The sequence below is a fragment of the Falco cherrug genome, chromosome 1 (assembly GCF_023634085.1).
Source record: "Falco cherrug isolate bFalChe1 chromosome 1, bFalChe1.pri, whole genome shotgun sequence".
NCBI lineage: Eukaryota > Metazoa > Chordata > Aves > Falconiformes > Falconidae > Falco > Falco cherrug.
The window spans coordinates 101,350,905-101,490,439 of NC_073697.1; the positions used below are offsets into that span (position 1 = coordinate 101,350,905).

The 139,535-nt window shown below is 48.9% G+C and overlaps 4 protein-coding genes and 2 long non-coding RNA genes across 12 annotated transcripts; 4 read left to right on the forward strand and 2 right to left on the reverse strand.

Annotated features, from left to right (window-relative positions):
• The first annotated feature begins 1,334 nt into the window (after positions 1-1,334).
• On the forward strand, positions 1,335-6,714 carry LOC106631209 (uncharacterized). The gene is made up of 3 exons (XR_001334730.2): positions 1,335-1,486; positions 1,989-2,229; positions 3,149-6,714. It is a non-coding gene; the product is annotated as an uncharacterized LOC106631209 (long non-coding RNA).
• A 5,256-nt stretch (positions 6,715-11,970) lies between these two features.
• TSPOAP1 (TSPO associated protein 1) lies at positions 11,971-81,811 on the forward strand. Of its 7 annotated transcripts, none has more exons than XM_055712965.1 (32): positions 11,974-12,616; positions 24,962-25,069; positions 26,792-26,920; positions 29,091-29,267; positions 32,512-32,781; positions 38,088-38,195; positions 39,076-39,159; positions 40,579-40,668; positions 41,994-42,116; positions 42,516-42,620; positions 43,176-43,226; positions 45,842-45,862; positions 49,475-49,658; positions 49,977-50,197; positions 51,862-51,971; positions 53,055-53,164; positions 54,606-55,421; positions 55,956-56,107; positions 57,110-57,703; positions 59,679-59,981; positions 60,266-60,445; positions 63,711-64,835; positions 65,443-65,569; positions 65,726-65,877; positions 66,043-66,211; positions 68,345-68,416; positions 68,787-68,825; positions 69,866-69,969; positions 71,929-72,000; positions 73,163-73,291; positions 76,378-76,443; positions 80,465-80,603. In XM_055712965.1, the coding sequence occupies exons 1-31, from the start codon at positions 12,335-12,337 to the stop codon at positions 76,402-76,404; spliced, it is 6,234 nt and encodes a 2,077-aa protein (XP_055568940.1). In that variant the 5' UTR covers positions 11,974-12,334; the 3' UTR covers positions 76,405-76,443; positions 80,465-80,603. The 7 variants fall into 7 exon arrangements, 6 of the variants coding, with proteins under 6 accessions (XP_055568940.1, XP_055568934.1, XP_055568933.1 ...); XM_055712959.1 differs by lacking the exon at positions 80,465-80,603 and adding an exon at positions 77,249-80,280; XM_055712958.1 differs by lacking the exon at positions 80,465-80,603 and having other exon boundaries at positions 76,378-80,280.
• LOC129736307 (uncharacterized) lies at positions 21,864-26,201 on the reverse strand. Its single transcript, XR_008732676.1, has 2 exons — positions 25,363-26,201; positions 21,864-23,366 (listed from the first exon to the last, which is right to left on the reverse strand). It is a non-coding gene; the product is annotated as an uncharacterized LOC129736307 (long non-coding RNA).
• Positions 81,812-87,435: 5,624 nt separating the features above from the next.
• Positions 87,436-108,073, forward strand: LOC102052043 (eosinophil peroxidase). The gene is given in 15 exon segments (XM_055712991.1): positions 87,436-87,495; positions 88,355-88,429; positions 88,812-88,905; positions 89,822-89,997; positions 92,013-92,101; positions 92,928-92,942; positions 93,301-93,438; positions 94,543-94,749; positions 95,722-96,037; positions 98,526-98,686; positions 100,737-100,983; positions 101,364-101,524; positions 103,722-104,008; positions 105,671-105,894; positions 107,149-108,073. Coding segments are annotated over 14 exon segments (2,217 nt in total). The 5' UTR covers positions 87,436-87,495; positions 88,355-88,356; the 3' UTR covers positions 107,178-108,073.
• A 151-nt stretch (positions 108,074-108,224) lies between these two features.
• Positions 108,225-119,424, forward strand: LOC102045862 (1-acyl-sn-glycerol-3-phosphate acyltransferase alpha-like). Its single transcript, XM_005439568.3, has 6 exons — positions 108,225-113,250; positions 114,571-114,704; positions 115,174-115,349; positions 115,623-115,718; positions 116,232-116,304; positions 118,709-119,424. Exons 1-6 carry the CDS (start codon positions 113,066-113,068, stop codon positions 118,852-118,854), a joined length of 810 nt encoding a protein of 269 aa, XP_005439625.1. The 5' UTR covers positions 108,225-113,065; the 3' UTR covers positions 118,855-119,424.
• Positions 119,425-120,410: 986 nt separating this feature from the next.
• LOC102052208 (myeloperoxidase) lies at positions 120,411-133,483 on the reverse strand. Its single transcript, XM_027805982.2, has 12 exons — positions 133,387-133,483; positions 132,696-132,789; positions 131,654-131,829; positions 130,912-131,035; positions 128,883-129,012; positions 128,093-128,293; positions 127,678-127,993; positions 126,347-126,507; positions 125,725-125,977; positions 124,163-124,333; positions 123,104-123,341; positions 120,411-122,587 (listed from the first exon to the last, which is right to left on the reverse strand). The coding sequence occupies exons 1-12, from the start codon at positions 133,481-133,483 to the stop codon at positions 122,335-122,337; spliced, it is 2,214 nt and encodes a 737-aa protein (XP_027661783.2). The 3' UTR covers positions 120,411-122,334.
• Positions 133,484-139,535: the final 6,052 nt, after the last annotated feature.

Below are 139,535 nucleotides of genomic sequence, written 5' to 3' on the forward strand. Positions count from 1 at the left end.
CTGAGCCCATCCTACCACAGCCCAGCAGGGCGGCTTTCATCCCTCCTTCCCTGTATCACTGCTGGCCTTTGTCCCAGAGCATCCTCCATCCCAGACAGGCGCACCCTGGTGCAGAGCACCCCAGGAGCTCGCACAACCTTTGGATTAAGGTGGAAAAGAGGAAAACAGGAGTCATCCATCTATGCTGCCTCTGTGCAGCACCTGGTGCCGTGGGGACCCTCTCCGGGGGCACTGGGGCCCCCGACCCGTGGCCTCCCCTTCCCCCACCTGCGAGGCCAGTTGCAGCAGGTGACATGGAAAATGACGGCGCACTTTGTGCCCCGCTGGCGCCAGTCAACGGTCCCGTGCCACTATTGGTGCAGACGGGCCACGATTTGCCTATATATGGGCAAAGTGCGGCGCCACGCTCGCCCGCGCGTCCCCTGCGCCCGCCCCGCTGCGTCACTTCGGCTTTTTGAGGTTTCCCTTCGCGCCCTCATTTGCCTCCCGCTTGCCGCCTGTTTCACCCAGCAGTTTCTAGTTGACTCACTCATAACGGCCTCGCTCCAACCCCAGCCGCCGGCAGCGGTGCTTCCCGGAGGGACAGGCAGGGTGCAGGCGGCGGGGTCAGGCTGGGAGCACGTCCCACCCGGTGCCGGCACCCTGGTACCCGCTGGTGAAACGGGGGTCAGCCCAAGACCAGCCCCGCAGGCACGGCAGCCCCTCTCTTTGGGTGCAGAGATGGGCACTCGGCCATGCCACAGGTGCTGCAGTTCTTCCTTGTGCCCGGCAGGACAGTGGCAGACAATGCTCTGCCCACCCAAAAAGCTCTCAGGAGCTGGTTTTAGTAACCTGATTTTTTTTTTTGGTGCGGCAGCAGCCCTCCCCCACTCTCCAGGAACATTGCCAGGTTGGAGCCCTCTCTCCTGGGAGTGTTTTTTGAGGCCACCCCTCGCACTGCAAAGCAGAGCCAGCTGTACCCATCCCTGTGCCTCCATCCCCTGTTCTCAGAGGTGCCTTGTGTCCGGAATGCAGTCATTAGGCTTCAGCGTTAACAGTGACCCACCCAGGGCACTGTGGCCCTATTGGGGTCTGGCAGAACCATGGCTGGGACATGCTGCTGGCTGGCTGTGGCTCCAGTGGCTAGCAGACCCCCTTTCCCACTGGCCTCGGGGGGCTTCGGGGAGGCTTTGGGTGAGACCTTCCTGCGGCCGAAGGCCAGCAGAGAGCCCGTGGGCGTGCCGAGGCAGTGGCCAGCACAGGCGGCCTGACCGCAGCGAGGAGGGGAAGCGCTGTGTGGTGCGATAAGCGCTATCGGCGCTGTCGCAGCGCCTGGGCTGCGTGGCCCGACAAGGGCCCTTCCCCCTGCTTGTGTCCCTGCGCTGCTGTCCCCCAAGCCCCTGGCTCCCACTGCCCTGTGCTTGCCGATACCGGGAGAGTTACTGGAAAAGCAACAGCCCATGTCCCGCGAGGCAATGTGGAGCAAAAAGAGGGCTGGCAGCCCCAGGTGCGCGGGGATGCTGCAGGTTTCGGAGCCTGGGTGCCCTGAGGGGAGGGCAGAGCCAGTGGAGCAGTGCCAGGGTGGGAGATGGTTTGGGTTAGGGAGCCGTGGCAGGTCAGGGTGCTGCACCCCAGGGAGCAATGGCACCCTGGGGGTCCATCGGCAAGTCCCTGGGTGGTGGCAAACAGGTGGGCAGGGTGCAGAGGGGGGCCTCGGGAGCATTGGGGACCAGATGTTTTCACAAGGTCCCCAGGGGAGGAAATGCCACTGTTTCAGTCTCCCCCAGCCCCAGAAAGCTGCTGTGCTCTCAGCCCTTCAGGAGCTGTTTTAGCTGGGTGTGCAGAGCAGAGCAGCACCAGCAATGTGGGGCCAAGGGTTGGGGTAGAAGTTCCCGCAGCCTTGTTCACTGGTCAGTAAAATTAACCAATGGCCAGGGGATGTGGTAAGTTCATCATCAGTTGGAGCCTGAGGAACCAGATCTGCTGATTTCCTCCTTTCTGCAAGGCAGCACAGGCAGCGGGTGGCTACTACTGGCGAAAGGAAACCAGCTCAGGACACGCAAAATGTTATATCCCCCTGTCTGTGCTCAGCCGGGGAAAGAGGAAGCATCACCTCCCCCCACTTCCCTGCCAGGAAGGCACCCATGGCCCTCCCGCACGGCTCTGCGGCACACCGGCACCCGGCTGGGTGCAGACAGCAGCGCAGGCAGGTGGCAGGCAGCGCTCTGCCAGCGAGCCCCGGGTTCAAGGGTACGTCTCCTTCCCTGCCGCACTCCCCAAAGTGTCCCCTGACACCAGCCACGTGCTTCGCCCTCCCCCAACATCTTGCCCTCCAGCACAGTCTCTCCCAGCTGCCTCCTTTAGGCAACATCTTCATCTCACTTCGCAACACAGTTGGCCTTTAACGGAGCTTTTCTCACGAGGGTCTGGCTTCCCACCTTCACCCCCTGCCTCCCCGCCCTCTGCGTTTGGCCAGGACCCACTTGTCCTCAGAGCAAGGCACACTGCAGGGAACATGGCCTTGACCTCGGAGCGGAGGGGAAAGTCCCTCAGGGGCACTTCTGGCACCAAAGCTCCCTCTGGCTGCCCCCAAAAAGGCTCCTTGGCCCTGCACAACTTTGTCCCCTGCATGATGGCACCCATCACCACTGGGGACCATCCCATGGCACCAAGGTGGCTGACAGCACTGAGTGCTGTCTCGGGAGGGGGGTGGTTCTTTGGATTGGGAACAACCTGCTCACAGCCCCAAAATGATGTTCACACATTTCAGGTGTCCCAGGAGGGCTAACTAGGGGAGCTCAGGAGGCACTTAGCCCAGCTGCATGTGGGACCAGCCATGCACGTGGTGGCCCCTGCCACCAGCGAGGAGCTGCTCGCCACATACCTCTGTGGCGAGGCAGAGGGATGCTCCCCGGGGTTGGAGCTGTGTCAGCTGCCAAATGGACCCTGTGGAGACATCACCAATGGCTGTTTGGACTTCCTTGTTGAAATTCTCCTCAGCATGGGGAGCACGCTGTCCCCAGCTCCATGACCATGAGGGATGGAGATGGGCACAGGGCCAGTGAAGAGTGGGAGACAGGGCAGCCCTCTGGGGGTCGCGGGCATGGGAACAGGACTGGATGGGGAAGTGGACAGGTTCGCTCCAACCATTTCTTTTTTTCTTTCCCAGTGAAACTCTGCGAGCAGTTCAACCTCAGTTCGGAAAGAGTTTCCCAATCAATTCCCTCTCCACCAAGGCCCCTTCTAACCTGCTGCCATCAGCGCATGTGCTGCTCAAGTCAAATCACTTCTGAGTATGCTGCTGCTTGGTTATTTTTGTCTTCACTCTTCCCCTGCTTTCTGCAAACCTCACCAGTAGGGTTTTTTTAACATTTCCGTCCAGATTATCAATGTAGAGAGTCAATCGTGTTGGCCTAAAAAAGAGCCTTTTGCAGAGCTGCATGAAAACCATTGTATGGACAGATGAGGTCCAATTTACAGTCAATTTTGGGAATTTAACTTTTAGTTTTTAATGTAGTTTAATGGACACCTTCACCCAACACTGGGGCAGGGTGTGCTGCTGGCATGCAGCGTGGTGCTGGCCGTGTGAACTCACCCTGCTCCACGTCCCACAGCTACTCCAGCCTCGGTGCCATCGGGCAGTGACAGCCATTGCGACCCTGGCATGCAAACTCTGCAAACCCGGCTTCTGGTTTTCTCCCCGGGGGCCTCATGTCCCCATCAGCCGTTAGAGCTGCCTGGGACCGGGGGAAGTCTGGTGTTGCAGAGCACTGAGTGGGTGAGAGGCTCCAGGAGGTCTCTTGGGCAACACGTTTCCTAAAGAGCAGGTTAGGGCTCGCAGCCCGCTGGCACCCATGTCCCCACCTGTTTCACCCCTACCACCACTGGGCAGCACGCTAAATCCTGCAGACCCCTACCACGGGCTGCCGGCTCCTCCATAAGCTCTCTCCATGGTCAGCATCACCTCGGTCCTGTGTGGGTCCCACCCCCAGGATGGCGCAAGGGGACGTGGTGGAGCCATGCAGCCTCCCCGGCCCCCACACAGCCATGGGGAGTTGGATTCGGTGACTGTCACCCTGTGCAAACAGCCTATGGGGTTTTTTCTTCTTTTTTTTGCACAAACATGTTTGTCACTCGCAGCAGCAAAACTCAGGGGAGCGTAACTGGCTGCTCTGCAACGGCCCCCGGTGCTTCCGGCGCTCCGCGGCGGCCGCCCCTCGCCCCACGGCTGGGCCGGCTGCGGTTGGGCTGCGGGGTGGCGCTGGGTGGGACCGTGCACCGTTATCTCCTCGGCAGCTACGGCTCTTCCTGTGGTCGGGGCCACGTGGGCAGGATGGGGTTAAAAGCAGCCCTGCTTTCCACGGGGGCCCATTGCTCCCCGGCCACCACCATCAGCCCAGACCCCAGACGGCACCCTGCCACACCGGCACCTGGCGTGCACCACCGGCACTCGGCGAGGGCCATCAGCACCTGGCATGCACCACTGGCACCCGATGTGGGTCACCAGCACCCGCCGTGGGCCATCAGCACGTGGCATGGGCCATCCATGCCCCGACCCGGTAATGGGGGGACCCATCTGAGGCGCCCACGTGGCACTCGAGGAGCAGCGTGGGGTCTTTTGGGGTGCTGGCAGCCGTGGCCCCGATCCCGCTGCGAGGGGGGCAGTGGGTGCTGAGGGCCGATGGCAGGTAAGGGGGTGCTCCCCATGCCAGGGATCGGGGTGCAGTGGGGCAGCGCGGAGGGAGGAGGCACCGTGCTGGCGGACGGGTGGGGGCGGGCGGTGCCCGAAGCAGAAGTGCCACCCAGGGGGTTTTTGGTGGCAGTGGGGACGGGATCGGGTAGACGCAGAGGCTGGTGGAGCAGGCGAGGTGAGGCTGTAGGGATTGGGATCTGCGGGGCCTTGGACACAGGGACCTCTGGGTGACCCCCACCACATGGCCTGAAAGGCAATGGGGACATCGGAGGGATCTCCATGGGGCTAGCAGATGGGGTGAGGTGAGGTCCTATGGGGAGCCCCAGGCCATGGATCTCCCGTGGCCTCAGGGGCAGGGGGATGGGACCAAGAGGGTCTTTGGTAGAGGGGCATGAGGTGGGGTCCCCTATTGGGACTTTTCAAGGGTGACGGGGGTGGGGTTTGCCATAAACGCCCACCATGAGGACAAGGCAAAAGAGTCCTCTGTGACCAGAGTGGCATTTAGGTGAGGTCTCCACCATGGGGACAAGGCAATGCAAAGATGGAGGTCGCTGTGGGCTCCCCATCGTGGGGATGGGGGGATAAGGCATAGTCCTCTGTGATCAGGGTGCCGTTTAGGTGGCAAGGGGGCCTCTGTGATGCAGATGGGATTTGAGGGACAATGATGGAATTTGAGGTGGGAACCCACCCTTGGGATACAGACAAGGGGGGTCCTCTGAGACTGGGTTGGCGTTTGAAGGGCAATGAGGGAGTTCAAAGTGGGACCTTGGCAGTGGGGACAGGGTGAGGGGTCCTCTGTGAATGGGATGGGGTATGAGGTGGAGGTCTCCTCATGGTGGCAAAGCAAACACGCCCTCTGTGCCCTGGATGAGGTCTGAGAGGGCATGGTGGGGTTTGAGGTGGGGTCCCCACCAGCAGGGACAAGGCAATTGCGTTCTTTGTGACCAGGATGGGGTCTGAGGTGGGGTCCTCCCTTTGGGAACAAGTCAAAGCTGTCCTCTTTGACCAGGATGGGGTATTAGGTGGCTTCCCCACTTTGGGGGCGAAGTGAGGATGTCCCTTGTGCCCAGGACAGAGCTCACGGTGTGATGCTGGGGCATGAGGTAGGGTCTTGCCCATGGGGAGGACAAGGTGAGGATGTCCCGTGCCCAGGATGGGGGTTTGAGGGAAACAAGGGAGCGCAAGGCAGGATCTCCCCTGTGGGTATGAGGGTGTTCCCCATGCCCAGCATGGCTCCTCGAGGTGGGAGGTGATGCTGGCAGAGGCTGTCTGTCCCCGGGGCAAGACCAGCCCTGCAGTTTGCGTCCCTGGCCATACTGACACTGAAGGTGGCCCCATAGCCGGGCCACAAAGGGTGCGGGAGGTGGCCCTGCGCGGGTGGACGTGAACACATCGCTGGAGGAGAGCAACGCCGGACAGGACACCAACTGAGAGACAGTGCAGTCACCCATAAAGTAGAAAGCACTACTAAACAGCACTGCAGGGTGTAGTGTTTCCTACTTTATGGATGAGTGTACTGTGGGCTACGGAGAAGAGAGCACCGCCACGACCCACGTGCCCATCACGAGTTGCACCCAGTCCGAGAGCAGCGCCTGGGCTGTGCCTGGCCGACTGGATGGTGCCTGTGCTGGGCTGCCCGTGCCATGGGCACTGCCATCCCCCCGGGCTGCAGATGCTCTGCTAATCCCGTTGTCCCTCTGTCATCTGGGGACTGGCCACGTGGGGAAGAGGCCACACGGCCCAGTGCCCCACATGCCCCACATGCCCGGTGGAGGGGCCTGTCGGGTTGGAGTGAGCACCACGCTGGGAGGCCAGGTAGGCAGCAAAGCCTCCGATTCCCGTTTCCCCTCCCCCCCCCCCCCTCCTCCGCCATCTTCATTTTCCATGTGGCAAAGCCCTTGGAAGAGCTGGGTGGTTGTGGCCACGTGTGATGGGGAGAGGCATGGGAGGCAGATGGAGGCTCCCGGATGGCTTTGTGCTGCTGAATGATTGCCAGATGCAGCAGGGTGAGGGGCTGCTAAATAAAACAATTTTGGCATTGACTTGTGGACTTTTTTATTCTATTCCTGGGAAATGCAAAACCAGGGAAGAGACACAGTGGTGCCCAGGGCCACAGCAGCGGGGTTGCCCTGCAGAGGGAGGCACCGTGAGCTTGCACACTGCTGGAGAGCATGTTCAAAGCCCTGGGGGAGCCCTGGTGGGACCATGGGTGGGGGTGCTGGAAATGGCTCAAGAGGAGCTGGCAAATCTGAGCCCATCAAAGTGGGGCTGTCACCTTCACCCCACAAGGCTCATCTGCAAAGCTGCCATGTCCTGTGGCAGCCCTAGCTGTGGCCGCAAGGCCACGTGGAGTGAAAACACCCTCCCTATGGCCCCTGTGTCCTTGGAAGCTGGGTTGGTTTTAGATCCCCCAAGGAAAGGCCGGGGGTGGGGGTGGGGTGGGGTGGCTGGAGGGATACAGGGGCCATAGGAGGGTCCCTGTTCCCCAAACATCAGGTCCTGAACCCCCTCCAGCAGCTTCACCCTTGGCTTTGACTCCCCATCTCCTGCAAGTGGGAGAGGGCATCTAAAAATAGTAGAAAAAATATGTTAAACATACACATTTTTTCCTTTTTTGAGCTCAAGTGTTTCCACATTTTGTAAAACTTCTTGTGCTGATCTCGGGAGTGTTTGTGGGTTTTATTGAGTTTGTGGTATTTTTCTTTCACTGTGACCCCTCCCTGGACTGTCCAGAAAGGATCGGGGTGTTTTGCTTCTCTTCATTGTCCCAGCTTTCCCACGTTCCCTGGCTTTGTGACTGTTCAAAGGGGATGCGGAAGGAAAAAAAAAATCAAATCAAAACTGTTGTCATAGTCACAAGGAGGTAAATTTTTAAACAGTAAAAATGAAAAAGGGCTAAAAAAAACCCTGGAGCAGTCAGTGCAGACTGCCCCGAGCAGTTTTCGTTTTGCTGCATGCTGGAAAGGAAAAGCAAGCCCAAGTTTTTAACATGCAAAAGTTCTGAAAGTTCATCTCCTAATAATGAATATTCAAGTATTAGGAAGGATAAATACTGTATGTTTTTGATAGAAGACTATTGTGGTTAGAAATATTACAGCCACTCAGCATTCACTGCTGGGAGAGATGTTTGGAAACTTGTCTCTTGCTGAGAGCAGCAAACCAGAAACTGCTACTTTTTTTCTTTTTTGAAAAAAACCAACCCCATTTGTTAGTGCCCTCCCTCCATACTGAATGCATTTGGGCAGGTTCCCACAAGGAAACATACCCTCTCCCTGCTGGGGTGAGCTTCTGGTCTCCGAAGGACTTCGGCTCCTTTACCTACCCTGGTTTGGTGCCAGAGGTGGGCAGGCTGCATGGTCCCCATCCCTGCTGCTCTGCAGACCCAGAAATGCCCTGAGCAGGGCAGGGGCTGTGGCTGGGACCCCTCCTGTGGGTGCCTGTCCTAGCGATGTGTGTGGCAGCTCTGGAAACGAGCTTTAGGTGCTAACAGCCACCCACCCAGGTTCTGCTGGTGTTTGGAGTAAGAGCCACTCTCTCCCACACCAGCTTTGGTGCATGTAATGGCATTTAGACACCACGCTGTGCCAGGCCAGCACGTCTGGGGCTGCACTGTGACCCCCCAGCAGGGCCAGCCCATCACATCCCCTTTTCTGCTGGGTTATTTTTAACCAGGGTGCAGCCCCTGCGCTGCTCCATAGCACGGTCTCACCAGCGGCCATGTGCCGCTGGGAGTGGCAGGATCAGGGGGAAGGGTGAATGTGAGCAACATGGCCACTTGCATCCCCCCCCTGGAGCTGTGCAACCCCCTGGCCACGGGGCGGGTCCATGGTGGGAGCTGAAGGACTCCACTGGCAAAGCAGGCGCCCGCTCATGTCACTGCACGTTCCTGCAGCCACCAGTGCTGAGCAGTAGGGACTGTCTCACTGGGGCCATCCCCAGGGATCTGCTGGAAAGAAGGTGGAAATGGACTGGTACCCATCAATCACCTCAATCTGGAGGTGCCTGTGAGTGCTGACACATGTCACTGTCCCTGCACCCATGTGCAGGTCCCCCAGGACTGGCATAACCCCAAGCACTCATGCTTCCTTCCCCAGCTGAAACTGCAGCAGAGCTCCTATAAACCCCCCAGCCCCTGCCAAATGCCATCTCCAGAGCCCAACAGCACCCCACAGGTGCTAATTGGTCTTAATTGCCCTGAACAGCCTCACCTGCACCCCCAATCCCCTCCAACCCACGGCCCCTGGGCCAGCAGCATTATTTAACTCAGCCCTGGGACTTCAGTCCTACTTCAAGTTTTGATGGAGGTAAGCTTCTCTCTGTTCTTGGCACCTAGATGGCCCCTGGCTCTAAATTGTTCAAAGTTTTATCTCCAGCCACATCTCCTGGGCAGACTCCAGGTCCATGTTGCAGGTAGCTTGTCTCTGGCCCTGCACCCTGAATGGACCCCACACCTATGCCATAGCCTTGTCTGTAGCCCTGGCTTTGCCTCTTCTTGCTCCTGGCTGGGCTCCCTGGTCCTGGTTCATCTTATCTTGTCTGGTTGCCAAGGGATCCTGTCATCAGTGTCCTGCTCAAAAACTGTGGGATGGCTCCCTGTATTTTGAGGGGCCTATGAGTGCTGGGGTCACACTTGGCTTCTCAGTTGTTGTCCACTGTGGAACAGCCCAATCTTTGGTGCTCCCCTACAGAAGAAGGCAAGAGGCCATGGGGACCATGTACTGTACCCCTGTTCCTGCCCTGCTGGGTGCAGGCCTGGCTCCTTGGAGGCTTTTGGAGAGCAATGGGTGCTGCTGGAAGGCTCTGCTGGGATCCTTTTTCATCTCCCCAGAATTGAGCTGCTGATCTTGAGCTCTCCAGTATCACTCATTTTTCATTGGTTGCTCTATATCAACATTTTTTTTTTCCCTGATCCTGTGGTTTCCCCTGTTCTGGGAGAGCTTCAAGGGTCTTTCTAGGAAGTGCTTTGGCCCTTTTCCTCTACAGGAGCTGCAGCCCTGCAGCAGATCCCTGGGAGACTTGAGGACCAGGGTGCCTGTTAGCACCCCATCCCCATAGCTCTCATGAAGACTTCATTGACTTGCAGCTCAGGGAGCTCCTGAGCTACTGAATCTTTGCTTAATAGGCCAGATTAATTTCTTTTATCTCCTAAGGGTGGTCTGTAGCCATGACTTATCCAGCTGGCTGAATAGCTGTAGGCTGGCCAAGGCATGAAAGATCATCTCCAGCTTCCCAAGTGCAGGGCCCTGGGGAACATCACCTCCCCAGGGCTGGTGACAAGTGTGTGCAGACACCCCATCCAGGGCCTTCAGTGTGGGAGATCCAGCGCTGAACTTGAGCTGGCCCAGGAGACTGTCCCTGGCCCCTCTTTCTCCATGGTAGCAGGTCCTGGGAGTGCCATGGAGCTGCACAGGTCTGGCACTGGTGAGCAGGAGAAGCAGAAAGCTGTCTGGCGAGGGTGGAGGCAGCACGTCCCAGACAAGATAAGCGGAGACCCTAAGCAGCACGTGGCAGTGGAAGTGCAAAGCAAGATGTGTTGGAGCAGGGTTTCCAAGGAGGCTGTGCTGTGAGCGGCGTGCGTGCTGCTCGCAACCACGCGATCTTATCAGTGGTGCTTTTCCTTTCCCACTGCTGGCTCTTGCCGCCAGCTAATTAAACGAGCTTGTTCTGTCTTGTCAGCGAACTGTGTGGTGCCTGGGCCTTGTTTCATGCTTGTGCAGCACCTGGAGATCCTGCCTGGTGTCTCCCCAGGGGGAAATGGTCATGGGCAGGGAACAGGGGGGATCCCAGCAGCGGGAGATGGTGGGACTCATCCTGAGCTGTTCCTGGAGGAGGTCACTTAAGCTGCTGTTTTGAAGGCACACAAGTACCAGAAAGTGCAGACAGGTGGGATCAATTGTCTGGAATCTTGCCTCTGCTCTGTTGGCTGCGTTTGCTCCTCATCCCCAGCTTGGGGCTTCCCCTTACCGCACACACACAAAGCTCCTTAAAATCAGATGGCTCAGAGATCTGGGACTGGGGTGGAATGGCAGGCTCCTGCATGCTGGGAGATGTGAGACTGTCGGACCTGGTGGTAGCTCCCCACAGCGCAGGACTTCATCTAAGTGGGTCATCTACACCCTTTGCAGTCAGCAGTGAGAAATAACTGTCTTAGTGGCAATTTGCCTGTGCTGTCTCTGCTCAGGCAGAGATGACACATAGCCAACGGCATTCATTTCAAGAGCTGACACATCTGCGCAGTACACATCTGGATGTGCTGATGGGGCTTTCAAAGGAGGTGCTCACAAAGTGGTGTCTGAAAGGGGCACCAAAGACATCCTGCACAGGGCAGAGGCGCGGAGCAGGTGCAGGAGCCAGGACCACAAAGGCAGCGACGCTGTGGAATGCCAGCTGCTGTCCCCACCCCGCAGGGGACCGGGAGTTGTTGCCACACAGAGGAGGTGGGGAGGCAGGACCCGTCCCCAGCTGTTCATCAGTGGTACAGGGTCTGTGCCACCCCTGCTGGTTCTGGGATCATTAACCCTTGCGCTGCACCGGGCGAGCTTTGAACAGGGCTGGGGAGCAAGGACAGGCAGATGTCCCTCAGGGTGATTAGGTGGCTTTCCCCTGAGCATCCCTAAAGCCGCGCAGCCTGATGAATGAGATGATCTTCATCAAAGACACCGCGAGACGGGTAGTAGGCAGAGGGAGCACGAGTCTGCCCGCTTTGTGTGTGCGCTCAGAGATGGCAGTGCCCCGCTCTGCTACAGCCTTAACGCTGCGAACTCTGGTCTCCCTGCATCATATCACGCCCCCCAGCCCTCGCTGCTCCCACCCTCCCCCGCCTCTCGCCCCGCAGCCCCTACCCCGGGCAGGCTGCAGGCAGGGCAGCGGGCTGTTCCCAGCACGCCCTGGCGGTGCGGAGGGACGCTGTGGGAGCATCCCTGGGCAGAGCTCAGCGCCCCTGCTTGTGCCCCACCATCGGGGGTGGGGGGGAGGGCAAACACCCGCTGCCCCGCCCGGGAGCGGGCTTGCCGGTGCTGCCCCCAAACCTCCATCCCGGCGGGGGTGCGGGGCTCTGAGGGACCCCGGCCCCGGAGTGCGGGGCGGTGATGCGGGGCAGGGGGCTGGGGGGCAGCCCGCCAGCCCCCCCGCTGCCGCACACCCCCGCTGCCTCATCAATAAGCAGCAAACCCGGTTCCGCAGCGTTGCCATGGAAACCGGCGCAGCCGCCGCTATTGGCGGCCCGGGGCGCGGCGCGGCCCCCCGGGTGCGCGGCCCGGCTTATTATTGATGACTCGGCAGCGTCTGCGCCGGGGGCTGCCTGGAGCCGCGGTGAGGGGCTGGCGGCTCCCCCGGCCCCTCCGCTACGTCATCCCGGTCCGGGCGGGCGGCGGGCATGGGGCCGGGGGCGGCAGGGGGCTAAGGGCGGCGGGCAGCGGACGGCAGCCTTTGTACGGCGCGTAGGGGGGGCGGCGGCCGCCCGCCGAGCCGGCGGATCCAGGCGGGGATGGAGCCTCCCCCGGCGCAGGGATGCTGCTGCTGCCGCCGCCGCCTCCGTCCCCGCCGGGGGGGAGCGCGGCCCGGGCTGCTCCCGCCGCCGTGGCTCTGATGCCTTCGGGTTTTCCGTGCCGGCCCCCGGGAGCCTTCGCTGTTACCGAGTGAGCCCAGAGCCCCGTCCCAGCCATGCAGGAGCCGGAGCGGGGCTTGCCCAGCGCGGACCCCGCGGCCTCCGCCTGGCCGGACCTGGGCACGCGTAACGTCCCGGGGGGCGACGGTGACAGGGCGAGCTGCCAGCTGGGCCCGGGGCCGGGGGAGGCCGGAGCAGCCCAGCCTCGGGAGGCGGCCCCGGGGCCGCTCCACAGACTCCCGCCGGACCCCCAGCGCGTTCGCTCCGCACCCGAGCTCATTAGGCCGCTGCGAGCGATGGACGGGCGCGGAGGCGAGCGGGCGGACGGGCCCCCCCAGGTAAGGCGCTGCCGAAGGGGCGCTTGCTGCGGGCGGGGGGCGGCCGGGGGCCTTGTGGGGGGAGCGGCGCCGGGGCAGCGCTCCGAGGGGTATGGGGGGCAGCCGCACTCGGCCGGGGCTGAGCCACACGCAGGACCGTCCCCGTGGGGCCGGGGGCTGCCGGAGCCGCCGCTGCTGCCCGGCCGCGGGGGGGGCCCGCCGGGGCCCGCGCTGGGCAGAGCCCACCTGGTGCAGCCGCAGCCCCTGCACTAGCGAGGGCTGAGCCGTTCCTGCGGCGTCTCCTCGCTCCGGCAGCATCAATGGCTCTGCAGGTAGCGGTAGGGACGTGATTCACTGCCACCCCCTTCCAGAGCATCCCCTCTCGGCCCAGCGTAGCCCAGGAGGGCCTGGGGCACCGGCACTGCTGGGGAGCCCGTCCCTGCAGGCAGCACCGGGGCACCTGGAGGCAATGCAATGCTTGGCCCCTTGCAGCATCTCTCTAAAAACAACCCCAAAAGCTCCATCAGAGTCTCGTTTCCTGATCCAGGTCACAGAAGTTCATCAGCTTGTCCTGCTTAGGACAGCTTGCCCTCTTTTCCCATGAGTAAAATCAGCCACCTTCCTGGGATACCCTGGTGTCTGGGGTAGCTCTGCAGTGCTTTTTAAACAGGGGAGAAATCAGCTCTTGGCCTGTTCTTGAGCACAGGGGAGAAGAGCTGAGCGGAGCTGATTGGGGTTTAGCAGGTTTTTAAGCCAAGCCCGTGCTGCGCTGCTGAGCCTGGCTGGAGACCAGGCTGGACTGGCCACAGGAGAAATGGTGCTGCTGGACACCCATCAAGAGAGAAGAGGTTTCACTCAAGCACAGTTTCTTGTGGGTCTCTTTTGAAGGGCTGTTTATCGTGAGGCTTGAAAGGCCACATTGAACCATGCTGTCCTTGGTCTGCCTCTAACCGCAGCCCCTGACTGTTCCAGAAGCACCCCAGCCAAAAATGGGGCAGCAGAATGGGAAGGATTTCTGCTCCTACCTCTTTTCTATCCATCGCAAGAGTCGAATCCATTGTGCCAAACTTACTGTCTTCTCTCTCTTTGGGAGAGCCAGATGGCATGGGAGGAGGTAGGCACAGTGTCCTGGTGGGGGAGCCCAAGTGGGGGGGCTGGGAGTCACTGGGGTGGCTGGTTCAAAGGGGTGTCTGTGGGTGCTCCAGCAGCCAAAGAGCATCCTGTGGCGTTGGGGCCGTGCACCCAGCTCTAGCTGATCCCTGCAGTGGGTCCCCCATGCACCAGCTGTGCACAAGGTGGTGGAGGGGTTGAGGACCCCTCTTGGTTTCTGTGGTGGTGACTGCTGAGCACCTGCCATCCAGTTTGTCTTGGTTCTTGGGCTGCTTTGAGTGTTTCTGCATGATCCTGGAGGCTTCTGGCTTGGTGGGTGACTATTATTTCCCTTCCCACTCCCAAGGGGTTGTGCAGCACCATGGTAGTATCATCATAGTACCAGTGTACCAGGGCAGTGCTATGGTGGTACTTGATGGTACTGATGGTGCCATGATGGTATCAGAGCAATGGTACTGTGGTACCTGGTGGTGCTCTGCTGCATTGTGGTAGTGCCACAGTACTAGCATGATGTTACTGTGGTGGTACTGGTGGTGCCATGGCAGTACCATCCTTAACATTGATGTTGATCTGCAGAAAGGTCAACTTGTCTTTTCCTAGAAAAAAAAAAATCCAGCGTTTCCTCCTGAAGTCAAGTGGCTTTAGTGATGTGCAAGGCTTCCAGTTCAGACCCAGGAGGGAGCTCAGCGCTGCTGTCCCCGGCAGAGCAAATGCCGGTGCTGCTGGGCTGTGGAAGCTACATCCTTACACCGACTTCCTATGGAGCAAGGTGCTGTGCTACAGCTGGGCATAAGAGAATGCTTACATAGCTCCCCTCCAAAAGCATGGCTCTGCCTGGCCATGCTGGACAAGCGCTATGGACGCCATGTGTCCTGCTGCCAGAACGGGGCTTCCTTTAGGAGGCTCGTCCTTGGGATGTCAGAGCTCCGTTATGCAAACAGGACAGATGCCTCCAGGGAGTAATCTCCTAGTGCAGGGAAGAGCCTCCTGAGGGCTCATCACTGACAAAGTTGATTAAAGATGTTGATTTTATGATGAAGCTCTTGCCGTGTGTCCCAGCCTCCACTGCTGTTGCTCTGCTATTCCCTCAGGGACAGTCTATGGGCAGATGTTAAGGCTGTCTGTAGGTCAAGTTAATCTCAGCTCTGCACTCAGGAGGGACCTGAGCAAGAAAGGCTGGAGAGCTGCTGCTCTTCTCCCATTTGGGAGCTGGCAAGGGAACTCTGGAGTTGGAGAGGTGGGTTGGGGGGGCACACCTGGAGCCTCCCATCCAGCCCCTGCCCGGAGCAGGGCTGGCTCCAGAGCTGGAAGAGGTTGCTCAGGGCCTAATTCTGATTGGGATCCCACCACTTCTCTAACCCTGTCCTGAAGCTGCAGCGCTCTCGTGGACAGGAATGTTCTCCATAGGTCTGGCGGGAATTTCCCTCGTTGTGACTTGTGCCCATGTCTTCCCAGCCGTTTGCTGTGTGCTTCTGCATCCTGCTATGCACTGCAGGGTCTCCTAGCTCCACTGCAGAGTAGTGGGTCCCACCATCTTGCCAGTGAATAATGCTGCCTGGGGGCTTGCTATCACAAAGGAATTCTTGGTCCTAAGCCTTTGAAATTGCTCCAGTCTTGCTTTCCAAAATTTCTGTGGGGACACAGCAGGTAAAAAAAATTCTTTCCTGCTGAGAATCTCCAGGCACTGCAGGTGTAGGATCCCGATCAGAATAATGAGTATCAGAGAATGAGGAAAATGTTGTCTGTGTACGAAGAATGGGGTTAAAGTGGCACAGACACAGTCTGGCTGGTAATTGGACAGTTCCCCCAATGCTGTCAGATGGATTTGAGAGCGCTTCCCACAAGAGCTCAGCTGCCTGCATCTCTTATGGGTTGCTGTTCCAGTGGGATCTGCTTTGGCCCTGGAAGCTCAGGATGGTTTGGGGGCAGGTTGCTGAAGCGAAGGCTCTCTTCTTGTGCCCTGAATTGAAAGAAGGGAGAGGAGCAAGGTCATTCGCTCGCTTCCTGCAACCTCCTCAGCTGCACTTAAAGAAGGGATGAGCTCAGTGGCTCACCACATCCCTGTTCTGGCATCCCATGAATGGCACAAGCAAGGAGCACAGCTAGGGTGCTCAGGGTTGGCCATCACGATGACTACTCAATCTCAAGAGGTTGCTTTGGACCTGAACTTCTTAAAAGCCAAGCCTCAGCTTCCCTGGAGGTCATACGGAGCTGAGGATATTCAATAAATCAAAAAACCCAACTGAAAGTGTTTAAACCAAGGAGCCCCCCAGTCAGCAGGAATTTAAATACCCACAAAAGAACCACTGTTTCCAGTGGGGCTTAATAACAAAGCATAGAAACACTGAGAATTAGAAAATGCTGGTAAAGATCCTCCATGTCAAGTGTTCAGACCAAGCTGCATTTAGCAATAAGCTCAGTGCCTTTTGCAGGAATTAATGGCCTTTCAAGAGCTTCAGATTTTTCATTGGCCAAGATGGAAAACTATTCGTTTAATGTCTGAGGGTGCATAGAGCTGCATCCTTGACTAGAAAGGATAGGTCAGCAGAATAAAAGATGGTAGTAGGGCGAGAAGGTCTTCCTGGGCAGCGAAGCCAGTTCTTTCTGTTACAGACACCATTTCCTGCAATCCCAAATAGATAAAAGATCTTGCTCCATTTTTCTCAAAATCTGAGTAAATTAATTTTTCTTGTCTTGGCAATGCTTAGCCTCGTGGAAATGACTTAGTGCTGTTTTCTGCAAGTGCTACGAATGTACGGCCAACCTCAGATAGCTGCCTGCCATGAAGAGCCAGTGCAACTTTATTTGTAGGAACGAATGAAAGAAAAGGCAAAGTGAGGCTGTAGGAAGGGGAAGGTAATTTTCATGTTAACTATATTTCTAAGTAAGCTCATACTCTCTGTACAAAGGCATGTCCAAATGTCTCGGCCAGCTCACTTGTGTGGGACATGGAGGATGAGGGACAACAACCATTGCCGCCTCATTGTATCCTTGGCTCCTGTGGACTGGTGATGACAGACTGGTTTTGGGACAGGGCTGTCACACCATGTTGGTGTTGGCCATTACTGTACTGTCATCTTTTGCCTCATCATCTTCTTAATTTCACCTTCTGTAAATTTTTGGTGAGGGGACTCACCAATGTCTTTGCTTCCTTGGTTTGGGAGTCCTATGGCTGTAGTCTTCCTTCCTGCTGGAATAATGTGAAGAGAAATGGCATGTGCAATGCTGGCAGCCTTGTTGCCCTCCCCCTGCTGTGAGTGTCGGCTTTCTGCATCCCAGCCGTCTGCTTAGCAGTTCTGAGAAAACACCCTTTGGGGCATCAGTTTTTAAGGCTTCTGCTGGTTTTGTCATTCACATTTTCATATTGATCGCTGAACACCAGCTCTGCTCTTGTGAGTGGTGTGAGGGGATGTTTCCCTCCATCTCTTAGCTACTTGTCAAAGCCATTGGAGAAGTGGGGCTTCTCAGCTCAGGACAAAATCCTGTGATTGCCCCAGATGAGATCTTGCTTCAGTGACAGGGGCAAGGAATGCCGTTTCCAACATGCCAGCGCCTGGGAAACTAGAACAGGCTTTAAGCCAATCTGACCCAAGCAGAAAAGGTGCTTTGGGCCACTGGGAAACCGCAAGTAATTTGGAAAACAACAACAGGTAGGGGAGAAATGGGGAGCACATATCAAGGCAAAAGCTGAGCTGTGCATACACCTGCTGCTCTAGCTACCTTATGTATCTTCCAAGGTGGCACGTCTGCCTCTTCAGAGATAAACATAGTAGGTAGTCATAGAATGATTTGGGTTGGAAGGGACCTCAAAGATCATCCAGTCCAACCCCTGCACCATGGGCAGGGCCACCTTCCACCAGAGCAGGTTGCCCAAAGCCCCGTCCCACCTGGCCCTGACCCCTGCCAGGGATAGGGCACCCACAGATGCTCTGGGCAGCCTGTGCCCATGTCACCACCCTTGCAGTACAGAATTCCTTCCTAACATATGATCTAAATCTCCCCTCTTTTAGTTTAAAACCATTTCCCTTGTGTCCTATTGCTACACACCATACCAAAAAGTCTTATGGATACCATTGACGAGGCACTGAGGTGAGAAGGAGACCTGTATTAAATGTTTGAGTTATGGCACTGTTAGAGCACAGTGGGTGTGGGCAGGGTATCTGCTGAACCACAGCTCAGTGGCTTTCCAGGGTGAAGTCCTGACACAGCCCAGGGCCATGCACTGGGGACAGGCGCTTTGTTCCCAAGTGCATTTGTCAAGTACCAAAGTCTCACGCCTTTCTAGGGAGCGTTTCTTTGCATTAGAGTTTCTGTCACAAGAAAAGAGGTATTGGAGAACAATTGTCCCTGCTCCAGCTGTCAAAATACCAAACCTGGAAAGAGCTAAATTTTATCATTCTCCAGGGTTGGGGTGGTGGTTGGTTTTTTTTCATGCTTACAAAATAAAATTAGCTGATATGTGGCATCCAAAAAGAGTCCAGATGCTCCACAAAGACCTTGGGGTTATCTGGGCCTAAGCCTGCAGTGCTGGGAGCTGCAGGCTGACTTTTGCTCAGACCTAGGTCACAAAAAGCCTCCAAAATTTCTATAGGAAACCAAAAACCAAAGCTCAAATGATTTGCAACACAAAAAGCAGAGGTTGCAAAGTCTTTCTGTGTTTGCACTGAAGATGTTAACACATTTACTTCCCACTTCTTCTATGTTTTGCTTTTTTTCTAGTAGAAATGCTTTTTCTTGAGCCTGTTTCTCTGCAGGTTCAGTGACTTGCTCAGCAGCACCCAGAAAAATCTGCAATGGGGAAAAAAGGTAGCTTGGCTGTCTTGGCTCCTGATCAGGCACCTGAGTTTTACAACCAGACTAGGTTTTATGTCTATAGCCTGGCTTTCACACATTTCCAAGCTGTGCAATGAAACGGAGATGCCATTAGTGTCCCCTGACTGTGGTGAGGATGGAGCATGGTCCTGTTTTACCAGAGTGGGGCTAGGCCAAATCTTTCTGAAAGCTGGTAAGAGACAAGGGAGAAGCTTGTACATCAGTGTTAAACAGTACTTGGAAGAGCAGGCTTTGTATGTGATTTTCGTCCTTTGAAAGGCAGGTACCTTTCTCACAAGGTGTGTAGGTGGGAAAGAGCCTACAAGGGATACAAGGGTGCCCAGGGGTCACAGAATGACCCAAGGGCAGGGAGGTGATGGTGATGTTGTCATTGAGGAGCATGCTTTGCACAACCCTGTGCAGCAGGTGATCTGGTAGCCAAGATGGATCATATCCCAGCGATCATCAGCTGCTGTTTCTGGCTGCACACATCCTGGGTTTGCAGAGTGGTTTGTGTTTAACGTGGAGAGAAGTTAGGTCACAGCTGGGGAAAGCCTGTCTGGGGCCACACATACCTTGTCGTGCTCCTGCTGTTGGCAGGTAGCGGCCAGCTGGAATGAGTGTGGGATACAGGTCTCCATACCACACTGGAGAGCTGGGTGAGGAGCAAATCAAGGACTGATGATACCAGTAGCTGTTCAGCCAGAGGAGCACCTGCACCCTGAGGAGGGCCCTTCCCCGGCGAGAGTCCCCACTGGGGCCTCACCTGGCGGGACCGCTTGCTGTGGGTCTCTGTGCTGGGCTCTGCGGTGCAGGGACAGGCTGGCCCTAGGGAGAAGGAAAGGCCTTCTCCAAACCCTCTGTCCCTCCCGACTGACTGCCCTGTTTTATCTCTGATTGTGAAAGGTGAAGAAACATGTGCACGGTACATCAGGAGCAGTTCTGAGCTGCCTTTCCAGCAGCCGTGTTGGTATTTTGGTGTCATTTTCTCTTGTCTGCTTGCAAAACCTCTTGTATTTTGGATTTGCTGTTAAAGGGGAGAAGTTGTGCTGCACTGAACGCTGGACTTGGCTGCAGCCTGGGTTTGGAGAGCTGATGCTCTGCCTCTGCCTTGAGAGTTTATTTTCCACTCACATTCCTCCTTGTCTCAGTTTTGCAGGTACATTAATTTCTCCCTGCCTGGGGAGGCTGGAGAAGCTGAGCTCATCAAAGGACAGCCAAGCCAGGGTGATCAGGGCTACTGAGCTGATTTTTCTTCTCCTGGAATAGCTGGGCTTGTTTTCCTGGGATTGATGATGGTGCTTTCATGAAATGGTTTAAAGATAGAGAGGATCTGGATTTGTGAGACTCCAATTTTAGCTGTGTATCTCATTTTAAACACACTGTGAGGAACACATGAAGAGCTGGCAGTGGTCAGAGGGTGTGCAGGAGAGAATGCCCGGGGAAAGTGTGAGAAAGAGCAAATATACAGTGAATGCTCCCCTGAATATTCTCTTAATATCTTGCAATTTGTGGCTCCAGCACGCTCCATGCTGGAGGCAGTATCTTTGAAGTTAATAGCCTCAGATGGATTTTTTCTTCCGTGAATTTGTTACATGGACTAATAAAAATCAGATAAATGAGGAAATCGTATAAATAAGGGCAAGTAGTAGGCTGGAAGAGGGATGGGCAGTGGGAGAGAATGCTGAATCATGGAAACGGGAGTTGGCAATGCACGGGGTGAGGGGTTGGTGGGGAAGTGCCATGAAGCCAACGGAAGAACAGAGATGTTTGTGTCTGAAACCAGGAACCTGGTGCAAAATGAAGGAAGCAGAACAAGTGCTGCGGGACACAGACTGCCTGTCAAAGGATTGGCAGAATGACCAAGACCACATCCCAGGCATGTCTCTTACTCGTCCCCTATCTTTAAGACCAATATCCCCCGTCCCCCCACTGGGATGATGCTCGCCCAGCGTGAGGCTGCTCGCTGTGCCAGCAGCGGCGGGGGTGGGCTTTGCTCTCGCTCACTGACCGAGCAGGAGGTGAGGCTATTTTTGTCCTGCTTTTGACACGCATGGAGGGCACTGCAGAAGAGCAGCCTATGGGAAATAACTTTGTTCTGTGAGGGAGCCGATTCCCTTGAAACTGAATGGAAGAGGAGAAAGCGGATTTACAGTGACAGGTTTCATTTCTAAGTGGTGAGGACGGAGAATTTAAGGAAACTAATTACCAAAGTCAGCTGGAACGAACAGCTAAAGGGCTTTGACATGATGGAGGCTTGGTGACAATGATTTCCAATGAAGAAGTGGTGGATTTAATATATCCAAGACAGCACAGGAGCTGGTGTCATTTCACCGAGGAAATATGTCTGCAAGGGAGGGTGCTCCAAACCCAGCAACCGGACCCGTATCTGCTGCAGGCGAGGAAGGCAGTGCAGGGACAGCCTGACATTGTATGTTTTATACATCTTGAAATTGTGTATGTTTCAAAATCAGTCATGAGACTGCCTGTTTCCAAAGGCCACCTGAGACCTCCTGCTCACAGGGCCACCTGGTAAATTCCTTCTCCCCGTCTGGTGCTCTGCAGGGATTTTCAAACAAGGCTGGGCTCAGACCCTGGCACATTCCCCAGGGCTGGTGTGGGGGAAGCCCTCTCCGCTGGCCCATGCCAGGCTGTGCCATGAGGCACCGGCAGCCCAAGCCGCATTGCAGAGCAGCTGCTGCCGGCAGCGTCTGTCGTCCTCGCCACGGTTTGATTTACTGTCCCCCAAATGGCTTCCTGCAAGTTTTCTGCAGGACTTTAAAGACTGTGATGAGTGCTCCAGAGGGATTTTGGCTGCATGACCCATTTAGTACCCTGGCTGGACACCTCTCCCTGCAAAAGCTGCTGCAGCTCTCCATTGCTTTTTGAAGTTTTCAGGTGAAAAAGCAGCAGCTATCTTGCAGCTGCCCTGCTGAGGCTTTTCTTTCGTTGTTTGTTCTCAATGCTCGAAGAATCTGTATTTTGGGCTCTACCTGCCAAAGCAGGCGACAGATGATGACGATGTCCCTGTCATGGGAGGCTTCAAAGCTGTGTGCCTGCTGCACACAGGAGCCGCGATCTGCTCTCCTCCCTCAGCATCCCTGCTGCTTTTCTCCTGCCTTGCTCTGGTTTTAGAAAATTTCCCCCCCAGCCAAAGAACATGTCACTTGGCTTAATTTTTTAGTGACTGAGAATGCTCCTGATCTGGGGGATGTGACTGCCCGGAGACCTTCCCTGCTGCCCTGTGGTGTCAGCTCTGCCTTGGCTCCTGCCGACTCCATCTCCCTGACTGAAGGATGCTTTTGGATTTCAACTCCTGACAGCACTTCTGCGTTGTCTTTATTAAGATGAGTTGCTGTGGGGGTGGGGGCTGTGTGCTTTGTGCCTCTTCTCCCTAACAATCTCCTCCAGCTCCCTTTGGAAAGCATTGTCTGTGGGGGCCACAAGCGTGTCCTGCAGTGAGGCTGCACTGAGCGCGGGAACCTTAAGGAACAGTGGAGCGGTTAATAAATTAAAAGCTATTTCATTATAGGAAATGAATGTTTAATGAGCGTGGGATGACGTCTAGACAGTCCTTCAGTTCCAGGCTCTACGAGGTCTTGGAGGAGGGTTCAGCTGATGCAGCCAGCGCTGGCTCAGCACTGGAGGGGAGGTTTGGCAAAGCTTTCCTGGACAGTGAGGTCCCTGCGCGGGACAGACATCCTGGCACAGCAAAAAGATCTCCTGCCTCCATGTCTTGCTGCAGATGCCCCTTGTGCCTCTCTGGGCAAAGCCCCAAGGAGCTGCGGCCGCAGTAGGACGTGTTGGCAGGGGAGAGGCTTGGCTGCATGCCTGGCCCCAGCCTGGGGCACACAGCCACATTCTTCTGCTCCATGGCACCTTGCCCCAGGGTCCTGCAACACCCAGGGAACTGGAAAGGACATCCCAGCCTTTGCCACGTCATGGGCTCTGGAGTGGTGGCTGAACTGGGGACAGCCTGGTAGCATGGGGAAGAGTGCTTGTGAGTATTTGCATCCTGCCCTGATGAAGATGTTGTTTTACAGCTACAGAAAAGGGGTTTCAAATGCAGAAATTTGAATGTAGGTCCCCAAAAGATCCCCGCTGCCCTGCTGGAAGTGCCAAGTGTCCCCTGAAGAAACCCGGTACTGACAATGTCAAAGTCCTGGCTGCCTGGTGGGGAGAGGCAGGAGCCCATCAGCTCCTCCACAAAAGCTGCCCAGCTCCTGTCCCAAGCACAGAGGCTGCTGGCTGAGTTTGCCCATCCTGTCTCTGTGCAAGCGACCACAGAAAAGAAACTTGAGGCCTCTTGGCAGCGGCAAGGAGATGGAAATAATGCATTTTGAGTTTGTCCCAGGGGCTGCCTGCTTGGCTCTGGGGATGGTGGCAGTGAACCAGCCCATAGCATGGGGGATGCTGGTAGCCCCCCCGCTCCCCCCGCTGCCCTGTGCACCCATGCTGCTCTGTCCCCTCATCAGCACCTGCAGTGTCCCCTGCATGGGTGCCCAGCCCAAGGAAGTGCTTTGCTGTTTCTGGAGCTGTCAACAGGGAAAATATTCTCTGGGACATCTCACCGTCTCTGTAAAGCTGCAGGGATGGGACCAGTGCTACAGGATCTGGCGCTGGGTCTCTGGGCCCAGAGCACTGCAGCAGGCAGGGTGCATGGCTCCCAGGGGAACCCCTTGGCTCCCCCAGGCTGCTGGGTCTGGGGAGCTCCTTGGTTCCTGGGCCTGCCCTGACCACCCTTGGGAGCAGCCCTGAGTCACTGGAGAGTGGGAGACAGCACCCAGGTGCCTGGGGTGCTGTGGCACAATGTCCCCAGGGATCTGTGGTAGTAACTGCACCTTTGTGCCTAGGGAGAAATAAAAAAGATAGAAGAAAATACATTTTTGCTTTCCCGCCGGTGGAAAGTGGTACAATCTCTTTCTGTGAGGCATTTCACTCCAGCTCTCTCAAACCCTGGGATCTCTGCAGGGTGGACACCTACAAACCACTCTGCCCAAAGGCCTGTCAACTCGTGGCACCTAATATCCTCTCCTGGTGTCCTAGAGAGCTCGTGGGACTTGGGGGGACCGTGTGAGGCTGGGGGGCAGGGGTGGGTGTTATCTTCTGAGAGGTTTTTTTTAGCTCCTTCAGTTGTGTTTTCCCTTCCTGCTTTGCCAAGGCATCTCCGTACAGGTGTGAGAGGTTGGGAGAGCCATGGCACGGGCATGGCAGCTGCGCCAGGGGGTTCAGTGGGGTGGACTTTGTGGCACTGGTCTCCTGCCGTATTTGTCCAATGGGTGTGATGAGAAGCCAGAATATAGTTTTGTGCAGTGAGTTTTAGCGAGCCTCAGACCTCCTGGAGCTGAGCAGCATGCGAGCGCCCTGAGCTGCCTGTCTGACTTTTTGCTACCAAAAACCCTTTCGCAGCATTTCTTCGGTAGCCAAGGGACGTTTCCCTCATAGCCTTGGCTTGCAGACTGCAGAAGCAGAGCTGTGCACTGGGAAGGCCATGGCTGTTAAACAGCACCAGCAAAGACTTGTCAGGTACTGGGAGCAGGTCCTGCAAGACCTGCCTGGCTGCTGGGAAACATCTGGCTAGGTCTTCCCGAGATGGGTGGCTTGCTGCTGCCATATGGCAGCTGTGAAGCAATAGCTCGGCTACGAGCTTTGCTAATGCACAAAAATACTTTCTGGGAGCCTGCTTCGGCAGCAAGCTTGCGGCGAGCTGCTCTGAGCAGGAAGCAGTAACCACAAAGCTATATATACAGCTCCCGGCAGAGCTGCTGCTGCTTTTGATGTGACAAAATGAAGGTGGTGTTTTGCAAAGAAATCCAGCGTGTCGCCGTCTTCCGGAGCCGAGGCTGACACAGAGAGGGCAGAGCCCAGGGCCTGGCTCCTGGGCAGTCTTGTGGGTCAGACTGGGGGAGCTGGTGTGGGGAAGCGGGCAAGGAGCTCTTGTCACCTCTGAAAGCCATGCTGTACTGGAGGCTGACAGGTCCCTGAGCCATGGGGAGCAGTGCACGTGTCTGGGGTGTCACAGTTCGTGCTCTGCCTGCCTGGCTCTTGCTGGCTCTGCTAGGGTTTAACTAGAGCTAGTTTAAATGGTACCATGGCAAAACGCAAGCGGCTGAGGGTGACATGAGGGTCTGGGCTTTTTCCCCAGGTGCAAGTTGAAAGCATCTTTAAAGATATGGAGATGGTAGCTGTCACCCACAGGTGATATAGCCTGGCCCTGAAGGCCACTTGTCCCCCAGAGGACATGCAGCCCCTCTCCTCCTCCTCCTCAACTCAGCCTCCGCATCCCACCCTGCCCCATGGCTGCCTGCACCCCGACCCTGCCAGCCACCCCATGCAGCCAGGCTGGGCTCGCTGTGGGGCCAGGGCGGGCGTGCAGCTGCGGTCCCTCTCCCCTTGCCCCCAGCAGGTGAAGCCCTGCCTTGCCTCTCCTGTGCTCTTTTGCAGAGCGGGGCTGACTATGGCTTCCTTGTGAGCCAGAACACGAAGCTCCTGAGTGCGCTGGAGGACCTGCGGCAGCGCTGCTCCAGCCTGGCCGAGGAGAACAGCTTGCTGGTGAGCAAAGCACATGGCCCCATCCTGCACCCTGGGCCGGGTGCTGGGCTGCCTGCTGGCACGGGATTCTCCATGGGGAGGGAGTCGCAGTCAGGGCAAGCTGCTGTCTGCTGCCAACTCCAAGAGGTGCCAGTACATGGGATCAGCTGGACAGGGCCAGAGGGGAAAGGGGGCCTGGGCACTTTGGGTCCACTGAGTGCTTTCACACTGCACCCATTGCTGGCTCAAGCAGGACCCCTTCCTCACGATGAGGAGCACAGCCAGCCCTCTCTGCCATCTTTGGTGCTACTCACCTGCTGGAAACCACCAGAGGCTTCAATGCAGCAAGAGCAGGCGGAGAGCAAGGCAGCAGCGAGCTGACAGCAAGGGAGAGGGAAGTCACTCTTGTTTCCTCTTTAAGTGGAAAAGCAGAAACACTGATTCACTCGGCCTCAGCTTTGGGTGACAGTGCAGCACTGCCCCCTGCTCCTGTGGGAGCTCAGCACCTCCTCAGCTGCAACCCTGGCACCCAACGCCAAGCCAGGCTACCACAGCCTGGGCCACCCATTCTGCCCCGCTCCCCCATCCCTGGCGCCCCAGGCCCACGGTGCGCAGCCAGGACCCTTGGGAAATGGGAAGAGGGAATGTTCCCCTCCTGCATCCTCCCTGGAGAGCAGCAGCCCCTTGCACAGCCTCGCAGTGTGGGGATGCAGCCACCCCACGCCACTGAAAATTTGATTGCTCAGCATTTCAGATCTATATCACCAAAATCAAAATGCATATTTAGATAATTTTCTTACACTAAAAGCATCATTCCAGTATGACCTGCACGCTGTGGGGTTAGTCCTTATCAGTCATCTGGATTTTAGCAAAGCACTATCGTGTAAGCTCTCATGAAATCTTACTCTCAAAAATCAGCCCCAGTCTCCTGGCTGAAGAAAAGCAGTGAAAGCAGCAAGCGCCCATGGTAAGATCTCACAGGGGTGGGGAGGAGAATAATTGGAAGGACCAGCCGACCTGACATTTTTGCTGATGTAAAAAGACAGCACAACACATCTGCATACAACCTTGAGAGAATGAGCCGTTGGCAAGCAGCGGCTTATTGAAATGGACAGATAACAAATAAAAGGGGATTAAGAGTGAATAGGATCAATAGGAAGTAAAAGGAAATTTGCTTTGCAAACATCATAAAGTCTTTTGCCACTTTCTTCCATCCCCCCCAACTCATGATTTGGTGTCATGAGAGAAAGGACAGTGGCTAAGCTTGCAGCAGTGGTGCAGCACACATCTGCAGCAATGTGTTGCTCCTGTAACCCCAGGGAAATAAACTGGGAAGGCTTTGGAAGGGAAAGCCCAAAGGGTGGGCAGCCAGTCTAGATTGATGTTGGAGACATGTTGAGTCCCAGCTGGCAAAGGCAGAGCCTGCAGCGAGAGTGGGGTGGATGGAAAGGGACTACACGGTGGCCTGGGGTGGGGTGAAGGGCATCTTACGGGGACCAAGAGGTCACATTAACAAAAATACCAGGAATACAGGATTTGGTGACTGGAGCGGCAATGAGCAGAAGTCAGTGTTGAATGGTTGGTATAGTTACAGGAGAAGAGGCCAAGCTGTGGCTGGGAAAAGCCCTGTGGGCGCAGAGCAGTTCAGGCAGGGCTGGGGGCCCTGGCTTCCCCAAACAGCCCCAGCACCCCGCTTCGAGCTGAGCAGGGGCTTCACCTCAAACCTCTCCTTTTGTTATGTAGCGCAGGAGCTGCTTCCCCCAGACGGAGGAGAAGGTGAAGCACCTGAAGAGGAAGAATGCGGAGCTGGCGGTGATTGCCAAGCGCCTGGAGGAGAGAGCCCGGAAACTCCAGGAGGCAAACCTCAAAGTTGTGAGTGTGGGGGCCAGCCGCTGCTGGGAAGCGGAGTTTGGAGAGCACCTCATCACTGGGACTTCTCGCTTGCTACTTGTATTGAGCTAGAAAGGCCTTTTCTTTCCCCTTTTCTTAAACCTATGGCAAACATGCTTTGCACATCAGCAGCAGGGCAAGATTCATGAAACCTGGCCATCACCAGGTTGTTTTGCTCCTGCTTGGGAGCTGGCTTTAAGCAGTTTCCTCCTGCTTGGTTTCTTGCTGTAAATATGCTGACCTACCATAAGGTGTTAGTTTAAGGTAATTAGCTCAGCTTTCCCTGAGCAAGTAATGAAAATAATTCATCTGACTTCACCAAAAAGAAACAGGAAGTATTTGAATAAGAAAAGGAGTGCGGTAAAGCAAAACAGGAAGGGGTGAGAGACTCTGCTCTGCCCCATCCACACCTCGCTGGAGTTGCTGTGCAAGCTGCATGTTATTTGCGTTCTCCGACCCAACAGCAACTTGTAGCAAACCCTGTAGTATCTGATCCGGTGCAGGGGTGGTGGCAGATGGCTGTAGGATGTGGAGTCTTGCACACAAGCACTTGCATGAGCTTCCTAAAGGTGGATTGCAGCGGAGTAAGGCAAAACCTTTCTTCCATTGGAAGAAAACCAGGGATTGTGATGGGGAATTCAAGCCCTTTAGGATAGAAAGGAGGAAGTGAAAGCTTTGCTGAAGAGAAGGTAGGGGGTTTTCCTGGCACTGCCTGCCCTCTGTGTCCCCAGGCATGCTGCCTATCTGTCGTGGGGTTTTGGTACTTGCAGGGCAACAGTTGCTGCCAGATGGACTTGTCAGATACTGTGTTAAGAGAAATCATTTTATATACATCCAACAGCTATGCAGACCCTCCAGCAACTATACAAATGCTGGTTTATTTTTTTCTCCGAGCGAAACTTTGGGGTGGTGACAGTTTTAGACCTGTGCGAGCCCTGGGAGAACTGACTTGCTGGGCTCCTGTTCTGGCCCAGGTCTCCCCACAGCAGAAAGTGCTTGGGCGGCTGAGGTTCATGGAGGGTGGGCTGGAGACAGGACCAGGCAGCTGCCTGCCCACAGAAGGGGCCTTGAGGACCTGGGGTTAATCTGGCAGCAGTTGCCTTCAGTGCCTGGTATGCAGGTCCCCTGGAGCCAGGGCTCAGCACGGGGCTTCTGCACATGGGTGAGATGCTTGGGAAGACCTGGGGAGAAAGAGTTTGCACAGAGGATGCTATGTTCACGATCAGGTAGAGAGAGCCCACCCCCCCAATTGTCAGGCTTTCTGCAGATGAAAATAGCTAGACAGGGAGAGGCAGGGTTTGATAAACCCAGGGACTGGATGTGGCCTCACTGCCCTGAGGGTTGGGATGAGCCAGGGGCCATGAGCTGCCCTTTCATCCAGCTCTTCTGTGCTGGTGCCCAGGGGGAGAGCCAGCCTCAGGGGCAGGGTGCGTGCTGAGAGCAGGCATCCCGGAGAGACTGCAGCCAGGCAGCCTCAGCTCCTGCCTGGGGCCTCTGCCCAGCCAGCTGCCTGTCCCTGTCTGCCCTGCTCCCCTTGAAGCATACTGCCATCCCCACCCTTGCTCTTCCCTCCCTTGCAGGGAGCACGTGAATCTGAACTGCTTCTCCTGCTGAACATCTCCCAGTCCTCCACTGGCTGCGCTGGCCCTTGCTGGGCTCTCTCTTGCCTCTCAGTTTGCCTGTATCAGTCACCCATCTGTGCTGAAGCCCTCTCTCCCGTGGCATAGAAACTCACGGAAGCTCCATTTCTCTTTCCAGTTTGGCCGCCTCCGTCCTTGCTCCCATGCTTATATTTCCTGCCAGCCTCCCCTCCTCTTCTCTGCTGCCTTCTCCTGTCTTTCCGCCTGCACCCTGTTTTTCTCTCCTCGATCCCCACTGCTGCATGGCTTACAGCTCCCTGTGCTGACTCTGCCCATTGGCCTCATCCTCTGAGCACCTTCTGCTTCCCACCTCGTCTCCAAACCACTTCTCCACCCAGCCCTTCCTCTTTCCTCTCACTTTTCCATAGGTCCGTCCTGCCTCTCTGTCTGCTTGTCTGTCGTTTGGGGCTAGGCTGGCATTTCTTGACAGTGCTCCCTGTTGGGGTGATGGGGTGGTGGTTAACGAGCACTAACGCATGTGGTGTTCTCCCTTACTGCTCTCTCTGGTGTAGGTAACTGCTCCGGTGCCTCTGAAGGGCTCCAGCCTGGAGCTGTGCAAAAAAGCATTTGCTCGCCAGCGTGCCAAGGACCTGACAGAGCAAGCCAGTGCTCTCCTGGCGAAAGACAAGCAGATTGAAGCTCTGCAGCAGGAGTGCAGGGAGCTGCAGGCTAAACTCTTCGCAGGGAAGGTGAGACACTTTCTGGGACATCGCTCAGGGGATGGGGAAAAGTGGTGCAAAACCAGTGATGGGAACCAGACCCCAGGAAGCAGTGTGAGGGCAGTTAGTCCCAAGCACAAACTGAGAGTAGGGGGCATTTGATGTGCTGGTTGGACTGGGAACACTGGGTGAGTGTGTGGTAGAGATGGTGTCTAGACCCCTCCAGAACAGTCTGCTGGGGGACACGCCAGTCATGGGTTAGAGCTGCTATTTTCAGCAGCAACTAAAACTCTCCCCCTGGGAAATCCCAAGAAGCCACAGATACAGGATGACTTTTCACAGTGCCGAGCTTCAAGCAAGATGTAGAAGCAGGACCTCCTTTTAAAGCATTTTTTGAAAAGTAAACCAGCTGAGCACATTCCCAAGTGCTCACAGCCGCCACAAAACTGGTGATAACTAGGTGCATCCTTGTATAACTGCGACTAAGGGTCCAAATCATTAGACAGGGTGGGTGTTCATGAAACCATCTACAATGCTGATGCCTGCATCTGGGCTGGTAACCTGTGTTCCCCTCAGCACCAGCACAAGGCTTGCTGATATAAATGGTGGGGTAAAAGGGATAATTCAGCTCATCCTGAGACAGATGTCTAAAACTGGTCAGACACGTTGGTCCCTCAAAGCACTTCTCTGAAATGACTCTGAAAGTGAGCTTCTACAGACCCCTTAAGCTAGGTGAAATGTTTCCCACTCAAGGTGATTAAAGCAACCTGTTCTGGGTTCTATCAGTTATGTCTTTTGTTCACAAGCTGGACGTTTTCAGTTTAGGTCAGTTAATAAACTGTCATGAGAAGCACAGTAACATTAGGGCTTGCACAGGTTTCCCCGTTTTGCTAATACAGATGTGGTCAAGTGCAACCCTGCGTTCCTGTACCCAACTGAGCTGAATGAATACCTACATTTCTACCTGTCCTACTTACGTGGTATTTCTGTGATAAATACTTCCTTGCTGAAAGCAGCTTTATTTTCATCCCTGAGCTCCCCATATGTTCATTTTAACTGCAGGTTTGAAGGTAGATTCTCAGTCTTTCCCTAAAGTAGATATAGTGAGGACAAGAACGATTGGCTGATGTTTGCTGTTTGCACAGAGGTACCCCACTGATCCCTTCTGGCATTAAACCACAGGAGAAAGTTACCTAGGTCTGACCGTGCTCTATGGTGTCAACAAGAAGAAATTTCTTCCTGTCTCCTTCATATCTCCCCGTAAACCCCCACAGAAGGGGGAACTGACACTTTCCAAAGCATTCTGATTTTCACAGCAGAGTGTGTTGGGCAACCTGGATCTGCCAGGGACAGGAGAGTGACAAATTGTAGAGGAATGTGACAAAAGCGGGTAAGCAAGATTCATTACTGGCCAAGGAAATACACATGCCTGCAGTCCTCAGAGTTGAAGAATTCAGCCGCTGCCTTTCTAGGGCATGGGTGACAACCCTGGCTCAGACGATGAGATAGTCTGTTTTCGTAACTGCCAAGGCACCAGTAACTGGGGGCATCTATACACAAGCAGGGAATCTGCAGAGAAGAGAGCAAGACAGGAGATCATTCTGTCTGATCTTGTTCTTCCCATTCCTCTTCCAAGCAAGCTACTCATTAAATTTTAATTTCCAGCTCGTTAAAATTCAAAATTCACCTAATCTTTCTGCAGCATGCAAAATGCATTATGCCAATGAAGGGGTTTATATGCAGAGATATTATGTGCAGGCTCAGTTTGTAACCAAATCAATTTTAATCTAGGGTATTTAAATCAGCACAATTTTTTTCAGTAGCTACGAAACAGATCTAACTCAGTTCCTTTCCAGTGGCAGAATGGACACCCTGCATGCCAGGCTGCAGAAATATTGGCTTTGTTTTGCAAAGTCAAGGCTCTTAGGATAGGATAAAATTATTTCCTGAAATTATGCTCCAGTGATGGTCTTCCAACCAAACCCCATTTCCAGCTAAAACCAGGCTGCGATTTCTTGCAGCATGGATTCTTGGAAGAGGGGGATTTCTAGGAACAGCAAGGCAGCTGCAGGGGACATGTACAATAGAAACTGTGAGTGGAGGACTGAGCTTTTTTTCTACTCCCTTGTTCCCCCTCAGGCTTTGGACGCTGTCTGTTGGGAATAGCTGGCTTTTTTTGGTGGGGGAAGGGAGATTTTATGAAGAGCCACAGCCAATTTTGTTTAAAGAACTACTGTCCTGATAGCCTGAACATGGGTCTGGCACAGAGGAGGCCCAGCTGCTCACTTCTTGAATCCATAATCAGTTCCCATTAATGCTGCCTCAGTTTCCCCCTTGTAGCATGAGAGTTACCATGGTTTTCTACACAAATTGTATTTATAAAGCACATGCTATTTTTAGGGTGAATAATTAGTGAACGGGGAAGGAGATTAAATTTGTCCTGGATACTAATTATGTGTTGAATTCACTGGCTTAGGAGCTTTCCAGGGGAATGAGCAATGTCTCCTCCAGCAGCATATTTGTAAAGACAGGTTTTCATAACTGGCTTTTGTAAGTATGTACGGACATGCAGGTACGTGTTTCTTCAGCTTCCTGAAATCTGAAAACCTTTGAAGAATTAAACAAGCTGGTGACATACTCCCACCGTTTTTGTGAGAGTAAGATTGCACTCATTTCCTCCAAAAGCTGCTTGTTTGGGGTCCAGAGCGGATGGGAGTGACCCCTTGTGCTAAAGATAGGTACCTATCCACATATACTGTCTCTGAAGAGGTTAGAAATCAAGAGTGTTTGAAAAGCAAACATTATCCTGAGCAAGAACTGAACAAATCCCAGATGTTCTTCATTCTTTCCAGTATTTAAAGCCCTAACCACCATTAGGGCTGCACAGAATGCCAGCACCCACATCAGGGAGGAAACTCAGCTCAGGCTCCCGTTTGGCTGAGGAATGAAATTACATTATCCTGACACGCACTCTGCTGGCAAGCACTGAGAAAGCGCACACTTAGACAAGCCTTTTGCCATGTGCCGGGGGTAGCTGCAGAAGCACTACAGACTAGTTTTTATCTGCGGGAAGAATAACGTAGTTGCATGGGGGATGCAAAGTGGCTGCTTTGGAGGCTTTGGAAACAGAAGCCTTTGTGTGCCACATTACCTGGTTTTTTGCCAGTGTCTCCCCAGTAAGGCTTTTGGAATTTGCATGTTAAATCACTAGCCTGACCTCTTCCACCTTTTAGAGCTTGTCAGTGACACGATGCTGTGTTTGCATTTCCTGCAGGATGACCCTCGCTGCCTGAACGTCATCGAGTTTGATCGCCTGTTGCGGGAATCCCAGAGAGAGGTGTTACGGCTGCAGAGACAGATCGCACTGAAGAATTTCAAGGAGTGTCTACGTTCCCCTAAAATCAGTCTGGGTGGCGCTTTGCCAAGTGCTGCAGCACGCTTGGGAACGCCCGCACCAACGCTAAATACCTGCATCAAAGGTTCACCTCTACCGAATGAGGCCCGCTCGGGAGAGCCAGCACTAGCAGGGGAGACATGCAAGGAGGTGAGACAAGTGGGTCAGCCATCTACAAGTTTTGCTATTCAATTACTCAGTTCATTACTGTTCTTAAGAAACTTCTTGGAGTACATGAGCGCTGCAGTTCACCTGCGCTGCTGTGCTGGTTTCTGAAATGAGTGCCTGGCACACCAGGTCTGGCAGGGCCCGTGGGGCAGGGCTGCTCCTGGGGACACCGAGCCCTGCCTTCCCGCCCAGCAGCCAGGCATCGCCGCTTTTTGCCCCCACTTGCTGCCAACACACGTTTTCAGCGTCTGCAGAGGCACGGGTGCTGGGTGCCAGTGGGTGGGTGCTGGGCGCCAGTGGCGGGAGGCCTGCTGCCCGGGACCCCCAGCTCCAGAGCCCGGCCCCGGGCAGGGCCTCAGGCCCAGGCCGCGCAGAGCAGCACGGCCGTGGCGTGGCCGCCTCCCGGGCCCCGGCCCCGCGCTCTCGGCCCGGCCCGGCCCCGGCCGCCCCTCCGCGGCCGCAGTGGTACGGCCCGGCAGATCCGGGCCGCCCCCGGGCGCCGCCTCCCCGCTGGCGGGCCGCGCAGCGCCAGGTAAGGCCGGGCCCTCCCGCTGCACCCCTCGCCGGGCCGGGGACGGCTGCGGCGCCGCCTCCGCCGGGGGCCGGGGCACCGCCGGGGCACCGCCGGGGAGCGCCTCCCCCGCAGAGGGGCTCAGCCGCTGCCGGGCCGCCGGGCCAGGCCCGCCGGGGCCTCCGCTGCCTGCGGGGCAGTGCAGCAGGGCTTCTCCTCTGCGCTCGGGCGACACACCTCCGCTCGGGAGGCCGAAGCCGCGGTGGGAGGCCCGGGGCCCGCCGCGGGGGCCGAGGGCCGACCGGGGGGTGAGGGGCCGGGGGAGGCCGCGGGGTCGCCCGCGGGAGGCGGCAGGCGGGTGGGGGCGTGAGGCCGGGGCTCGGGTGCCCGGCGTGCCCCAGGGCCCCACTGTGGCGGCCCGTGGGTGCCGTGAGGCAGGGCCGGGTCCGCTGGCGCCGGGCGGGCTTGTCCTGGGGGGCTCCCCCGCATCTTCCTGAAGTTTTAGCGGCAGAACGCCTGCAGGCTGCGTGGGGATGGGCTGCTCAGCTTCCCTCTGAACTTGTAGAAGATGTATTGAATATTTATGCCTTGTTCGCCTTTTACAAGTTGCTCGGGAGTTGACAGGCCCTTCTTCACCCATTTTTTTTGTTTGTTTCTGGCTTTTCCATTATTCAGCGTTAATCATCTTTATCTCCTTCCTTTGTACATTGTCATTTTTGTGTTGGGGGAAGCAGCACTGCACGCAGGAGCTGAGATGCTGTGTCATTAATTTATATGGTGGCATAATGAAGTTTTCTCTCCCTTTCCCAGTAGATCTCTTTGCCTTTTTGTCTTGGCACGGGGTTCTACTAAAACATTGTTTGATGGCCTTCTGTAATCTCTCAGTGTCATGAGGCCCTCTTCACCATTTGTGTCTTTGCAACATCAGTACTTGGAGAGCAGGGTTCCTGCTGCCTCCTCGCTTTAGTCCTCTCACTTTTACTAGCTGTTTACTCGAGAGAAAACCTCCCCCCTCATCCTGTTGTGGCTCAGTGTCTGCAGCAGCCTTTCAGGACACTGTAGCTGCATGTTTTCAGAGCACCCAAGCAGATTGTACCTACTGAATCTCCCTCACCCATTTGAATGCTGACACCTTAAGAAAACTCTTTATAGATCTGTGAGTGGGGTCCGTCCCGTTCCCATGTCCTGTCCCCCCCCAGATATGTTTATTTAGCGGGTTTTTAAGTGTCTGATGTTTGCTGTGATTTCTAGAATTTTGTCCGGAACATCTGTCAGGTTTTCACAGGTCTCCACTGGAGTACTCTTAAAACTTGACATTTGGCATCTTCCAGTTATTTCATATTAAGGCAGTGTCAGGGGAGTGACACACTGTATGTCTTGATTCAGTTACTGCTGAAGTGAGAGATTCAGTTCATGCCGAAGGGTTTTTTTTGAACCCATGGGTTAATGTCCAATCCTGGTGATTTGTTGCTGTGCATTTTGGTGGCCTCCGCAGTTATTATAGGCAGTTTAGTTTCAGAGAGATCCTCAGCTCTGGTCTGAGGCTAATTCAGGATTTCTGGCCTGCTGGCCACACACAGACACACACACACAGACACCACCCCCCCCCCTACCCCATCATCCCATCTCATCCCAGCCCACCCCTAGCTCCTCTGTGATGATGAGGGATGCACAGACTTTTTATTTTTCTCTCCCCTCTGCCCTTGTCTTCCTTGAGCAACCCTTTCATAACTTTATTTTCAACTGATTACGGTCTTTCTCACTGATTCAGGAGAGCCTGTCCTCGTTGTGAAAAGATTTTCCAGGTGACAAACAGCAACAAGGCTAAGCCCGACAGCGGTAGTGTCAAGAGGGAGCAAGAAGGCTGTCGGCAGTCTTTTAGCTGAGACCTGTAGCGCAGAACACCCCAGCCTCAACAGGCAGTATTCATATAGGTGCAGAGGTGCCATGCCGAGGATGAAGTCAGCTCTTGGGGCAGTAACCACAGTTACTGTAATTGACAGAAATTACTTCGCTTTTCTGTCCTGTTCCTCAGCACAGTGCATCAGGGCAGTATTCCCCAGCTTTCAAAGAACTTCCTCAGAGTATAAAGAGCAAGCTTTGCCTCTAAATGTCCTTGGAAAATGCCATTTCTCTGTTCTTCTTCTGGTTTCTCTACTTCTTTATTTAGGGTTTTGGGGTGATGCACATCTCTGTAATGACAAATCATAATTTAGCGGGGAGTTCATTCCTTGGCTGGCTTCAACAGCCTCCTGTTCGCCAGTGCTTGTCCTCACTGCCCCTTTGGTTATGTTGGTGCAACTTATGTTGAGCAGCGGGACGTGACGGATCTGAGTTAAAAATAACCTGGCAAACCTGGCCTTCCTCCCCCCTTGTTCTGAAACCTGCATCAGTTTTCTGGTCCAGCTCTGCCTGACACTGCAGAGCTGCCCTGGCACAGCTGAGGGAATGGGCCATGGTTAGGTGGAAAACCCTGTAGCGATTCTTTTGGGGCAGGATTGTGTTCTGGATGCCAAGGGCAGAGCATTCTAAAAAGTCTATAACATATTGAATTTATTGTGTTGTGTGCTTTAAATCTTACGGTCATTTGCCAGAGTGCAGGTACTTTGTGTCTGTTTTATGTTCGGCTTTAGCTGGTACAGCCTGGGGGTGCTGACCAGTTGTACAGCCCCATCCTGCTCTCTCAGCAGGATCTCTGCCAGTGTCAGTGCACCCCAGGTGGATGGCACTGGGGGTGGAAAGCAGCTGTTCTACAGGGGTTTTTAACTGTATGGTTGAACAGATTCCTTGCCCCTGGCTCATTTGAGCATCTTCCAGTCCCTGCTGTGAACAATTGGACTTGATGATCTTAAAGGTCTTTTCCAACCTAAACGATTCTATGATTCTATTCTATAAATGAGGTGGCACAGCTCCAGGTCACAGCTCTCTTTGTGATCTGTGCCAGTCTTGTTTATCAGTTAATACAGTGATGAGTCTGGGTTCTGCATAAAAGTAACAGTATATGAGCATGAGGCTGGGGACACGTCTTTGTTCTCAGGTGGAAATTAGGTCCGTGTGGGCAAATCTATAATTTTGTAGTAATTTTTGTAAGTTGTCTGTTATTAGGAATATCATTTTGTTTAGCTTTTTGCTGGGAACTGATCACAAACAAGCAAATTTGTCTTGCTTATCTATTTGCAAGAGAATGTGACTTGTGAAGCATAGTGCATGGTATTTGTGCAGTGAGTATCTAACCTTAACTGGCATCCACTATCATTCCTTGGGACCTAATTTCATTAAGGTTGACTAAAATGCAACATTTCCAGTTTGCAAGGAAGCATAATTTTGGAGGGAGGTGTGAAATACAGATTTGAAACTTAGTATGTGCCAGGTGGTTTAAAAAAACTCCAAAAATCTCAGAAATATTTATGCTTGGATATTTCACAGTTAAATAGTGGTTTCACTGCATGTATGAAAGCTCCCAAGGGCTGGGGCTGATAAGGTACTGTGGCTTGAGTGGAAGATCTCAAGATTTCTGGCCGCTGGTTGGTGCTCAGACTGCCAGACTCCAGAGTGAACCTTACTCCATGGGTTGTATGGAATAAGGTTCACATGGGAGGTGGTTTCAGAATTTTTCTTGTAGCAGAAAATGTGAAAACCTTGGTAGCCAAGGCTTGAGAGTTCCTGGCTTTCAGCAGTGGAACTGTGGATATAGATGTAGTTAATACCTGTGGCTTTCAAGCCTAAAATGGGTGTAAGAAATCACATTTTAGGTATAATGCTTAGACACTGTCCTAATGACTGACTCTAAAGGGAGCTCAGACTTAGTAATGTAGGTCCCTCAGCACTGTAGGTGTTCAGAAGTGGAATTTCTCATTTCACTTTGATGAGAGGTCAACTGAAAGTTAATGGCTGAGGTGGAGTCACAAAATCCTACTGCTTGCTCACTGTACAGATTGGCTTTGATGATCATAAAGATGTTCTGTCCGTAAAATCTATTTATCAAAAATAATTTTAAATTCAGTGTTGAAAACATCAAAGCCTTCTTTCTTCTGTTTACCTCAGGCCTTGCCCTGCTGTCAGGGATTACTCTAGGCAGACAGTGTCAAATCAAGTATCAGCTGAGAGTGAAAATTCAGAGGATTAAAGGTGTGTTTGTCTGTAGCCCAAACTGAAAGGCATTTTGATAGAAACTTACGTACAAACATGTACAGAACTGTCTTCTTTCATCTGCTTTGGTGGTGGCACATAAGCCATAGCACATCTGCTGCTGTTTTAGTCCTCCTCAGCTACTGGCTGAGGTGGGATGCTCCATTTCTTGATAGGTCTTTTCTGCACTTCCCTGCCTTTAGATTCTGACATCTTCACTGATCTCTACTTTCTGCTCATGATGAGGGTTGTGTTCTCCCTTTTGACCATCTTCCATCACTTTTTTCATGCTTTGGAGAGTGCCATGAGAGGTGTTGCTGATGCCTCTCATTGAAACCTTAGATGAGGGAACTCAGATCTGAAAGCTTTCTAGAGCCCACTGTTGCGTGTGGGTGGTTTAGTCAAGCTGGAGTGATTGGCACTGGGCTCCAGAAGACTCCCAGCACAGGTCTCTAGTGACTGAGAGATCCCTGGCATGGTGTTCACCTTTTTTCATGTCCAGTGCCACAGTTAGGAGATCAGGGGTTTTTATGAGGAGCGTTGCTCTCCCAGGCGTGCTGCCATGAGAGCCTCTTGTCCCTCGGTGTGCAGGGTGTGCTCTGTAGTCTTGGCTGTCTCTGAGCTCTCTGGCATCTTGTTTGCTTTCCAGGTGGAACCAGGTGTGCAGCCGCTGGGACCTGCCTCTGAAGGACATGAAAATTTCCCTCCCAAAAATGCAGTAAGAGACCACAAGAGCAGCCAACAGATACAACAGCTGGTGAGTTATGAACCTGGTTTTGGGTGAAGCAGTGCTATACTTTTCCTCGGTTTTCTCACCTGTGCAATCCAGGTGGGGATTTTGGGGACTGAAGTCTTTTTAGGTGCAGCTGCTCTGCAAAAGTGGGAAGCTTAGGGGAATTGGTGAGAAAACACAGGCTGTCTGCGTGGACAGCATTGCTGGGTGACGGCTCCAGGTATTGGTTTTGTGGGAGAATATGTCACATGAAAATGAGAGGGAAACATGCCAGTAGATTCTGTGCAGTGTTTCGTTTAGTCTTATTTAAACTGGCAACAGATATGACTGAACTGGGACAGATGTCGTGTGAGGAATATGTCCCTTGTGAATTATTCCAGCAAACTAGGACAGTTCAGAGTGAAGTTTAGCAGTTCTTAATCTATCTGAGGAACCAAGAGTGGTAGGGAGTAACTGCAGATAAAGGTACATTACTAGAGGATGTCTGCTCTCTGTTAGATGTCATTTGGATTAGAATAGGAGTTAAGACAGCACAGCTAGTGTTTCAAGCTGAATATTTTGCACAGCTCTGTCTTTTTGTCCCATGCATCCTGTCTGCCATACTATTCTATACAAATAGGAACAGTCTGCACATATGGGAAACAGAAAACTGTTTCCAGAGCATGAAAGGCTTGGGGAAGAGAGGAATAGCTGTTTCACTTGAAATGTTTTTTGCTTTTCATTACCTTTTTAAAAAAAAAAAAAAACTCCCTTGGTTTCTATATTGTTTCTGTTTGTCACAAAGAGATTTTCTTAAGAAAATAAAAATAGCTAATACAGCTTTGAGTCTGAGAAGCTGGGCTTGAATTTCTTATGCATTGTAAGAATGGGGACTTGCTGATCTACTTGTGCTTGTTTCATGCAGGAATTTGAACTCAAGAAAAAGCGCAAAAAATGTGAAAACCTTGAGCATGAAGTGAGGAAAAAGCATAAAAGATGCAAAGAACTGGTAAGTGTTCATTTTGCTTACTGTTGTGAGCATAATGGTAGGAGAGGAGCTAGGTTATTGCATGCCTTTCTTGGATTCTCTTCAGTTTATCTTAACAAGGAATCACCAATCTTTCTCTTAATTTGAACAGTGTCACAGATTTTGGGCTCCAGCCCTTGAGACTGGAATTGTTTATTTAGTCTTTCAGCCAGCTTTGGGTTGAATGTAACTACAAAAATCACTGGATGAAACTCTGTAGCCTTTGCTAGCTTAAGGAGATGCTTGCCATTTTTGCACGCACTCTAGAAAAGTATTGAAAGATTTCTGTATCTTGAGGTGGTAATGACACAAACCCATGGTCATTTTCTTATGCTTCGTGTTTGTTGCATGAGATCTTGCCTCTTTAATTTCATGGGGGTTTTGAAAGTCATGTCACAGCATCTGGATTTCCCCCTTCTGTTTCTACTTTGCTGAGCAGCACTGGTGACATTAGTGACTATGTCAATGTACAGTTTCACCCAGGAGTACTTACCTTCTGAATAAATGTTTTATTTCTTGCTCCAGTCTCCATTCAGGTCAGTTCTAATGCATAGCTCAGACATAAGCAGTTCATAGTGCATAGCTCAGCCTCATGGTCTGGGTTAGAATGGGATGTTTAAGGAATAAGTTGGTCATTGTATATTGTTAGTAGCTTTTCAAGGGCAAATAGGGACCAATTCACCTTGAAGTACTGGGACTTAGACTTAGAAGAGGAGATTAGCTCTTGGAACAGCCAGAAAATATTTGATGATCTGTAAAATGCTGGGATGAGGAAGTGTCTGTGTCTACGTGGAGTCATGTGATCATGCAACTATTAAATTCCTGTAATGCTGTACAAAGTTGCTTTAGACAGACTGGACCTGACAAATTCAGTCAGTGTCTCCCGATGTCCATGGTCTCCTGCCTGCTCAGAGTCAGTATTCTCTGAGGCAGAGTGAGAGCTGGCTCTTGTTGCTTGCTTAACTCCAGACGGAATTCTGGTTTCAGAGTCAGTTGTTTAAAACTCTCAAGTTTGCAGCCTAGATGTCTCTCTAGCATCATTCTTCCAAATAATTTTTATTCCTTGAACTAACAGTGAAACTTGAATTGGTGGTGGTGGAGATGGAGTTCTAGACAGCGATATGTAAATAATGTAACACTGGAGCTATCAAGTCGACAAAGAAATGTCTTTCTCATTCTGGGCTTTGAGCTTATGTTAATGGAAAAAGAAACTTAAGATATTGTCTGGCACAGGGATGATAGCTGTTTGAGCAGTGCTGCACGCTGCTGCCTTCCACTCCTCAAGCAGCATCCTGTCAGCATCTTGTACCATCAGTCAACAGGAGCAGCTCCACTCTGCAGAATAACTGGGGGAGTTAGGCTGAGGGCCTTGGTGTAGTAATGCCTGCTCTTCCTGGACAGGAGATCCAGCTGCAGGAGGTACAAAGTGAAAATGCACGACTGGCTGAAGAGAACTTGCAGCTGAATGAGAAGGCTGAATGGGCAGGACAGGTAAAAAGCAGTATCTTTGTTTATCACATGACATTAGCTTCTGTAATGTTTTGCTGAGAACAACTTTTTAGGACACCAGTTTTCAAGTTGCTCGTTGAGCGATGCTTGTGTACCCATCTGTGTACCTCTCTGGCCTGTGTACCCCATGGTCACTGCAAGCAGAGCAGTTAACTGCCCTGTTTTTATTACAGAGTTTCCCAAGACTTGAGCAAGGTGCTTTGTCCTTACTTAAGTTTGTACTTGGTTTACTTGTGCTAACTTGTTACGGAATTCATAACAAAAGACAGACAGTGGTTGGTGGGGAGCAGTGTGCTCTGGTCAGAGTGGCCATAGAGCAGAACCCATCACCACAAGTGGTGCAGGTGTATAGTATATTCGAAAGTCCTCAGTCACCTCTGGCATTTTTTTGTCGTCCTCAAAGAGGGCTTTTGGCGGCTGATGATGGGGTAGGGGAGAAAGCCACCCCTGCAATTCAGAGCTGCCCTTGCTAGATGGAAAACACAAAAGCTTCAGGTCTCGGGAAAAAGTCAGGATACTTGCGTTCTTCAGTTTGCAGAGTGGATTTCAGGGGAGTGTGGCTGCACCTTGGAGGGTTGCATTCTAGGAACACATTGTGGTGTGGAAGAGTGGTGGAAGAGTTGGTACTCCAACGAAGATCCTCCATGAGTTTCTGTTCCCAACTCCTCTGGACAAATACAGGTTTAGACAAGAGTTAGAAAGTTACCTGTCTGTTCCATATGTCAATGTTGTCACCATGCATAAGGCTTCCCATCTATCTAATAACTTTTAGTTCTGAGTGGAAATGTTTGTCTTTGCTTGATAGTTTGCATTGCTAATAGTCGTGAAGCCATAGTACACTCTAGAAGCAAAATATGTTGCTGGAATTTCCTGTAGTAAGTGGAGGAAGTAAACATGATTTCAACAGGCTACTGCACTTTCTCTACTGTTCTCTGTGTTTAATCCTACCACTTAGGATTAAAAAAACTTGTAGACCTAGACCTTTGTGCTTTTTTTGAATCTTCTCACTATGTAGCCTGTTCATACCCCAGTCCTTTCCTCCTTGTAAATGGGGAGGGGAGATGTGACTTGTGGGAGGAGCAGTATGTACAAATGGTGTTCAGCACATTGAAGATTGATACAAATGTTCATGTACTTGTTCTGAGTGAAAGCCAGAGGGAGAGGAGATCCATGATTTTGGTATCATTACAAGTAGAAAACAGGTCTGCAAAACAGCCTACTGAGATACAGAAATAAATTTGTCCTCCATTATTTATACAGGGGATACCTGTGGCTCCTTGTGCTAATTGAAAATCCTTTCTCCTCAGGTTGAATCTGAGAATGCTGACCTGAAATTGCAGGTTGTTTTGGTTACTAAGGAGCGAGATTCAGTAATTCAGACGAATCAAGGACTCCAAACCAAGCTGGAGAATCTAGAGCAGGTCCTGAAGGTCAGTAGGATTCACATGGCTGGAAGGATTGTGCAGACACTTTGTGCTGCTTTTGGATGGCACGTGTTGTCTCTTTGCTTTTTTTGTCCATTCTTTTGTCTTTGTTGTTCTGTTGGGGATTCTGCTTCTGCAGGATCCTGGACCATGGCCTCCCAAAGTGGGCAGAGGCGCTTTAGAAAGGCTGCTTCAGGGATTTGGGTGGAAGGGGAATTAGGTGGCCATCACTGATTTAGGGATTTTCTTTGACTGTGTTGCTCTGGCTTTTGGTAAGAGTTTCTTAGTTTTTGCTCTGTTGAATGACATGAAATACAGGCCATATTTTGACTTCATGGCTGATGATAGGACACAGGACAGTATTTCAGTAATGTCACCCTTCACTGTCTGTGAATTGTTCTGCAGCACATGAGAAATGTGGCTGAGCGAAGGCAGCAGCTGGAAGTCGAGCACAAGGAAGCACTGCTAGTCCTGCAGGAGAAGCAAGAGGAAGTCAGACGGTTGCAGCAGGTTTGCAGTGTGTGAGAGAATGGATGTTTCGCTCTCTGAATCCTGTGGAAACTGATGTGATTCTTTGTCCTGGTTTTGGCTGGGATAAGTTTTCTGCTTAGTAGGTGGTACAATGCTGTGTTTTCGATTTAGTGTGAGAATCATGTTGATTACACACTGATGTTTCAGTTGTTGCTAAGTAGTGGTTACTTCAAATCAAGGACTTTTCAAGTTTCCCATGCTCTGCCAGCAAGCAGGTGCACAAGAAGCCGGGAGGGAGCATAACCTTGTTTCCTTGGAAGTGTAGTGTATGGAGGAGGTATACGTGAGCTTACAGGATAAAGTAAACCAGGGAAGAGTGTCTCTGCCTCTAGGCAAACTCTGGTACCTGAGCAAAGTGAAAGGCTTTTCTCATGAATGGCAGTTCTGATCTTGCACTGCTCTTTGTTCAAAGACCAAAGATGCTTTCAGAGTGTATGGTGTTGTAAACCTGTAATGGTCTATCAAGGTGGTGGTGATAGCAGAAGTGAACTTAAGTAGGCCGCTTTCTTATTTGCTCTGCTTCTTTCTTCTTAGGCGCAGGCAGAGGCAAAAAGAGAACATGAAGGAGCAGTACAACTTCTAGAGGTAAGACAGAAGAAAACAAGATTGATTAGTTGCTTCAGATTTGGTATCTTTTGTTCTTAATGTCAGCTTTCTTGATGCCCTGGGTTTTTTTTGATTCTTGAGCAAAACGCTTTAATGTCTTGATTAGATGCAACATATTGCTGCTGTAAACAAGTATTGGTTGTGCTTGCAGAGTAGTTTCTGGGATCAAAGTTTTAGGGGTTTAAATCCTGGCCTGCTCAGTCCTTGGACAGGTTACTTTGTTCAGATTGTGCCCAGAAACTCTTCGAGGGATGTGTTAAGTAACCAATCTCAGATCTGCCTGCTCCGTTTTCCAGGATTGTGTGCAGGCAGAAAGAATACTTGCATCCGTGTGATCTGAAATCTCTGTTGTGTGTACGTGCTCTGTGCTTTTTATTAGGGAAAAAAAAGGAGAAATGTGGCCTTTGCTGGAGCATAATAAGTGGTGAAGTTTGAGGCAGCTCCCTTGTCCCATTTGCTGGGCTGGCATCAGCTGTGCACATGCTCTGACACCCACACAGAGTATGCTTTGCTGTGGTGGCAGACAGCTTAATGGTGATGCAGCAGATGTGATGAGCACTGTTTTAGTTTTGGATGTGCTTTATCTTGGTGTTTATCAGGATGAGTTTGGAGAAAACCTTGGCTGTGGATTCCTGGAGCTGCAAAGGCAGAGCACCCAACCCTGGAACTTAATGTGGTGATGTAGTAGCTGCCAGGAAGTTGTGTTAGGTGTTATGGCAAATAGGGCAGCTTCTGCTCTCTCAGTCCACTGAGGTTCTCTGAATACTAAACCATCTGAGACCAAGCAGAATGCCTCGCTGTACAGCACCTGGACAGTGAGATCTCGTGCTAATGAGGCCGTGGCCCCGTCTGTAGTGGTGACTTAAAATCAGAGGTGTCAGTCTGAATTGCCTGTGTCCACTGCTGTGCAGCAGCTCTGTGGCTGTTAGGAGCCCAGGAGAGTGAAGTGAGGTGGTAAGTGTCCTTGACAGAGGAGATTGCTCCATGGCTGCAAATAACATCTCCTTTGAAGGGGGCCTGATCTGTATCTGAACTGTAGAGCCCAAGAGTGCTGGGCTTCTACTGAATGGGGTTGAAGTTGTTGCAGGCGGGGTGAATATCGTGGGGAAGTGACGTTAATTATTACCCTGTTGCCGTGTCCTTTCTGGGACATCTGCTTTCAGCTGCAGAGAGGTTCAGAGCTGATACGGGTGCTGCTCTTATGTCAGTTGGTGTTTAGCTGGCTTCTTAGCAGCCTTTAAGGAAAGGGAGGTTTGATGATTGCCAAATGCTTCCTGAACTAATCCACTGAAGGACTGGAGAAGCTGCTAAGGTTTATATTAAACATCTACCTGTGTAAAGGAAGAAAGGAACAGTCATTTTGTTCTGTGTTGAGAGGCCAGTCATGTTCTTGTGCAAGGGCCTCATCAGTTAAATATTCTTGCTTTCATGTTACTGGTACAGAGATGTTGTAAGTCAATGACACCAGGTGGACTGAAGAAAAAGAAATTGTCATTAAAAGCTAGTTTAATGTGGAGCAACAGTTATTTAAATGCCTTAACTATAATCACAGTCATTCCAGAACATCAGCGTAGGGCAAAATTAGGGGTTTGGGGCGCTTACATTGCGTATTGTCATTTTTACATATGTTTGGATTGCTTTTTGATGTAGTATTAATGAAAAATGAGTGTGGTCTGTTTTTCTGTTGGAAGAGTTCAGTCACATGGTTGTCGTAAGTAGAGTCTCCCTCCTTGGAAATGTTCAAAACTCAACGAGACAAAGCTCTCTGCAACCTGCTGTAGCTGACTCTGCTGTGAGCTGAGGGAGTTGACCTAGGGGATCTCCAGAGCTGCCTTCCAGCCTCGGCTGTTCTGTAGTTGTGTGATAAGGCAGTGATGGCGGTAAGTAGAGGTATGGGATGGTTTCTGTGTGCAGAAATACCATGGATAGAAGGATTGTCTCAGCTTAGAAAAGAAACCTCGAGGGTATAGTCATGGGAATGGAGGAGTTCAGTAGTGGTTACAAAGTTCGTGAGACAAGATTCTCAACTGCCTTTTGCACTGCAGAGATGCAAAGGGCACCAGCCTGATTTGAGGAATACAGTATAGAATTTTATTGGGAAATACGGTGAACGGAAACTTTGCCTGTTTTCCCTGACGTAGGAGCAGGGTGCGTGACTGAGCAGGCTGTTAGCTGCTTGAAATCATGTCAAAGCCAGGTTCTGAGTTGTGCCTTGATTCTTAGAACTCCTTGGTCTCAGACCTGGGGAAAGTTCTGGACACAAGGTGTCCATTCCATTGATTTTATGGGTGGTTGCAATGTGCTGGGAAAAGAGGGCTTGAAATTTGGTGCTGGCACTCAAAGCATATTGTGATTTGCAGGACCTCAAAAAGTGCGCGGTTGTCTTACACATGCATTTGGTATGCGGGATTTGGCTTTTGTTTAGCAAGCAGATGCTGGTGGGAATCTCAGTATGGAACAAGGCAAACACTGTAAGTCGGTGAGAAAACAATTTCATTCAAACTGAGGGCTGGGTTATCTTTGGCAGATTGTTGATATTTGGCTAGTGTAACTGCTGATGTGGTTTTATATCTTTTTGCTTTTCTTGCTACCAGAGTACTTTGGATTGCATGCAGGTACTGCTATAATCCTGTCAAAACAGGACATTTTTCTCCTCTGTCCTGACTTTGACAGTTGCTTGATGTTCTTGTTTTAACTATACTCTGGAAAAGATTGCAAGAGTGTCACCTCCAAGAAAGAAATGTAATTAAAGGAGCTACCACCTATGAGTTTGATGGAGCAGCTGCTTTTCTGTTTAAACGCTTTGCTTTCTTGACCAATTAGAATTAGGAGCTTTATTTTTTTGGCATTTCCAGATTTTTACAATTGTCCAACTGTGCACTTTCTCCATGTGTTGCATAAATTTAAAGGTCTTTTGGGAACTACTTGCAGTCCAAGAGTGAAGACTTTCCTTCAAAACCCAAAAGCAGTGGTAGTTAGCATTGCAAATGAAAGTGAAAGAAAAAGACAGGTCCTGCTGGCTTTGTAATTGGTTGGAAGATGGGAAGTTGAGATTGTGAATAATAGTTTTCACAGAAGAGGCAGTAACTGATGAAGTTATAGTCTGGGAGTTGTGCTAGCCAGCCTATTCACAAATGATTTGGGAGTGGTGAGGTTTGTAGCTGATAGAAAACTGCTTTCAGCAGTCACCTTCAGATCTGACTGCAGAGAGCTGTGAGAAGATCTCATGAGCAACAGGGAGATTAAATGACAGGTAACACTGACTGTGCACATGGAGGAGAAGCAGCCATTCCTAAATGTGCACAGTGGTGGGCTCTGACTTACCTGTTGTGACAGAAAATGCAATGTTTGAGGTAGGGTGATTTTTTTAAAATGTCAGCCTAATTCACAAGTCTGGTCAAAAAGGCAAGTACAGTGTTTGGAACTTTTAGGAAGGGAATTGGGAACAGCTCAAGGACATTACTGGGGTATGCCCACATCCTGTAGAAGTAGCACCCACATCTATGTGGAGTTACAGATGTTCCTTTAATCCCTTTGGTGTTAGCCCTTCTTTGAGCAGGAGTTTGGACTGTAGGTCTGTAGAGTTCCCTCTATCAAAATGGTGATTCTCTGATCTCAAAAACATACAGCAGAAGATATGGAGAAGGGTAACAAGGGACATCTGGATGAAGGAGTGTCATCTGTAGGAGAAGTGTAATAGCACAGCCCAGAAGGAGAGTGTCTTAAGAGGACAGGGCTGAGCTGATGGTGGTTGGGTTTAGCTTGGTGTGGAAAATGAGAGTAAGTTCCTGAACTGATTGTTAAACTGACCCCACCAGGCTCTGCTCCCTGCTCTTGCAGCCTCTTCTGGTAATCATGGTACTCAGTCTCGGTTGGTGTGAGGGTCCTTTCTTTCCTCCTTTTGGGTTGGGCATAGACACAGAAGTCTCCTACCTCTTCTGTGTCTGGGGCTTGATTCCTGCTGGTTCCCTGAAGCTCCTGGCTGTGTCCTTAGGCTCCTCTTCCTTATCCCCCCATCTCCTAGAACTTCCCTGAAAACTTGCTGCTTACTCAGCTGTGTGTGAACCTCTGCAAGTAGTCCACAGAAGTGCGCTTTGTGTGTGATGTGGTAGTAATATTTAAGAGATGTTTGTACGTTGTTTTGAATAACACAAGATCTAAAAGACACCTGACCAATTAGGTATCTCAGAATTAAACTGTGGATTACCTAGGCTGTTTACTTGGCCACCAGTATAAATGGATTTAAACTGTGATTAATACATTTACAGAACCAAGGAACTATTAGGATGCTATTAGTGCTATTAAACACAATATTCCAGATGCATCTACTGGCTCAGGTCTCCAGACAATATAGGAAAACCCTCTGTGGTCCTGCAGTTGTTCTGTAACCTGTCTCTTGTCATAGGCCGTGTCCCAGGGTGGGACTGGGGACAGATGTTGATCTAGAGAAAACCCTACTTCGACCCAGTGCAACTGTTCATGGTTTCTTTTCTTTATTAAGATGTTATGCATAGGGGAGAAGCATTTATGCAAAAAATCTTACCTGTAAGTAAATTCAAACACTCATGATTGCAGAGGGACTCTGTACAACATGACTTAGTGAACAAGGAGTTGGCTTTGAGTGGAAAATGCAGACACTTCTGGAAGTTGCTCATGGCATCTGATACTGTCTTTCAGTTCAGCGGCAGTTACTTCTTGCCAGATTTCAGAGGCTTCCCTTAAAGACCTAGAGCACCTAGCTAGTTGTGAAGGAAATAGGTGATAAACTGACATGTTCGAAACAGACCTGTCACAATAAAATAAAAATGCATGCACCCATGTAAGTTAGGGAGTGGGCTAGAAGGATATTGTGGTACTCTGAGACCAGAAAGAAAGCTTTTTCCAGGTTAGATGTGTTATTTTTAGAGCTCCCTAAAAATCAGACTTGTTGTCTTACTTAATATTTCAAGGCATGATTTATTTTTTGATTTGGAAGAAGAAAAAGACACTTCAAATGCTTTTTGTAGAATGGAAAATTTTGAAGAGCACAATGCAGTCATCTATTTTGTTGCATCTTACCTACACAAAATGATGAGTGACTGCAAAGCCTGGTGTGATCTCAGCCTAAAGAGAAAAAAGGGTACAACTGTCAACTCTTGCAAGGCAGAGTCTGCACCTCAACCAGATGCACTAGTGCCTAATTAAATATTGTCTGCATTAACTCAGTTGAAGAACTGATTAGGTGATATATTCCTATCCAGCCCTAATGCTTTTTGTTTACTCATTACCTGAAGTGCATGAGCAGGGCCTACACAGGATACCTGTCTAAGAAGGCAGAGTAAGGTGTTGCATGGTGGAAGAGTGAGAAGAGGGAAGGAAGCAGTTGCCTTCTCCTGGGAATTGGTGTGCCTACAACTAGGGAGTATGTGGGGATGTGCAAGGACAGCCAGGACTCGGTAATATTTTGGAAGGGGAAGATGCAGAGATGGTAGAAAGAGAATACTGGAAAATACAAGTGGTTCTCTATTACGAATGTGTCCCTCCTTTTCCATAGTATTTCTTCTCTAAGGCTTTCCTGCATCTCATCTTGCTGAGATGTAGCTTTCTTGTACTCAGCATGCATTTTCCTGGAGCGTCATCCCTGTGGGACCTGGTGGCAAAGTGTGTGGGCTGCCTGCATCAAAGAAGTGTTCTGCAGCATGGACCAGGGTGCCAGTACTCTCTGCCCTTCCTAGCCCCTGGAGGAGCTGAGATCTGGAGGGACAATCAGGAGTCCTGCCCAGAATGGTGAGGAGGCCAGGCCAGGGTAGGGTTTTGAGAGCCTCGGGAGTGATGGACCAAATGGAGCACTGGGAGAGCAATTCCTTTGGAGGTGTGATTTTAATGCTCCAATAAGCAAGCAAAGCTTTTCAATCTTTTTTCTTTTCAAGGCTTATTTATCTTTGACTTATCTCATCTGGTCTTGTGCAGGACTTGGATAGGATATTGAAGTTCAGACCCAGAATTTCAGGGGTAATGCCTAATTGAACTTGCAGTCAAGGTCCTCATAGATGATGAGGCTCGGGTTTTCAAAGATGGTTTAGGTGTGGAGCTGACGGCTCCTAATGACCATTCCTGGGCATGGCACACCTTTAGCTTCCTGGGAATCCGAGACCCACTGAAAAGACATGGCAAAGGGAAATGCTGTTTGGAGCCTCTGTGGTGGTTTTGGTATGAGTTTTTCCCTCATCTTGTGTCTCTCCCGTCAGGCCCGAGTGAAAGATCTAGAAGACCAGTGCCGCAGCCAAACAGAGCAGTTCAGCCTCCTGTCTCAAGAACTCAAAGAGTTCCGGCTTCAAACAGGAAAAATCGACCTTCTCACCTCTACACTGGTGACTTCTGAGCTTCCTCTTGCCCTCTGCAGCTCTACCCCACAGCCCCACTGGGAGAAGGGTAATTACTGGAGATGCCCGCAAGTGTTTTGACAAATGAGTTGTTACTTGTGTAAATGGAAAGGTGTAAAGAAAATAATTCAAATGTTCAGTTAATTTTTGAGACCTCTGTCTCTCTTGTGGTTCATTTTGTAGTCATAAAGAGAACTTGGCATTTGTCTGACCAAAGAGAGCCCGGGGTGTCCAGTCTGTTGCGCTGTTAAATGAGTCACATTTTTAGAGACCTGAGCATTAAAGGGTGTTTGCGCATTGTGTTGCTCACTGCTGATCTTGTATTCTGCCTGTCGCTAAAAGTAATGGACAGATTATTTTATGGCAGAGTCAACTGTTCCTGGATTGCTTACTCACCAGAGTGCTAAGAAGGTTCAGAATGAAGAGACTGATGAGTTTGAGTCATCACAGCGGGCGCCTGATGCCACTGTTGGCTCCCCAGTTGCTGCTACCAGTTCTCAGAGACAAGCCAAGAAAGTGGAATCTCAGTCAAACTCTTCAAAATCAGAATCCATGCAGAACAGTCCAAAATCCTCCCCAACTCCAGAGGTCAGTATGGGAGCCCCCTCTGCGGCCTGTGCTTTCTAGCCACAAGGGAATAAATGCATTGCTGAGAGCACTGGTAAAGTTGCATTCATTCCCTCCTGGCTGCCTGGAAAAAGTGGGAAAAACAAGAGAAAAGCTGTAGGAAACAATTGAAGGGGCCTTGCATGCCAGTGTCTGTAATACTCATTTGAACATAATTGCTGTGCTCCAGGAAGGAAACAACAGAGCAGACAGTGCTGGGGGCTTGGAGAAGGAGCAGTATGGAGAGGTCCATTGGTGGGAAGTGTGGGAAAGCTCCTGCTAAGCTTTCTTGTGACATCTCAGCTACTGCTAAAACACACAAAGGCTACAAACTGTTATTTTTAGCATGCTGAGGAACTGTGTCCAGTTTTTTTCTGGCCTTGATTTCAGATGGTTTTTGGCCTTGAGCTCTGTATGAGGGGCTCAAACTTCTTTGCATGCTTTTAGGTATTAAAATTTTGCTTTGTGAAAGAAACCATAAAAAGATGCTCAGTTTGTGCTAGCAGAGGGACAAAATGAATAGACTTTGCTTGTTTGTGTCACCAAGATCTCATAGACAGTTGTTGCTTCTCCCCAGGAGCTCTTACATTGCACTGTAGGGTTCACTTACACAGTCTTTCGTACTCTCTGCTGTATATCACTTCATGTGACAGTTTAGGGTAAGGAAGTGTTGTGGGTGGGGCTGGCTGTGATGGCACGGGAAGCAACTTTTGCTCCTTTGGTCCACTGCTGTTTCCTCAAGAAGTATGATTTTATTATATAACTCATTGCCACTGGATGTAAAATTCCAAAACGTCACTGGGATCAAAAAGACTGAGACAAATTTCTCAAAGATTCTTCTGCTAGTAGCCACCAAATGCATTCAGGGTGCAGCCTCCAGCTTAGGAAGTCTGTAAGCAGCCAATTGTTGGAAAGTGAGAGACAATATGGGGAAGAGGAGTTTCATGTTTGCCCTGTCTCTTGTATGCTTTCCTGCAGCATGTGCTACTGGATGTTATCAGAGCCAGCTGTTTGGTGGCCCTACCAGGTCCAACCAAAGCTCTACCTGGTGTTCTGAAAGTACATACACATTATATTGAAGTATTTACAGGTGCCGGAGGGGAACTGCCTGAACAAAAGCACTTAGAGACCTAGACGTCTAATAAAACTGTAAGGTCTCCTTTGTACAGGTTGCCATTTATGTTGCACACATGGACAGCTACCATTTAGAGGTAGCAAGAAATGAATATACTGAATTACGGATATGTAGGGTGGAAGACGCCTCTCCAAGCGTCTCTCCAATCTCCTACTCCAGTGGCCTGTCACCAACACTAGATCAGTGTGGCCATGGCTTTGTCTAGCTGAGGCTCTCCACGAATGGAGATCCCCCACCTCAGTGGGAACCTGTCTCAAAGCTGCATCACGCACCTGGGCAAGGAGTTTTTCCTGGTGTTTGACTGGAACCTCTGAAGTTGCAGCTTGGAGGTGTTGCCTCTTATTACTACTTTTTCACCTTAAAAGTCATTCTGCCAGGTGGTCTTTAGCCTGGTGGCCAGACTGACACCGTACATGATCTTAGGGGACTTGTTCATCGGTGTTTGAACCCTTTGAGTGTTCCTTTACTCTGATTTGGGCCTTATCATATCCTTCATCTTCAATGTTTTTAGGTGGACACTGCAAGTGAAATGGAAGAACTGGATGTTGACAGTATCTCTCTAATGCCTGAGCCAGGCAGCCAAGGCCCTGCAAAGCTCCAGGTGTTCTTAGCTCGGTACAGGTACTGGATCATTTCTTGTGGTCTATGAGGTTACACTGTAGACTGGGAGGAAGAGAACTCAGATAATTCTGTGCTTGTGAGGAGCAGGTCAAATGTGATCTGTGTCTTCCATGTCAGAGTCTTCGGCCCATAAGGTCTCGCTCAGCTCAGAGGGATAACATTGCTTTGGAATGTTGAAATCCCTTTTAAAGACTAAAGAGCAGGAGTTGGCAGTAGGTGCTTGCAAAGATAAAGGTTTTTCATGAGGCATTTCCCTGTGGTAGGCCCTCTGATGAGCTTGAGAATACTGGGGTAGGCACATTAGAACTACCTGGAGGCCAAATCCTATCACCAGTGTATTTACCGTTTTCATGCTAAGTGAAGTTTTTGACTTGCTGTTCAAAACATGGAGTTACAGCACTGAGTGTTTTGTAACTTGTATCCTGAGGGCTGGATAATTATAAGGAAAAAAAAAAAGGGCTAGAAACCTTTTTTTTCACTCATGTAATGTTGTTCTTGCACGGATCAGCTCATTCTTTAGGGTTTTAAAGACAGGAATTCTGAGATTCTGTGCTGTGCTTGTCCATGACAGTCATATGGCAAGTAAAGTGTACCTTACAAGTTTTGGGCATTTTCAAAAATTTATTTTTGTTTTCAGTCAAAATTATCAAATGCATGAAATGTAGAGAGATATCTACATAAAATAGTTAAGGCTGCAGGCGAATTTCAGGGTTTCTGTTTTAGAAGTGCAGAGTCCTACAGCTTATCTACTTAGTACGCTCAGAAACACAGCAGGCACTCAGGTAATTCAAATCTTCTCTTAAACACTTTCTTGAGTCACTCTGATCTGTTCCTTCAGACATCACAAGATGTCAGTTCTGCTACTCAAAACCTTATTCCTAGCTGCTATTTGAACATGGAACAATATGTTATTAGTTATTTATGAAACTTAAACTAAAATATTGACCTTTGTCTGTGGAATTTGCCACTTGCAAAAAGTGGATGCAGTCCCAGTGAATTGTAAGCTGATCTAACATCACAGTTTGAATGTATTGCTGTGAAAGTTGCTATACAAAGTAAGTCTTCATATTGTAAATATTTCAGCTACAATCCTTTTGATGGGCCTAATGAAAATCCAGAGGCAGAGCTTCCACTGACTGCTGGTGAATATATTTACATCTATGGAGACATGGATGAAGATGGCTTCTTTGAAGGTGCGTTTTAGTAGAATGAAATGTGACCAAACTACTGTGGGAAGTTGATCTCTTAAAAAAAACAAGAGAGGAATTTAGTGAATCTTGACACTTCAAGATAAAGGTTTTCTACCCAAAGTTAGTTTGTTAGAGGCAAGAGCAGATTCTGTTGGAAAAGGGTTTATTTGTGTCATGATTAAATTGAGTCTAGAACATGAAATCCTGGTCTAGTGATTTCAGTGGAAATTTTGCCACTGCTTTTGGGAGAGCTCCAGGTTTCATCCCCACATGATTCCTCTCTAGCTGTGCCCTGGGCACCTTCTGCATATGGTCTGTTTCCCTCTTTCCAGTAACTTCATAGTGAGGCAGAGATTGTAAGCAGCTGATGGTCTTAACTACCTCTTGCTCTTTTGGCAGAGGAGGGTATAAAATAAGCAGTCCGAACTACAGTTGTTATGTCATTTGGTGTCATACAGTGTGTTTCACTTTTGGCACCTTTGAAAACACGATCCTGGTGGACTAATAGGCAGATGGAATTAAAACCAAGAACTGTGGACTGTAAATTTGTAATGAAGTTTCTTTGTGGACCTGGCTTACTTAATGGGATGAAGGAACCTTAATTTACTGAGGTGCTTTGCAAGAGCTGAGGCAAATGCATGCCATGTTGCACTGCTTGCTCTTTGACTCTTCTGGCTCTTTCTTTCTTTCTTTCTTTCTTTCTATTTCTAAGCTTCTCATGTATTTATTTGTTTGTTTATTGTTTAAAGAATAAAAGGTTATTCTTTACTAACGTGTTCTGCTTTCCCTGCTTTCAATTGATTTGCTGTAGGTAGAGGTGGAAAGGGGAAAGTAAGTGCAATGCCTACGCACTGCTGTTTTGACCGTGGTTTGACGGTTCTTGCACGTACCAAGAGTGCTGTGGTATCAGTCATCCCCATGGGTCCTTTTGGGACATCTTTGTTACGGAAGCTAGCATAACAAAGGAGAGAACTAAAACGGAAGGCCAGAGCTGAATACAGAGCTGGAAAGGTGGACTTTCTTGAGGAAGTACTACAAAACCCAAATCTGTATGGCTGGGAGAAGATGTTAAATCATCAATCTTCGTAGTTTGGGAAGGCTAGAAAAATACACTTAAGTTAGTAAAGGAGCTGTGATCAGGAAAAGTAGGATAATGAAGAAAGAAAACCCCTTAAGCTAATTACACAAAACAACTTTCTAATTAGTTGGCTCTGGAATGTATGGAGTGGTGTGGCTCCTCACTGTGACCATTAGGATCTAACTAGGGAAGCCCTGTGAAATGCAGGAAACTTTGCCAGGAATAACCTCCCCGAGGTTGTTTTTTTTCATTCCTGACTGCAGCGCAGTTGTGACCTGGCGTAGACATTGTCACGTTGTCTTCACGGATGGGTTGGAAGGCTGAATGGTAGGTGCAGTGGTAACAGGTTTCCTGTTTTTTGTTTAGGGGAACTGATGGATGGCCGGCGGGGGCTAGTCCCCTCCAATTTTGTTGAGCGAGTTTCAGATGATGACCTCATGACGTTTCTGCCTTTGGAGCTGAATGATCTCACCCATAGTTCATACCAGGAGAAAAGTTTTGTCAGTGCAAGCACCAGCAGTGGAGATAAGAGTGATTTTTCCATTGAAGAGAGTAGCATCAGTCCATTGGCCAGTAGAGCAGAAGGAGACCAGGAGGAACGTGTTAGTCATACAGCAGTGCCTTACCCAAGAAAACTGACTTTGATCAAGCAGCTTGCCAGAAGCATAGTTGTAGGCTGGGAACCACCACTTTTGCCAGCTGGCTGCCCAGACATACAAAGCTACAACATCTATGTGGATGAAGAGCTACGTCAAAATGTGAAGAGTGGCTTTCAGACCAAAGCAGTGATTGAGAAGCTGGATTTAAAGACAAAGGCTTACCGTGTATCTGTGCAGACTGTGACAGAGCAAGGCAGTTCTGATAAACTGCGATGCACTTTCTTTGTGGGGCAAGATTTTTGTGTGGCACCAACTATGCTGAAAGTCAGAAGTGTCACTGCCACGTCAGCAGAGGTCATGTGGCTTCCCTGCAACAGCAATTACAACCACGCAGTGTATCTCAATGGGGAGGAATGTGACATAACAAAACCTGGGGTCTACTGGTACACCTTCCGCAACCTGCAGCCAAGCACTCAGTATGTTGCCAAGCTGGAGGCCCGGCCCTTGAAAACACCTTGGGAAGAGATCCCAGAGGGGCAGGAGCAGAACTCAGCTGTGATACACTTCACTACCCCACTAGCAGGTATCAGAGAAGTCATGCCCATGGCCACTGTGCATGGAGTGCTTGGAGCAGTGCGCTCTGTCATTACTTCGCTATGAAGCCTTGGGGTGAAGGGAAGCAAGGTTTATTAGGTCCTAAAGCCTGAGATGCTGTACTGTTTTGTCTTAATGTTTTTCTTCCTTTATTTTAAAAATTTATTATCTCTTTTGTTTTCATTTGCTCTGGGAAGACATCTTCTTTGCTGATTTGAACAGCATGCCTCTCAGGGCATGGAAGATCTGGTTTGCCATGACCTTGCTCTAAGGGTTGCTGCATCTTGGCCTCAGCTACTTTTGCAAAGTTCTGTTTTTTGTGCATTAAAGCTTTCACAGAACAAGAGCACCTTACTTTCTCTGGTTCTGTCTACCGTTTCCCAAGACTAGCCTAGCTATTCTAGTACAGTTCTGCAGTGGCAAGTCTGGTGTGGTAGCTTTCTCCTTGATTCTAACCAGAGTTTAGTTTAGCTTTATGCTGTTGTCAGGTAAGCAAGAGCAATATCTGTTTGGTCTCTTGCAGGCACACCTGATGCTCCTTTGGATGTCCAGGTAGAAGCTGGTCCCTCACCAGGTATCCTTGTTATCAGCTGGTTACCTGTCACTATTGATGCCGAAGGATCTTCCAATGGAGTCCGAGTCACTGGTTACGCTGTGTATGCAGATGGGCAGAAGGTATTGTGCTGACGCTATGCCAGGCTGACGTCTGTGTAGGTGGGTGGCTGGAGGCTGGTGCAGGAAGCGTGCCAGGAGGAGGCAGTGACAGTCCTTGGCTTGGAAAGGAATGATATTAGAGAAGAAACAATGCTTGGGCTGTTTGTTTTGACTGAAGCACCCCAAAAAAAGAGTTCCATCCAGATTTTTGATGTGGTTTTGATATAAGTAAGCTAGGAAGGTTCCTGTGGCAGGACCCTTCACTAGGAAAACAGGACAATTAGTGTCAGCCTCCTCTGTCACACCCTAAGCACTAGCTTGATCCGTTGGGAAACGACGAGCTCAATGAGCAGTAAGTCCATAGCACATGGAGAGAGTACAAGTACTCAACCTTGCCACCACTTGGGGCTTATCTCTGGACTATGGGTTCTCTAGCCATTTTTTAAATTAAGGACAGGCAAAGAGGGAAAAGAGGGAGGTATACAGACACCCCAGGGTCCTGTATGAATACTGGTAAAGAACCTCCAAAGATATTCTGTATTAAAAGTGGCCTGCAGTCTTCTGCATATAGGATGTTGTGCTATTGGCCGTGGGAGAGGCAAGCCACAACTGTTCAGAGGAGCACAGTGCAAAACAGAGTGGTGCTGTGTTGGATGATTGCTCTTCTATTGTGGAAATGCTTTTTCGTTACATAGGTCAGAAAAGGAGGAGTCCGAGAAGGTAGGCAAAAGAGAGGCCAGAAAAAGGGATAGCTTTTTTTAAAGTGTAGGGAACAAGAAGAGTTAAAACCTGGTGTAGGAGGGAATAGAGTCATGTTTTATAGAATATTCAGTTTCTCAAATGTGGTAACAATTTACCTTTGCTGTTCATTCTTCCCTGATATTGTGCAGAAGGGTGAGAATTCTGTATGCCTGCTCTCCAGAGCTTTGGGGTCTTTCGTTAACTTTGTGTTCAGGAATTGTCATTCTCAGAAGGGCTGAGCCATGCACAGTAAATAATTACTCCCTATTTTTTTGCTTGCAGGCAATAGAAGTTACTTCTCCAACGGCTGGGAGTGTCCTGGTGGACTTGTCCCAGCTTCAGATGTTCCAGGTGTGCCGGGAGGTTTCTGTGAGAACGATGTCTCTGTATGGGGAGTCAGTGGATTCAGTTCCAGCCCAGATTTCCTCAGTCTTGCTGCAAGCCTCTCACCACTCTTCACCTTCAGATTGTGCTGTTTCTACCACTTTTACCTCTAGACTGCCCCGTGGAGAGCCCAGGGGCTCTCTGCCTGCACGCAGCCCACCCACACGCCAGACAGCTGCACTCCTGCATCGACAAAAAGTTCCTGCTGATAGCTCAGATGCCAAATTGACTGATCACTCCTCCAGCCATGACAGCTCAGTACGATCTCTGCCAGAGGAAGCCTCTTCACCGCCGCACCTCTCCTCTCCCAGTGCTTCCTTGGTGCAGGTTTTAGATGCTTCCCCACAAGGATCAGACACTGCACAAGACAAGAAATGCCTGACTGTGCCTCCTCAGCAAGCTGGCAGGACAGTGCTCCCCTGTGAGGGCACAGAGCCTGTCGCTTCAAGGGAAGCAGAATCGCAAGGCCTGGGTGAGGGGATGGAGGTGCAGGTAAGTGCTTACATCTCCTGCCCAGTACCAAATGTGCTGGGAAGGAGAATGGATCATTTTGGGGAATGGAAGAAAATGCTAGTGAGCATGTTTCTCTTTCTGTGACACACTGTTGCCTTTGGGTCATCATCCAGTGGTTGGCAAACCGGCAGGGAGTACTGTCTGCTGTTGTGTACCTGGAAAAGCAGATGAAGCTCTCCGCTTGATCTGCTTGCACACACATGTGATCAGGAATAGAGTCAGGAAGGCAAGAATTCATCAGAGAGAGAAGGTGAAAAGGATGTTCCCGCTGATGATGATGTCAGTGTTAGTCTGGCACTGCTGTTCTTATTCCAAACACTGGGGTCTTCTCCAGTCTAGTGGGTTTGTGTGAGGCAGAGTAGAGCCACTTCAGCACAGTGGAGCACCTTAGTGGACTTCACAGCAACATAGCCGTGTCTGGAGAAGAGCTGGCAAGTTGTCCTGACATTGGGTATTTGGAATCCTGTAGGGTGGGTGAGTGCTTTCAGAGCTTTCCTAGGACAGTGGTGAGGATGTCAGAGAGCCTCGTAAGAAAACAGGTACTAATGACCGACAAGCTGCTCGCTCTGTGACAAGAGGAAAGTGGGTCCTGTTTGTGTGTGATGCATTATATCAGGAAAAAGGATCTTTTTCCCTTTCTGACCTGTGACATCAGGGACTTCAGGGAGCACAGGGAGTGCTTCAAACTGTTAAAGTCAGCATGACTTTATTAATTATGGCAATGTGAGCTTGTGAAGGCTCAGAGTTAGACAAAAGCAGGGAAGACTTCTGATAATTACTGGAGTATTGACAGCTGTGTGGGCCCAAAACCAAAGGCTAGGTAAATACACAGAAGAATTGAGATGTTGAGTGCAAAATTTAAATCGTCATTCTTCAATCCCTGGTCATTTTCTGCTCACAGCACCTCAGGTCAGTTGTTGTGATTTGTTTGCACATATTTAGATGTCTGGTGTAGGTGGCTAACATGGATGAGTTGCTTTGCCTCCTTTGTCGTCAGTGGAGCAAAATGGGTGCTTCCAGGATGCACATCATCCTCCTTGCTTGAGATGTGTGTCTTCACTTGGCTGTCAACAAAGAGAAACAGGGCAGAAAGATCCTAGCTGTCAGATGACACATGAGATCTAGACCTGTCTGGCTTTTGCCTGAGCCCAGGGAACATTTGGAAACTAGACACTGCAGTGTGTAAATCTCCCTAGGGGTCTGATCCTGTAAATACATACAGAGCACACTTTGTAAATAGGGACAAGGTTGTTCTCCATTGCAAAATACAGTGGAGGCTGTCATATTCTAGAGTGAGGGTTAGAGAAAGGGGTGGCTGATGAAGGCCCCCACCTGCCTTACCCTCCTTGTTCTTGGGGTTCCACTCCTCCATCTCCCAGAGGTTTTCTTAAACACCAGACTGAACCAACTGGAAAACATGAAAATTTAAAATTTCTGTAATCCAACTAGGTGATCTAACCATGAATCTGTGCAGTTGTATTCTCTGTGTATGTTCTTCATTAATTCCCCTTCTCTTCACAGCTCCCAGAAGTGCTGGGGTAATGTCCTCACCTCCAGCTCAAGCTAACCTGCAAGCTGGCATGTAGGACATTCCTCTGGCAGATAAGAGTGGGAAATGACCTTTTCGTATAGCTTGGGCTCTTCTTGCTGCCGTAAAACTAGTTATTGTCAATACACTTCTGTGGCTTACACGAGCCACATGCAGTGGCCAGAGCTGCAGCAGTGGAAAGACCTTGTGTGTACTTGCAGCTAATGGCAGAGAGGGGTTTGTTCCAGGGCTGGCCAACCTTCCCAGCTGCAAATTGCCTGCCAAAATATTCATGTGCCAACAGCACAGAATGCACAGTGTTTCAGAGAGTTTGGGGTGGCAAGGGCCCCCTTTTGGTGCACAAGTATTGTGTGATACCTCCTCCAGGTTTCTTTGTGGTGACCTTTTTTTTTGTTTGTTTCCCAGGCAGAACAATCTGTAACCAAAGCATCAGAACTGGAAAGTCCATCTAACAGCAGTCTGAAGATACATATGGAGACCTGCCATGCATGCTCTGTGGAAGAGTCACCGAAAGGTCTCAGTGCTGAAAGAGAAAAAGAGATAAAGGAGAAACACTTGAGCCCAGAGCCTCTGCCCTCCCCCAGCCAGGCTGAGGGGACAGATGGCACCTTCAGAGATGCAAGCATGAGTGGGAGCAGCTGCCAGGAGATCTCGAGATTGTCCCTTGGCAAGGAAGTGATCAAAGAAATGTCCAGAGTGAAAAGAGAGGTTTGTTTAACCTTGGTTGAATGTCTCTGCCTATGGAGGGGTGTGGGTTGTATTTGACACCCTTAGGTTTTACAGCCTTATGCAGTACTGTTCTTCTGCAGGCTATAAAACGTGTCCGTCGGTTCTGTGTGTGTGCACACATGCCAATTGCTGCATTGGGTGTTGCCCAATTTATTTCCTGCCATACTTCAGCTGTATATGTACTAGAAAAAGGTAAAATGCTACTTTATTGCTGAAATAGAGTGCCTGAGAGGACTGAAGAAATCTGTTTTGCTTTTCAATAGCAAGAAGAAAAAATATCCGAAATGGGAAGACGACAGCTGACCCTTTTTGCTGAGCACAGCCGTAGTTCTGACCTTTCAGATATTTTGGAAGAAGAGGAAGAAGATGAACTGTCTTCAGAAGCTCTGGAAGAGAAGAAATGGGACCAGAGAGAGCCATGTTACCGGGAGAACGGGGAAAAGGTAACTTTTAGCAGAGTCATGCTTGCGGGGAGCGCCAATGCAGCCATCCCATATCATCAGTTCACAGGAGGAGGTACTGGTCTGTGCCCAGCGCTCTCAGCAGTGCTTGGCTAAGTTCCTGCCTGCTCTGCTTTTACTATGAGTGTTGTCTTAAGCTAGTAAAAATACAAGTTATTTGTGAGGGGAAAGGGTGTTTATATGTAATGGATGTACCCAGGGTTTAATTAGTTGGAAAAACACACAATGTAGTATGAACTTTAGAACCCAGAGTTAAAAATCAATCCTATTGATCAAGTTCTTAATATAGACATAAACAGTGAACACATAGGAATCTGTAAAGTCCACCCATCTGTAGATCCTGTACCAACCCACCTTCCCTCCTAAGGCAAAACAGGCATGTAATATTTTGTCCTCAGTCCTGCAAGCACTCCTGAATGCAAGTAACTTAGTGTAGATTATTTTGCGTAGACCTTGGTGCTCTCTGTAGGAAGGGATGGCTTGTAGGGGTGGAGCCGTGGCTTTGCAGCTCAAATGTTGCAAGTGAGGAAATACTGATTGAGTTGGAACTGTGAGCGATCATGTTAATTCATGTTATAAGTTCAAACAGCTAAATCTAGTTAGTGTGTTGTAATGCATCTGTGACAGGCAATGTGCTTAAAACTGCATGACTGGAAAGTGGTATGTAATCATACAAATTACAGCAGTTGAGGTGAATGTACATGAGGGAAAGTATTGAGGCTGAATGACAGAGATATTAGAAAGATTTGCCAGAAATGTGATATGCCTGTATATAGCAAGAAAGCATCCTTGTTTGGTTTTTTTCACATGACCAAAGAACACATGTAGTTTGTTGTTGCTGACCTGGATAGCTGCTAGCCTGCAGCATGGATGGGATGGGACTGGTGGGCTTTAGATGATCAATAGCAGACAGTGTAATGATTCTGGAGTAAATTTGCTGCTGCTCCTTTTCTCCTTCTGATGGGGGTTCTGCATCCCAGGTGGGGAGGTTGGACCTGCACTGCAGTGTGTCAGGAGTCCCAGGAGAGCCTCGTGCCTGGAGATGCTGGGGCTGCCTGGGAAGGCGTTGTTGAAAGGGCTTCCAGTTGTTCGGATTGCACTGCGGGAAAAAATGGAAGAAAAGAGTTTTCCTGGAAGGAGAAAAGAGGAAACAAGAACAGTCAAGAATGCTGTTTTTTGTCTCTTTTTTTCCTGGATGTTTTATTGGCCTGAATGTTTTTGGCTTGGGCTTTTTTGTTGGGTTTTTTTTGTGTGGTTTTTTTTCTGCAAAAGGAACACTGAAACCCCATGGACATCTTGTTGAGTTGAGCAAACTGGTGCTGCTTGATCTGAAAAAGTGCTGGTTTTTTTCTATTCTGGCAGGGACAAGTTGAGGGTGTGATCATGACAAGATGCTGAATGGGGAGAGGGCATCAGGAGCAGGAAGCTTTAGGGCACAGAGCTCCCAACACTACCTTGTAGAGTGAGGGAAGATGGTGACTGAAGTGGGCCAGGTCTCAGCAGGGCTGTTTTCTAGAATTCTATTTAGTAACATATCTCAAGACTCCTCACCCAACTCTTTCAGGATTTGGGGCATGAAAGAATGGAGGGGTGCTGCTTTTAAAATGTTTAACCTCAAATAAGTTGTTTAATTTCTGAATCTTTTTATTGTATTAAAACTCAAATCAAAACCCACATTTTTGTAAACAGCTAAAATAAGAGTGGATTATTTTATGGTTGCATCTATGAATTTTGCATATCCCTAATGGGTGCTAACAAGGTAGGAGCCTAGAGCACATGCCCTGTAAAGAGAATCTGAGGAAGCTGAGCTTTTTTGGTCTGTCACAGAGGCTAGTGGGAGATCTTGTAGCTTCCTACAACTGTTTGAAGGTTGGTTAAAAGGATGAGAGAGCCAAAGTTGTCTTGTTCATGGCAGGTGATATAAAAAGAGGTGGCAGTCATGAGCTGCTTTTTGGGAGGTTCGTGTTGGAGATGAGTACAAAACTTCTTTCCCAAGAGGATGGTGCAGCCTTGGGACAGGTCCCCAGAGCGGTGGAGAATCTCCATTCTTTGGTGTTGTAAAGCCCTCGGCTGATTTACTGTTGGCAGCAGTCCTGCTGCAGTTAGGAGATTGAACTGGAGACCTCTGGAGGCCCCTTCAACAAATTCTAAACATAATTCAGGACCAGCTTTTGCTTGGAAAAAATTATGGAGGTTGGAATAATTAGTAGGCAGCTTACAACTGCCTGTTTTTTCCCCCCCACTGTGGTTCAGTTTTTAATTATCTCTGAACAGGCCTGCTCATGAATGTAGTGTAAAACAAAAGCAGCTACATATGCTTTGTAAACTATTTGCAGATGGTTTTAGAACATGTCACGGTATAAATTGTCAGGGAAGTTGAACAAGAGACCTCCAGAGGTATCTTTCAATCTAAATTACACCATGCATCTGGGATTCCACCTTTTTTATTTTAGTATAAATGTAGTAAGAGACAAAAACATAACTATAGTTGCTCCAAGACAAACTTTAAAATTCAGCAGTGTTTGATATAACCTGGCAGGGTCTTGCCCTGCTGCAAGTGAAGTACATGTCTGTGTGACCCTTTTCAGGTAAAGGATTTTCACGTGTATTTGTGGCAACTCTGTTCACCTGGATTTGCAGACAGTAAACTACTGTAGAGCTGGAGCTTGACAGATGATGGGAAGGGCCTAGGGAAGGGCTTCCTGTAGCAGCAACATCTCTAAGGGATGTCTTGCTGCACAGGGTCACTTCGTTCTGTTCGAGTGCGAGGACAGAGAGGTAAGGGAAGACTGTGGGTCCTTGTGTGCACAGGCTGTGAGACTCATCCCTGTGAATGGAGGAACCCAGTCAGCTCTAACTTGCAGCAAACGTCCACGGAGGAACTGTGCCTCTCCTGCCCCATCTTCCCATCCCAGGGGATGCTGAAGCTGTGGGGAATCAAGTGGGCAGGATGAAAGGTGTTGCAGATAGCTGTGTGTGTAGGGGCAGAAGCTGGGAGGGAGCTCTTCCATGCATTGGCCTTTCTCGCTTTCCGCTGCATTGCTAGTTCATCTAATTGTCTTTTGCCCGAAGACCCATTGCTCTCTTTTGCTTCCTACCCTTGCTTTGCTGCAGACCACCGTCGCTGCTCCATCCTGCTGTGCTGGGAGGGAATCAGCTGTAACTTTGCCTCTCTTTTTAATGTTTATTTCCTCTCTTTTTTCCTTTGCTTGTCCTGGCTGTGGCTTTTCTCGGGGGCTGGGTACAGATGGATCTTTGTGATACTGACAGCGATGAGGAGATTCTGGAGAGGATACTGGAGCTCCCGCTTCAGAAGAACCACAGCAAGAAATTGTTTAGCATCCCTGAAGTGACTGAGGATGAGGATGAAGATGAAGATGAGAAGTGTGTTATGGAGGAAAAGGCAGACCCTCAAGACTCCTTGGAAACACTTACCCACCATTCAGGAAGAACAGAGAAGGCGCTCAACGTCAAGGAGCCATTTCTAAAGGCAGATGGGAGTAACACCTCCACAGATCTGTCTGCTCAGACTCCACAGGAGGAGCATGACATTAAGGAGAGCAGAGGGGATGCTGCCCATGCAAATCCTGCTTTTGTCCAGCTGGTCTGGAGTCAGAAGAAGGCAAACTGGAACTGGGGCTACCAGGAGAACGATCCGAAGTCTGGGACTGGGGCAAGTCCTGCTTGGAGCAAGAAGGGAAATAATTACCGAGAGAAGATCCGGAGTCGGCCTGAGATGGGTAGGAAGAGACAGAATGATTTAACAGAACACTGCAGTCGTCTGCTGGGCAACTGCAGTCAGATGGGAGGTGGGTTATACAGAGCTCCTAGCCTCAGGGAAGAGCTGAACATTGTGAGCAGTGCTGGTGGTAAGGAGGGGTTTGATATGTACAGTCGTGCCAGACAAGCCACCTTACGAAAAAACCACATGAAAGCAGTGGTTTCAGGGTTTGCAGAACCTGCTGTGACGGCAACACACTGCTCCAGCCCCAGGAGCCTGGAAATAGACATTGAATATGACTCCGAAGATGATCAGGATTCAGTCTGTGCATCCCCCCCTGAGAGCAGGCTGTGGCCAGAAAGGTCCCAGAGCTGTCAGGGGGACTGGAGTGATTGCTCCAGTCAATCTGAGGTTGCCCACACGGATGGCAGGAGGGACCTGACCAGACTGGAGATGATGGAAGAGCAGGGGATGGAGTGGGCTGGGTCTCCGAGCCAGCGCCTGCGGTTCTTCTGCCAGGAGAATGAAGCACTGAGATGTGAGAGCAGTTCTGAGGAGCAGGGCTGGGAGCTGGACTGTAAGTCACCTGGCTGGAGAAGGAGGCTCGAACATCCTTCGAAGGGGATACGTAGCACCTCCTTGCACAAAAGGGTTGGGTGACTTTTCCTATTCTGGCTTTGAAGCAGCTTGCAGTGGCATTAGCTTCCCTCTGCTTCCCTGGCCTGCCTGTATCTTGCTTTGTTCAGTGCTGTCCAGAGAAAGGACCCTCTAGGATTGTCTGGAAGAAAAATCTGAGAGATTCTGTAGTTCTGTGCTGCTCCGTGGCTTTTCTTGTATTACCTGCTTCTGCTTTTCCTGCTAACTGACCAAGTGTCACCGATGCAGTATTCCTTTTCTCACTGGGTCTTCCTCCCCATGGCAGGAGGCTGTGAGACCCAGATGAAAATCCCTGGTGAAATAAGCTGATTTGTGAAAGCTCTGTGTAGATGATGACTGTAATGTCATTGCCTCCCCTTGAAATGCCCTTTGCTGTGTCCTCACGCTCACCGAGGGGATTGTCACTGGTGCCTGGCGGGGTGCCTGCCTGTACTTAGTTCTGTTTTCCTACTTCCTTGGTATTTTCAGCTCTAGATTGTCCCTGAAGAGGAATGTTGCATTTGGATGCGCTGCTCTTTGTGGAGTGCGTTTGGGCTGAGCACTGTTCACGTGAGTTGGAAGGCAGAGGCTGCTACTAACTCTCTGGTGGTTCCTGTTGCAGGCATCTGGTAATAAAGATCCTAGGGGCCAGGAACTGCCTGGCACAGCCACCTGGCAGGCTCCCAGCAGAAGAGGGAACAAGAGCGTAAGAAGAAGCCAAATGCAGAAACCTTTACTGTCTAGTCCAGGTGAGTGGGCAAAGAGGAGAGAGCTGGGCAGCAGGAGAGAGGGCGGCTGTTGGAAATGGCAGGGAAGAGGCCAGTAGGCAGTATTTGAGCCGTGCAGGGCTGTGGCGGGAGGATGGTGCTGACGTTATCTCTGGTGTGTCCCCTGTCTGCGCGCAGGTCCTGCAAGGAGCACTGCTTCAGAAACCTCTGTTAAAGATGATGGCATTAGAATATTTGTGGCACTCTTTGACTACGATCCTGTTTCTATGTCTCCTAACCCTGATGCAGCAGAAGAGGAGCTCCCATTTAAGGAGGGACAGATCCTGAAAGTAAGAGGACACTGTACTAAACATCTACTCTCTGTGGATCCATCTGATGTTCCAGGGACAGCATGAACCTTGGGATTTCATCTTGGGTGTTTCCTTAGCTTCCCTTTCTCCTTGCAGCTCAGTCGCTGTAGTGTAAACAGTCTGGCCTGTCTTTTCTCCTTGCAGGTATGTGGAGACAAGGATGCTGATGGCTTTTACAGGGGTGAATGTGCAGGAAGGGAGGGGTACATTCCATGCAACATGGTTTCAGAAGTCCAGGTGGAGAATAACGAAATCAAGAAGCAGCTCCTAAAGCAAGGATTCCTGCCTGCCGACACCCCAATGGAGACCATAGGTACTGTATCTCCTTTATTACGTCTGTGCTGTGCTATTGTCAGCATGCTTCTTTGCTGACATGTGGAAAGCTCAGTCATGCTGTCAAGCTGTGTGGCTGGTGCAGCCTACCACAACAATCTCCAGGGCTGGTCCCCAGGATCTGAAGGCTTGTTTCATGGTTATTGCAGTAGCAAGCAGGGAGGTCTTGATGGATGAGGGAGGCAGGTGTCCTGAGGTTGCAGTTCATACCTGACTCTGCTGCAGCACAGTGCTGCCCAAGGCTGCATTTGCAGCTGCTGGAGGAGCTGCTCCTGTGCTTGAGGGTTGTGCCTGCGAACTCAGCATGGATTGTGTGAGGCTGATCCTCGCTGGAGAAGGGGAAACAAAAAAGTTTGAAGAGCAGCTGAAGGATGTGAGCAAGAGTTTTCACTTCTGTGTTCTCTCCTTTGCTTTGTGAGTCTGTATTTGAACCCACAGGGGTGACCCTGCTCTTGGGTGACAGAATCTGTGACTTCAGAATGGAGGAGGATGGGGAGAGACTCATGGGGAAAGGGAAGGAAGGGTGTGAGACAGCAAGGTGGGCAGTCAGGAGTGTACAAGGAGCAGACCTGGTCCTTCGATTCCTCCTTACTCACTCCCTGAAGTACACGGTTCAGTGTTTTGTGCACTGCAGAGACTTTATGGTTTCTTCCCACTTGTGTAGTCAGAGGAGAGGAACCTTCCCTGGGATGTGCAGTCATCACAGCTCAGGCTGAGTTAGACTGCTGTTCAGTGACTGTGAGCTGCCCCAAGACTGCTGTCGACATACTGGTGTCCCAGTGCCTGTCCCTTGTCCCTACCATCTCTCATCCTGCACCTCTCTGTGTACTCTGTGCTACCAGTGGCAACGGTGTGACTTGTTCCGCTTGCCAAAACAAGAAGAAATTCTTGTTTTGGCTGGCCACTCTTTCCCTACCAGGTCAGCAGAGTACAGCAGCACAAGTGAGGGTCTGATGGCAAAGGTAAACCCTGACATTGACTGTGTCAATTCCTCACAGGCAGTGGAGGAAAAAAACCTAACCAACCAACAAAACAAAACAAAAAACTCAAGAGAAAAAGAAGCAATCCAACTTGTTTCCATTTCGCTGCAGTGAGACCCAGTATCCAAGCCCTAGAGGCTAAGGGCTGACAGTGCCCAGCTAAATGTGGGTCTCTGGAAGGTTGATCCTGAAGAGCAAAGGGGTCCATGGAGCCTGTTGCTTTCACTTTGTGGCTGTGTGATCTTTCTGGTAGGTGTTTGTCCTTTGGCCTCTCTCATGTCTAGGGAGAGGAGAGATTTGAGTAAGTCTTTCTCACACTTGAGGCATTCATAATGTTTCTCCTGCGTGTACCCTCTGGTGCCCAGAGATGGCTAGATGCCTGTGGTGGCCTTTGTCCCTGTGGGGATACACAAGGCTCTCTGTCCCACTGTGTACTCTTCGAAGAATAAAGGAATTACTAGCTCTGAGACTTCATGAATCATAGTGGGTTTGAAAGTTTTCAGGACTGTGGTGGTAGGGAAAAAGGCATACCTTAGGCATGCGTGCAGAGAGTAAAGCTTGTTGCCTTAGGCATCTGGGCTGTATGTACCTCTGTTGTTTTCCTGCTGCCATAAACCAGTCTTGCAGCCTCATAACTAAGAAAATGCCTTGGAGGGGTTGGTCTGGGAGCTCTTCCTGCACACTCCTCTGGAGACTCGTCCAGTACTGGCCCTGTTCAGGGCAGAAGCTTTAGCTAGAGACCTCCCCAGATCTTGTCTCACCCGAGTGAGTTGGGGGTGCACCTCACCCGGCATTTTTCAGTTGTTAACAGTATAAGGTTTTATTTTGTCCTTATGATGCTGCTTCTGAAAGATAAAGCGCAGCAAATTTTGTCTAATGTGTACTGTGGTATGGCTAATGGGCATAAATGCAATATGTATTTCTATGTGTATTTGGGATGTGGGTCATGCCTCATCTGAGTCAGTGTATGAGAAATGAAGATTTGGGCATTGCCCGTAGAAATCGGTGTCTGCTTCCCAGGGGAGGCATGTCATGCTACTCTGTTGCCTGTTCACTCTTCAAAATGCTTTTCACTTTCCATTCACTGTCTGTTTCTCTTGTCTATTTATTTGCTTTTTTGGATTTTTATTAAGGAAATGGCACATTTTCTCCACCTCCACGCCGCCAAACCGTCCCTCCTCCAAAACCCAGACGCTCCAAGAAAGGTCTGTGTCATCCACTGCTTCCTCTTTGATTTTTGCAATAGGATTACAGACTGCATTGAATTTTTACTACTTGCTTACAGGACCCTCAGATGTTTGTCTCTGTACGACTGCTAGGAAGTGGAAAGAGAGCCCATCCCTGTGCTGGTGTTAAGTTTTTAACAACAGTGATGTCTTTTATAGTTTTGGAGCTTGACCTCTGCTTCTTGTTACGTCCCTGAGTCATGGTTACTGGTGTAGACTTTGAGTTGCATGAATGGTTTGCTTCTGTTGTTTGCTGCCGTGGTCTTTGTTCTTTTTATTGTTGTCAGTTATGTCATGTGGTCACTGTTGAAAGATGAACTCTCACTGATGAGACACTTTCTTCCCCCAGCAGGGCTGGATAAACAGGAGACGTACAAGTCTCATCCAGGTGAGAACTGCTCTTTCCAACTATGAGTAGATAGCGCATGATCATAATACAGATGCATTTTGCAATCAAGGGCCAATGCAAGACCCTGTAGTGCTGCTTCAGAGCGCTGTAAGAAAATGGTTGTTCTCATGAAAAAGAGTTTTAGTTCTTTTAATTGAGTTGTGGGTGCAGTGGACTTTGACTAAACAGGGAGTGCCTGAAGGTGAAGGGTACATGTGGTCACATGGAAATCTCTTACTCACCTGACGGTGCTGGATTTTAAGCAAATCCAAGGTCCCCTGAGAGAGCACTCACTCTGTGCAATCATCTGTTGATGTCCAGAGAGGCCAAGCCTGCACACCTCTTGTTGGCCCTTCCAATGTTGACTTGAAGCAGGGTTTAAATCCATAAGATGAAGGACTGGACAATGTGTGCTTTCTGTAACACCAGGCTTTGCTTTTGTAGACTCAGAGCAGGTCTGTAAGTAATGGGGCTGAGCAAGCAGGTGGTTGTAGAAAGTGCAGTGTGTTCCCTGGATGATGAGGCCTGTGCTTCCCTATGTGCTGAGTTCTGTGCACTGTGGCTGGGCTGCTGGTCAGTGCTGTCCTGCGCTCTTGCTGTTCCCGTGGCACCTGAAGGATAAATTTTGTAGGTCAGTAGCAGATCATTGCATGGAGGGAGGAGAAATGTGTATTCAAGACATTACAAAGAGACTGCTGTCCTCTGCGTGTGTGTGTATGTACATATATATACACACACATATGTATGTGTGTGTGTATAAATAGAAAACATAAAATAAAACATGCATGTATATATAGGCAGGAAACCAAGGTGCTGGAATGGGGAGATGTTCCCACTTCTGTGCTTGTGAGGTGATACAGGAGATAGGAAACTGCTTTACCAAATGTCTGTAGGGCCTCGACAATCTTTCTCCCATTCAGTTTCCCCCTAGTATTCTCTTTGCTCGGTCTGCTCCAAGAATGGTGAATGAGTTGCTGTGACACTGGATTTTGTCTTAGAACTTCTGGCTCAGGATATTTTGTTTTATTTTTGACCTGCAGAACAGAAACATCAAGACTTGGAAGCTGAACTGCTGACTCCTCGAAGTATGGTGGCTGTCTTTGACTATAACCCTAAGGAGAGCTCTCCAAATGCAGATGTAGAGGTAACCACCAGCTGCTCACTCATTTATAGATGTCTTTTTCCCCCTCTTTTTTTTCTTCTGTCCCAAGACACTTGGCACTTTGATCAAAACAGATACAATTACAGTTTGGCAATAATGCTGCTAAAAAGGGGTTGGCTGAATTCATTAAATGTAGACTTTGCTGATATGTTCTGTCATCCATTCTCTGATAACAGAGTTCAGTTGTCAGTGAAGAATATGAAGCGATATAGCCCGAATGATTTTCAGTATATGTCTCAGCGGAACTATGTGAGCATCTCATGGCCTTGTAGCATCCTCCAGTGATTAGACAGGACTAAACAGATCTGGGGCAGGAGGAAGCAGCCCCGGCTGTTAGCACTGATCCAGGGCACACTCTGGAAAAAAGGAAGAACCTACTTAAGGGTTTGAATGGACTTCTGATACTTAAGATGAGCATGTCTTGGAGCATGTCCTTCGTTTTAAATACCTGTGTAGGTCTTTGTTCAAACAAGAAGATTTAGCTCCAGTTTAATGGACCACTCTTGTAAGTTCTTGCTTTCAAGCAGTACGTACATATAATCCCAACAGTATTTTTGTGGTTAAGTCCTTTTAAGGTGCAAAGATTGCAATGCAGAATCCTTTTTGCAAAATACCTTTCTAAATTAGAGCATGCTCTGTTCTCTGTTCCTCCATATCAGTATTAATCTACTGTGAGCAAACATAAACGTGGGGTTTGGAATCAGATTGTATCCAGAAAGGAATGTATAGCCAAGTGGTGGCACAGTTCAGGTAATGCTTGCCTCCCAAACTGGGTGTCTCATGAGCAAGACAGCCTGCTGCTGAGGACAGAGTGTGTTAGGGATGGTGGATTACCTTGGGAGAGATACAATGAGAACATGTATCTGGCCAAAGAACGCTTTTGAGCCCTTCTCAACAAGAAGATGACTGTATTTTATGCAGTGACTTGCTCTTCCTAGAACCTTCCCTGTGGACAGAGCTCAAATTATTGAAACAAGCTGGTGCAGTTCTGTTGCATTGTTGGAGATGCTCCTGTTCACATTCCTAGAAAATTTGGTTACCTGTTCTGCTAGAAGGCTGCAGCTGCTGTTTGTGAACTTGCACCAAGATGTAATAGGATCAGCTGTGCCATTCTGTGTGTCTGTGAGTGAAGTTCCCTACAGAAGTGTCTTTCTGCTAGAACAAAGTCACAGCCAACAGGAGGAACCTGCAGCCTCCAGAGGTAAATTGAGTACTAGGGATATAATAAGGTAAATATATTAGAGGTAGGTCCCTTCCAGCTAATGCTTTGGTGAAGTGCTTATAAAGCCAGTGTGTCCTGAATGGGACACGGCCTGTTTGGAGACTCCACCTTTTTTATCTTAGAGCAGCTTTTTTTGCTGTAACTGGGCGATTTCTTCCATAAGAGGAGGCTGCTTACACCTTTTTTTTTGGTCTTATGCTCTATGGAGTGTGTGCTGGGGTGTCTGATGGGACAGACGGATGTGATGGTGAAGGATCATGTGTGTTGCATGGTAATGTTCTGTTTCCAGGTCGAGTCCTCCCATTTGTATGCATTCCCACTAGTGACTAATCCTGGAGTATTGCATACAGAACAGGCTCACCCAAGGGAGCGGGATTTAGTACTTACATTTAAAGAAACGTATATCTGGTGCTTGTTCAGCTTGTTCTCAACATACCTTTCCAGAACAGGTGGTGGGTACTATTTTGAAGCCTTATTAAAATTTGGTATAAGAAACAGACTTTGCTCTTGTCTTAATTTAGGAACTGCTTCCTTAGCACTGAATTCTGCAGTTACCCACCTCATTTGCTTTTCTTGATTCCTGGTCCTGCAAGTCTTAACACAGTGGCCTTGCTCCGTCAGGATGAGATTGTGCAAGCAGCCCAGGGTGACCATGTGTTTCTGGTGAGAAATTCCAGGCAGTGTTTCTCCTGTAACTGCTGTTCTCTTGCTCTTTGCAGGCTGAACTGACTTTCAGTGCCGGGGACGTTATCACTGTGTTTGGGTCCATGGATGATGATGGATTCTATTATGTAAGTATGGGTGTTGGTTGGGAAGTTCCTGTGGCTACATCTGAAATCGTTGGAGTCCATCTAGTGGCAGGAGAGCAGAAATCGGGGAACAAAATATTCTGCTTTTGAAAAAAATGATAAATAAACCCGTATCTGCTTAATGCAGGGCAGATTGTTTCTGGCAGTCCATGCTTCTCCTGTAAACCCAGTTATCCAAATGGTTCTGAGTTTATTTCTTGGCACAACTTGACTGCAGGTTTCCCAAAGCCTGGGATGCATTTTTCTGTACATACATCAGCTAAATCAGTATCTGCTATAAGTTAATTTGTCACCAAGCACTCAGACACGTGGTCTTATCCAGGGCAGGAGGCTAAAATGGTAAGATAAGAATGAAAATGTATGATGCCCACCATTGGGCCACACTGCAACGTATCAACTTCAACAAGCACTGGTATCTGTTGTAATTTACTGTATATACCTGCGGACTGTGCCTGTCAGTGAGCAGCATGCTAGACATGACCCTTGGCCCTTGGATCATCCATCTTTTCCACACAGAAAGTGGTGTGTCTTCAGACATCAAAGTTGAGGTTCCGCTCCAGCTAGAATCTGGAGGGGATCACTGTGAGTTTTGTTTGACTTCTTTTGTAGTGCTGGCCAAACAACTTTGCTGGGGTTGTTTTGTCTCACCCAACCACTTGCTGTTGAACTGGAGTCACTTTTTAGGCATACACCCAAGTTTGGCTTGCAGCTCTGGACCTCAGTGAGCGTGGAGGCAATGCCTACAGGATATTGTACCTCATTCTTTAATAAATAAATAAATAAATACCAGAGAAAATCAAAGCCCTTTAGAAAACTTGTGGCACAGTCGTATTCCAGTTGCTTCCAGGATAGCTGTGGAAATTTTTTGAGTTTGTAAAAGTGACCATGTCGCTAGAATACATTTGTCACGGCTTGCTGCTGTCTTTTCTTCCTTTACTCTCTTCTGTATTTTTGCACTCTGAATTGTTCCACAACAAAGCAAGAATGTGAGTCACGAAATTTGCTGAGGATCCTTCCAACATAGTGTGTTTCTGGGCTTCTCTCAGATCATAGCCTAGCCTTCTCTGCATGGGACTGCTCCTCTGTTTGTTATTTCTCCATCAGCCAGGAAACCTGATGGGAGAACTGAATGTTGATCTTGCAGGGAGAACTGAACCAGCAGAGAGGCCTTGTCCCATCTAACTTCTTGGAAGCTGTAACTTCTGATGGAGGCATGGTCAAGGAACTTCATTCAAAAGATAAAGAAGCTTTTCTGCTGAGTGCTGAGAGCCAGGTAAGATTGTGTGACGCTGCATACTACAGACATCCAAATTGTGATGTGACTGGAGACTGGACATTGCGCAGCATGCAGCATCTGATGGAATCATTGAAATTATTGCATGCAGCTCAGTTCATCCCATGGGAGATGCTTAAAAGTTTAGAAGGGAGCGCTAGAAGCTCTTCTTGAAGACTTACCTGTAGTGCAGAAAGAGGCACAAAGCAACAACATTCACTGGAGCCTCAGTCACATTATGGTCAGGTGATTAAAGAGCATCTCCAGTCCCACCAGCAGATTCTTTGCAGCCACAAAAGGGTCAGTGGTGAAATACTGCTGCAAGCAAAGCAAAGCAGTTCAGCCAGCTCCCCAGACACATGAAACTCCTCAGATATGCTCACATCCATGGCAAAGCGTTCTGGAGTTACCGACACCCAAACACCAATGTTCTTCTACATACCTGAGTTAGAAATATCTTAGTGCCATCTGAGGTGCTTACAGATAAATCCGAAATGCACTGGCAAGTTTCCCAGCAGATCTGTGGGATGTATCCTAAGTCTCTGAAAGCATCCCACAGATGTAGGGAAACCAAAGGTTGAACAAACCCCTTGCATTATGATGCTGATACTCTTGAAATGAATGCTTAAGCAGGAGATCTGGATTATTTTCCAGGTTCAGTCTATCCTCAGTGGGTGACACCAAAAGCATAGCACCTCCCTGACCATGCCAGGACCTCTCATGCTGTGTTCTAGAGAGTGGGAGGCAGGGAGGGACACAGTTTGTTTCCAGCTCACATGTACTCAGCCTTCAGTTCTTCTTGGGAGGTTATTGACACTGTCAAGTGGTGCCAGACCTATAAAAATGTGTAAGAGCAGGCCCAGATTGGGTTTGAGCTAGTCCTTAAGGAAGTATGTGGCCCTGAATCCTCCTCTGCTGAAGTCACCACTGGTGTGACCCTAGCTTTCCTGCCCTCTGCAGCATTCCTGGTCCTATGTTTTGTGCTCGGCTCTTCTTTTTCTCTGTACCGACCTCCCATTTCTACCTGCAGCCCCATCTCTTGCTTCCAGGCATTTCAGGCTTTGTGGGTACAGGGTCTGCACTACAGCCTTGATGCGTTATGAAGAGCAGGTGGCAGGCCTGTCTCAGCAATAAGGTTTGTGGATAGCTTGCTGGATCATCTTCTAAACTCAGAAGCTGTCTGGGTCCCTTATGCTTACCTGTTTAGGATACTCAGGATCCCTTTCCTCCCAGCCCGTAAGTGCTGGTCTGTGCTGGGGAATCACAGGCTGTTCCTGCCAGGGTTTGAGAGCAGGGTAACAAGGTCCTGTCTGTTCTGCTGTTGAGCAGGCAGTACAAGCTGCTCCTGCTTGCTGCCCGGCCGCTTGCTGCTGCTCTGCTTTCCTCTCTGCTTTCCACTGGTGCTGGGTTCAGCAGTGGGTGGCTGTTTCCCTGGACACAGCAGTTTGGCCCAGATACTCCTGCATGCTCAGGGCTGTGAGCTGTTTTCCTATGGTTCAGGCCATTTTTCCTTTTCAACAGAAATGCCTTTCAAATGTGATAAACCAAACCCATATAAAATAGATGTGTTTCAGGCTTGCCTGCCTTTCAAACCTTTCCATTTTTCTTCAGTTTGGCTCTGACTTCGGGTCGGCAGAGCAGGAAGATGGTCAGGAGTGACAGGGTAGTTTTGGTACTCAACTGATCCATGAACTGCTGTTTTTTGTTGTCTGAAGTCTGGGGACTTTGAAAATTCAGTTGATGATGATTAAGCCAATTTTATTTCAGTGGGAAACCACATTAACTATCTAGGCATGATTTGGTGTTGGCTGCTTCTGTGTAGTGACAGACTGCCTCCTGTCCTGCTGCCCCCTGCTTCACCAGGATACCTGTCCTGGTTTATTCTGGCTTAGCGCTCTTTAACTATGTGTGCAGTCCTGCCTCCTACTTATACTTTGCAATCCAGATCTATCTACCAGCTTCCAAATGAGGAAGGCATGTTTGCCCCCTTTTGCAAGTGGTACATTTACCCTGCTGATAACCAAACTTGTATTAGTTAACTACATTTAAGTATGTTTAGTGATTGCCAAGGAGAGACAGGACCTGAACGCACTGAGTTTTTGGCTCTGTCACAGCGATCACAGCATCCCTACCGATGGGCAGAACACTTGATGGGTAAGGCAGAAGGAATACCTCCTCCTGTAAAACATACATATTCTGAGGGCCATCCCTGAGCTGGAATGAACTCTTGCAGTGATACAGCCATGCCTGGGGCTTTCCAAACTCCACAGGCATACTCACTCCATAGAGTTAAGGAACTTGCTTGTAAAAGTGTGTTGTTGCATATACAACACAAAGAGAAGCACCTTTGCTTCTGCTGTTTGGGATGGGGGGAATGCAAAAAATCACCAAGGCAAAAGATGCATGGCAGCTTCTGGAGAAGAATCTTCTGAAAGCATGGCAAAACAGACTCCCATCGAATTTACCAGTCCCAGCTTGAGATCTAACACATCAGGGGCATGCATGTGCACTACAGTATCACGACAGAACTTTGGACTTGGATTAAAGCTAGTTCCAATCTTAACAGAAGCTTCTCCAGCATGATCATGAATGATTTTTAAATCACTTGTAACTTCTTGGATTTGGTGTTTTTACCCTGTCTGTTCTTCATACTTCCCTTCTCCCTGCTGCTATGCCAGAGGCCTTAGGATAAGGACAATGTACTTTCCAAATTAAACTGGGGAAGGTGGATCATTTTGAATTATTTCTGAGTATATCTTAAAATGCTGGCAACTGAAAAAAGTTAAGCAGTTTAACTTTCAAACTGACAACATTTGGGGATTAGATTTAAGCAATAAAACATACAGCACAAAAAGGAGTATCCAAGAAGTTATGGTTGCAAGCTAGGGCCCTGAAACACTCACGCTCACCAACTTGGAGCAGTTGCTGTAATGCTGTGGCTGTTGAGGGAGTATTTTTGCATCAGTGATACGCAGTTTCTGTCAAAGACTGATTATAAAGCACCTTCAGAAAGTGTTTGATTCTAATTGATTTTATGTGTTTATTTCTGCCTGTATTATGCACCCGTGATGGTTTTTTTTCTTCAGAGAATGAGGAAGAGAAGAGTCCAGTGATAGATATGAATGATACATAGAGAGAGAGAGAGCAACCATGTAAGTTTGTGTGAGAAGACATCTTCAATCTCCCACCCAGCCTAGCCTATTAAAGGGTCCTACACCTGTAGTTTACTCCTTCTCTTGCTTGTAGTTTGACAGGCTGGTTTGGGGCTTTGCTAGCAAGTCCACCTTCAAACCCTCTGGTGGCAGAGTTTTACCTGCCAGATTGGTCCTATATTAAAGACAAGCTGTGATCTGTTCAGTGTATGAAGTGCAATTGTTTGGAACAATTATCTGGTGGTTTTGGGGACCATGATTGGACTGTGCTGGATATTCAGGTTTAGAAAAGACCTGCTTTATACTTCAGCTTGGTCCTTCTACCACTGTTCAAGCACGTCAACAGCCAAAGCTTCATTTAGCCTTTGCAAGATCCTGCTCAGACTGAGCACATGCCATATTCAGCTTGATTTTACTCCTTCCTGAGTATAGTCCTGAAAACCCTCCACACACCATCAACTTAAAGTAGTAACATTTAGTCCCTAAAACCAACCTTGTGTGGATAATTGTTCTGTCTGATAGCTCTTAAAGAAACTATTTTGAAGTTGGGGTGTGTGGGAAACTTCTGGTTTTGGGGGGCAGTGGGAGTGAATCTGTGTTTTTCTTAGTTTCAAATAAAACATTTTCCTGAAGTTGTGCAAATCAGTAATACCTAAGAACACTGAAAACCACCCCCTGAAAACTGACATGGCTCTTCTATTTATCAACCCTAATAGCTTTTATCAGGATTTTGACAGAGCAATTTTTCCTTCATGTTTCTCTTAGAGAAGAAACCCTAATTTTAGTATCATTTGTCTCTTACCAGATGAATCTATGAACTGGTTCTGTTGCTTTTCTGCCATATAGAGACTTCTGAGAATATCTGCACATGCTTGTGTGTGAGAGTGCCTCTGTGTGTGGAAATCTGCCTGGGTATCGTATACCACAGCTGGGAATCAGCAGGACTTACAGCCACAAAGACAGGAAACTGCTAGTCACTTCCTTTTAAATGTTCGATATTTGATAATGACATTGATACTGCAGTATCCTTATTATAGTAAATTATTGTGACATTTGTGAGTTGGTCTGGGTACCTGCCTCTCATTTTGCATGCAGTCTTTCATGCATAGCTCTAAGGAGAAATTGTGTGAGGTTTGTTGGGCCACTTCAGATCTGCCCTGAAATTGTCCCACCTTTGCCAGAAAAATGGTTTCCAGTGGTGTATGGGCACCAAGCCTCCGCTGCCCGGGCTGCCCAGCAGCCTTGACATCACTCCCACATCCTCTGGGGCTGCTAAGCCAGACAGCCCAAGGCCTGAGCTTCGTAGGGGAGATCACTTACTGCATGTTCGTGGACCTCTTCTGATGTTAGCCAAGTGCTTTTGTGCATTCTATCCAGGGATTCTTTGTTGCACCACACGTAAATAGTTTCTGGAGCAGAACCCGGGGGTTCTTACTTTTGCACACAGCTAACCTAGCAGGCTACCAAGTTAGCAGTCATCTGGCTTACTTTTTCTCTTTGCCTCTCTACATTTTGCACTGCTGGCTGAAAATGGTTTGTCTAGATTGATTCAGATTTATTTCCAGACTTCTCAGACCTGTCTGGTGCTAGAGCCATCAACACCAAGTGTTGCACCTTGCATGTGTGTGCTGCCAGGGGATACAAAGATTGCAGTTGATGCTGCAGTGTTAGTTGGAGGAGTGGACCTCGCAGGCAGAGTGCAGCTTTGAAAGGGGCAGGCTGTGCCATCAAGCCCTCTGCTGCATGCCCTTGGCAGTAGCTGGCCTTTCAACACAGTGCTGAGTATCTGGGGAGTCATAGAAGTGCCACTGAAAGTGTGTGGAACAAGATTTCCAGGGGAAAATAGTGTGAATTTTTTTCAGGAAAAATCAGCCACTGTATTTTTAACTCTAACAAAGAGGTGGAAAGGAGTTACGTCTCTGTTCCCATAGCCAGAGACCCTGGTTCAGGTAAGAGAGAGTCTGATGGCACCGTCCCCTGGGACAGTTTAAAGTGATTGCTGCAAGACAGGTAGCTGACTCTGAACCTTCTGGGGTTGGGAGGGGTCATATAGTCACACCAAGACAGAGCTCTTTAAAAACCCTGTACTCCTGTGTGCTCAACACTGACTTGACAGGTATTGTACATACTTAGTCTGACTCTAGAGAGCAGCTGTTTGCTCGTCTGGTACCAGAAGTGCTTTCTTACTGCAGCAGAGCGAAGTGACTGCAGTACAGCAGCATAACTTCAGCCTGTGGCGGGAGGAGAGGTCACAGCTGCTTTTTGTGTTCTTTTGTCACGCAGGAGGTTGGGTGCTGAAACAGCAGCAGGGTGATAAAGCACTACTGCTTCTGCTTTTGACCCCAGGAAATGTTAAATAAACCCACAGCACATAAGTGTGAGTGTGCTATAGTTAGGGCAGTAATGCTAAACCTGTGCACCTGCTTGGTTCAGCAGCTTTCCCCAGGCACAGTGTGGGACCAGGGCTGAAGCACATCCACTCCTGCTGATGAGCTGCGAGCCGCTGCTGGGATTCTCACATTTTCTGTGCAGGGCTGATGCCTTTGCTCTTCAGCAATGCTTCTGCCCTAGGCAGAGCATCCTGCTGCCAGTGTCACTACCTTGTCTCCCCTGTTGGACCTGTGGCTACTTACAGACTCTTAAGGGACGTGCGCTTGACTCTCCCCGACTTAGTGGGACCCAATCAGAGAGATGATGAGGATCGTAGAATCATTTAGGTTGGAAAAGACCTTTAAGGTCATTGAGTCCGACTGTTAACCCAACACTGCCAAGTCCACCACTAAACCATGTCCCTAAGTGCCACATCTGCACATCTTTTAAATACCTCCAGGGATGGTGACTCCACCACTTCCCTGGGAAGAAGGCTTTTCCGTGGCACAGCTCCAGCCACTGGCATGTTGTTTTGGGTAATGCCAAGACAGGATGTACAGCTGGGTGCGCGGAAGATGCTGGTTTGTGAAGGCTGTGTGGAAGAGAAGGCGGTGGGACAAATGCTCCCCTAGGCCTCAGAAACCCAGAGCCTCTTCCCTGGTGAACTTTGCAGCTTCTTGGGAAAGCTTGCCCTGACAGATCAAACGGTCACTGTCCAGACACCTAAACCCAGTGACAGGAGGTCACGGAAAGAAGGCTGTTGCTGGGAACTGACCTGCTGCTAGTACTTTGTGAAAAGGAAACTGAGCCCAGGACTAGGGTACTCTCTGATTTCTAATAAGCCTTTTTCAAAAGGAGCAGTGTACCATGCATCGTTTGGGACTCTGGATCCCAGGTAACATTCTCAAATGCTCAGATGTCTTAGGAACATATGTCAGTTGCTGTGTGCCACTTGATCCCAGACTTCTCCGTGTCCTGCTCCATCATGAACTTTTTCTCCATTATTGGTGCCACTGCAGAGCACCAGACTGCTTTTTGCCGCTCCCGCGACTCGATCTGATGGATACTGAGCAGCCTTACAAGACTCTGAATTTCTCCTCTTACAGTGACAGAGTGTGGCCACTGTTGCAGAAGCCTCCCAGCTTAGCCAGCCTCCTTGAACTTCTGAAGGTCCTGCACAGCTCTTGTTCTTATTAGGCTGTTTTTTTCTTGATGTCCTGCCTTGTGTCCTAGAGTGTGCTGAGAGCCCGCCAGGCTTCCCCGACCCAGGCAGCCAGCAGGCATACATGGATGCATCAGTATCTATCCATCCGTGCTTCACTTACAGCATCTTCAGCTGTGAAGGAGCATCTTTCACCAAGTGCTCAGTGGGATTTCCCTGCTGTCCTGTTCTTAGCCCAAGGTTAAGGAATTTCAGGATGTCTGAGCTCAGGCAGGGTCTGGGTAGCGGGTACCAAAAAGTGTAAATCCACTGGAAAGTTCCTAACTGGATCTGCAATGACACAGAGGAGCTGAGCCATGCAGGTTGAGGGGCAGACTAGACTGGTGGGGAGAAGGCAGGTTTCTTTATCTGAAGGTTTGTGTTGGCATATCTTCCATTAGCTCTAACTTCTGCTTTTTTTTTCTTTTGTTTTCTCTTTTTCCCACTCAGTTAAATCCAGATGGGTGGGTTGACCAGAGCGACTCCTCACCAATTCCTCCTACTCTACCACCTTCCTGCCTTGTCATGGGTGAGCAGTGTCCAGAGCAGGCATCGCTGGCTGTTCTCAAATGCAGTGATGTACCTGGTCAGAGTAAAAAGAAGAGAGGCTTCTTCTTCAAAGGAAAAAAGCTCTTCAGAAAACTTGGTTCCAGTAAGAAAAATTAAAAAGTGATTTATTGTTCTGTAAAGACTGCCTGTGCAGTCCACACAGAGACTGAAAATTCAGGAGAAGCCCTCTGCAATAAGCTGATAAGAGTATTTTCATAGGGAAAAAGTGTATGTTGAACAGAGAAAACTCTTCAGTGGGTCTGTGAGCTGTGGTCTCTGCTGAGAGCCCAGCTGTGGGTGCCCACCCAGCATGGGCAGTGGCTCTGAACGCAGTGTCATGGCACTGGGGCGTGAGGCCTCAGCTCTAGGATACAGCTACCTCCACCGTAGTGTGTCCTGCTCCATGCAGCCCTCAATGCACCAGTTCCCTGTAAATATTTTAATTTAAAATATATATTCTGGCTGTAAGTTAGCTAAATGGCTTTTCCCAACAAAGCCCCGGCCCCTTAGGAAGAGACCCCTTGTACTACACACCCCCTGGTATTTCTCTGGTCCAAAGGAGGTTGTGTCAACTCCTTCACTTCCTGCAAAGAAAATTTGCACTTTGCTGTTCCCGTGAATCCCCTTTGCTGTCTCTGGGCTGACGAGTGAGTTATTTGTACTGTAACCCTGTAAATATGCAGCTGTGCCTAGGAGCATCCCACACTGCCTCAGTCATGTTTCAGCACGAGGACTCCCACGGAGGAAGGAGCGATACCCGCAAGGGTGTTGATACTTCTGCCTCTAAGGTGGGCTGCTGTAAGCTGCTCTTGGCTGGTTCACCTTGACCACACACTGGCTGGGGACTTTGCCTTATTTATTTATTTATCTATTTATTTATCTATTTATTTATTTATTGTCTGCCTCTTTCGCAGTTTTATTTGGCTGTTTCAGTGGGCTGCTCCTGAGTTGGAACATTTGGAGAGCAGAGCTGGGGATGGAGAGTTTGCAGTTATTTTCATATGAGATGATGTGTTCCTTGAGTTAAGACACATCCCTTTCTAAGCCACGGAGAGTTTTGTACTACATGGTTTCTATCCTTTTCAGTGTTTGTTTCTTTGCATGTTTCAGTGGGGTACTTGTTTTGAGAAGGACAGTTACGTGAGGTACGTGAATGATGCCAGCACAGTGTCCACAAGTGTTGGTGACATGGTATGATTTTATTTAATATCAAATTTTATTATAATAAAGTCTATTTTCACAAAAATACATTTTCCTTAAAAAAGCAAAAGATTCAGTGGTGCTTCTTCTGGGGGGGAGGGGGGGGGAGGGGGAGGCAGAGGGGAAAATGATACCAGTGCTTGAGGATGCTTCACAGCACTTCACATAGGAGCCTGCCTTTCCTGTGACCATGGTGCAAGGTACCTTCGCTGTGAACGAAAGGTCTTTGCCTCTCCTGTTTCAGAGACCTAATCCTGGAGGAGAAAGCGCTAGGGTGTCACTTACACTTACACTGTGCCTGAGCGCAGTTACACCACGTCCAGACCTCATCCGGACATGTATGTAGCCCTGTGCTGCTGCCTGGGTGGCTTCATGCAGCGTTAGTCCCTGGCTCTGGCCACTGGACCCCTTCGCTGGGGGTGCCACCGAGCCCGGGGGGTCTGCACAGCCAGATTTCTTCCGCCGTTCTGTTCTCTGCTCCTGGGTGTTACCCATGTGCTCCCGGATATGAAAGGAGGGCCACGGGGCTGAAGTGGTGTCCTGCTGCTGACGCCTGCTGCAGCCTGGCCGTGCAGCCACGCTGTCCTGTCGTGCTGATGTAGCAGCGCAGTGGAAGCATCATCAAGTGTGGTGGCTATATCTAGACCACCTGATGATTTCATGTTTAGGATAGAGTAAAATTGAAGAGGTCAATGATCGGTTTTGTTATACAGCTTTTACTTTTTAAGTTTCAGATCCTTTGGTGTTTTCTTTTTTCGATTGGCTCCTCCACAGTGAGCTACCTTCAAGCCAGGCTGCGAACACCTACCTGTGGAGAAGATCGGTGTATCCCTTGCAGGCTTTGGGTTCTTTTCATGCCGTGCTGGCGGGACAGGTTAGCTGGGATAGACCAACTCTCTGCAGTTACAGCCACTGCTGTGCTCAGGTGACAGATGGTAATTTGCTTTGTCAGAACAAATGGCCCCAGTAGAGACCAGCCGCCGCCCCAGTCTTGTAGGTGGAATCATCCACGGTCCATGTGCAGGCTTCCCAAGCATCTGGTGCAATTCCAGAGAGTCCGGGTACATCGTGTACCAGCAGTGACTGGTCCTGTCCAGGCAGCAGGACCTGCCCGAGAGCTGCCAACAGCTGCTCAGAGGTTGTTGCAAGGGTCTTCTCTGATGTTTCTTACCCAAGAGATAAACAGCCTGCTGCTGGGGGCCCTGAATCAGTGCTGTGCCTGGAGAAGAGGCTTTGCTGCCTCTGTGTCTCCCAGTTTGGGATTGTTCTGGGGACTGCTGCCCCATGCAAAAGTCTAAATGTGTATTATCAAAAATGCCGTTATTACTGGTGTTGATTTTTGTAGTGCTACCACAGACACGTGAGTCTTGGGCTACTCAATGTCCAGTCCTCCTGTGTGGACCTGCTCTAGCTGCTCAGTTCTGCAGGGCTCCAACCCTGTGTGGTCTCTCGATCTGGCAAGAGGGAGGTGGAGATGCTGGAGACAGGCTGAGCTTTCCCCCGGTCCTGCTAGGAGTTACAATTTTAATGCCTATTTGCCTAGAAGACATCTGGAACTGAGCAAGGCTGCTGTCTGTGGTGTGTGGCCCCAAGAAAGGAGAAGAAAAAAGGCGGTTTTCCCTGCTCATCCAGCTGGATGATATTTATATGCTTTAATGTACTTTGGCTAAAAGAGGGAAAAATAAGGAAACCCCAGAGGCTCTGAGGTCAGACCGCAGGTCTTGGCTCTGTACCTTGCTCTTACAACTCATTGAGTAGTTGATGCCTCTTGGTCCCATCAGTGGAAACGAGGGCACTGGAAACTCTGATCTGCGGTTTCACATGGGGCTCTGCGAAGGCCACAGGTGCGTAGCTGTTGAGTTGGTTGTGTGGAGCGGCAGTTCTGTGCCTTGGACCTGTGGGAACTCAGCCAAGGTGGCAAATGTCACTGTGGGCTTTTGGGGGATTTTGCAGGATTCCACTGACAGGAGGGGCTCCTCTGGGAAACTGCTGCCCCTTGGAGAGAAATGTTTCAGGAGGGTCTTAACACTGCAGTGAACCACCATCTCCTGCGGTGGGCAAGAGTCAGGGTGAGGACAGGCTGAAAGGTCTGAAGTAATGAAGCTGCTGCAGCTATGAATGCTGAAGGAGTTTCCATGGCTTCTGAAACAGACTTCAGTGATGAAAGTCATCAGCAACCCAGTAATTTCTCTGCAGCTTGCCCTGCCACCAGGGACGTTGGCTGCTGTTCTAACTGAATTTACCAGCTGGAGTTTCCTAAGCGAGTTGTCTTTTGAAAGTCTTTTGAAAGAAACAGTCGTTGCTTTTATCAGCTCATCAGGGGATGAACTGAAGAACAAAACCCTTAGGAAGAAAAGCAGTGGCTGTCACGATATGGGGCCTGCCCAGAGCCAGGGGCCATGCTGCAGCCGGTGCCTGCGGAGCGGGATGGCTCCCTTGCTCCTGGTGCTTCCTTCCTCCTCGGCTGAGCCCTTGTGACCAGAAGGTGCATGTTGCCTCTCTGCTCCCCAGGCATGTGCTGAGCTGCCCCCCGGCAAATTTCACTGTGATAGACACAGGCTTTCACCATTTAGCAAAGTCACCTTAAGTCAGCTGGTTCCCTAACACCAGGCAGTCTTTACAGCAACACTGAGAGAAGTCTTCTGGAGAAAGGTTTAAGACCTTCAGGCTTTGGGAGCTAAATGCAAAAGGCTACAAGAAACAAACAAAATAAAAAGATAGAATACAAATACAATCTAGATGTTCTGCTTTGCACCTTCAGCGTTTAATTGCTGTACTGTATCCCAGGTGTTGATGGCACATCTCTGCTCTGAGGTGTTATTGCTTGCATCGATGTAATCTTGTCTCCTTGTTCTAGAGGATCAGCACATGGTTTCTCCTTTGCTGCCAAAGGTGGTGGGTGCAAGGGCTTGGCACTAGCATTGGTGCTTAACAAAAGGCTCACCCAGGTACATGGCTGTTTTGCTGACTGACTGGATACCAAGCAAAAACAAATTCCAAATCAAAGACAAGAATAAATGCAGTTTATTATATTACAGTACAATAAAGGAAACCAGTATGCAATATGATAAAAGGAAACGGTACTAGTTATTATGCACAATATGATAAAAAAGCAATAGGAGCAAAGCATCAGATCATTACTGCAAAGCATTACAGAGACTAAGAAAAGGAGACATCACCCATTACCACCTTAATGTCCTGCAGGCCCACCCTTCGGCTGGGAGCCCCATTGCAGCCAGCCCCAGGGGTCTCTTGGGAACTGGGAAAATTCCTACGCGGTGTGTCCTCCCGTAGGTGAGGCTTCTGGCCCAGTCCCACAGCTTGCTCGCCTTTATACTCAGTGAAAAATAAAAATAGTTTACACACATAGTGTATGTAAACATGTATGTATGTATGGCATGCACTATCTCATGATTCACAAGGTTCACACGTGCCAGGGATGTTGCCCAGGTGCCCGAGCGTGGTGGTTACCGCCATGGCACAGCTGCACACAGTGTTACTGTCGGGATGTTCCTGCTCACATCTTGCTTGTTCAGGGGGCTCAGGACAAAGACGTCTTTGAGCTCCCTGAGCTCCCTGTCCGAGTTAAATGATTCCTAATTCAAGACAAAGTCTTTTTCATAAGCAGTAATCAATATAATAAATTTTCACAATGGTCCTTCCCATACACCGTTATCTGGGAGTGGGGTCATGGCTCCAGGGAAAATGAACATTCAAGAGACAAAGCATCTGTCAAAACCTCCCACTTTCATGGTCTCTGAAGCAGTTCTGAGAGCTTCAGTAAGCTGTGTCCTTGTTGTATCAGTTGTTTTATCAGTAAGATGTTGTATCCGGATGTTAAGCATCCAGTAAGCTTAAGTAAGTTGCTAATTGTGAAATGCAATTATCAGCACAGATAGGCGCTAACTGTCTCACTAGCCTTGGAAAAATCCTTCTCTTCTAACTGGTCAGCTGCATGATACAGCAGGGGAAGCACACAGAAACTGGCTTTGAAAGCCTGCCCTTTGCACAAGAGCAGTGCTGCAGTGGTGGTTGTGCAAGCAGCAGGTGGTGGCAGCCCAGGCGGATGCTCCGGGCTGTCCTAAACGGGCTGAGCTCACGGCATCTCAGAAAAGTGGGGGTGGGGGCACCTTCAGAGCCTCCGGCTGCCCTCCCTGCCCACAGCAGGGCTACCTCGAAAGTCAGTGGGGTTTGCTCAGGGGCTTATAAAAGCGAGTGCTGTCGTCCAAGGCTGCAGATCCCACCCTGTTTCTGGGCCCTGTCCCAGCACGGCACTGCTCTCATGGCGGGGGGGGGGTGGGTTCTTGGATCTAATGGGAATTTTCTTTGCAGCACTGTGTGCACTTCAGAAAATACTTTGTCTCCATCCTTCCCATGAGACGGTTGAAGCTAATAGTGAGGCTCTCTCCAGGATGACCAAACGCTCGTGTCTCCTGTGCTCTAGGTGGATTCCCTCCAGGTTCTCAAAACCTGTCTGGGACCAGGGATCTGCAAACAGAACCAGTGCTCTGGCCGCAGCCTCACCTGTGACTCACTGCAATATTTGCAATCTGCTTTGCAGATTTGCTTTAAAGCACTGAAGGGTCAAGACAGTGCATCAAAAAGTATGGCTCCACCTGCAAATAGCCCAGCTTTGGGGACAGGGACACCTGCAGGGTCACTGCTAGAGGCACTGTACAGCCACTGTGGTTCCTGGAGTGCCCCACACAGGGAAGAGTTCGTTCAGCTGATAGACATTTAACCTCCCCGGAGGAACACCAGCAGAGACTTGGTTGCTCTCAGTCTGTGCTGCTAAACCAAGCATTTTCTGTTACAGAAGGAAAAACACAATTGCAATTTGTGATTAGGAGCAAGCTGAGGAGCAGCACTAGTGAGCAGCTCCTTTGCTTCTCTGTACACTGGCTTGTTCCAACGCATCATTCACCCGATGCAGCAGCATCCCCCTGCCCTGCCTCACCGGCACAGCTCCAACATGGCAAGGATTTGTCCATGAGCCAAATTTGCACTTGGACAGGGAGAGGGGCTTTGGCCAGGGGAAGAGGTGGTGTTCTGGTAGATGATCTCCCAGTGCAACAGCCGTTTGGGTGAGGGCAAGACCCTACCTGAGCTGCCTTGGGCTCAAGATCAGCAGCTGGAGGTTGGTGAAGCCTGTTCAAACTGTCATCCAGGGGCCTCCTCCTCCCCTGCTCTTGTCTACACAGGGAAGTGCACATGGAGCAGCATTCATGAACCCTTCCAGACCACAACAGGGACGTGGGGCAGGGTGCATCAGCGAGGCAAGATGGGGAGTGCTCAGCAGAGCAGACACCCTTTAGAGATGGTGCCTCCATGGGTGGATATGAAGACTTCTTTGACCTTTAAGAGCAGCAAAAGATGAAGAGCACAATGGGGGAGGGAACCTTGTCCCTGTATGACATCCCCAGAAGGAGTCAAGACTTTCAAAACCATGGCAAAGTGCTGCCTTGCATCTCGGCCCCCCGCCCCCCGCAAAAAACCTGGGGAAGCTTTGCTTGAGAATCAGGCTGTGTAAGCAGGTGGGTGCACATGAGCCACCCTGCTAGGGAGCTGGGGTGGGAGGTGGGTGCTGCACTGCCTTGGCTTCATTCCCCTGTGCGGGAGTTTCCAAGCCCTGTGGGTCAGCCTCACCAGGGTGCCCTGCTGCAGATAACGCCCTGCTGCAGATAAAAACGCAGGTGCAGAGGGGCCATGGGGAGGACAGTAGAATTTTGCAGGTGAGAGCCTGGCCCATTGCACGCTTGCTTTTGCTTTTGTGGAACACTTGTTTCTGTACCGTGGGCGGGAGACTGGGGGGCTGGGGCTGTGTTTGGAGCATCCAGCTGAGGTCTGCGCTTCCCACTGCTTGTGTGATGGCTTCCCCCTCCTTGCTCCAGGGCTGGCAGAGCCACTCTCCGCCTGGCACCAAGCACAGTGAGGATGTGGCTGGACCACACTGCTGCTGTCGCTGGGGGCTCCTCCACAGGGAATGGTTTTAGCTTGGCATTTGAAGGTGGACTCTGGGCTACCTTTGCCAGCAGCTTCATGGTGGGTGCTAGGTAATGTGCAATAGGCAGAGCCCACACCTCTGCGCTCATTCTGATAGAGCTGATTGCTTTGGAGCAGCCTTGGGATGTGAGTGGATCAGCTTTGGGTAAAACCATCCCAAATGTCTACGTGTAGAGGACCTCCCATGCTGCCCTGGCTCATCCTTCTTCCCCTCCAGCTCTTCTAACCCTGTGTACCAGCTCTCCCTGCATACTCAGTGTTGCTGCCTGGGCTCCCTGGCAAGCTGCCTGCTTGCAGCACTCGCAGTGTGTTCTGTCCTCTGCCCTGTTTTGTGCCACCCCATGGTCCCAAAGCAGTGTGCTCCCACCAGCGCCTGAGGTCCCCAGGGCAGGAGGCAGCTCCTGTTGCACGTGCTGCCGCAAGGATCTCCCAGGCAGCACGATTGCTCTTGGGGAGCAGTGCATTGGGAAGGGGACACCTCATGAGCTCCCTTAACATGTGCCATCAGCAGTGTGGGCACTGACCTTCCAAATGCATGGCGAGATTTACAGGTTCTTGGTTTTCTTCACTTCTTGCATTTCTTCGCAGGGATGAAGGCAGGAATCTTCCTGGGGTTGCTGGTGATCCTCAGCCTGTTCCAGGCATCTCTGTCTTCTTCCTCTGGTATTGTCATTTTCTTAGGTTTTGCAGATCAGGTGCTCTTCTGAGTAGGAAAGGTAAAATCAAGTCTAGAAGAGCCTGTATTATTCTATTGTAAGCAGCAAAGTCCTGTAGAGGTGTCAACAGGAGTATGGTCAGTTCATATCTGCAGTGGCAGCTGATACTGGTGCCCTTTTCATGCCCGGGAGTCACTCAGACTCTCCTGAGGAATACCTGTATGTACAGATCTCTCTCTCTCGAGACTGAGCAGCAGCAATTGCTTCCAGCACTGCTGTGCCAATATCCCTGGGTGCTGGAGGCACAAAGAGAACACAGCTGCAGCGCGGGGATGCTCCGGGGTGGTAGACAGCACTTTCACCTCCGCTCTTTCCTTTTCCTTGCTGAGATCTGTCAGAGTTGCTGTCGGATGCGTCCCTCCTGAGCAGCGTGAGCAAGGCCAAGCAGCTGGTGGATGCAGCCTACAAGCACCCACGCAACCGGTGAGAGCTGGGGCTGGGCTGCTGGCATGTGCTGTGTGCCCTGCCTGCACTGCAGCATCACCAGCGTTTCCTCCTTGCTCTAGTAGAGCGGACAAGGGTGCAAGGTCCTCTGGGAGCACAGTGGGCTGTAATCAGCATTTTACCTGCCTTCACCCTGTTTTTATGCCACATCTCCAGTCTCCTGGGTCTGTCCCTAAGAGCTGTAACTGTGTCCTCCTCTGTGCATGCCATTCTGCCCAGCTCAGTATTGCTTGGCTCAGTTTCATCCCTCAGGGATGCTCCAAGGAGGACTGAAGCCAGCACAGGCTCCTCCTGATTTCTAGTGGTTCCCCCCCCTACAGAGGGAGAAAACTGCTGCAGGCTGCAGTGAGGACATTTTGTGGGATCTGGGAGGAAAGCTCAGCCTTTGACACCATCGTTTGAGTGTGTACAGCCTCCTAGCAGCCCATACATGTCCCCCTTCAGTAGCCATCCTCTGAGACCCCTCACTGGCTTAGGGACCCCTCCATCTGAGAGGAGGCTCCAGCAGCATTAAGAGAGGGTGACTTGGAAATGTTTGGGACCTCTGGGAGGAGACTGGCACCTCCAGACGTTCATGAGCTGGACAGCAGTTGACTGAGGTTTGCTTGCCTCAAGGATGTAAAGACTTAAAATTTGTCTTCTGGCAGGTGGAGATGGGCAATTTAAGAGATTCTTTTCCTGCAACTCGCACTGCTCCTCTGCCGAGCATGGCAGGAGCGGCCCTGGTCTCCCCCAGCTACCACGCGGGGAGGTAGATGACGCTGCCTTCGTTTGCAGTTCAGACTGGTGACGCACTAGGAGAGCTGGGGTGCCTGGCGCACTGGTGTGTAACCTGCAGGACTCCTGGCTTTGCCCCATTTCAGTCCTGCAGATGTTGTGTTATTCTCTCTTGCAGCATAAAGGAGCACCTGCAGAACGATGCCTTGACCCCCGTAGAGCTTCTGCGATATTTCAAGCAGCCAGTAGCAGGGACTCGGGCTGCCGTTCGGGCTGCAGATTACATGGAGACCACCCTGGCCCTCCTCAAGGAGAAGCTGCAACGGGCTGTGAGGGGCAACTTCAATGTCACAGGTAGGGGTTGCACTTTGCTGGGAGGAGGGCAGGGGAGAAAGATACGGGGCTTGATCAATGGGGCTTTGTGGGGCTTGGGAAGACGGGGTGAAAGGGGGTCATGATGCACCACAAATCCCTCGCATGTGACCGCAGTGAGGCAAAGCTGAGGTGTTTTTCTGTGCTCTCTACCTTAAAAAATTATTTGGGGGTTTATCAGTTAATGGAAGTGCTTTGTGCACTTCCCTGGTTCTTTGTGCAATATAGCAGTTAATGTACCGATGAGTCAAAGCTTGTCAGACTTTGCTAGATGATATTCTTTTGCTTGAGTAAGGAATGAGCAAACACAGAGGATGTGACTCAACCCCAGCATAAGTCATTTTTCTGCCAGGCTCCAGCTAGCAATAGTCAAAAGTCCCTGCCAGATGGTTCTGAGTCGGGAACAGCATGCTATGAGGAAGGCACAAATAGGGAATGCAAACGGAGCAATGTGAAAGGACATTTCAGTGTGTGTCTTGAAGGAGCAAAGTCCTCCATGAGGTGGCAATCCTGGCTGCCTGGCAAGACCAGTTTGCTGAAAGCAGAAGGCAAATCGGGGGCGGTGAGAGAAACAGCTCAGGGAGGCACCAGGCGGGCTCCTGCCATAGAAAGGTGAACTCATGGGATGCGCAGCGCTACAGCAGAGCAGCGCCAGGCCCAGACACCCGCCACGGGCTGCTCCAGCATCCTCCAGCACGGGCAGAGCAGGAGGAGGGAGGCAGCGCTGGGCTCCAGCCCCTGCGTGCAGCAGTGATACTGAGCCCCCCCAGCCCACCCGGCTGCCACCTCCCGGCAGGAGTGACCAGGGAACCTCCGAGGGCCTCAGGACAGGGTGTGCTAGCAGCTACAGCCCAGAAGGCTCTGCCGCTGACCTTGGCCGCTTCTCTCCTACGCTTGGGGAAACCCACATGCTGGGAACGCGAGGCCAGGTCCCCCCGTCCTGCCCAGCCATCTGATGGTTTCTTCTCCAGGCAGCTCTGAACAGTGGTGTCACACTGGTGGCTGCTTCCCAAGGGGGAAAACCTTGTGGCACACCACTAGGATGACTGTAGCTGTTAGCACCTTAGGGTGGAGATAAAAAGGGAGGGGAGAGAAAAGCAAAAGGGTTGCTGTAGAGGAATTATAGAAGACTGCATGAAAAATGTATTTGTGAAAAGGTTGTGATGATTCTTAACAACATGAGGTATGAAATGTTAAGGGGAAAAAAAGGGAGGAATTGTAGAGAAATGAAGCTGGGTTAATTAACATTGATGATATACAGCTGTGGGCTGGCTTCAGGGGCGTGGGTTGGCTGATGTGGATAAGGTGCAGCTATGGCTGGTTCCTGCTAAGTAGTTAAATAGCTCTTGAGGGGTACAAAAGATGGGCACTGGATGAAGAGAAACATGGAAGGAGCAGAGGGGAGGGCAGGCAGGCAGGCAGGCAGGCAGGCAGGCTCGCTCGCTCGCTCGCTCGCTCGCTTGCTCTGGATGTAGGAGAGACAGGTTCAGCAGAGGCAAGAAAGTGGAGGGGCTGGCCTGAAGAGTATGAAGAAACAGCACGAACAGTAGATGAACCTTTGAAACCTTGTGGGGGATCAGTGGCTGTGCCAGGCAAGGCGTAGGAACTACTTACTGAAGTTAACCTGGTATGGGGTGGTAAAAGCCTTGTTGCAGCCAACTAGTTTGCTTGTGTTGCGACAGGTTGCTAGTGCTAGAAAATAATTCCACTGCTGCACAGGCCTAATGTGTAATCATAAATATGATTTGACCACAACTTTGCTAGGTTTAATGCTTTCCAAACCAGAAAAAGCAATCTGCTGCTCTAGAGAGCATCCTCGGCACATCTTTGAGCAGCAAGACCTTAAATAACAGCCCCTGACGCTCTTACAGATGATACTGTGATCAGAAACCATTTCAAGGGTGCAAGAAGGAAAACTTGTTGCTGAGCCTGGGAGGCCCTGCAAACCCAGCAGGGACAGTGTGTTACGGCATGTTTCCTCTGTTGTTACCTGGCAGACTTGCTGACACCAGATCAGCTGGGGATGATTTTCAAGGCAAGCGGATGTGACCAGCTTTTAATTAGTCTTGCTTCGAGGGTTCATGGTGTTGTACATGAACTAGTTCTTTGGCCAAAATATGAATAGCTCTGTATTGGGGACTGACTTTTCAGCCCAGGGTCTCTGTTACCAGGCTGCATCTTTTTGCTTTCTCTGTGCTTTGTCTGGCTCTGCCCCGTTGCAGGGTCTCGAAGGGCTTCCTGACCCAAACCCATACTGGGGCATGATCTGTCTGGCTGTCGCCCTGCCCCACGCTGTGTAGGAGGAAATCTGGGCATGCGGGCTGCGAGAGAGCACCTTCTGCGTGTCCCGTGGACAAATGGAGGGGCATGACTGTAATGTGGGAGACAAGGGAAGCTGTACTAAAGAGTGTTTTAAAAGGGACAGCCTAGGAGCATTCCCCATCCTTCTCCTGTTACTGAGAGCCCAGTGGGCAGAGCATCCCCTGGGAGCACCTTGGGCAGAGGAAGGAGTTCAGACAGCAATGCCTGCCTAGGGAAGGCTTTAGCCTTCAGGTATCTGTATAAGAAGCGGGGAGAGAGCTACCTGCCTCCTCAATTTTCAGACAGTGGTGTCTTCATTCAGGAGGGGGCTCTGGGTTAAGGACAGGCCCATCACATAAACCAGACCCTGAAGCCCTGGAGAAGATGGGCTCAACTGTTCCCTGTGCTCTGTGTCCCTCCATTGCTTGGCCCTAGGCAGCGTGACACACGGTGTATGACCGGCAACCCGAGAACACATATTTTACATGGACTCCAAAATGAAATATATTGTTAGTCTAAGGTTTTAATGGTCTAATCAAACTACAATAACCACTTACTCCAATTACAGCATAGTAAGACTCACAATCCAAATCAGCCTGCTTCTATTAAAGATCACTGGTAATACCATTAAATGAACAGGCATAAGTCGCTACCCCTTTTCTCTGATGTTAAGCTTTCACCTTTGTTTTCCACTCATGGCCTGGAGTCAAGGGCCCTTCTTCAGGCTGGATGACACAAGGAGTCACCAGCAACCTGGGTTCTTGCCTGGGAGAAGCTGAGGCTTGGTGTGTGTTACTATTATTGTTGTTATTATTAAACATGAGGCTTATTGATAGCACCAAACCCACAGGGCTGCAGTAGCTTCCAACCATTGTACATTGCTGTGTGATCCCATTCCAAGGTTCCTGTCCCTCTCTACATCTATGAGCGCTTGGCCCTGCCATTATCCTAATGACGCTAATAGTTTGCTGTTCTTCCATTCACTCCAACAGGAGAAACCCATCACTAGGAGCTTCAAACAGAGCCCTGGTCAGATGGTTGCCAGCAGAATATGAGGACGGCGTGTCAATCCCCCGTGGGTGGACAGAAGAAAAGCGTTTCTCTGGATTCCCCTTTCCACTGGTAATGTTTGTTATCTGAAAATGCCGTACCAGGGCTCAGGGACTGTCGGTCCTTGGATAGATCACAGGTGTCCAAGTGCATGCTCAGCAGCTGCCGTGGGGGGGATCAGGGGGAGGAAGTTAAATTCACCAGCTCCAGCTTGATCATATGAGAATCTTCAGGGTGATCTAACAGAAATACTTTCTAACTCCCATGCTGTGAGGAAGAGCAAAGGAAAATAAATCTGATAACTGCAGAATTGCAGGATTAAGAAAGAATTACTCAATGTGTTCTTTTAAATTAACTGCGTTTAAGCCAAAGTGATTTGCTCACCTTTTTTTGATTTGTTTGTGGAAGCTGGTTGTCTCCTGAAAAGCAATATGCCAGAGGATAAAAATGAAAAAAGAATCCCCAGAATAAAAACCATCCAGCTAGAAATTCTGTGTGTGGGTCCACGGCGGGGTGACCTGTGGTGGGGTGTGTGGCTCTCATGGGGCCTGGAGTGGGGACGCTGTGATGTGGTTTCTGCTCACTGGGGCTTGGTGCAACGACAGTGCTAGTGAGGAGCTCTGTGATTTTCTGGGTTGTGTGTCTGACACTTGTGCTTTTGTTGTACTTCCGAACTGTTCTGCAGCACAGCGTCAGGGCTTGAGCAAAGTTTTGACCACTTCTCCTGTAGGAATACATGAAGGAAGAACTGGTGGGGAAGTGTGATGGATGGAGAAGGGATGAGAAGGAAAAAGGGCTTTGGGAGTTCACTGAGATAACTTTCAGAAATTCCCAACAACTATTTTTTTCCACACTTCTATTTCAAATTGGTCTTTTAAAATCTGTTACCTCTCTTTCCCGGTTATTCAGTATGGCTCATGCTTAGCTGTGTCCGTATATCCACCAAGGGATGTACTCGGCCTAGAGGCTCAGAAACCTGGCTAGGGCCAGGACAGTGCAATGCTCAGCAAAGGAGGCACTCAGTAATGCCTTCCAGCTCAGGCAGCAGAGATTTGGGGTTTTTTCTGTGAAGTGTAAGAAATGCATCATGAATTCTTGCTGATGGCCATACAAACAGACGCACCCATTCATACGAGTAATTTCCTAACACACATGTTCTGCCTTCCTCCCCTGCAGGTTGGAAAGGTGTCAAATGAGATTGTCCGCTTCCCCCCTGGGCAGCTCAGGATGGACCAGCAGAGATCACTCATGTTCATGCAGTGGGGCCAGTTTATTGACCATGACCTGGATTTCAGTCCAGACACCCCAGCCCGAGTCACCTTCAGTGGCAATGTGGACTGTGACATCAGCTGTGCCAAGCAGCCCCCTTGCTTCCCCATCAAGGTACAGCCAGCCTTTCTCTAGCAGGGAAGAGAGGGAGAGGGTATCTGCCTTCCAGCCAGGAGATGCTGGTGGCTCCCCAGGTCCTTGGCCACAGAGGGACATCCTCCCAGAACAGGCCAAGGGGGTCAGACAGCTCTCTGTAAGGTAGCAGTGCTGGATCCCAGGGGCTGTCCCCAGATGTCAGACACAGCCCCAACCTGTCTTCCCCCCATCTCCAACCATTTACCCATCTCTCTCAATGATATGGCTTTGTTTTGGGGGTATGGTGCGAAGACAACATGGGTGATACCTGGATTATAGTACATGTGTCAATACCCCAGCAAACCCTTGCCCATTTGATGGTTCAATGCTCAGTAGTGCATGGGGCAAGGGAGTGGTGAGCATCTCCCAACAGTGGCCAAGGCATTAGCACAAGTCACATTGCAGCCTCTGCTCCGGTGAATGCTTAGTGATGTACGCGTCCACCCTGCAGCCCTGCTCTTCTGCCTTTGAAGAGGTACTGTGGCTCTGGTTGTCCCATGTACCCGTCTGTCCTGTCAAGAAAAACTGTGAATGGACAGAGCAAGCACCAAGTGTTTGCCCAACATGCATCTGAGAATGCAGGCAGGGTCACAAGTTCTGCATGACAGCTGTCAATAATGTAGATACAGACACTAGACTCCAACATGAGATAGGAAGCTTTAAAGATTGAATCTGATATTTATATATTCAGGGGGAAAAGTTTAGGTATCTTAATGGAAATTTAGGCATCTCCAGGCTTTCATGCATATTTGGGTCTTGGACTCCTAAAATAGCACCCCCACTGTCATTCTGACCCTTCCTATTTGGGATTTTTGACTGACCTCCATGCTGTCTAGCATGGGGACTGTCTTTGAAATGGATCCTGCCTGGCTTTTCTTACGGCTGTAGTATCACAGTGCCGTTTCTGCACCCCTGAACTAGTGATGACTTATTTTTTTTATCTATCTTCAGATCCCACTCAATGACCCACGAATTAAAAACACGAAAGATTGCCTTCCTTTCGCCCGCTCAGCTCCTGCTTGTACCGGCGGCACAGCAATTCAAGATCAGATCAATGCCATCACCTCCTTTCTTGATGGCAGCATGGTGTATGGCAGTGAAGTGTCTTTGGCCAACACACTGAGGAATCAGACCAGCCAGCTGGGCTTGCTGGCTGTTAACCAGAATTTCACTGATAGGGGGAAGGCATATATGCCCTTCAGCAACATGCAGAAGAGCCCATGTCTTACAGCCAACAAGGAAGCTAAAATCCCTTGCTTTCTTGCAGGTAAGTTGTGTGCTGGCACCCCTAACCCTGAAATCCAGAGCAAACAACTCCCCCAGCTCCAGTTCATTTCTTTATTTGTTTGGTTTTCTTAAGTAGAAAATGGAGCATAGCAAAACGTCACAAAAGACTGAGACAGGCTGTGCTAAGTAGGAAAAGGTCTTCACTGCATTCAAGTCTTCTTTGTGATTGTATGCATGGAGTGAAGCTGTCCCATCTGTGCTCAGCAGCTCCGGCGTAGGGCCCAGGGAGCACATGGGGCTGCTGGAGGTGACCTGGGAACCACTGCCACGATGGAACCAAGCAAATGCAGCAATAGCAGACTGGCCTGAAGGCAATGGCTTGTCTATATTTGTAATTTGGTAGCCATCTCTCTTCTGTCAGGACAGGTACAGGTGTGTTGGTGCTTGAAATGTTGAAATGTGTTGGTGCTTGAAATGTTTCCGCATGAAACATTTGCCTGGGCTGTTGCATATCAGTGTATCTGCTGCACTGTGAGAGCTTAGATCCCAGCTGGGCTGAGGATGAGGCTAGCCACAGACCAGGGTGACCTTTTAAGACATGTCCCCACCACTGAAGTCTGAGGGTGCACTGACAGCATGCCAGCCAGGACATCAGCATAGGCCTTCAGTCCATCAGGATGGCCTCCTGGTCCATTTATCCTTTGTCACACTTCTGGTATCCTCCTGTCTACTTCTTCAACGTGGAATAACTCCTTCTGTCCTGGGCACAGCGTGCCAAAGCCATGCCTCCCCTCCAGCCAAAACACCGCACAGTCACCATAACCTTCCTGTCTGCTGCCGTTTGCTATCTTCTCCTGTCCCAGCACACAGAGACAAGATAACTAACCTTCTGGAGCCTACAGCATTGCTCCCTTCTGCCTGGACCCTGCTGGTGAGGACCAGGATGTTGCTAAAGCCTAAGACCCCGGGGAGGGACATTTCTGATATACCTTGTGAATCTGTGTCTCACTCCCTGTTCCTTTTCTTTTGACAAGCAGGACCTCCTGGCCAACTCCTGCTGGCTCTGGCCACCTGGACTGTCCATGACACTGCTGGAGAAAGCTTGAGGGCACAGCACATCTCATCAGCTGTGGAGCTGATTTCTGTTCCCTTGGCCCCCTACCTATCTGGCCTAAGCTCCTCTGGACATCATCCCCATGGTCCCTGGATACCATCAGGTCCTAGTTGTGGGACCAGTGGCAGAGCTCTGCTTGCTGTCATCCTCTAGCACCCTCCTTTTAAACTCCTGGTGGTTTATGGTCTCCTTCAGCCTCCCACAGCTCTCCATCTGTCCCATCCATTGTTTCACATCTTCAGCTGCTTCCGCAGTTCTGTGCAGGTCTCTCCTTGGTGAGGACCATGCAAGACCTGTGGCCAAAGGCAGATGCCCAGTGAGGAGCATAATGGGCAGGTGCATTGGGTGCTTCCCACATGGGCTCCCAGCCCCCAGGACTCGTCAGCTAGGGGCTGGAGCCATCGCTGCTCCGTAGCTGGGTAGTGTAGGGAACAGGCAGGCTGGCTCAGAAGCTCCTTTGAAAATTCAGTGTCTTATTTGTGACTTTTCCGGTCCCTGAGAACTGGGGAAATTTCACGCGTGCAGTTGCCTAACAGGGTTCAGCGATGTCCCGCTGGAGCTCTGCTGGAATCCCTGGGTGTGTGTTCTGCTTGAGGAAACCTCACAGTGCTGCTTTTGTTTCTTCTTCCGCAGCCTCTTACAGACAGCCTTTGACAGTAAATGAAAAGGGCTCTGTGCTGAATGCAAGAGCCAATCCCTCTATTTACTATGGGACTTGGAGGCTAAATACGACACATTTACTCTTCTCTGAGTGCCTCTTTATACCCTCATCACCTGCTTACTCTTGGGTTTCCTGCCCTAGATGTTTGAAGAAGGATTTTATATTTCATTGTGATGCCGTTTGTAACTTATTCCTCTACGTTGTGACTCCTTTTGCTTTTTACTTTTGCTCACCAGGGGGCTTGATTATGACAGTTATCTCACTTTGGCCCTAGCTTCAGCTGGTTTGAAGGATGCCTTCTGACTTTCAGAGCTCCCTTGGCCATTCTGACCTCCTTCTGCCCATTTCCATTTCTCTCTTGAGCTGTGAGACAGTCTCTCTGATATGAGAGCCTGCAGAACACCTGCTTTATTTAGCTTAAGTTAATGCTTCTAGCCCTTGTTTGAAAAACCCCAAAAACTTGCCCATCTCTCTGTGTTGCTGAGCGCAACCGTGGGGGCATCTTGGCTTTTGCTGCCTTGGCAGATAAATGGCTTTTCACTGGTGCTCTCCAGCTCTTGGGGCCTGGAGACCCTGGTTTCCTTCTCCTCCTGTGTGTTTCTTACCAGTCATCTTCACAGTGCAGATACTGAGACATCTAAAAATGTCTCTGTGAATGCTTCCCAACGCGACATTTGCCTCCTTCCAGGGGGAAGCAGCCAAGCACACGCAGGTTGCTGGCAGTACCAGTCTGCTCACTTGTGGTACTCCTAGGTGATTCTCGAGCAAATGAGATGCTGGAGCTGACATGCATGCATACGCTCTTTCTGCGGGAGCACAACCGCCTGGCTAGGCAGCTGAAGAGATTAAATCCCCACTGGAATGGAGAGAAGGTCTACCAGGAGGCACGAAAGATCCTGGGTGCCATGATCCAGGTACCAGCCACCATGTTGTATGTCCTGGCTCTTCTGCCTTGTCTTGCAGTATCACAGAATGAACTTGATGGGGTTTTTACTGTGGGGTGTCCAACGGGTGTGGTATTTTGAGGTGCAAATGACCCGATTCTTTCCACCAGCTCCTTTTGCCCAAAACAAAAATCACATGGAGATACCTGAAATAACACACACAGAGGGGTCCCCCTGAATCTTTGATGTCCCTCTACTGTTAAATTTCCAAATTGCTTAATGGGTTTTAAACTGCACATCTGTGTTTGAGAAATGTGAGGACAGTGAAGTCAGAGAAGCTTTTCTAGCCAGTGTTTGGTACAGGGTAAAAATGGTATTGGAGATTTGGATCAAAATTCCTCTGAGTTGTGAGTCATCCTCTCAAGAAGCCCCATGTGCTGGTGCATGCAACCAGCCATGGCATTCCTCTGTCCTCACTGCTTTGTGGCAGAGAGTCCCTTGGGACTGTGCTGCAGCACAGACTTTGCCCTAAATGAGATCCTACAGTCACAGAAAAATTTCTGTGCTTGGAAGGGACCTCTCCAGGTCTCTTGTCCAACCTCTGGTTTAGAACAGGACCAGCTTCAAAGCCAGGTGAGGTTTCACAGCCAACAGAAAAAGCAGGCTCCTATGAGAGAAGACGACATGGGGTTTCCAAAGGCGGTCCTTAATCATGACTAATTGGAAACTTGTCTTCTGAGTTGGCTCAACAAACAAACAAGCAGGAATATCAAAAGGTTTAAATTTTTACAACTGTCAGTTTAAATATAGTGCTGTTGAATAAACATGTTGGGTAAGCCAATGTGGAGAGACTCAAACAACTGCACTAAAAACATTGTCTCCATCATCATGTTTAGATGAATGGTTTCACCCTGCAATTTTCAACTAAACTGAAAACAACTGAACTGAAAGAGGACAGATTTATATTAGATATGAGGAAGAAATTCTTCACTGCGAGGGTGGTGACACGGGCACAGGCTGCCCCAAGCAGCTGTGTGTGCCCCATCCCTGGCAGGGGTCAGGGCCAGGTGGGACAGGGCTTTGGGCAAGCTGGTCTGGTGGGAGATGTTCCTGCCCATGGTGAGGGGGTTGGAACTAGGTGATCTTTGAAGTCCCTTCCAACCCAAACCATTCTACAATTCTATGAATTATTTTCACCTACTGACACAGAATCTGATTTTTTAAAAAATTATATTGTGCACCCTCCTCAATGTCCCAAAGAGACATGAGACTAGAGTTGGACATCTTTACTATGGGAGGACTAACACAGCTGCTCGTGGGTGGTGATAACATCTGTGCCAACACTGTTGACTTTTTCTTTGTCATGTGAAGCATGTAGGTGGGAGGGAGGAGTAAATTCAGTTCTACCTGGCTGATGGGGATGGCCTCTACCTATAGGACAAGGAGGATTTGGCAGGCTTTCTTCTTGCTCTGACCTGCCAAGCTGTTGAGGCAGGGAGGAGCATGTCTGGGGACACTTGAGTGCTGGATCCCAGTGCACTGGTAGAGGATGAGCGTAGGTCAGGCACAAGCAGAGTCTGTGCTTCCTGATCTTCCTGGAGCAGTTAAGTCCACTTAGCATTTTCATGGAAATCACTGCATGTCCACACAAACCTCATCACTGCTAGAGAGTGTAGAGATGACACCATGCATGGCTGGAGAAACCAGGAGCCCAGGCAGTGGCCTGCAGTGTCTGTGCCTGGAGCTGCACCACCTGTGCCATGGTACCATGGCTAGTATAGAAGATGCTTTGAACCAAAGCCATGGAGCTGAAGAAACCAAAATGTCACTCAGTGGTGCCAGAAAGGACCCTCGCTGGACTGCCAGAGCAGCTGGGTGAAGGTCTGATGAGGTGAAAGAAAGATTGGTCCTGGGGAGTCTCTCTGCTTCGCATCTGTGCTAGCAAGATCTCCTACATAACTCCCATCAAAGTAGTTCAGTGTAACAGCTCCTGTAGCTGGAGACACAAACCAGAACTTTGCTTCCAAAGAAACTGATGGCCAAGCAATTAATGACTCACACTTTCCTTGTTTCCCCCTAGATTATAACCTACAGGGACTACCTGCCTCTTCTGCTGGGAACCAGTTTCCAGGGTTTGATTCCTCGCTACCAGGGCTACAATGAGTCTGTGGATCCTCGAATATCCAATGTCTTCACTCTGGCTTTTCGTTTTGCTCATGCTTCAGTTCCCCCAACTGTTGACCGCTTAAGTCAAAGTTACAAACCCATGGGTCCCAAAATTCAACTCAGAAACGCCTTCTTTGCTGTCTGGAGGATCATTAAAGAAGGTAAAGCCCTTCTTGCACCTCTGTTTATTTCATTCAGCCTTTTTTGCCCTCTCTGGACGCACTCCTGCTTCAGCCAAACCTAAAAGTGGTTTGCATTAAATTTGTTGAGTGACCTTTACTACCAGGCAGTTTTTCCCAACGTGGCTGCAGTCAAATGTGGCTCATCTTATTATGAAGCACGCAGTCTGGTTGCTTAATTGCTGTAGACTCTGACAATTTTATTCAAAGTATTTTCTGTTTAATTCTTGAAGTGCAGGAAAATTGATTCTCTTGTATTAGAAGCTTATAGTTAAATATAAGCTGCATTCAGCTCTCCTGAGCCTCTCACACACACACTTGCCACCCTGCACTGCTCACAAGTCCCTCTGTAACCGTTGCAGGTGGTATTGACCCCTTTCTCCGGAGCCTGATGGCTAATCAAGCCAAGCTGATGACACAGCAGCAAATGGTTGTGGATGAGCTCCGGGATTGGATGTTTGAGCAGGTTGAAAGGATTGGATTTGATTTAGCCGCGCTTAACATGGAACGTAGCAGAGATCAGGTAAGTTGGCTGCGGGAGCTGAGCTTCCAAAGAAAAACAAGTGGAAATCAGACACTCCTGAGGTTGAACATGGAGAAACTTCTCCAGCCCGTGCTCAGCTGAAATTACTGCTTCCTAAACCTTTTCATAATTTCTGTACAGCCATAGGTAAGTGGATAGGAGGCTGAGCAGTGAAACCAAAGCCTGGCTGGAGCTGGAGGAGACAAGTGGAGACTTGTGACCAGAAGAACATAGGGCATTGCAAAGAGCAGAGCCAAGTGTTCAGTAACTGCGCCATTTGTATTGTTCTTCAAATGGCAAAATTGGTTAAGGACCTCCACAACAGATTTTTGGGAGCAGAACTGGGGCCAGATGTCCCCCGTGGCTTCTCCCCAGGTATCTGTAGTGGTCCAGCCCAGCCACGCATGGCTGGAAGAGCAGATCACAGCATGAGAGGAAAGCCTCATTGTAATTTCTCTATAAAGACTGTGTCCCAGAAAAAAAGCATGTCAGAACCATTCTCAGGGCTCTGCAAGGTGCAAAACCAGTGTAATGGCATTGCGAGATGGTCTTGAGAAATAGATTGTTGATAGGACTTTACAACTGGTCGTGGGTGTGTTGTTGCCGAAAAGCGCTGTTAGGCTGATGTAAGTGCCTGGAGCTGCCGTGTCGGTAACGTCCTGGGAGATGCAATAGTGCTCACCTTGAAACTGTGATGAAAAAGGTACTGGATTCACCGGTTTTAAGCCCAGACAGAGGCTTTGCAATACATCCAGGTGTGTGGTCAGTCACAGGCTCTGCCTTTGCTGCAACAGAAGGCTGCGATGTTTCCATGCTGTCTCTAGGAACATTATTGTGCAGAACCTGATCTAAACCACAAATTGTGAACTTACAGCCTTGACGGCTGCTCCACTGCAGCAGAACAGACGTGTATTCCCAGTGTGAATCTGTGTTTAGCTCCTAGCGTTTGGGTCTCAGCCCAACCCCAAGTGTTACTGCACTCGGTGTTATACAACCTATGAAAGTGATGACAGTATAGCAAGATCAAAAAAGCTTCCTAATTCTTTTTCTGATAAAGCAAATTCTCAGTCTTCTTGAATTGTTTGATAGTGGTGTGATCCAGGCACCATATGCTGTGTCTTTTTTTCTGAATTCTCCCCAATTTTTAGACATCTTGCTCACAGCTCACTGCTGCAGCAGCAGCTCGTCTCTGCACCTTAACAGTTCACTGGGCTGGCAGGTAGGAGGATGCGTTAGCGCTCCACAGACCTTTCCTCTGCATAAGTGGCCATTTGATAAGACACTGAGTCACAAATTGCCCGTTGCTGGGTGCGTGCCCTTTCCACCAAGGTGCAGAATTATGCACCAGTTGCGGCCCCATGGATTTTCAGCTGTTTGCAGTACAGAAAAATGAGTCCAGCTGGCAAAGTCCACTGGCCCACTCCCACCTGAAGTAACCTGTGCTACGTAGAACTCTCTTTGCAGTGTGGGGTGGCTTGTACCTGTGGCTAGACACGGACACGAGGGAGGTCAGGTGTGGGGAAGTACTTGGCCACTGTCCTGTTGTACAACAACATCTTGTCCAGGTTCACTTCCAACAGAGGTAATATCAAAGAGTTTTGTGAAGACTTCTCTCCTGTGGCTCTGCCTGAAGGTATCTGAAGTTGTATGCTCCCTGACCTCCTTTAGGGTTCCTGGGTCCCAGTGAAGATGAGGCAGCCATTAGGTGTGCCCAGAGCCTTCATCTGAGCACCCACAGCACAGGGTTAGGGGCGGCCACAGCACACGCAGGATCAAGTGCCTGCACACAGATCTCCTTTGCTACTTGAAATGTCCTGGGGACACTCCTCTGGCTCTCTGCTGCAGCTTCGGCAAGGTGTGGGTCTCCCATAGTTCCTCCATCACATCAGCAGAAGGTTGTTCTGGATAATCCCTGGCTCTGGAGCCTGTGCACAGGCACCTGCATTGCCGCTGAGTGGAACAGCAAAGCAGTGCTGGAAGGTGGTGGAGCAACTCCCACTAGCAGAGATCACTTGCAAAGACATAGCCCTTCCACAAATGGCATTGAAATGCCAGGCAGGATGTACTGGCTGTGGAGGAGTGAAAAGTTGATGGCATTAACAGAAATAAAGAAATGTTTAGAAAGATGTTTTAAACATATAGGGACCCTATCTGTGTCCCCAGCTTTGGGAAAGAAAGGAAAAAATCTTTACAGGAGGGAGAAACATGTTACTGATCTGTCTGCTTTGATATCCAACTACTTGCAGGTTATAACTCCTGGAGACAATTCTGTGGGCTCTCGCAGCCTTCTGGATTGCAGGCACTTGCTCGAGTGTTGAAGAATCCTAATCTGGCGAAGAAGTTCATGCAGCTGTATGGGACACCAAAGAACATTGACATTTGGATTGGGGCACTTGCAGAGCCCTTTGTGAATGGAGGCAGAGTTGGGCCTCTCATGGCTTGTCTCATTGGCACCCAGTTCAGAAACATTCGTGATGGGGACAGGTAAGAGAGGAGCTGGGGATTCAAACCCCAAAGGACAGAGGGAGACAGGAATTTATGCATATTTCTTTATGCAGATTTGGAAACTGTTCTTGTTTGTTGCTTTTTATTATTATTATTATTATTCCAGATGTTTTTTTCCCTTTCTGGTGATGTTCTTATTGCTTGTCCAGATGATGGTTGAGATCCTAGGCTAAGATCCTTTCCCAGCCAAGTGTTTTCACTTTCAGACCATTCACTGCCAATCACAAATTGTGCAGACTGGATTGCCCTTCTCCATGCTGATGGTCCTCACCCAGTGTGAACATTTGAGCTCTGCTCCTCCTGCAGACACCTGTTTTCGGGGAGGCTCATATTACTGTGTATTCAAACCTCAGCTCACTCCAGCAAAGGGAAACTATATATAAATACCTTAACCAGAAGAACAGGTACAGCTCTAAAGGTGGGAAAACCAGGATCTAGATGGATTGACTTCACCAATTAGAAAAAAAGCTGTCAGGTTTAATTAGCCTAAATAGCTTGCACTGATAGTAGATGCTCAGCATCTGCTAGTGTGGTGGCTCATGCTCTGGGTAGTTTTGAAAATTTGCCTGCAGACCAAGGGAAGTTGCTATAGGACTAACACACTGTCAGGCTTTGCAGGGAGTAAAAGAAATTAATTGTTCTCTCTTAGTTAAGTCTTAGCTCAGCCCAAGCTGCTTCCCTGGCACTGGTGGCATTCCTGTACCCTCTCTGTGGGTCTGTCTGCTTCTTCTGGGCTACTGCGCCCTGCAGAAGTTAAACATCTGTCCACCTCCCCATCTCCTGAGTTTACAATACACAGCTTTGCACCATCGCAGTGTCTCAGGGGCCTTAGAGATGATTTTTCATTGCTTCTCCTTTCCACCCCAGTTCTGAGTTGGAACCCTATGGTCTGGGTCATGTCCACCCATGTGGACATGTAGCAGTGTTTGGCCTTCACTTGCACCAGGATATGGGTGGCTTGGGGTTTGCTTGCCAGGCACAATAATTTGAGCAGTGTCATGTTTGAAACATACCTGAAGTCCTCCTCTGCCTTGAAGATGCTCAGGGGGATCAGGTGCAGAAGTGAGTTACAATGCCCCATTTTAAGCTGCATTTCTGAGGCAAGGTCCTGCACTTGCTAGCAATATAGCCTGAAAATGGGATCATGACCAGTGTTTCTGGCAAACTGTTCTGCCTAGAAAGACTTACTATGAGCTCAAACCCTAGTACTGGGAGCTTAAAAACAGTCTAGTGCACATCTAGAAATCCTGTTCTTATGGCAGGATACAAGAACAGATTATTTTTTTTTTAAAGACAGTAATTACAGGGCTGGCTCCAGCATGACAATCCTGTGGACATAACCACAGCTTGCGCACAGAACAGTATGTGCAGACTTTCCTAGTTGAAAGAGGGTGCCTGTATCTCATTTGAGGGAACACAGGACAAGGCTTTGATTCTACTGCAGCTTTACTATAGGTCCATGGCAGAAAAGCAAGCTAAACTATCCAGCTGGTGAGTCAGGGCTCAATTTAAGTAATAGAAATTTAAATTTCTTCTTGGCAAAAGAAATGTGTTATTGGTGTTAGTGGGAAATACCGTTGCAGGAGTCTTGAACGTGAAGAAGCCAGAAGGCAAAAATCTCTTATCATCTTTCTCCTGCAGGTTTTGGTGGGAGAAACCAGGGGTTTTTACTCCTTTGCAGCGCTGTTCACTGGCCAAAATCTCCTTGTCACGAATAATATGTGACAACACCGACATCTCTAAAGTACCAAGACATATTTTCAAGGCTAACAGATACCCTTGTGGCTTTGTGAGCTGCAGCAAGATCCCAAAGCTGGACCTCAGAGCCTGGAAGTCAACGAGGACCAAGGAAGCTGCAGAGCAAGGTATAAGCTTCAAACAGCAGGTAGCTCCTGCCTGCAGCTGTGGGAGATAACCAGACCCTGAGGATCTGAAACAGCTGCCTAACACAGGTCTGAACATATGTGTCAGGCATGTATCTAGCACATGTGTAGATACATAGTTTCCTCAGGTCCACCGTGAGTAGTACCGCCAACATGCAGATTTTCCAGCATTGGCATTACAAGACCAAGCTAAGCACCCTGCTTTGGGATTTTTCTCATTTACAGGCCTTTTTAGTTTAGCTCTTTGCTGTTGATGCCTGTGCTTTTCTGCATGGGGAGTGATGCCCAGCTCGAGGAAGCTGGTCTTTCTGTCTAGCTGGTTGGTCTGTATTTTGCACAGCTCCGAGCAGGCTGGCAGCTCATTCTGGTCAGGCCAAAAGCAGCCCTGCGCTTGGACAGAGATCCCCACTTAATGGAAGAGATTGAGGTGTTTGATTTCTGCTAGGGAAGTTTTGCCTGTATTTACGATATTTCCCTCGGCTGCCTCAGTATTTGTAAAATTCTTGAGGTTTAATGTTTTTCTTCCAAAATACTCTCTGAAGTAGAGAGGGGAAGTAGAGGTAGGAAAGAGTGGCTCTCCCCTGGGAGCGGTAGACTGCTAACAAAACGTCATCTTTCCTTTGCTGTGACAGTCAGCCCTGCCACGCTCTCCTGTTGATATCCAGGCTGTGAGAAGGAGCAAACCTCCACTGTCGGACAACTCCACCTGCAGTCAGCTCCCACTTTCTGTGAGGGTGGTTCACCATATTCTCCACAGCGTTATCAGCTTGGAAGTGTGGCAGGGTACAAACGTAAATGCCATCCTCATGTGCTGGCAGCGTTTACATTGGATATTAGGAAAAATTTCTTTGCCAAAGAGGTTGTCAAGCATTGGAATGGGCTGCCCAAGGAGGTGGTGGAGTCACCATACCTGGAGGTGTTTAAAAAACTGCAGATGTGGCACTTAGGGCCATGGATTAGTGGTGAACTTGGCAGTGTTGGGTTAATGGTTTGACTCAGTGATCTTAAAGGTCTTTTCCAACCCAAATGATTCTATGGTGCCAGAAAAAGTGAGACCTGTAGGATCTTGCAGTCAAGGAGGGATCCCAGGAGGTCTTTAGAGCAATCAGGACTAATACCAGAGTTATCAGTCCCTCTTCTCTAGCTTAACCTGTGGAAATCAGCCACGTAAGATAACAGGGAGCTATGGTGTGTCCTGTTCTCCTTTGATAACACATTGCTTTTTATGTCCTGTAGAAGAAACACCTGGTGACTTTCAATGCTGAATGTTGAGGATTTGCCAGAAGTCCAGACTTGGGAAGCTGCTGAGATGGATTATTATTTTTTACTGTGTTTATGCTTTTACTGCCTCAAATGTTTGGGCATGATTGCTGTCATCTGCTCAGTTTAGTTTGCATGAAGTCTTTTCAGCGAGATGGATTCCAGCGGTCAAAGAACTTCATGAAAAGATGTCCCAGAGCTGTGCAAGTCACTCAATATTCAAAGCAAAGCAAAATGAGTTATCCAGAGACTGGTTCCAAATCAAACCATCTGCTGGCTTAGGCAATTGCACATACGCTGTGTTCCCGTAAGCTTTACTGTCAAAAACATGTTTTGGACCCTCCTTTCAAAATTGCCAGCCTAAACAGAAAGAGACTGGGTCATTGGAATAACTGCTTATTCTTTGTCCCGATTCTGTAAGTACAGAAAAGTACATACTTCAGTTTCCAAAGAAAAACTACTTATTTCACTGTGCCTTTAGATGAAGCAGAAATAGCTATCAGGCACCCCAAACAGACTTGCTTAAAATGCCCTGTTTTGGGTTTTGCTTGAATATGGAATGAAGAAATTGTCCACATGGAAGCAAGCTGTTTTTTCACCATTTTTTGCCCTTAGTCCAGAAAGCCTAAGGCATCATCTAGTGTGACAGAAATCCATGACAAGTTATACCTGCAGCCTGGCACGAGCCAGTGTGACTTACCCCTGGGCTGTGGAGCTGACGGGATGTGTCCTGGCAAAGATAAGAACAGTTTTAATGTACAAGAAAGTAAAAGCCAATCTGGTTTTACTCCAGCTTTGTCCCCTCAATATCTTTTCGTGAAAGGGATCAAAACCACTTTCTCCTTCCTCTGTAGTCTGCTATGTTACTGTTATCGATTAATAAACTGCAATTTTGAGCTGAGGCGAAAATGTTCCTTGCACTTTGAGCGGAGGATGGTGGTAGGTTTTGTATGGGAATATTGGAAAAGTTGATTCAAGAACCTGTGTATTTTTAATGAAAGGAGGTATTTCTTGCTGAAATCTCTGACCCATACTCCTGTGTCATGTGGCAGTATGAAGTATTCCACAGCGGAAGGGCCAGTGCAGGATGTAGTTCAAACAAACACTTGACAATAATCTCCTCCTTATCACCCCCAAAACATGTCTGCGAGATCTTTGGCGAGAAAGAAGAGACATAGACACTGACTTGTTCCAGCATTTGGCCAAGATGGAGGGGCAGTGCTGGGGATAATGCTGCAGGGTGTGTAGGTGGATAAACATAAGCCTGGGCATGTTTTGAAGGCAGAAAGCATGCAAACATGCTCTGGAGTGGGTTGAAGCCCCATGTTTCTTGAGTAAGTTCCCAGTGCTAGAACTACAAGGGAGTCAACAGATGGGTGTGAGATGCCTGACGACATGGGGGGTGTCTGTCTCTCTAGCTTTGGTTTTCTAATACTAGTTAACAAACTAATACCTGCACATCCAGCATCTGTTCAGCCCCTTGGGACAGAGGGGATCTCATTCATTATTGTTTGACTTCAGCAATTAACTTAAGGGAGAGGAACTGACCTGCTCAAAATCACGCATGATCTTTCTGGTTGCCCTAAGCACAGAGGGCCTATTTTTCCAATTTTCACCAAGCACAAGACTGAAATTTGGGAAATCTAATCTAGCCCATCAACTTGATCAAACTGCTCAATCAAGCCTATGACACACACGTGTGGCAGGATGCAACCTGTTGCAATAGAACTGCCTGGAGGGTGCCTGTCCTGGCTGGTGGAGCCACTGCAATGGGGTACGCAGCCTGCAGGAGCCAGGACGGGATCATTTGCCCTGTTCAGCCTCTGCTGCTGATTTCAGAAATGCAGCTCTCCCTCCCGGCTCTGGTGGGGCCTCTCATCCACTTTCTTTCCCACCTGCAGCCTCCCCCAGCTGTTTCAGCTCAGAGAATGGATGTCCATCTTGCTCAGGACATCCTCACAGTGATGACTACACTTCACTTGAGTGGAGGCCTGCCAAAGTGGTCAGTGGGATGGAGTGCATGATGTACAAAGAAAGGCTGAGGAAGCTGGATTTGCTCAGTCTGGAGAAGGGGAGAGGGGGTGATTTCTTTGCAGTCTTCGACTTCCTAATGACTAGCTATGAAGCCAGATGCTTCTCAGAGGCACACAGTGAAAGGATAAAGGGTGATAGACACAGGTTACAACAAGGGCAATTCCTGTTAGACAAAGGAAAACATTATTCTCCGCGATAGTAGTGCAGTCTGGACACAGGGACCAGAAAGCTAGTGGGATCTCCATCCTTGGAGATTCTCCAGACTTGCCTAGGCAAGGCCCTGGGCAAGCTAATCTGGGTTTGGAGTTAACTGTGCTCTGAGTAGCTGGTTGGCTGGCAGACCTCCAGGGCTCCCATCCCATCTCAATTTTTCTGTGATTTACAGTGATAAACTGTTTTATTTTCCAGCTCACCGTTCAACTGGCTGTGCTGTGCACTGCCTCCATGGGTGCAAGTCCTATAGCACAGGCTGTTCTAGCCTGTTGCGTTACATTTCTGTCAGGGCTGTCCAGATGCCATGGAAATCTTCATGAGTCAGGATGCATTTTTTTCTAGAAACTCTTCTCCTGTCATTATGAAAATTCCCATCTATGTCTTTGCTCATAAGTAGGCATTCAAAGCTAATCTGTAAATCTTGTAAAACTGAGCAATGCATGGATTCATCATGGAGCTGCAGACAGTGCATGATATTTTCCTTGGTCTTCATGATCTATTTCTAATATATTTACCTTGGAATCTCTCTGAAGTTTTTAATATCAGTGTTAATGTTATTTAACTGAGTAGTAACTGCATGCACTAGATGAGTTCCTTTTAGTACTGTTCTCCTCCTGAAGACTGGGTGGCTGATGTGATCCTTGGCACTGAGCAGTCCCAACGCTTTGCCCTTTGATAACTTGTTCCAGTCTGTTCCAGTGGAGCTATTTGTGTCTGCAGTTTCCAATGGGAATTGCTCCCATTTCAGAATCAATTCCCCATATTTCATCCTGAAATCATTGCTTTTGCATTTAGGAGTCAACTGTGAACTTAAGCAACTCTTCTCTCTTTGTAGCGTTGCTGTATCGGCAGCAGTCCATTCTCTTTTGAGCCTTCATTTGCTTACCGCGAACAAGACCATTGTCTTCGCCTTTTCCCACTAGATTAGATCACCCTCCCTGCCTCCACCTCTCTCTTCTGGCCAATGTGTGTGGCTTAGCAGAGCTGGTGAGTAGGAGAGTCATTTAAGCTGCATGATGAGAGTTCATGATACGAGCAAGCCCCTCCTCTTCCTAAGATTCACTTGAATTGAGCCAGGCTTTGGAAAGGATGCAAAGACCCAGGGGCAAAAGGGAGTCAACTGAGCATGGATCCATTTGTCTGGAAACAGGAGCTTCAATAAAGCTGTAGCTTCTGAAAACACCTTGCAGGTTAGGCAAGATCTGACTGCTTTTGAAATGGAAGCATGGGGGATCTCGGTGCTAGGGATTCTTGCAACAGAAGAAAATTATAGCTGAGAATTTACTATCTGTGTGTTTGGAGCGTAAATGTTTTGTCAGATCTGTGCTGACTATCTCTCCATGGTGAGATGGGAATGCCATGATTTTTACTATCACTTTATGTCCTTGTCTTTTTCCATACTCTGAGAGACACTTACCAGCTGTTGAAAAGCCCAAATAATCATAAGCCTAGCTTCAGACTCCTGCATATCTGATGTCTTCTCGAGAGTGTGTCTGTTCCCAGTGCTCTGAGTGTGCAGAGTTACTTTTCTGTTCAGAACAGCTCGGCAATGCCCAGGCGATGTTGGCCACCCCTCAGCTGGGTGGTCTGTGGAGAACCGCTCCTCCATCAGCTGGCCACGACGAGGGTCTAACAGGGCCTCACGCCTCTAAATCTGCTTATGTGGGTCCTTCTCTGGCTATGCTTGGTTTCGACCATGTGGACACCACCATTTATGTTGAAGACATTTTTCTGTCTTTTCCGCAGGTTCAGGATCTTGTGTTCTATGTAGACCAGCTCTGTTAGGGTTGCTGTGCTCCTTTGGGTAAATCATCACCTTGCTACAGCTTACTACCTGTTCAGGAGTGCACTGTGTGCTGCAGGAACATCATTTCCTTACAGCCTTGATGAAAGTATGCAAAAATCGCTGTCAGTAACTTAAAATAAAGCTTTTTTGTGCTTTGTCATGAGATCCTATTTGCACATGTTCTAGGTTAGTCTTCATGTGCAGAGTTGTGTAAGATGTTCCTCTTGCACTGGGAACCTGACAACAGCAGGCTTGATTTGAAAGCTACGGCCATCCTTGGAGGACCACCACACAAAAAGCCTTTCACTGGCATTGTGTTTTAGGAGCCTCTCTCCTGGCAGGTCAGGATGAACCAGCTGCGCATCCTATCAACCTCCACCCAATTATGAAAAGCCGTAACTGATATTGGTGAGATATTAAGAAGGTTAATAAGCATTAGGGAGGTAACTGTTTGCCAGATCAGACCTTGGATACGCATGAAGAGCCATGGCAAGTCTCTGTGAACCATCTCCAGAAGGGAGCTGGTCTCTGTAGCACCGGTACAGAAGGGTCACAGAGCCTGGATCCAGCGAGCACACGTGAGGTGCTTGTCTTTTCCATGTCCTGGTGCAGGGATGGTGTGGAGGATGTGGACAAAGCTCTTTGCTTTGGCTGCTTCTCCTGTGGCTGCAGGGAAGCCTTGGGAGAGCTGAGCAGTCCCTTCTCTCCAGTTTTTCCACAAAAGAAAAGAAAGGGGCCCTGGCTAAGCCAGGGGAGCAGGGGGCACAGGGAATGCCTTCATTATCATGCTTTCCCTCAGTTTCTTCATATAATATTACTGAGGCTTGTCCATTTCACTGTTCTCGGGCCTTTGATCTTGTTCTTTAGGTTGCAGACGACAGTCAGTGTGGTTTTATGGGTCCTCACACTATTGATTTTTGAGAATCTGCAGCTCTCAGTCCTGGCTGGAATTTATTATTATTATTACTTGTTTGAGTGACAGCTGCTTCAGCAGTGTGCAGATGATGGATCATGAAACTTCGCTTTCTCAGCCTAGTCACTGTACTTACCACAAAGATCCTTTTGATGTGGTGGTTTTAGGAGCTGAAATGCCGTTGGAGCGCTCCCAGGTTATACTTGCATTTTCTTGATTTACTTCTTACCTAAGCAGATGCTGCCTAAACATGTGCCTGCCTCTGGCCATGAAAACATCAGGAGTACCTGCTCTTGCTTTGTCTTCTTGTCTAGACATGTGGCACTTTTCCCACTTTTCCCACTTTTCCCACTCTACTTGAGGAGCATCCAGTTGCTCAGCTTGCTCCTTCCAGTCCCTAGATGTTTTGGGCAGGAGCTGGCTGCTAGGATCACTGGTTTGGTCTTTCTCTCCTCCATAATGCTAATTTCTGATTTCTTGCACATCTCACAGCCAGCTCACTTGTTGGTGAGGCTCAGTGCTTGCACAGAGAGCGAGACGGTCTGTGTGCCCAACTCACCCCACTCCCTCCCGTTAAAGATTTTCTTAGAAGCTCTCAGGACGTCTACACACGGAGCCTCCCTGAAGGGGGGCTGGCTCCCCGTTGCTCTACCAGCCCAGAGCCACACACCCCCCGCACACAGGCAGCCCTGCTGTTGCGTGTTTGCCAGCTGGCTCCCACCCACGGCACTGCTGGAGTGCCCTTGCTAAACCGGCTTCCCATGGTAGTTTAGCTCCGAGCAGCAAGCGCAGCCTTTCTGGAGCATCACTCCCTAATCTCGTTCCAGCTTTGCGCCACCCACATGTAGCTGACCAAGGGAATCTGAACTCTTCTCCACAACACTGGGTGCTCGTGACTCATTTACTGCTCAGTGCAACACTCCTCTGGTTGACACTGGGCTGGCAGGATGGAGCTTTTGCTCCTTCGCTACCCATTTACTTTTCTATTCATCGCATTTCTAGTTCTTTACCAGGTGAATCCTGCATTCAGATACTTCTGCAAGATGACCTTCTATAAGTTGTGGGTCTTCACCGTAAGCATTCTGGTTATTATGTTGAGTATTCCTCGTGGACGCGACGCAGAAAACATGAAGTAAGTTGTCTGTGGCTTCTTTCTGCTCGGGGCACTGACAGATTCAACTTGCACTCGTTTTGGAGGGTTCTGGGATCTGCACTGCAGTGGGGAGACACAAGTTGTGTATCAGTGTGGAAAGCTGACAGGCCCTGTAATGCAGAGGAGGGATGTAGGTTTAAGGACTGTATTGGAGTCAATAGAAAGAATAATGAATCATGGAAGGAAAGGATGTAAAAGGTGACATTAATTTGACAAACTGGGTAACTCCAACCAACTGGACGTAATGCACAGCTAAAGTAACTTGCTGTTTTCAGTAAACCTCTCCTATCTGGTCTCAGAGCTGTATTTCCCTCTTCTGTGGGGCTGATCATGCCCTTCCTAAGCTCTGGTGAGGAAGCCTCTGCAGGTGATCTTCTCTTTCTCAACTTTATTCTAACCCAGCGCCCACCTGAACAGGCACAAGACTGTTACCACGGCGGAGTGCTGGCACCTGCATTGTCACTGGTGTCTCTAGCCCGGTGACACCAGGTCCAGCAGTCTCTGAACCTTCCCCCTTGCTGCCCATCCTCCCCTCCACCAGTTCCTGCCTCTGCAGAGGGCTGCCCGCTGGGTGCACGCCTGTGGCTAGCAGCAGTGGGCATTAGTGACTTGGGGTGTGAGTTGAGAGGGGCTAGAAACTGACTCTGCTACACGTCAGCATAGTGCTTGTAGCCTTCTAAAGTGCTGCAGAGGCTGAATTTACCACTTCATTGCTGTATGCTACAGTGGGAGTTTGTATCTCCTAACTGAGCATCAGCCTTTTGCTTTAAGGAATTTTATCCAATTCTTGACTTTTGTGCCTGACTTTTATTCTTTTCATTGTTTTCCCAGTATCTGTTAAAATATGACTCCCAGAATTGCAGTCTAATGTCACCTAGAGGCAAAATCACCTCTCTTTTCACAGCCTGGGCAAGAGCAGTTAGGCACGTGTTTATTGCAGCCTGTGTTCATGATTCAGCAAGCTGGGCAGGGAAGTAGAATACAAATAGGTGCACTCTTAATTTGGGCATTATCTAATCTGGCTGATCTGCAGAATTGCTGTAGCTCTAGTTCCTAGGGCATTCGTCTAACCTGGTTTGAAGAAAACCTGCTAAATGTATTTATCTTCTCTAAAGAAATGATAAGCTGAAGAGACATACTAGTTGCTCTTCTCCAAGTCATGGGTCAAGTCTGGGACTGCAGAGAAACAGGCTGCTGTGCAGGAGCAGTCTGTGAGATGGGCGGGTTAGGAAGAATGGTGTTTGGTCCCTTTACCCAATTTCAGTGTCTCTTTGGATAATGCCTGCACCCCTTTTCCAGGTTTTTGCGCATGATGTTCCTGCCACTCAAATACATCTTTGGTCTCAAGATAGTGGTGAAGGGCAAAGAGAACCTCAGGACTAAGAAACCTTTCGTCCTCGTGTTGAATCATCAGACCTCCCTTGACATTATGGGTATGTGGCGATCCTGCCTGCTGCTCGTGGCCCCAGCTGTCTGTAGGGGAGGGGAGGATGAAAGTACCGCAGGCAGAGGGGCAGGAGTGGCAGCTACATAGTCCATTACCAGCTAGCCCCAAGCCAGGGCTGATCTCCAGGATACTAGAGCCAGGGTTGTTCTGCACAGTATTAGAGGTATTTTCACGCTAAATCAGCTTTATCCTTTCCAAGAGAATGGGGATGAGAGTGTCAGTGGACCACAGCTGTGTCATAGCTGCTCTCATTCAGTGCCCAGCAATAGTCTTCCTTTAAGCGAGTGGTTAGTCTGGAGACCCCCAGGACCCCTTTCCCAACGTTTTTCTGATCCTATGAAGCTGGATGGGTGATGCAGGCATGGCAACTCCCAGAGCAGAGCTCTGTAGCCCAGAATCTGAAGGAAACCCCAGTGCAGGTGACAATTTGTTCTGTCCTTGTTCTCCTTTTCTAGTGATGATGGAGATCTTACCAGATCGCTGTGTGCCCATTGCGAAGAAGGAAATCCTATACATGGGCACTTTTGGCCTAGCATGCTGGCTTTCAGGAATTATTTTCATTGACCGCAAGAAGAAGGAAGAGTCTATCACAACCTTGACACAGGTGGCACACTCCCTGCACAAAGAAAAAGTGAGTGGGGAGGACTCTGGCAAGGAGGCACTGGAAAACATGAGCCTTGATGTGGCTGGAAAGGGATCTTTGGGCTGGGCACTGAGCAGAATGGATAAGAGCATCTCTGGTGGGTTCAGTGTTTTGTGTGTCCATAAAGTGCTTGAAGTGGAGGAAGAGGATGTCTCTGCACGGTCAGGAGCAGACAGATCAGTCCCAGAGGAGTACGCTTGTGCAGTGGCTTAGAATAGCAACTGGAAGTCCCTTCAGCTCAATGTCTTCTCCCTCCTGCAGGTCTGTGTCTTGCTTTTCCCTGAAGGAACTCGCAATCATGGTGGCTCCATGTTGCCCTTCAAACGTGGAGCCTTCCAGCTGGCTGTGAAAGCCCAGGTGAGAGCCACCTGCCTCCTGCCCCTTGGGGTATGGGTCGCCTGCCATGGCCCCCCAGCAGCCAGGGCTGTGTGACTCCTGGTTCCTGGCTTCCCTTTGGATCAAGTGTGCATCCAGGAGCCCATGAGCAGCTTGCAAGTTGCACAGGAGGGGGCTGTTTCTGGAATGAGTGGAAAACCTTCATGATTCAGCTTGAGGAAAAAAGTGGGGGGACCTTAACAAGAGCCCTGGACCTGCCATGGGGAGTTTCTGCTGAACAGGTCTCTGTACATTAATTTGGCAATCCATGCATTGTTGGTCTAAATACAGAGATGAAAATGCAAAACCCGACAGTGAAGACATAGAGTGATACAATTAAATGAGCTAAATATCCCATTAACCCTCTGAGAGTTTACTGTGAAGGTGACTGGGATAATTATCAGCAAGGTGCAAGATTCACCGAAGAAGAGCGGTTCTGTTTTGGGGAAGGAATGGGAAAATTTGTCGATTCATTGTAGATCACCTCCCCTCCAGGTCCCTGTTATTCCTGTAGTGATCTCTTCCTACTGCAAATTCTACAACCAGAAGGAGAAGAGATTTACAACAGGTGAGGACGGCTCAGGGTAAAGTATGGGCTGGGTGTTGGTGCAAGCCCAGACCTTGGAGGAAGCCATGAGGTGAGTGGGCAGAGGACTATGTGTGATTTGGAGATAGCACCAAGGCAACAGCAGTTTCTGTCTTCTTTGGAGGGGAGGGAATGGGAGATTTCAGGCACCACTTTTGCCTCTCCCCTTGGATTTCTCACAGCTTGCCTGGTACCTGTATAAGGGAACCTGGAAAAGCAGCAGCCCTGGGGCAGGTCCTGGCCCTGGCCCCCACACACTGTCTTTGGAGCTGCAAGTGCATGGAGAGCTGGGAAACAAAAGCAAACATGGACCTCTCAGCAAAAGTCACCCTGAGAGTGCATCTCCTCCCAGTTACCATGCTTCATCCATTTATGATGATAAAACATTCTGCTGGTCGCTGATGAAATTGTATGGGGAAAAAATGGTGCAAGTCTTGGGCTTCCAAATGAAAATGCAGGAAAAAAAAGTTTCAAATTCCAACAGAGAAAAGTAACCCATCTTGTTCCTCCACTTCCTTTGCTGACACCCACCCCAACATGGGCTTCTGCCACTTCCCACCCTCCCGCGGGCCAGCCCTGCTGCCTCCTGAGGGAAGGATTTGCACCTGAAATTCTCATTCCTCCCATTGTCTGTCCTGGGTGTAGTCATTCCCAGCAGGCAGACACCTGGAAGAGACAGTCGGTGCAAATGTTAAACACTGCACCATCTGTTTCTACTAATCTTTTGCCTGCTGGGTCTGTCCTCTCTCTGTGGGCCACACACAAAAGCCTTTTGGCACTGGAAGGTTCCCTGAAGGCGCACCAACAGGAGCATGAGCAGGGATGCCAGCCCGCTCCCCCTTACGTGCCCCCCAAGGCAGGGCGCTGCTCTGGGAAAACAGAAGAGCACACTGCGAGGAGAACTTTGAAGCAGCGGAACCTTTTGCTTCAAGCAAGGCCAGCTCTAAAGACAGAAGAGTTTTCTCTGTGCCTTGTCCAGTTAAGTTTGGAGTAACTCCAAGGAAGGAGATTCCACAACCCTCCTGAACATTTTACGGAAGACTCTTAAGGTCTTAATGCATAAGGTTGCATGTACATTGGCCTTTATAATAATCTCAGCCTGGGAGATCGTGGTTAGCTGACCTCTAAGCCCTTGTCCAAAGCCCTGCTAAACAGGTAGGACCTTCACTGCTGATGAAAGAGCCACAGTTAGCTTTTCCCGTACCTTCCCACTTTTCCCACCTGGAAGTTTTGCCAGGGCTGATTCTGAAGATGTGCTACGCACGGCCAAGATTTCTGCACACTGAGCAGGCTGATCCTCAGGTCAGGAGAGCTCGCCATGTCCACAGTGGCTCTGGGCATGCTGATGAGCTTCTGGAAAGCCCAGCTGTGTCCAGTGTGTGCCCACGGTCAGGCATGGAGCAAGTCTGGTACTTGCTGGATGTCTGTTACACCCCAACAGACCAACGCTTTCAGCGCAGCCCCATCATCACTCAGCTTTGTCTGTAGGACCAAGTGAAGCGTAGTAGACTGCTGAGATACCAAGCCCAGCCTAGGCTGCAAGATGTGCAGGCGGGCAGCATGCCCTCTTTTGTGAAGCTCTTCTCCACACTTCTGTTTTGCCTCCCTTGCATGGCTCTGCTTGCAACACTTCTGGATCTCATTTCCTAGCACACGTGTAAAGGCATGCAAGAAAGAAAATAACAGCCACAGCCCAGACCCTCAGGTGGATGTCTGTGCAGGCAGAGTCTTGTCTTCGCTGGCCAGAGCAAGGGTGACTGGGTGCAAGAGCAGAAGAGGATGATGACATTTCCCCAGTATATTTATATATGTATATGTACATGCATACATACATATACAGACAGATATATATATAAACTGTTTGCACCAGTCCGTTGCATAGGCACTTTGCAAGAGCAGTATGACACACCTTGGCCAAACAGGGAGTCCTGGGTGCAGTTCCTCTCATCCCAAAGCCTGTTTCTGGAACGAGGGACTCTGCTGACTTTCATATACATAGATCAGAGCACAACCAGTTTGGATGTGTTGTATAACAGACATCTCATTCTCTTTGCCATGATCTAGATATACCCAGAGGTCTTTCCACTGTGAAAACTTCCGTTTGAATCATTGGATTAGATGTATTTGGGAAGAGATTCACCTGTTTCTGTATTTATGATTTTTGTGGTCTCTGTGGATGGGAAAATCCTGGTTTGGTTTTTTGCTGTGTGCATCTGGGACATGACTGGGTTACAACACCACTGTTGGTATATGAAAGAGGTGGTTCCCTTTGTTTCTGTCTTTTTCCTTGGTTTGCATTGATCCCTCTGCTATACCTTCTCTTGCTCTTCTACAGCACCGCTGTATTTTCCTCTCCCTTTCTGACCCTCTTGCCTCACTCTTCCAGGAAAAAGCATCATCCAAATCCTGCCAGAAGTGGACACCGTCGGCCTGGGCCCAGATGATGTCCCCAAGCTCACCGAGCAGGTCCGTGACTCCATGCTCACCACCTTTCAGGGGATATCAGGAATGACTAATGGGGCTTCCCATTAGTGATCCTATCTTCCAGCTCCAGCTGCGTGTGTAGGAGCTGAGGGGAAAGGCATGGCACCTGCAGGAAGGTCTGGCAGCAGAGACAACCATGAATTACAACTTTGATGTACCAAAGACAGGCAAAAAGTCCACAGAGAAAGAAAAGCTTGTAAGTGGAGGTGGTGAAATGGTTGCCATGTTCCTTCCAGAGAACTGTGCCACCTGTGTGGACAGACACATGGTGGGTAGCTGGACATTTCTTTGCAATCATAACCCTGAGACCTTCTCTCCAGCTGGACCCCAGGCAGAGCTTGACCCTTCCTTTGATCATCACTGCATGCTTGTAATCACCTTTTCCTATACAAAACCAACAAGGTGGAGGCATATACCCCAAGCATGCGACCATCCTGCCTCGAGAAGTGGGTGTCTGGGGGTCTGAGGGCTGCCACATTCCCCTGGAAGCACACTCTGGAGAAGGCACTGTCTCCTACCTCTTTCCGTGGGGAGGACCTGGGAGGTACCTCTGCCATGAGAGGGGAAAGCCAAGGCAGCTTCGGGAGAGGGGAATTAAAGACCTGACATGTGCCTGCAGGGGCTGGTGGTTTCTTTGTTTTTCTTAGCCTTCCTTTTAAGCAAAGCATGGTCTTGTTTGCAGTGGCTGGGTAGATCTTGAAAGTGCGAGGCGAGCATGCCTGGGGACTCAGAAGCCAGAGGCAAAAGTAAAAATGTGTTGCTTAGTATCCTTGCTGTGCCCTAGTAACCTCATGGTTTGTAACACAATCTAGGTGTTTTGCAACTCAAATGCGCTCTGGGAGCTGCAGCTCCTGACTTCTGAATACTGCCTGGCTTTGCCCTGTCTTCTGTGTGTCAGAGGATGACATCTTGCCTTCCTCTGCCCAGGGTCACCACAGCCTTTCCCCACTCCCCACATGCCAGGGGCTCATGGAGCAGCACAGTCCCCAAGCTCCATGGCTTACGCGGGGCCTTGGCAGCCCCGTGGGTCCCCTGCAGCCCCCGCCGTGGGTAGGCAGCGTGGGGCACTGGGCTGAGTCGGGCATGCCTTGCTGGCATACCGCTGTGGCCAAGTGCGTAGTGCCAGTGCTGTCTGTAGCCATGGGTTCTTACCAAGCATCTCCTTCATTAATCCTCATCAGAGAGGTGCCTGCTGCACCTACAAGCTTCACTCATGACCCTACCTTAGGCTGCCACCTTCTTGCTCCCAATCCCCTCCTTCCCTTCCAGTTGTGCCAAGGAAACATGGAAACTTAACATGGATTTTACGTGTTTGGTATTCATTGACTTAATAGGGTCTTGGGAGCTATCCTACCAGCCAGGTGATTAATTTTTAGCCCTAGTGCTTGTGGTTTACATACCAGCCATCTTATGGTTTGCTTTTTTATGCTGGTATGTTTAGCTATGAACCATAGCCAAAGAAAGTTTTGGACATGTTTGACATACCAGGATTGATGGCAAACGTAGATGCGTGTATACAATGTATTTTATTACTGCTCAGCACACCCAAACGCACATGTTTGGTGTTTAATAAAACATTTAAATAAATTTAATAAAGCATTTAAATAAAAGACGTTTATAGGCTTCAAGATGCAGCTGCCATTCTCCAGGCTCTTCAAAGACTGAAATCGCACTGCTAATTAGAAACAGCCTGAGCAGTTTATGCTCTTGTGCAAAACAAGGAGATAAGGAAAGTTTTGATAAAGTTTACATGAACTTGCTAATTTCTGAGCAGGTACAAAGGATAAGGAATTTGATTTTGAAATTCAAGCACACCAGCTTCCAGATTTGACACCCATTCAGGACAGTAAGTAAAAAAAATTGTCTTGATTGTGCCTTTAGAGAGTTATAAAGCATCCAGCACCTAACCAAGCCTTGCACACCTCTAAACACTTTTTTTTTAGGACAACAGACAATAAAATGCAATCACCCTTCTATCTGAAGACTTACATTACTGGAAGCTTTCACAAATAAATTACAGAAAAAATCACAGTACAGCAAATAAACCAGCAGACATAGTCTTCAGCTCCTCTCTGGGAAATCATGTGCTGAGGTTCAGTCAACAGCAGTCAGCTGAGCCTGATGTACAGGCAGCAGTTTCCCAAGAGCAGCTCACTGCCACCGTTAGGAGTTTCCAGTGCTGGTCTGATGAGCAGGATTGGAAACTGTCAATGAAGCAGAAAAAGCTACTGAGTGGCAGAAAGTCTTTCCTGAGCACAGTATTTCTCCCTACAGTTTTATTTGACTCCATAGCTTAAGATAGGCAGTGGTGAATGGGTAATTGCATACCAGCTCATCCCTGTATCCTTGTACCTCTGAGACACTGCGGTGCCTCCAGCCCTATCAAAAGGTACCTCTGGAGACCCAGTATCAGGCATCCCTTTGGATGAGTGTTTCTGGGGCAATTTCTTGACACTCAAAAAGGTTAAACTTTCAGCAGCTGCTTTTTAACACCCTGGAATTTCACTCTCTCTAGGTTATGCAGTCACAGTGCAGCTGCCCCACAGCCTGGTGATAAAAGAGCCATGGGAAGTGGCTCAGTAAATTTAAGTGACCATAAGACTAAGTTAATAAAAGAAATCAGGAAGTCTCTATTGTTGAGAGAGAAGGTGAGCATCTGCTGGACTTGGATCCTAAAGAATGGGGTGAAGTCACTGTAATTTAGCCTTTGCATCAAGTGCAAATGACTTAACAGTGTCTCTCTCAAGTACAGTTAATCAAACTCAATACAGGAACTGCACGAGATGCTTTGTGGCCTGTGCCTTGCAGAAGGACAGAGTGGGTGATCCCCAGGTATTGTGATTCTCTGTAAATGGGTTGCCAGAAGGAAAAAATCCAATCCAGTCCATTCTGCTCATGTCATACCTGTCTTCTACAAGTCTCTGTTCTCTCCACATCATTTTCAACTGGGATAGCCCATGCCAAAAGTGTGTCACTAGGAGGACACAGCTAGTGTCCACATCTCTTACATGAAGACACTGGTTTAATGTCTTTCAAGAGTTGTAAACTCTGGCTGTGTGTGTTAAACTGCTGGTGTATCAGGCCATACAGTGTCAAAACAGTTCCAGATATACCTTAAAATGCTTCGAAGATTTAGGAAAGGCAAGGGGAGAGCAGGGGCTTGGAGCAACAGAGTAAGAGTTTGGAAGAGGCTGGCTATTTCTAATTGATTTATTCATGGACACCCTCCCTGTGAATTAAGTCTCCAGCTGCCCTGGAATAAGGTGGTTAGAGAAGGACACATTTGCAAGGGCCAGAACAGACTGGATTTTCAGGGATTTCCCATCTAGTTGAAGAGGAAGAGGCAGGCTAGTCAAGGATGATTGAGGTGATGGATTGCACAGAGACTAGGCTAACACCACCTCTGCCTCCAGCGGTGTCTGAGTGGGGCTGAATAGATGGTCAAGGTCTTTTGGGGGGCAGAGTCACTGTGATGAATTTAATTCTTTTACTTCTTTAAGCACAGAAGAGTCTGACCTTGTAGGGCATTTATGATTTGTGACAGACCTCAGACAACTGTGTACCTTTTGCGCCACTCTCAGGCTCATCTTTCCAGGGTGAGAGGTCCAGTGTGTCGATCTCATGGCAGTCAACGAAGTTCTCGGGATAGCTGTTGACCTTGAACACATCCCTGGGTATCTTTTTGATACGAGTATTATCACAGATCACCATTGGCAGTGAGATGTTTCTCAGTGCATGCAACTGCTGCTGAGTGAAAACTCCTGGTTTCTCCCACCAGAATCTGCAATGATTTTTTCAGAAGGAGCTTACAGTCTCCTTGAAGGCATTTGGTGCTCGTTTCTTGCCAAGATGGGGGTCTGACTAAGGTGAGCCTCTGCCAGATCCACCTCGATTCCTCAGGCAGCAGGCACACCCCTTTGGAAAGAGGTGTCTCCAGTGCAGCCAGGTCTGGATTCTGCCACTCATCTGCAGCAGAGAGGCTGCCTCTTCCACACAGCATCACCAGGCTGCTGGGATGCAGTGACTGACCCTCCCCTTTTGTACCCTGAGAGCAAATCCCACCTCAGGCAGAGGCTGCTGCAAATCACCCATGGTCTGGAGCTCGTGCTCCTCAACCACATGGGTCTGTAGGAATGGGCTGCAGAGTCCTTCAGCAACTGGGCTGAAATCAAGGTGTGAGCTTTGCTGGGAGCACTCACTGACGTGTTGGAGATGGGCTGGGTTAGCATGTCACATGAAATGTTGGCATTTTTCCCATAATAAATGCCATGGGGAAGGTTTGCTCTCGGTTACCTACCTGTCCCCATCACGCAGGTTCCTGAATTGGGTGCCAATGATGCAGGCCAGGAGGGGTCCAACTCTGCCATGGGGAGCAAAGGGCTCTGCGATTGCTCCAATCCAGAGGTCAATATTGTCCGGTGTCCCATACAAGTCCATGAATTTCTTGGCCAGTTTGGAATTGCCTAGCACTTCAGACAATTCATCTACATTTTGAGGTTGGGAGAGCCCACAGAAGCGCCTCCAGGCATTGTAACCTGCAAAAACAGGAACAGCAGCTGATCAGCATCCATGTCTCCACACCATGTGCCTCGGCTCAGGAGCTAAACCGACCCCTTGGCCCATGAGCAGTGTCTGCTTCTTCTCATGGCATTAAAGGATCTGGAAGACATTATTGTCTAGATAGTCACCACAAATGCCATGTTTTCAAAGGTCCTTTTTATATGCACACACTAAAGTAACAATCCGGGTTGCCTTTGCATGTGACCACAGGTTCATCTCATCCTGTCGGTTAGAGCTACCCAGTGCCGAGGGTGAATGCACCAGTCCTTGCAGTTTTGGGAGGCAAAATTTCCAGGACCAAAGTCCTAGAAAAAAGCAACATTTGATTCTGCTTAACCCAAGAGCACCTCTGCTTCTCCAGTGCCTGGGGGCAATCATACCTGTGGGTGCAAGCCACTTCTGCTCAGAGCTCTGGGCTGTCTGAAGAAACAAAATAAACATCAATTGGCAGAGAACAAAGCACAGATGGTTGCTCTAGCCCAGGTTGCTTGCATCTGTACCTTCTGTACCCCACATGTTCTCTCTTTGTTTCTACCCCTCTTTATTGCATTATCCAATTATAATCTTTGCTTTCCTAGCCTTGTGTCCTTGTTTTAAATCCTGCAGAAAAAGTTCTTTATAATACAGAGACTCTTTCTTCCCTGAGCTTGACTCCATCTCCATCCTTTGCCCTCAAATCAAGGCACTGTATCTTCCCACTGGTATGGAAAAAGCTTAGTACATTTGTGGAACTACTATAAACAGCAGAAGAAAGAAAGAGTATTGTTCGCAGGACGTTTGGGCTTATGTCTCTTACCTGGAAGTCCATGGTCTCTTCCCCGTTGCATGTTCAGGGCTGCTAGATCCAGACCCATTATCTCTGTCTGTTCAAAAAGGTGGTTCTGGAGCTCCTCAACAAGCAGTTGATTCTGTTTCATCAATTTTGCATGATTAGCTACCATGCCCCGGATCAGTGGGTCAATGCCACCTGCATTCATGGTAAATCAAGCAAAGACTTTTTGTACCAAGTCACAGCTTTGATAGTCCCTTCTGTGCAGCTGAAACAGCACTGCATTAGATGTCATTTCCACCCTGGGCTGTTTACCTAGCTCCGTTATTTCCATTTCAACATATCTGGTGTGGATGTACATATCTGCACAGGCCAGCAGATTAGGCCTCCCTTTAGTAACTAGATTTCTCACCCCTCCTCAATGCTCAGCCTTCCCTTCTGCAGCCCTAAGTCCACTTGTTGTCCACCAGGACCTCCAAGTCCCTTTCTGCAGAACTTCTCCTTAGCCTGCCAGTCCCCAGCAGGTACTAGATACATGGGGTTCTGCCCAAGGTTTAGGTTTTGCAAATTATTTTGTTTATAATTAGCTATTAGTTGACAGATATTTAATAAAACATTAAATGCAATGATCAAATGAATTCATGTCTGTTTGTCTGTGTCTTTTTCATAGCCATTAAGAAGACAGTATTTGTAAAACTCAGGAAAACTGGCTGCATGTGTGTTTTGGTATGTTTTCCATAATTAGTTAGACAACTCGCTTTAGAAGAAGCATTTGTCTTCCTTGGAAAAACTCATGTCTGCAGACACCAGCTGTGTAAGAGCAGGATCCCACAACTCCCTTTAGAGTCGTAAGAGAGATGGCCACCGCTAGGAAGCGTTCGCACTGTCTTAGCTCAGTTAAACTGGATGCATCACCCTCTGGCGATGCCTACTGATTACAGGGGGATATAATGCTTTAGAATGACTTAGATTTTGATTGACTAACATTTGGCACCATGAGTTTCATGCCTCCTGGAACAGCCTGAGCAGCGGCACTATTTGAGTGAATGAGCAATGCTCACACTGTCGGGTCTCATTGAACGGAGAGTTGTACAACAACCTATTTTGGTTATTTACTGACATGTTCAGAATATAAATGCAATTATCATGCCATGGCCTGAGGAAGACAACACTGAAAATCTGTGCCAAAGAAGCTACAGAACTGTATGTTCTGATGCAAAATCCTGCTTCAATGTGGCTGCTTCTGCGAGAGCTGGTGCTTGATAATGTTCAATGGCTGGAGAACAACTGTGCACACATTTTGCCTGGGCACAATGCAGAACCAGTGTTAGGCTGTGTCTGGTGACAAATCTGCAGGACTGTCCTGCTGCCCCACACTTAGCAGACCGCCAAATTGCCTGCAGCCCCATGGGTAGACACGTGATGACCACCTTCCAAGTTAAATGGCACCGTAATTTGTGTGAGGCCAGTTAAAAAAGTGGAGCTAAAGTAGTTTTTGGAGTCTAGGCTCATGTGTCTTACCAGCAGACCTCCACCTCATCCCCTGCTTCAGGACCAGACCAGCGCTGCTGGCTGCCCCACGTTCTTACCTTCCTTTATAATTCTCCACGTAGCACAAAAGGTCAAATGAAGTGGGACATGGGAGAACGAACCCAAAGGCTGAAAACTGTTGTTCAAACGGGATACAAAAGGTTGTACTGACGTATGACCAAATCGGAAAGCCAGGGAAAAAACATTTGAAACTCTAGGATCCACAGTCTCATTGTAGCCACTGTACAAAGGGATCCACTTGCTGGTTTCCTCTGCAAGCAGAAGTGGAAGGTAATCTCTGTATGTTATTATCTGAAAAAGCACAAAAGCAGAGCAAGTTGTCAGCAGCTGTAGGAGAAATGCCATCAGTAAAGTGCAGAGCATGAACACGGACTCTGTCTAGTAGCAAAGTTCATTAAGATCTTTAGAAAAAAGAGCAGCAGTAATGGCATGAGTTTAGCATAATACATTGGAATTACTAAACATAATTAAGTAATTGGTAAAATAATGGATAAAAAAGCTCTGGATATTATTGTTGTCTCAGATGGACCATCCTGATTCACAGTTTTTGACTCCCACAGATAACTCCACTGTATCTGCAATGCATGGGTTTCCCCCTTTTCCTGGAGGAAAAGCCACTGCTAAGCATGCGGATGATAAACAGCGAGCAGCGAGCAGTACCTGGTTTATGGCGATGACAATCTTCCGACTCTCTTGGTAAAGCTTTTCTCCATCCCAGTGAGGATTTAATTTCTTCAGCTCTGTAACCAGGCGGTTGTGCTCTCGTAGAAAGACAGTGTGCAGTGCAGAAAGTCCCAGGTTTTCAGTTACCCGTTTGTCACCTACAAATGAAAATATTTTAGGAATTTTGTAAATTGCTTTTTATTTCAGCAGCAGGTTGCTGTGCTAGGACAGGTGAGTGCCAGCTGATGGTCGGTGTTACTGGCAGTAGTCCTCATGGTTAAGCTTCCTAGCAGGCATCATTCATGCCAGGTATTTCTTTCCAGCACAGACAAAACATTCTCTATCCAAACCATTCAGCCAAAACCACTGAAGAAGAGGCTTTTGGCAACTTGAACTATATTACACATCGTCGTGAAGCAGCTGTAAGTGTCTCATTTCTGTGAAAAATATCATGTCTGCTTTCCTTTCATACCTCAAGGATACGATTTTCTTTTATGTCAGTGCTGTGAATGTTTGATTTGGAAAATTTGTCTCAGTTCCCCCTAGTTCTGAACACCTCTGAGAGGTCTGTGAAGGTGCCTTTGGCAGTGGTGCTGAGGGAAAACTGGAGGGGATGCAGTGAAGACCCTCTGACAGCTGGTGGAAGAAGCACTGAGCATCTCCTCACTCAGCAAGGAGCTCTTCTCCTGTGCAGGGAATGAGAAAATGACATGCAGTGGGAATACTATATTCTTATGACTGATTTCGTAAGCTTCACATCTATAATTTTTTTTTTCAGTGTTGTGCCTATGATGCTTCACTCCTATTTTAATAAGATCTGGTTTGAGTCATCAGTGTGTTTAAATTTCAGACAAACTTCTAGGCTTCTCTTCTGATGTAGGTTGCAATATTTGAAATACTAAAAATTTAGAATGTGATACCAAGGAGAGTTAACTAAATTGATTAAGAGCATTTAATTGTTAATATTGATTGAGTTGAAAACTGAATGGTGAATTCTCGGTGGAGGGAGGAAGGAGTTACTGAGAAGTCTTAAACACTGGTGGTTATTCTATTGAAAATTTCACCTACCTTTGAAAAGACTTTTTAAAGGGAGGATGGATTTTCTGCAACTCTTTTGGGAAATCAAAACAAAATAATTTTCATGTTTAATTAAACAATTATTATTAAATTATTATTCTTTTTAAATTTGCAGAGGATCCCTTGCCCTTCACCTTACACAGTCACGTCTTGCAGCACCTCAAACAAATATAGAGACATCAGACCCCTGACCATAATGATCCTTTTTGACTTTATGGGCCACTGAAAACCATTCCACAAATACACCTTACCTGCTTTAAAACAGGGGATGTTTGCACTCTTGTTGGTGAGAACACAAACACTTTTCATTTTATTCTCAAAGGGCAATAATTCCAGCCCCGCATCAGTAAAATTCTGGTTCACAGCCATCAAACCTAGCTGGTTTGTCTGATTTCTAATACTCTTTGCCACAGAGTCTTCACTGCCGTACACCGTGCTGGCATCGAGGAAGGAGCTGACAGCATTGATCTGCTCACGGGTGAACGTCCCGGGATTGCACACTGATGCTGACTGGATGAACGGCATGCAAGAGTTTGACCTCAGCATCCGTGGGTCGTCAGGGGGAAACTAAAGCAAACAAACAAACGCAATGCCTCAGAAAGCCATGCGGTCTTACTTGTACTGTCTTAAGGTAGCATGGGTTGGATGGAATGAAAGTCAGGGTACCTTAATTGGGAAGCAAGGGGACTTGAAGGCACAGTGGGTCTCACAGTGAAGCTCCGGGTTCACTCCTGCACCGCTGGCAGGGGTCAAGTCTATGTCGTGGTTGACCCACTGGCCCCAGTGCATGAAGACAAGAGAGAGCTCTTCATCTTGAGTGATGTTCTCGTTGGCTGTGTAAGCAATTTCATTTGACACTTTTCGAACCTGCAGGAAATCAAAATGCAAATGTGTGTGACTCTCTACCATGGTGAATTTACCTCAGTATAGCACCCACCATGAGATCATGCATCTTAGATAAGCTCATAAAAGTTAATTATGGCATTAAACATGCCATGCCCCATCTTTATTAAAACAGATGTGATAAGTAACACCCTCTTGACTCCACAGTCATTCAGCCAAGCTTCATGGAAAGCCTTTTACAGCTGGAACTGATGTATGTGCACACCACCAGAAAGTCAAGAAGATAGCTGTGGAACACCCAAGCCTTATCGTTTGTGTAAACATCCTGGTGTATCTGAGCACACTGTGGTGCTGCCCGCGTCAAACCTGGGGATGCATATTTCTGAAAACGTTATGTGGTCCATGCTTTACTCAGTGAAGTATTCACAACCTTTGTGCTCTTGTCTGTCTCCAACAAAAGCATCACTCCAAGTCATAGCTAAACAAGCCTCAAATCAGCAGCTGAAATCAGAGGAAGGGATCAAGCAATGTACAGTCTCAATGTTGCCACTGTTTACATTTCTGATGGATGCAGCGTCCACTGCTGTTATCTGGACAAGAGAACAGTTCTCACCAGCGGGAGTGGAAACCCATTGTACAGCTTTCCTTCACTCGCCCCTCTGGGAACTGACACTCCATCTTCATACACCGCTGGGAGCCAGCGGGCAAACGCGTGGTTCGAGGACCCCAGATGGGAATGCCTTCTGGAGCATCACAGGAAGAAAAGCAAACACTGGTATTATTTCAGAAACAAACAGGCTTGTACAGACTAATATTTTGCAGCCCTTTAATATGTGTCTGATTAGTCTGGTAACCGAGGTGATAGCCAGAAAACACTGAGAAGTAAATAATACCAAGATTATTACTACCGAGGAAAATGAACTTTTTTTGACATTAAGATTCCTTGTGCCATTATCTGTGTTACACCTCTGTGTCTGCTGCTGCACACAAAATCAGTCTCACAGGAGGGCCATCACCTGTGATCAGGGTGGCCGTGCCTTTGCCCAGCTGAGGGCTGGAAGCTTCCAAGGATGAAGATCCTCCACCTCCCTGCAGACCATGCCAGTGCTACCCCTTCAGGAAGTTTTTCCCCATGTCCAACACAGAACCTCTCAAAATGCAATCTGCAGCTGAGCCCGCTTGTTATCTTGCCTCACACTGCTCAGAAGAATTTGAATCGGTAAACTCAGCAACATTTGTTTCAGAAGAACAATAATGCTGATTGAGCCCTAAGGACACAGAAACACAAGTTGTTTTGGGGAAACTGAATATCAGCTGCTGCTGTGCACCAGCTCTGTTTTTAAATTCTTCAATCCACAAAACCTGTGTAGTAACTGCCTACACTGAAAAAGGAGTGGTATACCCAAAATGTACAGCTGTGTGCTGTGAAAGAAGAGCGTGCCCTAGACCAATTGCCACACCATAGCTAAAGCAATTCCATCAAATATTGAGAGCCCAGTACAGCCACGGTTCTTGTTTTGATTGCTATTACTGTCCCTGCAGGCGGATTTTTGCAAAATATCCAAGTGCTAACTCACGGTGGGCATCTCAAGCTGAGCAAGATCCTTAGAAAAATGTTAACGTATGACAAAGTCCCCTTGCTTCTGAGTGCCTTGTTATCTCCCTGGCAGCCCACTAAATTAGCAAGCCCAAGGACAGCCCTACTCTCAGCCTAAAAGTCAGCATGGGCACTGCTGTCCCCAGGGAGCTGAAGGCTCTGGGTCTGAGGGTGCAGACTGACTGTAACACTAGCACCGTGAGTGTGAGCTCCCTGCACGTGTGATGCAGAGTTGTGCTATGTCTTCACATCTGGCACATCTGTTTCACGCCAGATGCACATCAGATGCAAGCCCCACTCAGACCTAGGGGCTGGAGTTAGCACACCAGGCAGCAAATCTGTGGCAGAACAGGACAACAAGCCTTGACTTCCAAATATTAGGCTAGAAATTTAGCTATCTTCTGGTAAAAAAAAAAAAAAAAAAAAAAAAAGATAACAAGGAAATAAATGAATAAATGTTTGATCCCAGGTTTAAACCAGAGGGAAGCTATGTGCAAAAAGCCAAAGAGCTCACATCTTCAGATTAAGGTTACACAATACACAAAGCTAGAAGATCTAATAATTAAAGTCTTAGTTACTTCCCATCCTTACGCATCAACAGTAGCCACACAGATATGATGAGAGCTGAATATTTTCATAGGAACCAACCTGTGGAAATTAGTATTATCCATGCTACGGAAGAGTGGAGGGGTGACTTCCTGGAGCCTCAAGCTGAGTGAGAGGCTGGGTGTCATAGCCCCAAAATCCGCTTTCCTCAACTTTTCACCTCTCCCCACCCCAAGAAGTCCCTTCCTTCATCCAAAGCAACATGTGGAGAACAATGGGCTCAAATCCAAAAGTTTCAAGAAATGACAAAAAAAAGAACGTTTCAATAAAGTTTTTCCTGCCAGGCATAGATAGAAAAGAAACATCTGTTACAGGCACCACTGAAAGGAGCACTTCACTCTTCTTGCCCTGTTGAAAGGTCCTTACACAAATTACCTTAAGCTGTCTACCCAGGGTCAAAGTACAGACTTGAGACTCTCCCTGTGCACACAAATCCTACCTGTTGTTACACTCCCCCGTAATGGTCCGGTAAATATCATGCTTTGGGCATTTAATGGAACGAATTTGATAGTCACAGCCAGTTTCTTTGGAAATCACCTCCTTCTGTTTTCTGTCCAGTAGGTCTGTAAGAGAAACCATGCAAAATAACATCTTCTTTTACTTTTTTATTTCAGCTTCTTATTATTCTAGATCAATGCTTAAGTCAGCTGAGTCCGAGCCGTGTATATATAACATCTGAGTTGGAACTGTTTATTTGGTGCCTAAGGCCATCTGTGGATCAGCTCTCACCTCTGCACTAGGGAAACTGGGATGGCATGGAACAACTTTCCAAGGGAACATGGGGGAGAATCATCAGCAACAACATTTTGCCCTAAACTGGGAATAAAATTACGATCACGCAGTGTATTACAACCTGGGCAGGTGGGTGTGAGGACCAGAAGTGGAAGGTGAGCTTCTGTCTCGGTGGTCAGAGCCTCCTGGCATTCAGCACATTTTGTCTCAGGTTTATCACACTTACTGTTAAGCTGTTTTTCTCATCAAACTGCCAAAGATGATGAATAAAATACCAGATGGTCTGGTCTGCCTCTGAGCATGCTTAAAGTCTATTCACCTGGGGCTGTTGTGGGGAGGGGTTTTACTACCAGCTATTTGCATCGTGGCAGAGCGGCTCTCTGTCACCTGTTGTGACAGGTTTTCTGCTCTCAGCTTTTTGTAAGACATTCTGGTCTGAACCACATTACCTGTAACATTGAATCTCCATTTCCCAGAGATATGCAGCCTTATTTTGAGGAGTTTCAAAGTAGTTTCCAAGTAATCGGCAGCACGAACTGCAGACCTGGTTCTTCCTACTGGGTCCTTTAAGTGCTTCAGGAAATCCATTGGGTTGGCAAACTTTTCCTCTAGTTTTCTCTTTAAGCTGAAGATAAAAAAGTCCCATGAAGCACCTTCTCTGCAATCAGATCTCCTCTGCCAGGTATGCTGGGTGTACTTAGACATGACAGCACTGCTGGGTCCCAGGCAGGCTCTGCTCACCTAGGACAAGCTGGCTGCTCATCAGCTTTGCACATCATCTCAGATTTTGGCAAACAAATCATTGTGATCCCCTACTTCAAGTCTGCATTATGTCCTTGTCACAATAAATCTTGTAATATGATGTGAAAAGCTAAATCAATGGAAAACTGGGTATTCAGTGACTGGATAAAATTTTACACTTAGTATGTCACAAGATATATTCTACGAAGAGAGAGACAACCTTGGTCGTTGCATCTTTTCCCAGTCCTATGGCTCTTTCTTGCACAAATGAAAAACCTTCTGCAGGTTGGGTGGAGAGAGACCCCTTCCCAAAGCATCCTGCTGCCTGGAACCAGCCTTTTGGGGCCATATCCCGGGGAGAGATACCTGGGGCCTGGCTTCCACCAAGACTTATTTGTGACAGGGTGCTCGTCTGCACAGCTGTGGTCCTTCCAAAGCAGGGCAGAACTTCGGCAGCCAGGAGAGGACTTCACACGTGTCCAGTGTGCCCGTACCAGTATGGACTGCTGAGGGGTGTGCAGGGTGGAGAGGAGGCAATGGGTTCTGAAGGGTGATGAAGGGTGGCCCTAGGACTGAGATGAGATGCTAGAATCCAACCAGACTTGGGCAAATGGATCTCTCCAGCTATGACAGGCAGAGCCCTTGAATGAAGGCATCTCCATAATAAATATGCATTGGAAAACAGAAGAAACACCATATATTTTCTTTTGTTGCTTATGATGTCGAGGCCCTCATGCAAAAAGGACTTACCTTTGTCGAGCATGTAAATATGCTGTGTCTACCAGCTGCCTCGCTTCATTAATGCTGCTCAGAAGAAATGAATCTGATAGCACCTCTGATTCCTCTACTAAAAAAGAAGAAAAAGCAGAAATTGAGGATACTTTGCAACGTACACCAGGAGCTACACTTCCCACCCATCGCTGGGTGCTGGGGTGCACTGGTTAGCTTTACACTCAGTTTCCACTGTGTGTTTGGTGCTACCTGGGCACCTTTATCTGTGTTTCTCTTGCTCATCTGCTTCATCCCATTGCTGAGGTCCTGAAAGTCACAGGATGAGAAGTGACTGTAAAAGAGTAGCTTATCGTCCATTTCATAGAATTGGCTCTGATGGCTTTGGGAGGCTTTTAGGGAGTTAATTTTCATGCTTCTTTTTGAAGCTATTCTTCCCTGTAAGAAGGGAAATGCACAGAAGCACCCAAACACAGGATCTCTGACCCAGTTTCCCCACCATAAAATAATGACCACATGCTTGGAAGACCTGTTGGTTGAATAAGCAATTTCCTTAGTCAAGTTTCTTAGGTATTAACTTCATTGTTAGTGGGTGAAGCTACAGGATATTTCAAATTTATATTGAAGCTCTATCTAATTAGGATCTCAAGAGTGAGTTTTGGCTCACACCCTTTCAAAAACAGTAGCAGCTGAAGGAGAAGCAGAAACTTACTATTTAATGAGGAATCCATTGCCCCGACTAGGCAGAGAGTGATGATAGATCCTAAGAGAGTAATTCTTGGTTTTATGCCTAGAGAGAAATGCAACATAAACCTTCTGAATGGGCAGGGCTTCACTGAAACATCAGAAGAGATTGACAGGTTTGGTTTGAATATTTCTTGCAGGATCCAGGAATAAAACACAGCAGCCCGCTGACCAGGTCTGTAAGTGGGACTCTGGCTGGCAAGGCCTCTAGGTGTTGGCAAGATGCAGGGCATGTGGCATGGGGCATCCCTGTGGCATGGGACATGCAGTAAACGGGGCTGAGTAACTGCCAAGGAGGAGATAGCCAAGTAGCGTCCACGCTTCAGTGATGGGGACTACTGGGAAGGTGCATTGGGAGAGGGCAGAGTCCTGGTGTCCTGCCTTCGGGAAGGTCCTTCTCAGATGGCTTATGTAAAGGAGGTTAAACCTCACACATCACTCCCTGCCCTCCCGTCCTGTTACTGAGCAAGACAAGCTGCTACATCTAGCACCAGTCCTCCAGCCTTCAATCACCTCTATTAGCCTTCTTGATGCTCCCTGAAACTTGTCTCTATGCCTTTTTCACATCAGCACTAGAAATGTGTGCTATCTGTTCCTATCAGCATCATATACGAAAGGAGACCTTTCACCAAAAAGTTACAAAAAGATATATTTTAAGTAATTTAGTCAACATTTTAACTGTTTAGAACAGGAAAAACAGAAAATTTGGAAAAACTATCAAACTTCTCACAGTAGGGCAGGTTATGTTACATTTACCATCTGTGGAAATTCTTCAGACATCTACACAGGGATTGAAGGCCACTTATTCCTTGTAATCTTATATTGTAGGGTATCAGTACATGAGGCAGAAAAGCTGCCTTTTCTTGCTTCTCAAAATAAATGTATTCCACATACGGGGGGGGGGGGGGGGGGGGGGGGGGGGGGGAGAAGTAAGTACAAAGGACCACCAACCTCCTAACGCTCTACTCCGTCTCCTCATCTCCTGGGGGGAACATGCCAATACACACACCAGAAATACCAAATCAGTCAAATACAGATATAAAATTAAAAAGCACTGATCTTACCTGTCATTTCTGCAGAGCTAGTAGGACTCAGGAGCAAGCCCATCCTTTATAGCACCTGGACCAGGGCAGAAATGAGCCAGGTCTGACCTGGGTGGGGACAAAAAGGGAGAAACTGGGACCAGACTGAGCCAAGAGGAAATTTCTGCTGGCTCATTGTGCTGGATTAAACAGAAAAGTGCACACTTCTCCATTCCTTCTGAGTGCATGTTGACTTCCTTTTTGGCAAACCAGTGAACAGGAATAAAGAATAAAGGCACACATATCTTTTCTGCAAATGAAAGAGATTAGGTAAAAGATGATGGTGGAATCTGGCTTTTTTTTCCCTGTTGGTTGACGTCTCTGATGGTTTGGGAAGTCAGAAATGTGTCGTTTTACCAATATGCAGTTGTGGAGTGTACTGAGGAGTATACTTTGTGTATATTTGTGTATTTGTGGAGTACACAGCATGTCTGAGTGGTGGACCTGCCAAAACCTGTATCCAGGAAAACCAAAGTCGTGTCCCATTTAAAATTGCTTAGTGAGATGGTTTGTATAATTAAAGTGTGATTTGGAAATGCATGTAAAGTAACTGCTGATCATTGTGGATGACAAAGGTTGGACAAAGAAGACATTCACACTGAGCAAGCTCAAAATTTCTCCAGTAAGATCATATGCATAGTAATATGGACCATCACTAGGTTGTATCTGTGCAAATAAGAACAGACCAGAGCTGCCAAATGGGAGATTCTATCCTGAAGCATCTGGAAAGGAACAAGTTGTTGGGCCAGCCAAGCACTTCAATGCAGATTACAACAGCTATATGGTAGGAAAAAGGGCCGTAGTTCAGTGGAGAAATGGGAAGGTCACAGACGTAATTCTTTGAACATCAGTCAGGCTGATCACAAAAGACAATGCTGAATTCTTACTGACAATCATCCACGTAAAATGTCACAGGATTAGGTTTACTGTTTAAATATTTTCACAGTTCTTATTAAGCCAAGATAAATAAAAAGAATATATGAGAGAGGAGAGCTAACAAACCTGTGTCATTTTAAATCTGAAAAAAGAAAAATATTTGTGAAGGTCAGGTTTTCAGAATTTTCTGTATTTTCAGAAGCTGAAAATACAGTGTCAGTATTTCTGCCCTATAGAGAAATTCAAAACCCAAAGCAGAAGGTGGGCCCTGGTCCCAGAGGGACTCTGATCACCCTGGCAGGTGCTCTACCTGGTCCATCCAGCTTTCTGCCCACAAAATGCAGATAAGCAGAAATCCAGGTACCTGAAGGGTGGGTTTTCTATTTCTTTTGTATTTTCCATGTATCATTGCAATTGCATTAGTGCCTCAGTGACAGTCTGGTAATCCCCAGATGCCCTTGGTAGAGGGACAACCCCTGCCTTCGAGGGTGCGTGCCGTCATTTGCAGGTCGGCCCATGCTGCTCCTACAATTGGAGTCACCTGCCATGCAAATGTTGCATTAACATTACATATGTCCTACCAATTACTCAGGCCTGGGTGTAAGTGCAGTACTCAGGGCTTTCACGTGTCCACAGGCAAGCTGTCCCATGTCACCTCCAGTTAGGATTCATGGTGCTTTGGTGCAATTTTTTGACCTTCAAGAGAAACCAGGGTATCCTGCCCACCAAGGCTGGTGCTCATTCAGCAAAGCATACAAGACATCTGGGCAGCCAGGGCATTAATTATCCGTTAATTAGCCAACCAAGCAGCAGATTCCTCGATCAGCTCTTCTCTGTCTTGGGTATTTAGAAGCTACATATTTCTTCTCTTTCAGGCTCTTGGTATTACTAACATCACTTGTCGGTATCACTATTCAGGCTGCAGATCTTCACCTGTAAATCCTGGTGTAAAACCAGCAACCTGTAGATATGTGACCAGTCTGCTAAACGTGTGATTAGGTATTAGGTACAGCAACATCATTAAACTTAAGCAACACAAAAAAGAAAGATCTCATTATTACGTTCCTTATTTCCCATCCTAACAGTAAAAATCAACATCCTCACCCCTGATTTTCCTGCAAGATTTTTCAGCAACTCATTTTCATGACACAGACACATTTATGCTAGTAGAACACAGGTGTGAACCATGATGTCTCAAGGTTAACAGCAATTAAGAACTTAATTTAGGTACAACTTCAAACATACAAAGCTCCTTCTTCATCTGCCAATGGCATATTTTTCTTGTATTTCGAACTGCAGGTTTGTTTACATCCTACTGAGAACCAACAGCCGGTACAAGCCAAGCCCATCCTTGTCCAGGGCACAGTGGCATGGAAGAACCCCTGCAAGGTTACAAAACTATCCAGTGCATCTTCTGCTCCAAGAGAAGGACGAAGCTTGTAAAGGGATAGAGTAAGCAGGTTAAAACAGAAAGAAGTAAGAAGTGATCGATTTGCAGCACAGAAATTGTAGGGCAAGTAGAGAAGGAAAAGTCCCCAGCAGTTCAGGCAGTTTGTCCAGCTTTAAAAATATGAAGGCTGCAGCACCAAAAAGTAACATTAACTCCCTATGGAGAGGGCATCTGGTTCTGTGCTCGAGGCCAGATACAGCCTCTGGGCAGCAGGGGAGTTTCAGAAGATGGAGCACAGGGGAAAGCTGGTGGTAAGAATTCTCTGCACAGCCCATAGTCCAGCTTTCTGGAATAGCTCTTACGGACTGAAGGGTACGTCCAGGGTCTGGATACAGGCTTGCTGCTGGATGCTCTCTGGGAAATACGTTAGGACCCAACCCCAGAGCAGCAATGTGGGTTGAAAGCCCATGAAAAACTGAGCAGCGGTGGGCTAAGACATTATTTCCTCCTTACTTCATCATACTACAGAGCTGTAGCTCTCCCACCCAGAGCACTTTCCTTCTACCCATGGTTCGACCAATCTACCCCCATCAGCTAGCAGCTCTGGAGAAGGGGAACTGGCACACCAGGAGGGCATCACTCTCCGGCCTGGGGTGGTAACTGGTGAGGGTGGCTGAGAAACAACCCTCCCCACCCTGTAGCAGCTGCACATGTGCTTGAGGGCCCCGTGCTTATGGCAGTTAGCTCAGGCCTGACTCTTCTCTCCGTGTTGGTGTGGGAGTGACAGCAACACAAGGGATGCTCAAGAGGTGGCACCACAGGTCTTTCTAGCATCACTGAGCTGTTCGCTTCAGGGGGTTCTCCAGCTGCACGATGAGATTATTCCCTCTCTTTGAAGTCCTCCTTCATTCACCACTGAACTCACCACTCATCAACACCCAAGGCTATGGAGCCTTCTTAGTGCAGCCCCCCATCAGCCACACAAACTACTTCATAGCCACAACTAGGTACTCCGGGCAAGCGCACCGTGGCTCTGTCTGCCATGCAGAAATAGGTGAGCCCAACAAACAGACTGGACACTGCCATCGGTGAGTACAGACTGCTCTGTACCTCTTTCCAGGAAAGACACCCTTGGGGTGACCATTGGTGGCCTCCTCAGGCTCTATGTGGGACAGCCCGAGCACTCTTGCTGCCGCAGCCACCTGCAGCACTGCTGGTGGTCCCAGTGGTGGGGGGGGGCTATGCCAACTCATCAAGGTAGGGCTTTCAGACTAATTCTGCTCCAGGCAGTAGGCACAGTTCCCAGGGCAGGACAGCTGTGGAAGGCCATCTGTGACTTTCTAGCACAGTGGTAGGACCCCCCACGCCTACCAGAACAGTCAACTGCACATCCCTCCATGGAAAGAACTCAGCTTGCAAGGCCCAAACATGACTCCTGTCCTGAGCAGCAGCTAGCACACTTCTTCCCTATGAACAACAGCTCTCCTTCCCCATGGGCTGGTCTCTTATTTCCTGTCCCGTGGACCAAACTCCCTCTCCATGAAGAAAATCTTCAGCTCCTCCTCATGAACCAAACTTCTTGCTGCTCCATCCCTTAGTAAAACCCTCCTTCCATCCGTTCCACTTTTCTGTCAGACTGTGACGCCATGCTCAGACTGGAGAGTGGGAGATGGCTTCTCTGGAGATGGGGTTGGCAGGTCTAGAAAGGAGGCCTCAGCTGATGCTCATGCCAAACAGGAGGACGGTTTCTCCATTTTTCCATCTGATGTTATCTTCCTGCTCTTGAACCAGCTCCCATCTTACCTGGAAATGTGGGACAGAACACACCCATACACCAAAGCAGAAGCAGTTGTCAAACCACTAGAAAGCCACTGAGAGAATACATGACTTCAAAAGCTCCAGAGATTTATTTAAACAAAGTGAGAGTCGAAGAAGCTTTAGGTACTCACTGTAGTTTTCATTGTGCCATACCAGACAGGAGACATGGGAGTCATTCACTGCAGTGGACTCTTTTCCCTGGACTACAGCTTAATTTCTAGAGAGGCTGAATACATGAATAGATGTAAAAATCATCACAGATTCTGTGGTTTGATTCAATGACTAACCATGTGAAGGAGTGTCTGTAAGGACAGAACTTGAAGGGGTTCATTGATATTCACAATGCACAAGCAGTAGTCTCCTCTTGGTCATCATATGCCATCATATCACAACCAGTGAGATGGTTAAGCACTGTTTTATGGTCAGGACAAAGTGTTTTCAACATTACATCAGGCAATGGGACACAGCAGTGAATGGTGACCACTGTGGGCTGGTTCAGCAAAGCCAGTACTCGACCAAGGCAGTCGCTTTTTTCTGGAAGCTGGAAGATTAAAAAGTGAAAACTTGCAAGTAGAAGCAGAGCCTGAACATTTCTTTGAGGAAGAGTAAGTTCTGCCTCGTGAAAGACCTTGTGGTTTTTTATATTGCATAATATGAAAAGTGCCATTTATTACAGGGAAAGAGCTGTAAGTTCTCTTTTGAACTCAGACTTTCCTATAAACACATCCTGTTCTTTCTACTAGGCAAGATTGTTTTGTCTGCAAATACCACAAGAATTGTAGATGAAAATAGGTGCTCACTGCCAATGACACAAGATTAGACAAGAAAAAAGGTCAACAAAGAAAGACGAACTGTGAGAAATACTGTGGGAATTCTGGCCAGTGCAATGACAGTCTGAGTCCAGCCCAGCTGCAAGAACCAGTTGGGGCATTCGGTCTCCTCTGGTCTCCA

Coding starts and splice junctions, on each gene's coding strand:
- TSPOAP1 (XM_055712950.1), top strand. CDS start 12,335: ATGCAGGAGCCGGAGCGGGGCTTGCCCAGCGCGGACCCCGCGGCCTCC. Junction 26,921..29,090: donor AGGAGGCAAACCTCAAAGTT/GTGAGTGTGGGG, acceptor TCTCTGGTGTAG/GTAACTGCTCCGGTGCCTCT. Junction 68,417..68,786: donor ACCCAGACGCTCCAAGAAAG/GTCTGTGTCATC, acceptor TTCTTCCCCCAG/CAGGGCTGGATAAACAGGAG.
- LOC102045862 (XM_005439568.3), top strand. CDS start 113,066: ATGGAGCTTTTGCTCCTTCGCTACCCATTTACTTTTCTATTCATCGCA. Junction 113,251..114,570: donor CGCGACGCAGAAAACATGAA/GTAAGTTGTCTG, acceptor CCCCTTTTCCAG/GTTTTTGCGCATGATGTTCC. Junction 116,305..118,708: donor GGAGAAGAGATTTACAACAG/GTGAGGACGGCT, acceptor TCACTCTTCCAG/GAAAAAGCATCATCCAAATC.
- LOC102052208 (XM_027805982.2), bottom strand. CDS start 133,483: ATGTTGCATTTCTCTCTAGGCATAAAACCAAGAATTACTCTCTTAGGA. Junction 132,790..133,386: donor AATGGATTCCTCATTAAATA/GTAAGTTTCTGC, acceptor CTTTTTTAGTAG/AGGAATCAGAGGTGCTATCA. Junction 129,013..130,911: donor ACGGGGGAGTGTAACAACAG/GTAGGATTTGTG, acceptor GTGATGCTCCAG/AAGGCATTCCCATCTGGGGT.